The 121,429-nt window shown below is 35.3% G+C and overlaps 3 protein-coding genes and 1 non-coding gene across 4 annotated transcripts in view; 2 read left to right on the top strand and 2 right to left on the bottom strand.

Annotated features, from left to right (window-relative positions):
• The first annotated feature begins 29,536 nt into the window (after positions 1-29,536).
• Positions 29,537-56,394, top strand: LOC145620993 (DNA repair protein RAD51 homolog 2-like). The gene is made up of 12 exons (XM_081675732.1): positions 29,537-29,655; positions 30,455-30,568; positions 30,663-30,815; positions 32,633-32,736; positions 32,997-33,060; positions 33,140-33,195; positions 38,504-38,584; positions 50,574-50,633; positions 50,731-50,837; positions 52,072-52,188; positions 55,794-55,937; positions 56,164-56,394. The coding sequence occupies exons 1-12, from the start codon at positions 29,572-29,574 to the stop codon at positions 56,199-56,201; spliced, it is 1,122 nt and encodes a 373-aa protein (XP_081531858.1). The 5' UTR covers positions 29,537-29,571; the 3' UTR covers positions 56,202-56,394.
• Positions 56,395-82,851: 26,457 nt separating this feature from the next.
• LOC145619172 (uncharacterized) lies at positions 82,852-98,468 on the bottom strand. Its single transcript, XM_081673803.1, has 14 exons — positions 98,288-98,468; positions 97,609-97,719; positions 96,512-96,639; positions 96,247-96,400; positions 96,052-96,161; positions 95,164-95,247; positions 95,026-95,074; positions 94,840-94,931; positions 94,006-94,138; positions 86,335-86,414; positions 84,799-86,267; positions 84,499-84,612; positions 83,467-84,412; positions 82,852-83,154 (listed from the first exon to the last, which is right to left on the bottom strand). Exons 2-13 carry the CDS (start codon positions 97,699-97,701, stop codon positions 83,838-83,840), a joined length of 3,081 nt encoding a protein of 1,026 aa, XP_081529929.1. The 5' UTR covers positions 97,702-97,719; positions 98,288-98,468; the 3' UTR covers positions 82,852-83,154; positions 83,467-83,837.
• A 15,423-nt stretch (positions 98,469-113,891) lies between these two features.
• LOC145621639 (small nucleolar RNA R71) lies at positions 113,892-113,996 on the bottom strand. Its single transcript, XR_014108462.1, has one exon. It is a non-coding gene; the product is annotated as a small nucleolar RNA R71 (small nucleolar RNA).
• A 3,272-nt stretch (positions 113,997-117,268) lies between these two features.
• The window catches only part of LOC145619611 (uncharacterized), a 255,837-nt gene continuing 251,676 nt past the window's right edge, over positions 117,269-121,429 (top strand). The window contains exons 1-2 of the mRNA XM_081674323.1: positions 117,269-117,741; positions 117,877-118,622. Coding sequence (XP_081530449.1) covers positions 117,269-117,741; positions 117,877-118,622 — 1,219 coding nt within the window. The remainder of the gene's footprint in view (positions 117,742-117,876; positions 118,623-121,429) is intronic.

Raw genomic sequence — 121,429 nt, 5'->3', positions numbered from 1 at the left:
AGCACCCCATGAGTCAATCCATAGGAATTTTACACGTAGGAAATTTGAGAAATATCTTTCATGACTAGAATCGAAAAGATGATGCGAAATCTGGAAAATTCGAAGAACACAGAAACTTGCCAAGGCATGTAGGAACTAGCGTCTAGAAAACAGGGCTTGTCGCCCGTAAAAAGTTTCTGGCGCCTGGCGACAGTTCTGTCGCTTGGCGACAGGGGCTTTTTTGCGGCGACAGTCCCTGTAGTCTGGCGCCAAGTTCTTCCAATACCGAGCCAGGGGTCTGCCTTCTTGCTTTGACCATTTCTAGCATTGTTGGCTTGATTTTGCTTATTGATTGAGTCCTTTTCTCACTTTTCTGAACCCATATGTGTTCTACATATGGAAATAACCCTCTGGGGGTTCCTGCTTCACCTGCCCAATGGAATATCCCACTATCATGTGCAAAGTTCAGATTTGGGTACGTGCAAAGTTTGTGAATCCACCAAACCATGGAGTCGAGTTCGATTTCATCACGAACTCGCGGAATCCTGTCCATTCGCTCCAACCCTCCCGGTAGGCTTGTGTGCAATGCATATGGATTCATAACCATGGACCTTTTTGACTTAACCCATATCCTTGAACTTTAGAGAACTAGAGCCATGGTTAGGTTGCAAACTCATTGCATCATATTGTGACTATGTGAACTACTTGTGCACCCTTACTTGTATATATTATATATGTGTTAACCGTTTGTTTGACTTGTGATTAAGACTAAATAAATTGATTAATGACTAAAAGGACTTTGTCTAATTAATTAATTAATTAAAGGCTAATAAATCAATCAATTCGACTTAGTACGACTTTAGGCATGTCCATTTAGAGTAAAATTACTGGAAACAGTCTAGATTAATGTTCCAGCAATGGCACAGGAATTTGGACTGTGGCGCTGCAGTTTAGTGTCTGTCGCCTGGCGACAATTTTGTCGTCTGGCGACAGGCTCTAAATAGTGGCGACAGTCCTGTTGTTTTAGCGACAGTCCAGTTCTCTTGCTCGAGTCATCAAGACGAGTCTAATTCACAGTCTACTAATCAGTTTATCAATTTATTAATGGTTCAAACCATGTTAAGTCTTTAATTGAGTTTAGGAACTTAAAGTCCAATGGTCATACACTAAGAGTCAAAGACCTTGTTTAATTAATTAATTAATTAATTTGAACTAATGAATAAGCCTAAAATCGAGTCATAGTTCCTTTAAGTCAACCCGGATTTTTATTCCCGTATACTGCACATGCGTCAACTTGTTTTGGTCATAGACGGAGTTCTATGAAGAACCACGAGTCGTATAACCTATGGATCTGTAGCCCCGAGTTTTATCTTTAATTAGGCGTTGGTTTCGTTCCAATTAGAGTCACAGATTAAAAGTTATGACTAAAATACCACAGCCTGTCCAGTTTAATGCACATACGTGAAGTCTTAACTTAGTCTTTGTTTAAGTCTAGTCACATAGTCTAGCCACATGGTCATGACACAAGTCTTAACATTTCACCTACACTCACTAGTCTTAGCACACACTTTGTACAGGTTACCATGACCATGTCTTAGGTTCATGCATAAGTCGATTTTTCCGTCATTTGAGTTGGGGGTCCATTCTATTCCTATTTCTTCAATATTTCTCCATCTCCATCATCTTCCTACTCTCTACATTCTTTCCCCATGCATATCATTCCCTTCATTCTTCCATGATCTTTCTCCACCTATGCATGTTGAATCGAGTTCGAGTCATGTGATTGACAATAATAATAATAAAAAAAGGAGTAATGATGAGACAAAACACAAGGCAAGATTCTCACTAAGATTCTCACTAAGATGATGAGATAAAAAAAAATCGAGGTCGAATTAAGCACAAGGTATACCAATGATTTGAGGCACCCCTTGTAGCCATGTCATATTATCTCTCACCCTTTAAATATATAATTCCTTTCTTGATAAACCACTTTGAGCCTCGTCTAATGATAGACCTTTCATTTTTCAACCCACATCTACTAACCTTGGGATGGGATGGTGTGTAACTTATGCAAGTTCCAATTTACAAAAGCTTGAGTGATAAAAATAAGCAAAAATGAGTAAAAGTGTACAAAAGGGCAAGTGTTCCAATGTCTTGGATATAAAAATATCTTTGATAAGAACATGTCTCAGATTGCGTTTCTTATCGAGTGCTCGGTACCGTGCCTGAGAAACATGAATGCCAAGTGAGTGATAGACCGCATGATCGAGATTGCCCACACTTATAAAAAAAAATGCGAATATGAAAAATGCAAAAGCGAAAAAGAAGAGCAAAAACAAAAAAAGAAAAAAAAAGCTCAAAAATGAGAAAACTCAAGCATAAAAAATAAAAAAGATTCAAAAGCAAGGTTGCACACCTTGGGGGCTTATCTAGGGTCTTGAGCCTTTATCCCCTTCTTCTCTAACCTTTAGCCTAACCACGTTACAACCCTTAAAAAGACCTTTTTGAGGTATACATACTTGTGCGAGGTTCGGCTAGAGCTACGTTTGGCCTGATTCCTAAAGGATACGTAGGCAACCTCATATTGAGGTGCGGCCATAATAAAAATGCATTCATTTTCACATTCACACACTTACACCATGATCATGTCAAGGGATTTCCAATGCTCATCCCTATTTACTTAGAGCTAGACTTGGGGGCTTGATCCTTACATCATTAGCCTACCTAGCCTAAGAGTCATCATTATTTGACTCCTATCAAATAATACTTTTCCATACACTTAGCCTTTGCAGCCTAACCTTAGTGTCACTTTCACACACTGCACGGATACATGACCAAATAGACTTCCAATTAGAAACCCTTTGTCATGAATTCTTAACATAACGTTGAAGCATGCTTTGTCATATCACACATCACTCATCACTTATAATCATCATTGTATCAAAGTATGAAGTACTTAGCCTCCGCGCCTAAGTTACCCAAATACTTTCATAATCGAGTCAACTAAGATAATTTAGGATGGGTTACTCCTTATACCTTGAGGAATAATATCAAATGCATATACTTGATTAAGCTCATTCAACATGCACCATCAAACACTTCGATTCTTTTTTGCATCTTTCTTTTTCGGGTGAAAGTCGGTACCCTCCACAAAATGACGGAAAATTTTTGCTTTTTTGCATTTTCGAGTCGCACATCACACACAAGTCATGTACATTGAGTCATGTCGTGTCATATCACATCGAGTGGAGTCTAGCACATGTGTCAAACGATTTGAGTTAAGTCATGTCAAATCAATGAGTCAAGCAGCACTAAGCCTTAGGTCAACCCTAAGATAATAAAAGATGAGCAAAGTCCTATAGTTTGAAATTAGATGCAGGTACATCCCAGCGAGCAAGAATATTCCCGGATTTTTTCGAAAAACCGCGAATATAGATGTATGAAACTTTTCCGAGATGAGAGAAGTTTGAGAAAAATTATATGGAGATGAAGAGCCTTAATTTCCAAAAGATTTGAGCAGATTTGGTCGTAAGGAAACGACCAAATTGAAAGTTCGGAACGAAACCGAGCAATGCACAGCAGCAGCAGCGGTAGAAATGAGAAAGAAGAAGAAGACGGGTTTTAAAACCCTGATTCTGTCGCCAAACGACAGAATTGTCGCGAGGCGACAGACTCTGTCGCGTGGCGACAGATGCAAATGCTCGCGACAGGTGTCTCCGGCCAACGCTGGAGTGGCGACAGAATGCTGGGCCCCTCTTTATGACTTTGTGGGTCTATTTTAGTAGTTTGGGTTCCTTGGTACGCCAGTTAGCCCCTTTAAGCAATTTGACATGATTTAGTAGTCGACTCGATTACAATCACAATGAGTGATCGACTTGACAAAAGATCGTCTCACTTAGCTTAAAGCGCCTAAGTATTGGCTCATCGCAAGCACCAAAGTAACGGTTCACAACGATTTCCTAGGATGGAAGAAGATTTGAAGATTCGAGATGACGAAGCCTTCAACAGGGGGCTTTAAGATTTAAAAGAGTCTATTACTTGGATTTAAGAAGGACGGTTTGAGATGAAGCGACCTTCAATAGCTTTCACTATGATTGGGGAGGTTATTATTTGAGAAGAACGATTCAAGATGAAGCGGTCTTTGATAGCTTTCGCTAAGATTGTGAAGGTTATCACTTGATTTGAGAAGATAGCACGAGATGAGCAATCTTCGAAAACGCCCGCTAAGATTGTGGAAGTTGTCACCAAGATTTGAGAAGATAGCACAAGATGGGCGATCTTCGACAATGTCCGCTAAGATTGTGGAAGTTGTCACCTAGATTTGAGAAGAGCGGTTCGTGATGAGGCGGTCTTCGATGACATTCACTAAGATTGTGGAAGTTGTCGCCTATATTTGAGAAGAGCGGTTCGTGATGAGGCGGTCTTCGACGACATTCGCTATGATTGGGAAGGTTGTCACCATGATTCAAGGAAAAGCTCGAGATGTAGCAACGATGATAGACAGCGTTCCCTAGGATGTGGAGAGTTGTCACAAATTCTGAAGATGGCGAAGCATGGTCACCTTCGACGGTCCCTCAAGATAAAGAAGAGATTGTCTATAGCGGCGACGCACTGCCGTGGCGACGTACGGCCACAACCCTGGAGATGACGACATACAGTTATTTTCGACGATGTTCCCGAAATACTGTGGAGGATTGTCACCAAGAATATTGAGGACGACGACATATGGTTATCTTCAATGATGGCGTTCACAAGATATTGTGGAGGTTGTCACAAACAACAAATGAAGCAACAGCAAAATGGTTACTTTCAGAGACGTGTGCTCGACGGTGCAAGATACGCGTTTCTTAACTCTCTTATCTGTTTAACTAATGATTGTTTTACAGGTATCTGCGTTATTAGAATGATTTGGAATCGCAGAACGTTCTGAATCATTCTCCGTCCCTATCGCTACTTTGACTTTCGTTTTCGAAACATAAGTTTCTCCAAACTCAGTCAAAGTGGGGGCTTCTGTAGACACCCATTTGTGTCTCCCCAAAACCAAACCCAGTGATGAATTCCTTTCACGTCGAACCATAATCGAATGAGGTGAAAGTGTGAAAAGTCAAGTGTTGCGGTTAGTTTTTATTAAAAATCTCTCTTTCTGTTTTCGAAAACCCACTCTATTTTATAAAAACGCCCATTCCAGTTTAGTTTGGTCCATGATAAGGGTCCAATAATGGTGTATTTGGATGGGGCTTTAAAAGACCTTTCGAAAAATATATTATAAGCCCAATTCCGATGAATACTGAGGAAAATATGGCCAAAATACTAAACTGGGCCCAAACCGGATTTTACCTACGACCCAATGATCATGTGGAGGGTCCAAAGGTTTAATCCTATTCCTAAACTAATTAGGATTGATTAGAATCTTCTGTAAGTTTCTAAAATATCTTAATTATCCTTTTTTGAAAAGATAAGATTATGGAATTTGATTTGAATATAAAACTTTCCTTTTTTAAAACTTTCCTAATTCTATTCGGATTTAAAGATGTTCAAAGACAGTAAGATATAATTTTCGTGTCTCATATTTTTTATCCAAATTTTATATGGTTGGATAGATCTTGAAATTATCTTTCCAATGATATATTATAATATTAATTCCGAGCTATAACGAAAAAGATATTAAAGATATACGAAACTCTATCCAAAACTGACACCCTTTCACTATTTCGGCCATATCTTTTTATATTAAAAAGATTTTAATCTTATTCCAATTGCACTTGAAAGTAGACTTCAAGAGCTTTCCAACGACATATTATATGACTTATTTGTACTTCTATATCAAAAGATATGATAAAAACAAAATCCGTAAAAAACTGTCTTGTCGCGAAACGACAGGCTTGTCGCCTCGCGACAGACTCTGTCGCCTGGCGACAGGATAAATTTCTGGCGACAAGGTCGGTTTGTTAGCGACAGAGTGGAGTTTTATTCCTTATCAAATTCTATGATTTTCCGGACTGTTTCCTTATAAATAGGGTCCTCGACCTCTGTTTTTATTCATGATGATCTCTCATCAACTCTCATCCTCAATTCTCTCTATTCTCTCTCTTGAGCAATATAGCTTTCTCTTTCTCGCTCTTTCTAAACTACCTTTTTACAAACAATATTCCGCATTCACAAGATCTTGAAACACCTAGCCAAGTTCGAAGTTGCCTTCGCCCTAGACGTGCAAGGTTGATAATTTCTGAGGGTTTGGTCCAAAACTAGTCAAAACTTTATTTAATTTGATTTTGATTTAATTATTTAATTAATTTTTATTGATTTTCATTGAAGTTTACTAACTTGTGTATTTTGTTATTAGAAAGAGGTACGAGGCTTCAAAGTATGTAATCTTATTACTCTCTTTCAATGTAGAAAGCATGATTATTAATGTTTAATTCCTAGTATCATGTTAGGATGTTATTTAATGCTTTCTAGTATCATGTTTAGGGTGCCTTTACTCTTTCTAATATCATGTTAGTACCATGTTAGGTTTAAATCTTTGATCTTTATTGCTTAGTGACATGCTAGGATTTGTTATTAATCTTGTTAGTATCATGCCTAGGATCTTGCTATTATTATTGAGCTTTATTATGCCTTATCATGCTATTATCGTTATCATGTTTATTGTTTATTATTATGTTGCTTGTTTTATTTTATTGTTATTGCTTGATCACACCTTTTATGATTGTTAAAAGGAATTTGTACTTGAAATCACGCTTAATAAGATAATTATTAATTTGGTTTAGGCTAATGTGATTTTAATTCAAGTGATCGCCAATAATAGTTTTGTTTGTGCATTAATATTCAACCAACATAGATTAAACAGGGTAGGTTTAATATGATGTTTGTATGTTATTCGAAAAGCGCACATGAATACGAGCAGAACAAAGTAGAGGCCTATTTTATAGGGCGGGTCCTTTTTTTTGTAGATTGGATTCGTACCCTCATCCCCGGACCCTGTTTGGTTCAAGACCTTATGGAGTTGATGGTCCTTTTGGATTGTCTTTTGGGTTTACAAGTTCCTAAAACTTGTTGGCGACTCTTTTTGCTCTTTTTCTTTCCCTTTGGAACGCCACCGTACTTTAGTGTATGATCACAGTGGGGTTCAAGTTTGGGGTTATCGTAATGCTTGAAATATTCCCTACACATACAAATAAAATATTCAATTCGCTCCAAATTATTATTATGTTAAATTGGTTGAATATTAATGCAACATATAATTCTAATTATTAGTGACCCCTTAATTAAATAACAAGATTAAAGGAACCTAAACCGGTTGTCCAAATTATCTAATTAGGCGTGATTTTCAATTACATATTCCCTTTAAACATGCAATATGGTGATCAATAAATATGGAATAAAATCAACATTAATATTGGAAGTAATTCAACAATAAATCCAACAATATAAAATCGTTAGAAAAATAATAGAAATAAAAGGAACATGATTCCTTACTTTGATTTTGCTTGCTTGCAACTATAAGAACAAGAGAAATTCTAGATGGTGGCCTCAAGGTTTCCATTTTTCTACGTGGAATACAAAGTTTTTTCCAACTCTCTAAAGTGGCCCCAAGGTTTTGAAGAATTATGCATAGTGTCCATTTTTTAATTTTTTGGCTAACTTTTTTAGCTTTTGGTTAGCCATAAGTAAAAAAAAATAAAAATATTTTAAAAAGAAAAAAAAAAGAAAACCACCAGCCACCCACGGTAGCCGGCGCGCCTAACCCCCTTCCCCACTGCCCACGCCTAACCCCCTTTCTCGACGGCACCGGCGCGAATCGAAAACCCCACTCCCTCGGCGTCAGCCAGCCACCCCGACCTCTCTCCCTTCCCCTTCTCTAACCAATCCCGTAACCCTAAACCCCAAAAACCCTTAAAAGAAGCCGGAAAAGTCCGGCTGGCCCTCCTCACACACACGAAACCCTAGCGTTGACCTTTTCGAGGTGTGGGGGAGGGGCGGCCGAACTTTTCCGGCCAATTTTTGGGGTTTTCGAAGGGTGGAGGTTGGGACTTTGGGTTACGGGTTTGGCCTGTTTAGGGTCGTCGGGCTACGGTGGTTGGGGAACGGAGGGTGGTCGAGGTGGCGCTGGCAATGGGGTTTGGCTAGTGGCTAGGTGGGTGCGGGTTGGGGTTGTGGATGGTGGACATGGTGGTGGGAGGGTGGTCGTGGGTTGGGAATTTTTTTTTTTTAATTTCCTTTTTTTTAATTATTTTAAAATATAATTTAATTATTTTGTAATAAAAAAACAAAGGCTAACCATTTTAATTGTAAAGGTTAGCCAAAAACCTAAAAAAAGGGCACTATGCATAATTCTTCAAAACCTTGGGGCCACTTAAAAGACTTGGAAAAAACTTCGTCTTCCACGTAGAAAAACTAAAACCTTGAGGCCACCATGTAGAATTTCCCTAAAAACAATAAATGCGTTAGTAACTTCAAGGAAAATTAATAAAATAATAATTAAAATGAAATTAAATAGAGTTGATTTGGGGCCAAACCCTCAAACAGTTCTACCTTTCACGCCTTGGTTTAAGGACAGTATATCGGGTGAAGTACGGACTCCTTGGAGTGTTTAAGGAAGGAACTTTGAGAGAATATGGTAGGCTAGTGTTTAGGCTAGAGCATAGAAGAGAGAATGAGAGAGTTAATTAATGCCCCGTACATAAGAAATGAGGGGGTATTTATAAGGAAAATGAGTAAGGGAAACACACGGAACCCTAAAAAGGATAAAAACCCAAAAAACACTGCCGCAGCACGGCACAAAATCCCGTGACACGGGAAAATATAGTGTGACGCGAGAAATATTTAAGCAACAGGAATTAAAACGCGTGAAAGGTTTACGCGGAAAAGACACGGAGTTGTCCTATGTCACGGCATTGGCACTGTGTCATGGGGAATTCTGTCGTGGCGTAGCAATGTGTCCCGTGGCGCGGCACAGTTTGCCGTGACGCGGCAAACTCTATACCCTTTTTCTGTCCAAATACATTTTTGCCTTAATTATGTTCAGCCTTTTTAAGTGCCGATTCATATTTTCGGGCTATTTCAAGTTTATTATTTTTTTTTAATTGGGCTAATATGAAATGAATAAAAAAAGGTTTGGGCCAAAATAAAAATTAAACTATGCTTTAACTAAACATTAGGATTCATCCGTTGACTATTTTATGAACTGAATAAGTACCCTCTACCCAGGATCGATGATTTGTTTGATCAATTCAAGGGAGCTAGGGTGTTTTCCAAGATTGATTTACGTTCGGAGTATCATCAATTAAAAGTGGCTGATAAGGATATACCTAAGACTGCTTTTAGGATTGGATATGGGCACTACGAGTTTACATTTATGTCTTTTGGGTTAACCAATGCACCTGCAATCTTTATAGACTTGATGAATCGAGTATTCCATGAGTAAGTTTGTAGTTGTTTTTATTGATGATATTTTGGTATACTCGAAAAGTGAGGAAAACATGAGCCATTGGGAGGCCGAGGATGATATGAGAAAGAGATAACCTAAGTTATTTAATGAGGTGAGTTACGAGGGCGTAACTCTTGTTCTTTAAGGGGGGTAGAATGCATATAACTTCGCGTTTTTGCCCTATTTTATGCCATTTTATGGTGTTTTCATGCTTTTCATAACTATTTTATTGTTTACGTATCTAGTGAAGTGCGTAAATTGGGATGGTGATAAAGTATTAGTGTCGATATTATGACACGATTGGAATTCCAGCAACATAATTTTGAAATTTTTGAAATGGCTTTATGCAAAAGTTTTGCAATTTAAGGGGGTTTGTGCTAAGTTTTGGGACAAAACTTCTTTTAAGAGGAGTAGATTGTAATCCCCCGTTTTTTTAAATAATTTATAAATGGGATTTTATTTCATTTATAATATATATTTGTATTTTCCGGAATTTAATTTCAAAGGTTTCAATTTTTAATTTGGGTTGAAAATTATTTTGGTACAAATTATTATATGTACCTTCATTCTATAATTCATGTCCAAACAATCAAAGTCTAAGCCACTTTACTTTCTTAATTGGCCCATTAATTTTATGAGGCTCAATCTTACTATTTACCCTACACCACTCTCTCTCCTATAAATACCCCATACATCCCAAAATTTTCCCCCACACAAAAAGGTTAGTAAACTCTCTTCTCTTTATTTTATTTCTTTATTTTTCCTTTATTTTTTCTTTTCTTCTCTTTTCCCTTTTTCTTTTCTTTCTTTTTCTTTCTTTTTTTTCCTTTCTCCTTCCTACGTGAAACACCATGGCCACCCAACATAGCTAGTTGTTGCCGGCCGCTGCCCTCACCACCGCCGGCCACCTGACACCGCCGACCCACCAGCGGCCCAGCCGTGGCCCACCGTGGCTGCCCCCTTTCCTCCTCCTTTTAGTTTTGCTCTACTATCTTGTTTATTATTAAATTGTTTTGGGGTTTGGATTTTGTAGTATAAGATTATATTTTTAGTATCAAAACTATGTTTTTGATAGCTTAAACTTATAATTTCATATTTTAATTATGTTATAAATTTTCAGATTTTATGAATTATAAACCTAGGGTTTTAATTTATTGAAATTGGGATTTTAGGGTTCTAATGACTGATTAATTTGGGGCTTTTGTTCCTAGTCAATTTCTATTGATTAATTAAGCATAAAAACATGTTTTTAATGAAGTTTTAAGGACTTTTAATCTAATTTATATTGCTGGAATTTTGGTTAAGTATTAATTTATTGTTGTTGGTTGTTTTCTAGGAAGTGATTATTCCCTAGGAGACTTTTAAGTAATTAAAAGTGGCACAAAGGATTTTTTACACGAGGTACGTACATGTCTACTTCGTTATAAGTAGTATCATGTTTAGTTACCAAAAGGAAATAACTTAGTTTCATGATTAGGGAACACTTGGATGCAAATTGTTTGGTTATACATTTAATTAATTCATGTACTTATGTTTATGAGACATGTTTTGGTGAATTGATTATGTTTGTATGGAAGTATGGATACAAGCATGTTGAATTATATTGGATTAATTGTTTGTATGGAATGTCGATACAAGCATGTTTTTATTGGATTGGTTTATTAACCATGTTTGGATAATTAAAGGATTGGAATTGAATGGTTTAAGTGGAATGAATTTATTAATTATTCCACAAGGTTATTATTTATATATTTATTACTCAATTATGTCTTGTTAGTATGTTGAGTAAAGGTGGATTAAGCCGAAACGGCTAGGTGGCTTGACTATGTTCAACAATTTTGGATAATTTGGAAGTTTAATGGAATTAAAGGTCAATTTGTGATGTGATCACTATTGTCCTAAATAAGATTAAAAATGAATTGATGTATGATTGTTATGTATGGTCTTCTTGATTGAGTCGGCTATTAATTAAAATTGTAATCACGTAAAGTGAAACATGGATGAGCAATAAAACTCTAGAAAGCGTGCACTTCTAGAGTATTGACAATTATAGGTTAGGGTACACGGTGGTAGCCCGTGGCTTTTCGAGGCTTGTTTGATCAACATGTCCTCTTTTCTTCTGGTATTTACATTTTATTTTATAATGAAAGTTAGATGGGATCCTAGACTAACTTTGTGATAATGGAGTCGCACCCATTCTTGCATCGCGCTAAACTTTTATTTCAAATGGTCATTTGGAACCAAAACGATTTGGTGGATTGGACAACCTCGTCTGTTTCTTACTCCAAATTAAATTAATTAATTAAATATAAAGAGTCAATTGTTTGGAATTGGTCAGAAAGTATGTTGAGTCAATTGAATTGTTTAAGTGTGATGTCTTGAATAATTAATTTTTGTTATATGTTTATTTATTTTAATTAGTTGAGCATGCTAGGTTTTGTGCGTTGTAGCTTGTATGTACTCATCTTTGCTGATTGCGTGCTTTTGTGTATGTTTTCTTTTGGTCATGGCCTTCGCCTTTCAATGACCCTGTGATGATCCAATTATAACACTTGTATCATTGGGGAGCAGTATTACACAGGTTAGCTTGATGATGTGGAGTTCGGGATTTGACATATGCATTGTCAAGGGATTGGGGTGATTGAGAGTATTCGAACTTGTGTTGAACTTAGTTACGCTTTGCTATTCATTTATGTTTTGGATTTTGATTATTGGTTTGGTTTTAAATAAGGGTCTTTATGGTTCCAATTTGTAAGCTTTGACTTATTCGTTTTTCTAAACTATGTTATTTTAAATACTAAAGTTTGTTTTTCCGCTGCGATACTTTGATAAAGCCTTAACGTTTTAACACGTGGCGGTAGCATGCCAATGGTTCTCCACTATTTTATTTAAAGTAAGTGGTTTGGAAAAGGGAGAATTATTGGGGTGTTACACTAGAATAGTGCTATAACATTTTTGAATAATAAAATTAGCACACAAAAATATTGCAAAATATAAAAATGAAAAAGTGTAAGGGACATGTTTCAAATTTGAGATCTAGATAATTAATCTCATTATTACTCACCTAAAACCAAATGAGTTATGATGCAACTAACATTAATTTACTACTCCTAAATCAAGGGGATACCATGGCCCATAACTCTTCCCCCCCCCCCCCCTCCCCCGGTTTTCACCACTTTTAGGAAGGGAATAAAGGTGAATGCGGGGAGGAAAGGAAGAATGAAAATTCATTCTCTAATTTTGATGAGGAAGAAATGGAAGAAAGAGGAGGTGAATTGTAAAAAAAGTGATTTACATCTCCACTAATCTGTAATACCCCGTATTTTCATACGTATTTTCCTTATTAATTAATTATGAATTATTTTATAAAAAGGGTATTTTAGTAAATTTATTATTTGGAGCCAAAATAATATTTGAATTTTGGCGTTAAAAGTATTTTGGAATTTAATCATTATTTTGGATTAGATTTATTATCCATTTATCCTATTTTAAAAACCGCATTATTTACATATTTCGGATATTTTAATTAAAGCAAAATAATATATTTATTAATTAATTATTATGGTCGAATTTACCTAATAAATAGCTAGGATTTTCGGATTTTTCATGTATGGAAAATCTGATTTTTCTTGGTTAAATTTGAGCTATGGAAAGCTCAATATTTTCGGCCCTATTGAATTATTTGGGGGAATTTATTTGGTAAAATTATATTTTTAATTATCTCCCAAAATCTATTATTTTCCTTAATTCTATTTCTCCATCTTTTTAATATCTAATCATCATATTTTCTTGCCATTCATTCTTCTTAATTATTCCCCAAGTAATTCCAATTTCCTTAATATTTTTCATGACATACATACCTTCCATATTCAATTATACACAATCACCTTAATATCAAGACTTTCCTTATTTCTTTTACTCACTTCTCCAAGTAATCCCTAAAACCCTACTTACCATAATTCTTCCTACATTTTTCTACCATAATTCATGATCATGCTAGCCTATAAATACCCCCTCATACCTCTCACATTCTTCACACCAATTCTCTTCTTTTCTTCTCCTCAATTTTACACAAATCATCCCGTTAACTTTGAAGCCAATTTTCAGGCACTTTTGGTCAGTTTTTGGGGTATTGACGTTTCACATAAGATTGTTCCTCTTGAAAAATACTTGAGGTTAGGTTCAAGAATCACCCAATTCGGAGTTATAGCCTCTGCAAGTTCTGCCTATTCTTTCCAACGCAAATCCAATTCTTCTCTTTTCTTTAGCTTGGTTTCTTATCTTTGCTTCTTCTCTTCTCTTATTCAATTGTTAATATTATTATGGGGGATTTATAAAAATTATTCTGAGTAGTTTTAATTGTATAAAATCAGATTTTTAATGATGGTTATGATAAATTAATTAAAACCATATATTGATTAAGGTTATATTTATTTGTAGGGTGTGTTCGATCAAGGTTCTTGAGGTTCCTTTGTGTGGTTTTTCTAGCAAGGATCAAGGTACGTTAGGTGGCTAGATACCTCTGAAACTGATTGGTTTGAATAACATGTTTTACATGATTTGATTGGTGATTGAATTAAATTGATTTGAATTATGATAAATTATGTTTGGAGGTATTGATAAAAGTATTTTGAATGATTGATTTTTAAATCATGTTTTGAATGGTTTGAATTACTTATCATGTTTAGAAGGTTTGTTGAATTAAATAAAAGGTTTTTCAAGGAAGAGTTATTGATTTTGAAAGTTATTCTCAAGTATTTATTTAAAAGGTTTTAATTTTGAAAGTATGTGGAATTATTAAGAAGGAGTTTTGGATATTAAATGGATTTATTGAACCATTAAATTATTATTATTAATGCTTTTGGTAATCCCACTATGCGGATTTGGTTTTTTGATAAGGCCTTGGACTTTGTATGATCGGGTCTTTCCTCAAGAATAGCCTTGTAATATAAGGAGACTAGCTTGGGGGGGGGTGCACACTTGGGTGAGGAATTAGATTTAAAGAAATTGGTTCAAAAAGGAATTGGATTTAAAAGGAATTGGTTTATCAATTATTGTGAATGTTGAATCATTGGAATTGGTTTTAAATCATGATTTTTGGAATTATTGGATTATTTATTGGAATTGGTTTTAAAAGCATGTTTGCGAATAAATTGAATTTACATTATCTTGCACTTATCGTACTTAGCATAATTTGCTAATCCGTATTTCTTATTTGTTTTGGTTCGCCCTGTTTACTGTAATGGTGAGCAGTGTTGACTATTTTCAGGTGGAGTCATGAATGAACATATTGGAGTCCAGGGATTTTCTTCACCTAGTTTAGGAATGTTGGTCTTGTCTTTATTTTAAGTACTTATAACAATGTTACAATTTTTATAAGTATTAATAAAAGAAAGTTGAGTTTCTGTTGCAAGGTTTGTTAGTGAGTTAAGTATTTTGAGTAGTCTTGCGTAATCACGCAGCGGTAATACGCCCTAGTCTATTTCTACGGTATAATTATACGTATTATACTGGTATTTCCGTAGAGGGAGATTTGGGGGTGTTACATAATCATAAACAAATCACCATCGACTACCACAAGATTTAGTGATCCTTTCTCCTTTCAATAATCCCATAATAATTTCCTAGATTTTTGATGTCGCAACTTCCACCAACGCCATTATTGTTAGCTTGTTGATGTTAACGTAAAATTCTTTATGCTAGAATCCAAAGTGATTAAAAAAATGCAAATCAATTTTCAAGCGAAAAAATAGCAAAAATCTAAATAAGTTGAAGAATTGATTTAATCGCAAATTTTGTGAAATAAGTACCACATTGAACCCTGGTTTTGATTTGGGGGCCAGAAATAAAGGCTTTGTTGTCGACTTTATACAGATGTAAAAGGGAGGATGTAACACCCTAATAATTCTCTTCATTAAGAAAACACTTATTCTAGAAAATTTTCAAGAGAACTACTAGCATATCGTTTTCATCAAAGATATCCTCACCCCTTAAAAGGTTTCACTCTGCTCACTTATGAACAGTAACCGCATGTGTGAATAGCATGTGTGAAAGAACTGATGTATCATTTTTCCTCCTTTCCTTTGTTTTATAAATCATTCTAACTTACTTTTTACATTGGAATTTTCTTCTTTCTTCTTTCTTGCTTGATGAGTTACTATACTTTAGAGCTCTAGCAATTCTACTTAGCTTGAATGCATCAATTTTCTCACTCCTCTGATCCTCTCTCAGCTTTCTCACTTTCTCTCTCTTGCATTTCTCTTACCTGGAAGGCTATGGAGATGAAGCATGCTTTGCCAACAAGGGCTTCAAAAGTTTTGCCAACTAGAGCTTTGAGAGTTTATTTTTTATGGGTAAATTTTTATTTAATTAAGTACTCCATACCAACTAATTTTGTGGATTTTCAATTAATTTATCTAATGTGAAAACCCTAATTTTAGGGAAAAATATTAGTAACGAAGAAATGGAGAGAAGATGAGACCTCATATACAATATGGCGTGGTTAAGAAGGCATATCATTTACTTCAAATTACTGAATTTCGATCTTGTTATATAATCCTATAGTATTTATGTTATCATATAATTTACATTTCACTATTTGTAAAACAGACTGAGAAGGCCTTGAAGCAGCAAAGTGTTTCGAGGTAATCATCCAATTCTGTAAAATGCTAAATTTGTTAGATAATTAAGTTAAATTATTCTATTTTAATAATATTATGGAAATTGCAGCTTGAAGAAAACTGGAAAGGGATAGCGACTCGGGAAAGGCGGAATCAGGTTCTGGAAGAGCATTAGTTTGGAATTCAAGACTCCCATAGAAGCTATTGAAGGTTAATTCTTTTTCTTTTTTAGGTTAAGTTTAAGTATGTTAAAATGAAGTGAATATATTAGTTTTTTATTGGTCATTGGAATGACGACTCTGGTATTGATGACCTTGCTTATCCTCGAGATCTTGTTATTTTTGTTCATGTTCTTCACTCTTCTACTGGTTTGTATTCATTTTAATTTTTTTTTTAAATTTTAATTCTGGGTTTGTTGAATTATTTGTAAGAGGCTTCTTCTTCCTCTATCTATTAGACCCTTTTCTAGGTGGACAATTGAGTCTGATGAGGAGAGAGAAAGAAGAGAATGATACTATAAAATGGCGCAACACAATAGTGGGATACCCATGATTGAAATCTACCGGTCTTTGGTTAATAAAGCTGATAAGCAATTCGCTAAGATCAGGGATTTCCCTCTTTATGAACGCAATAGGTACATTTCTTTTGATGTATTTTTTCCGATTATTAAACCGTTTGATTGTTGATTTTAAGGGGTAAAGATTGTTGATTATATTTTTATTTTAATCTACTTATTTTATATGGGTTTTGTACTTTTGTGTTTGAATTGGGTTTTTCTTATTATTATTTGGGAATTGAAATTATCCCCAAGTTATTATCACCGGATTGTTGTGAAAATCTTTGATGAAGAAGATGATAATGATAATTTATGCCAGTTTATCTTAATTTAATTCCATGGATGGCGCTATAAAGGTTAGTTTAATGTGAATTGTTATAATCATTGAATAATGGCTCTTGTTTTTGGGCTTTACGACGGACGTCTCTATCGTCATGACATTCTCTGTCTTCATCTGGGTGGTTGGGTTCTGTTCAACCGCTTTGTTGGGGGATGCAATGGTGTTGGGGGTTAGTGCTTAAGATTGTTGGGAGATTTGCGTTTGCTACGTCTTTGGCTACTAGGAGTTTGTCATTTAAGATGAATATGCTTTAGCTACCAGGAATTTGTTGTTTAAGATGAATTTGCTTTGGCTCACAGGATTTTGTCGTTTATGATGAATGTGCTTTATTTTGATGTTTCCCAAGTAATTTTTAGGTTTAGATTGCTTTAGAAAATGCCCCTAGGAGAAACAAATTTCTCTTCTCAATATGAGAAACAAGGAATTTCCTATTCTAAAGACTTTCTATTTATTTAGTGTTCTTGTTGACATATTCTAGATTGTAACTTAGAAGCACTAAGGATTCCAGACAAGAAAGGGTAATCCTTACTCTTAGTAATGCCGTTGGTAAGGATTCTAGGCTAGAAAGGGTAATTTTAAGGACGACTTCTCTAAATTGGACTATAACCTTAAAGAAAAAGATATATAATACTTGCTGATTTAGTGATTTTCTCTAACTGAAATCAGATGTGTATATTATTTGGTACCTTCTAGGGTTTGGCTAAGAAGGCTTATCCAAGGCATTCTATGCGTAGAGGGACAGTGAGAATATTGTTGATCTGAAGAAGTGGAGTTTATGTAACCCTGGGATTTTGTCAAGTAAAAATTTCTCCACTGTGCCTTTTGATGCTCGTAACAATTAACATGATTCATGGAAACTTACTTTTTTTTCCTTCAAAATACACAATGTGTATAGCATACATGATAATAAACAGCTGAGTAAATTTATATTTGATATTAACTTAATTGAGGAAAATCTAGGTTATTATGGATTTGGGTCAAAACACTGATTTTTTTTTTTTTCAAAATTTGAGAATTTTCAGACATGTATGAATTAGGTTAATGGGTATTTGAAAATTGAGAAAGTTTTCTACAAATGTATGGAAGAAATTTGGGAGATTGAAAATTTATGAAATATTTATGGTCATGATAAATATTTTATGAAATGCATAGCAATGTGCCTGAAATGCAAACCATGCAAAAGATTCGCTAAAGATTCAATTTGTCAAAGTAAGGTCACTAACCCTTGATCATAACTCTTTCAATGTCTAGAGGAATTATTTTTGAGTTATAACAAGTTTAATGGTAGTTTTCCTAAGGAATTGGTTGGTTTGAAGAATTTGTCATCTCTTAATCCCAAGAAAAACCATCTTACAAGAGATATACCTCTTTCAATTGATAGTCTTTCTAGAATTAGTCTCCTTGATTTGTTAGAGAACAACTTTATAGGAGAAATTCTTGCATTATCACTTGAAAATCTCTCGAACTTGACCTCTTCTAATGTCTCCTACAACTCTTTCTCCGGCCAAGTTGACTAAGGTGATGGTATAGGTTGATATTTAATAGTTCATTGTGAACTTTTCATGTTGAAACTTAATTTTGGTGATAAACGTTCCTAGATTACGACCTTATTCATATTATTTGGGATATTTGAGGATGAAGATCGCGATAGGAGTAATGCGTAGACTGAACTATATTCATAGGCAAGAGATCTTAGTTCATGGAAGTCTTACTTCAACTGATGTTAACCTAAATGAGCAAAAAAAACCCAGAATATCAGATTATGGGATTCACCGTCTGATGATAGACTCTGCAAGCACCAATACACCATTGTGGTTGCCACATTTAGTTTAGCAGGTTTCCGTGCACCCGAGTTTCCAAAGACTGAGAAGGCGACCACAAAAGCTAACATCTACAGTCTAGGGTGATCATATTGGAGCTCTTGACAGTAAAGGTTCCTAATGAGTTAGTGGATGGTTTAGATTTACCGTAGTGGGTTGCATCAACTGTCAAGGAACTAAGGAAGAGTGGACTAATGAGGTTTTTGATTTGGAGCTGATGAAGGATGTTTCAACTATAGGGGGATGAAATACTTAACACATTGAAATTAGCCTTGCACTTGGTTGATCCTTCGCCTGATGTGATGCCGAATGTTCAGTAGGTTCTTCAGCACTTAAAGGAGAATAATAATCCAAAGCTCATTGCTGAAATCTAGAGTAATATGCGGAGAAATGCCATCACTGATCTTAATTCTGAAAGTTGGATTTTTTTTTTTTTAACTTTATAAATACTTGTGTTATATTATATACATTTTCTGTTTTTGTTTATAGGCCTTGTGTTATAGGATTAATAGTCTTTTTTATGTTCTTTAGATTTGGCATTTTTTATTCTTTAAACATTGGTAATAAGGTCGAAACACACCGCAAGATAATGTTGTAAGAAATGTAGTTTGTATACACAAAATCAATGAATTTGAGGTATTTCAGTTAAATATTTTCTACTCCGTATGTTTTAGTAGTTCCTGTTTTCACCAATGTAACAGACTATATTTTTGGCCTACTTGTATTATTATGAATGTAAAAAGACTAAAAAGAGTGCAAATTCAAACGAAGAGGTACTGAAAATGAAATGTTCAATTCATATGAAGGCAGCAATGCAAATTTATCGGTGCTTATAAAAATAATTCATATAATCCGACCATTTTTTGTTATTAACGTGATTATTTTTATTTTGTTATTATTTTTTAATTTTTGACTAATCACGTGGTGACGCGTGTATAAACAATCCCAAGTGACAAGTGGTAACCTGTTTAACCGGTTTCAAGTTACTTGAGACCGTTGAGAGCGGATTAGGTATAAAGGTCGGATTATTTAAAAATAATCCAAAGGTCGGATTACTTTTAGCGGATGGCTCAAAGGTTGGATTATTCCGGGCAATTTTTCCTTAAAAATAAGGGTGTATTGGATATTTGTATTGTGAATACATATATTTTGTTTCTTTAAATGGAAATGGTGCAATATTAGTGAAATTTCCTTATAAGGCAAGTGACGGAATAATAAAAAACGGAGGTAGTATAATTAATATTAAAATTAAAGAACTTTTATATCAGTGTTTTGTACATGCACTTTATTTCATTTATTCTAAACAAAACACATAATATAGTCAACTACAATCTTAGTTACATTTAGATAATTATATAAAGTGCTTTTTTTATAAATAAAAAATAAAAAAAAAATAATAAAAAGATTAGTTAATTTTGTTCAAAACTACCTTTATTTGACAACTTTTTGTCCAAAACTGCCTTATAAATTTTTTTTTGTCCACAACTACCTTTAAAATGAGATTTCATCATTGACCACTACCTAATTTTTTTTTCAGGCGTTGACCTTAATAATCAGGTCATTTAAAGACATGTGCAGGGCACATGTTTTATTTTTTTTAATGATTTTGTTTAATTTTCCCCCATTTTCATCCAGTTTTTCTCTTCTTATTTTACCCATATCATCTCTTTCAATTTTTTTTATGTATTATCATACCCTAAAAATTTAGATATTGCAAGCACCATGAAATTATGTCTCCTCCACCATGGTTGCGGTACGTTGTGAGCGCCTCCACTACTCTTGAACACTTCGTCCATCGTCTTTAATTGGGATTTTATGGGGTATTGATGTTTTCATGTGATTGACAAAAAATAAATAAATTCAAACAAAATTAATTGAAGTGGTGTGGGTTTTTAGGGGAATGGAGTATTGAGATTTGAGAGGGATAAAGTTTCTGATTTGTGGAAGAGAGAGAAAAGGGAAAAAATGGGGGGAAAATTAACAAAAGCATAAATAGATGAAACATGTGCCCTGCACATCTTTAAGTATATGAAAATTAAGGACAACACCTAAAAAAAAATTAGGTAGTGGGCAACAATGAAAACTCGTTTTAAAGGTAATTGTGGACAAAAAAAAAATAAAATTATAAGGCAGTTTTGGACAAAAAGTTGTCAAATAAGGTAGTTTTGGACAAAAAATCCTAGTTTTAAATTGTAGCAAAGTTATAGATCAAGATTATATTAGCCCGACTCATTTTAAACAAAAATAGTAATCTGGGCCTTTAATCCAAGTTAAAATTAATTCAAGTGGCTAAATGTACCGCCAAGCTTTTATCCAATTTACCCATAAGGCCCACAACTTAATAAAAGAGTCCACCAACAAATAGCCCACACTTTCTACAAGTAGTAGTTTACTTAAGAAATTGACATACAATTAAACCAACTTAATTAATACCAAATTACACATACAACCCTTTATAAAAATATGTATATACACTTATTTTATTATTATGCAATTCTATTTATGGATACAATTCTATTTATCAACATTTGCATTCACTAACAATGTCCATTTAAAAAGCATACATACTAGAAAAAAAAAGTCACACTTCCGGCCACACTCACTAATCACACTATGTTGCTTCGCGTGTAACGTGCGCGCGTGTGGCATCCCTAGTATAACGAAAAGTTTAACTTTCACAAAGTAAATAAGAAACCAAAACCAATTAAAACTAATTTTTTTATTACTTATTGGAACTATCACGTCCTAAACCAAATTAAATGAATATGCAATGATCCAAAAATAAAATATACATCTTTCCTAAATCATTTGTAAATGAAATAAATATGATTAAAAGAGATAATTTTGGAAGAAATAATTTAACAAGCAACTCTCAACACTTAATCCTAATATGATTGATGTAGAAATGACATGTAAAAATCTCCTCCTACAAACCCTGCTAAATTGTTTATCATGTACACAAATGTGATAAATAGGTCATCGCGGAATCAATAAGCTACAGGCTATGACCAACAAACAACATAAACACACAATTAGAAAAGCTAATTTTAGTTGCCAACTTATTGCCATACTTTCCTTATAAAGTCGTTCCTATCTAGTTGACACACTACTATAGGTGTCAACCTACCTTAGCACGTGTGAATGTGCTTGGTAATTGTATGAATCTGTGAAATTATTGAGATTGCATTATTAATATGGACACACATAAAGCGGCTAACAAGTTTTTAAGAAACTTGTAAATTATTCATGAATCATTAACGAAAGGAATGACAAACGCAGCCATGATAAGGAACAAATTCAAAGGCAACAACAATTTGATCAAAGAAGGTTATCCATAATCATTAGATTGCTAACTTCATTTAGTGACGAAAACATAAGGGTTCAGGGATGACAATACAAGATTGCCATTTCTCTCTATCTCACTATAAATCTCTACCTCACTATGAATCTCTACTCCATCTGTGTTTTAATAAGTGTTACATTTTTTTTTGAGCAAAAAACTATATCAGATCTACTTATTATTATATTATTTATTATCTATACTATATACTAAAAGGCGTTTTTTTAAAATGAACGGTGCCACGTGGCACTCTTCAAAGTATGTGTGCCTATGTCAAAATGCCATGTCATCATCCAAAGTATATGTGCCACGAAAGCTAGCCACTTCATTTAACAAAATAAAATATGCTTTCAACAAGATTCAAACCCATAACCTCCAATATATATAGGTAATACTTTTACCATCTCAACCAACTAACTATTATTAATGCTTCAAGTTTCACATAATATTATAATACTCCTTTCATTTATTAAGTAAATTAGAGGTAGTATAATTCATTTATTTTTCACAAGATTAACATAAAAATACATATGATGTAAAAAGAAAAAAAAAAGGTGACATCCAATGCAACGCCCTCGCCCGGGGTACACACTAGTTCATATATTAAAAAGCATTCCTAAAACAAAATATGTTTTACGTGTCACCCTTTTTAAGTTTGACATGTTAGCAATATGTGCCACATGTCACTATAAACATGACATGTCACCTTCACAACATGTATAAGGTTTGCATGTTACATCTTAAAAATGCTTATTACAAGACTTGAACTCAAGACCAACAAGTCTTAAGTTACAAGTCTTACCATCTTAGCCATTTATTAATTGTATTTTTTTATCCAACAAAATTATAGTTAACTTAGATAAGTTAATTGGTGATTTATTATACTATTTGTTTCCATTATGTAATGATTGAGTTTGGCAACTAAAAAATGTTTATAACAAGTCTTAATCTCGAAACCAACAATTACAAACTAGCAACCCGGGGCATCGCCCAGGCCACACACTAGTTTTAATATTATATCTTTCTCTTCTTATGGTCCCTACCCGAATTCATTACTATACCTTTTTTTGTTATTTTTTCCTCTCACATTTATTACTTTTCGATAAACTTTATATTTCTTTTTAAGTAAAAGTACTCCACACTTATCAAAATACGGAGGGACTATCTTTCTCTCTCTATCTAACACTCCCTCTCGTGTAAGTGGTGTACCCCTTGAGTAAGTATAACCCACTACCAGGTATGGGCTATACAGCCTATACTAGTCTATACCACAATATAATATCATTTTTCAAATAACTTTTTAATGTAAATTTAAATTAAAATAGTTAAGGTAAAAGAGGAGTGAAAAAACTAACCCAAAAACAGAAGAGTAAGCAAGGCTATGGAGTACAACCTGCTGGAGTTTAATTCTCATCAATCTTATTGTAACACATCAATAATTCTCTCTTAAAATCTGTGAATAACCTGTGTTTAACATGAACAAATCCAAGAGAATTACTGGCGTGCTACCGCCACATGTTCAAACGTTAAGGCTATATCAGAAATTAGCAACGGAAAACTAAATCAGTTATAAATAAACAAGTTTCAAAACCAACGAATAAAACCAAATTAAGTATTACAAGTTGGAACCATCATGGCCCTTATTCAAAACCCAACAAAAATTGAGTTTAAATAAATTCAAACTAGAAGAAGTAGTGTAAAATAAAACCAAGTTAAAATAAATCCAAAATCAAGGAAAGAGATAAACTGTGAACAACAACCAACTCTCCACACAAAATCCCACAACCCTGATGCGGATGCTGCATGTGTAAGAACATGTGGTTAATCTGCTCCCCAATATTACAAGTGTAAAAATTGGATCGTCACAGGGTCATTGAAAGGCAAATGCCATGACCAAAGAAAGACACACACAAAAGCACGCAATCAGCAAAGCTGAGTACATACAAACTGCGAAACAAAATAAAAAATCCATGACATGCTACTATTAATCAATTATCATGCATCATTAATATATAAACTCAACACACGATTCAATTATCAACTTTAATAAGACTTCACTAGTTAATAGTAGCTAACTCATTTCAATTTACTCATTGGATTAAGCAATAGACAAGGTTGTCCAACCCATGTCCCATTTGGAACATCAATAAAGAAAAACCCCATGCCTCCTTTCGTAAATATCAATAAACATCCAATGACCACGGGCGCGACTCCGTGACCGTAGTTAGTATTTGAAATAAGAGACTCGTAGATCAGACGGCCTCGAGAAAAGTACACGGCTAATACCCCATGTACCCCAACCCCTGATTGTCATTACTCCAGATGTGCATCAATCCAGAGTTTTACTGCTCATCCATATTGCACTTTACGTAATTTACAGGTTTAAACTTGGTGATGACTCTTGTAACACCCCCAAATCTCCCTCTACGGAAATACCAGTATAATACGTATAATTATACCGTAGAGATAGACTTGGGCGTATTACCGTCGCGTGATTACGCAAGGCTACTCAAACTTACGAAAATAAACCAATACTTTGCAACGGAAACTCAACTTTCTTTTATTAATACTTATAAAAATAGTAACATTGTTATGAGTACTCAAAATAAACACAAGACCAACATTCCTAAACTAGGTGAAGTAAATCCCGGGACTCCCATATGCTCATTCATGACTCCACCTGAAAATAGTCAATACTTCTTACCATTACGGTAAACGGGGCGAACCAAAACAAATAGGAAATACAGATTAGCAAAATATGCTAAGTACGATAAGTGCAGGATAATGTAAACTCAATTTATTCGCAAACATGCTTTAAAACCAATTTCCAATAAATAATCCAATAATTCCAAAACTCATGATTCAAAACCAATTCCAATGATTCAACATTCAAAATAATTGATAAACCAATTCCTTTAAAAATCCAATTCCTTTTTGAACCAATTTCTTTAAATCCAATTCCTCACCCAAGTGTGCACACCCCCCAAACTAGTCTCCTTATATTACAAGGCTATTCTTGAGGAAAGACTAGGTCATACAAAGTCCATAGTCTTATCAATAAACCAAATCCGCATGTGGGATTACTATCATGCTTATAAAGCATTAATAATAATAATTCAATGGTTCAATAATAAATCCTTTTAATATCCAATAATTCCAATATAAAACTCCTTCCACATGATTTTAAAATCAAAACCTTTTAAATAAATACTTGAGAATAAAATCTCATATTAATAACTTTTCAAAATCAATAACTCTTCCTTGAAAACCTTTTAAAATCAAATCCTTTCTTTAAACACGATAAGTAATTCAAACCATTCAAAAACATGATTTGAAAATCAATCATTCAAAATACTTTTATCAATACCTCAAACATAATTTATTTCAAAATTATAATTCAAATCAATTTAATTCAATCACCAATCAAATCATATAAAACATGTTATTCAAACCAATCACTTTTAAAGGTATCTAGCCACCTAACGTACCTTGATCCTTGCTTAGCTATACACACCAAAAGAACCTCATAGCAAAACACACCAAAAGAACCTCAAGAATCTTGATCGAACACACCCAAGGAAAAGAGAAGAATTGGATTTGTGTAGGAAATAATAGGCAGAACTTGCAGAGGCTATAACTCCTTCGATATAACTCCGAATTGGGTGATTCTTGAGCCTAACCTCAAGGATTTTTCGAGAGGAACAATCTTCTGTGAAACATCAATACCCAAAAACTGACCAAAAGTACCCGAAAATTGGCTTCAAAGATAAACGGGATGATTTGTGTAAAATTGAGGAGAAGAAAAGAAGATTATTGGTGTGAAGAATGTGAGAGGTATGAAGGGGTATTTATAGGCTTGTATGAGCATGAATTATGGTAGGAAAATGTAGGAAGAATTATGGTAATTAGGGTTTAAGAGAATACTTGGAGAAGTGAATAAAGAATTAAGGAAAGTTTGGATATTAAGGTGATTGTGTATACTTGAATATGGAATGTATGTATGTCATGAAAAATAATAAGGAAATTAGAATTACTTGGGGAATAATCAAGAGGAACAAAAGGCAAGAGAATATGATGATTGGATACTAAAAAGATGGAGAATTAGAATTAAGAAAAATAGGAGATTCCCTTACTAGTATTTAGGAAGATTTTGCTCGGTTTAAGGAATAAAAATAATTGTGTAAATAATATTTATTGTATAAAATAATTAATTAATAAAGTACCAATTATTCACCAAATAATAATAACTAGTAAAATCAGATTTTTACTTTAGAAAAATCCAAAATTATTAGTCCATCAAAGGGAATTTTCGGACCTTATTAAAATAATAATAAAATATAGATTTTGCCTTAATTAAAATATCCGAAATATATAAATAATCCGGTTTTTAAAATAGGATAAATGGATAATAAATCTTATCCAAAATAATGATTAGTTTTCAAAATACTTTTGGCCCCAAAATTCAAATATTATTTTGGCTCCAAATAATAAATTTACTAAAATACCCTTTTTATAAAATACTTCTTAACTAATTAATTAGAAAATACGTATTAAAATACGGGGTATTACAACTCTTATGCAAACAATACAATCAATCCATCCATTATCAGCTCAATCACGTAAAACAACTTTCCAATTTCAATTCTTGATTTATTAGTGACAAGCAACATTTATTATTATTTATTCCTTTACTACCTCGGTGTATAAACACCTTGAGTGCATAAAACACCCCAAAACCTTAACCTCGTCTTACAAGACTTGAATTCTTCCTTTACTCATCCTATTTCATTAATCATATGAATGAATAATAAATAAATCATTTCACCAATCACATACCTTTGCCTCTAAGTGCACCTTCCATAATTAGAGCATAAACAATACTTGCAATATAGAATAGTGCACATCATATGAAATTCACAATGTATAACCAAACAATTTAATTCAGTCATCCCTATACATGATAGTAAATTTACAGCAACCAAACAATGAGAGATAAATCAATACTCAAGCAATTAAATTTACAGCAATACTAAAGTACTTTAAAACCTCTTAAACCATCAAAATAAAGCCTTTAAATTGTTCCCATTAGTCAAAATTAGTAGTACAACATCCCAACTACAAGTTTATGTGTTAAAATCATGAAAATATAGTGTATAATATAAAATTACAGCAAATTTATCTTACTAATACATGCTGAAAATTCGTTTTATCAATAGTTTTTGCAATTCAAATAATTTATACTTAGCATATTGCATAAATAGTTGTTTAAATCATATAGAAGCATTCTAAAACTTTATTTTTGGCTCAAAAATAATAAAAATCAGATTATATATAATCTGAAAAATAAATTAAATTATATATTCCAAACTTTTGAAGATCTACATTCATAATTCAATAATTAGAATAGTGTATTACACCTTAAACCTTAAAACCCTTCAAATAAACAACATAAAACTCAAATTTCACAATATATAAAATCTGAAAATTAATATATAACCAAAATAATCATACTTTGATGTGGTTTAAACATAGAATAATTAGATAACTTGATTAGTACGTTATCAAGCCCTAAAACATGAAAAATTAAGGTTTAAACCCTAAATTATACAACATATATAATCTGAAATTTTATATAATAAATTAAACATGCTAAAACCCATAAATTTATAATCTTTTATAACTTATATATAAAATCAAACCATAATAACAATAATTTAGAATTGAAATCAAATAAAAATTGAAGCTTTAAATCAAAAATAACAAAACAAGTAAAGTGAGAAAAAGGGAGGAAGAGGGGCAAACTGCAAGGCTGTACGGTGGTTCGTCGGGTGGCCGGAGGTGCGGTTGGCGGCAGCAAGGGGGTGTCGGGTTTCGCTGGCAGCAGCTTGAGGTTTTCACTTTTTTTTTTTTTTTTTTTTTTTTTGCGTTGTCGTGAGAATTGAGGGAGGAGAAGGAGTATAAGGGTTTTTTTTTTCTTCTTCTGTTTCACGTGAAAGAGAGAAGGAGAATGGGTGAGGGTTTTATTTTATTTGGGTTTTAGTTCTCTAATTTTATTAGGAGTAGGATTTGGTTAGTTTAGTCTTGAGTGAGAATTAATTTTGGGCCAACATACTTAAAAAGGGAGTTGTAAAGAGACTAAAACTTAATGGTTTAGTAAAATCTTATTATTTTTATATTAATTCGTACTTATAAAACTAAGATTAAAAAATTTGTATAATTATATTAGAAAAATATGGGGGATTACACTTGTAGTACTCTTCATCCACAAGAAGCGGTGCTCGATCTACTGGAGGTATGAACTTTGTGGCAAGAATTTATTTAGAGTTTATATGATGACAGATAGTAAAGTCGAAGGCCGTCAAAGGATTTTCATGGTTTTCCAACATAGACAAGTTCTTTGTTAGAAACGCAAACTTACGACTCCATCCATTAAAACAGTGGGTTCTATGCTGGAAGAAATTGTCGGTGTTCGGTCGAAGTTGACGACGTTAATTGTTTGCTGGTGCTCAGCTATTATTATCTTGTATACTGTTATTATTAGTTTGTATACTACTTTTGGTGAGTTTTAAAATTTTTTCAGTGCTCAATTATTATTGGCTTGGATATTGTTTTTATTGAATTGTGTATTATTTATTTTTGATTTCTATACTGTTATTATAGAATTGAATATTGTTATTAAGAGGTGAGAGATTAGTTTTTTACAACATAGTAAATATTGTTCGAAATTATATTTTTGCCCCTGGTATGGGCCCAGCAGTAGTAGTCTATCACTACTCATACCTCTTTAAAGATTATAGTACAACTAATAAGAAATAGAGGTAGTATTAATTATTACAATTCCATTTTTTCCGATTTCAATAATCTTATATATAATTTAAGAGTGTTTTTTTTTTTCATTCACAGCACTCTAAATTCCCATCCTTGCAATTCTAGCCCTTTTATTTTTATTTTATTTTTTTTTTTGAAAAAAATAACCAATAACCACCATTTTTACTCATAACTACCCATATCACTCAATTAAAATCTAACCCTCTATTTTAAAATAATAATAATAATAATAAAAATAATAACCACCCTTTAATAACTACCCTATCATTTTTACTATTTTTTTCTCTTAAATATATGCTTCCTCCATTTCTATTTAGTTGACGCGTTTGATTTAGGCACATATATATTAAGAAGATGAGAGAGAGTGATAGAGAATGAAAAAACAAGTGGGGTGGCTTGTAAATACAAGGTAAAAAATTTACCCAAAAAGAAAACGTGTCAACTAAAAAGAAACTTCGGAATACGTGTCAACTAAAAAGAAACGAAGGTAGTATATACTATATATATCTTGTGCATGAGCACGGGTACACTCTAACGGTACACTCTAGTATTGTTAACCGCAAGGCAAAAATTTTACTCACCCTGTTACTAATTCCTACAAGAATATAGGGTTTATATTTGGCGGGAAAAACCATTGAATTCGGAAGAAGTGAGGAAGATGGCGAATCGGCATATCAGTGAAATGGGTCTTCCCAACTCAATTGCCAACATCTTTGCAGCCCGTAATATCAAAACTGCCAAGGTCAGTTGATGAAAATTATATTTGCAGTTTCAATTTCTGAAATTGTACCAAAATTTCTTAAATCCCTCAAATTCCTGCAAATTTTTTGTAAATTTGTACGATTTAGCTTTTGGGTACTTTTGAATTGTTACTTTAATGGTGTAATTTGAATGGTTCTCAGGTTCTATGTATTAGTTGATTTTATTTACGTAGTATATACTAGTATATATTTTTTTTATTTTTATTTTTGGGTTTATAATTTGCCCCATCTGTTAATTTATTGTGCTTGGAAATACTCGATTGATTGATTTTTTGGTTGTTGATGTATTATGTCAAAATAAAAACGGATTCCAATTGTGAGTAAAAGACTGATTAATTGTATGTAGTCGTTTAAAGCTGATGATTTTGATATATGTACTTGGGTATTGCTAATTTAGCTGATCTTAGCTATTCTAATTACTGAAAGTTCTTTGGCTATGATTCTAATGTAAAAATTTTGATTGAAATATCGGCAATGGTGCTGAGTTCCCTTGATTTTAGCTTAATTTCATCCTTGAAAATTAGATTAAAGATGATCATACAGTAAAATTTTGTTTATATGCACTCTACCTGATATTATGTGAAAACTTTGCATGAGTTTGGCTGAAAATGAATTGTCGAAATTCGAAGTATTCACCCTCGTGTAGGATCTGACATTGGTACTTGAGGTGAAATGAAGAATCCAAATTACTTAACACCAAGGCTAAAACAATCTTCGCTTGTACTTGAAGAAATTTCTATTCATGGGTTTGATGGCCCTTTTTTTTCCCCCTTCTTCTAGGATGCACTTTCACTAACAGAATTTGAGTTGATGGAGTTACTTGATGTGGGGTTGACAGAGGTGACATCCGCAGTTGCGTACATCAGTGAAGTGGTCTGCCCTCCCTTTGAAACTGTAAGCCTATGGTCCTGGCTGTTTTTGCTGTTTATTTTATAGTTGATTGGCTTTGTATCATTTTTATATAGCCCTTTTGAAGTTTGGCTTTTAGGCATTATCGCTTTTGGAGCAACGAGTTCAAAATGAACACTTGGCTGGCCATCTTCCTACAAGACTAGAGGGTTTAGACAAGGCCTTGTGCGGTGGGATTCCATTTGGCGTTGTGACTGAGCTGGTTGGTCCAGCAGGGATTGGAAAAACACAAGTATGTCAAACATAAATGTGATTCTTTCTTTAAATAGGGATGATATATAACATATGCTTGTACACTTGAGTTCTTATATGAATTTTTCTGCTTAAAATGCCCAAGTTTTAAAATGCTTTTACTAATCTATTCTGATCAAATTATGATTATACATTTATTCTTGACCAACGTATAAAAAAACTCAAGGTGCGCTAAAGCGAGAGGGGTTCCGTTGTGCCTAGGTGCGCCTCTTTGTAGTGAGGCGCACTATATGAACAATTAAAACATTTTGGCTGAAATTTGCTTTAGATGCGCCTCAGGTGTGCCTCGTGCACTTATGCTGCGCCTCATGTGCCTAACCACAAACGCCTCACCCAATTCAACTTAAGAGCTTACCACCTATCACTTGCGCAGTTGCGCCTAAAGCACACTTTTTTAAAACACTGTATTTAACCTTAAGTTGCTTATATAACATCTCAATTTTATCCTTTTTGGCTGCTTTTAGGAATCTATTCTTTTAGTAATTTGTATGGATTCAAATTATAGAAGAAAAATAGTTGAAGTATGATTGAATTTGGTATTTCAAACATTGCAAGGTTTTACAAGGTTATATTATCAAATCAAAGATTGTTGCACTAATTTTAATGAAGTTGATTTTTAGAGAGAATAACGAGAGGTATAGAATGCAATGAAAATTAAAAATAGAAGATTATGAATGGAAATGAGTTAAAGAAAGAAAAAAACTTAAGAATGGGAGATGGAATACAAGAGGAATATTTAGACTTTTTTTTTTTTTTTTTTTTTTTTTTTTTTTTTTTTTTTTTTTAAATTTTTTTTAAAAATTTTTAAATTTATTATTATTTTTTTTTTTGATGTGGTGTCTAAGAACAATCTCTTGGATTGGTAAAAGGTTTGTATTTTTGTGTCTATACTCTATTTTTCTATGGGATAAATTGATCAAAGTCAAGAATGATCTTGAGAGGAATGTTTTAGAAGCTCTAGAAAAAAAGTCTGGCATTCTCCACAGGCAAGGCTATCTGAATACTTCATGCTTGTTTACCCACTTCGTAAAACATAAAGTAGGATGGGAGGAAAAAGTCTATTACTTGAAGCAAGAGATCCGCGAACAATCAAATAAAAAATGGTCTTTTACCAAATTAGATCTTTTTAGAACATCTAATGACTTTAACATTTTTTTAAAAAATTTGTAATCGGTTTTTCTCTTTTGCTTTAGGATGTTTTGTTGTTAATTATTTTTAGTTCAAAAAAAGGTTATGTACACATGTCTTTTTTATCCTATCATAATGAAAATATTAACCTCAAATTTTATAATTGGGGGATTTGGTTATACTAGACAATAGCAAATACTCAAAATTCTTGTAAGCTGATTTGTTGCTAAACTTGTAATCCTTCACGAAATGCCTCAGGGGATTGCTTTTGTCTTTTTCTAATCGGGTATCGTTTGACTTTTCTTATGTAATTTGTACTATTTTAACTTTCCATTCCACAACTCAACGGAAAACTAATAGAGATTGTATTAATTAGCCCCCTTACAGTCAATTTGTACTTTGAATAGATGCAGTGTATGTCATCCATTCCACCCCCATGAGCTACCTATAGAGTGACTAAATGCATTTTTCCGTACTCGTTCGGGAATCAATTGACAGCTAACGTGGGTCTCATTATAATTGCATTGCTTGAGTGATAAATTACCACTATTTTTTTTGAAAGGGATTATTTACCACTATCTAATACAAAGGCCTTACGATTTTCCATTATATCATAAAAGAGAAGTGATGCTTAGGGAAATATCTGACTGGTTTGTGTTCAAAATGCAGTTTTGCCTGAAGCTGGCATTACTAGCTTCACTTCCAGTGAGTTGTGGTGGCTTAGATGGTCATGTTATTTACATTGATGTGGAGTCCAAATTCAGCTCACGAAGGTAGTTGAATTATATTTTATATATTATCTTTCCATTGATTAGTAGTGGTCAGCTTTAATATTGACTAAAAAAATTCTTGACGGAAGCATAAACTCATCTTCCTGTTTCTCTAGACTCGGAAAGCTATCTTAAAAAAGATAAAGAGTTATTTTTAGGTGTATTGTGATATACTTTCATGTGAGTTGTATTTAAACAAGAATTTAATTTGCTATCCTAATCTATAACATTCAGAATTTTTTTGTTGATATTTAATACTTCAGGATGATAGAGATTGGATCAAAAAGTTTTCCTGAAGTATTTTATCGTGAAGGGATGGCGAAAGAGGTAAAGCGGTTTGCACTTACGTAATATGGATTTTGGTGTTAATGAAGAACTAGCATTGATCATCATATATTGTCTCCAGATGGCAGGTAGAATTCTGGTGTTGCAGCCTACAACGCTTCTTGAGTTTACTGATAGGTACTTTGCTGAAGTCATGTTGGAATTAAACCAATTGCTGTAAAATGTACCTTTCTTTTTTATTGGACTTGCTTTGCTACCCCCTCCATCACTTCTCTCAGGTTATGTTTGGTTTTTTACTCGGGTACTAAGTAAAAAACTTTGGGAGCATATAAAATGAGAAAATTTGTTTTGGGAAGATAAATATTTTGGTAAATGGAAATATTTGCTTGGGAGTTGGGAGGAGGTAAATAATATGGTAAAAGGGAATAGTTGCTTTGGGAATATGTAAATATTGTTATAAATGGGAATAGCAGATACTATGAGGGCAAGTGTATTAGGAGTATGAAAATATGTGGGGTAAATGTGTAAAATTAGTATTTTATTTCAGGAAAGTTTAGAAATGTAACCATAAAAAGGAGGAAGTAATGTGATATGAGCTTCGCCCTAGCATTGCATGTTGGCTGGTTTAGATGATCTGAATGAAGATAGGTGACAATAGAAGTATTGGTTTGTTGGACGTTATGACAATAGTCACGTAACTTGTTCTAAGATGACATAGATGTGAGCTTATCGATTCTTAAAGGTTATAAAAGTCTCGACTGTTTTGGGGTTTATTATCTTATATTTCGAAAATGATTTGACTCTTTGAGGTATTAGTAGGATTCCTTTATTTGGGTGGAACTTGGAAGTTCAATTTTTTTCCCCTTTTTGGAAAAGAATGTGGAAGAGGGGTGGGGATGGGGGGTTGTTACCGATGCATGAGTTTATTATTGTTTTCAGTCATGATTGGAATATTAGAAAATGATGCTAATCATGGGATGCCGACGGAGACATGGAGCTTTATACTACTCCCTCGGTTCCACAATGCTTGCCACTTTGCCTTATAAGACTTGTTTTTTTTTATGAATAGTGGAATAGAACCAAGAGGAATAAGAGCATGTAGTGGAAAACTGGAAATGTAGCTTCTAATAGTTTATGTGATATTGATACCTCCCAAACTCATAGATTAACGTAAGGTATCTCTAATTTTAGCATGAGAAAAGCGAGAAATACAAGGAACATAAGAAGAAAATAAATAGAAAACCGTATTTTTTTTATTTGTTACGTGAACATAAATTATAGAAATCAACATTAGTTGTTATTGAAAAAAAGGAATAATTAGAAATAATAATCCCAACTTTCACGTATTTTGTTTCAATAATCCCAACTTTGGAATGTTTGGATTATTCTGGAATTAACTAAACTTAGGGGATGTTGATTTTCATTAATCCCTAAAATTGGTGATTGGTTGAATGAGTTATTATTTATTTTTTTAAAAAGTGACATGTGTCATAAGTTAATTGGTTAATTTTTTTTTTGAAAAATAAACAAACAAATTTAGAAAAAACCTGCCTAACCCTTGACGCCGACCACCAACCATGGACGCCGGCCACCAGCCACGAAATCCGCCCACGCCCAGCCAGAGCCAACATCCACCACCACCACACTCGAAACTTTCTTTAAACCACCTCCCCAACTCCCGAAAACCCCAAACCACTCAAAAAGTCCCTTAAAACCACCCCAACTCCGAAAACCCCCAAAAACTCCTCCCCCACCATCGAAAACTCTACCCACTAGGGTTTTGGGGTGATGGGAGGAAAGATTTGGGGTTTTTGGCACGGGGAAGGGGTTTCATTGGTGGTTTTGTGGGGGGAATGAGAGGGTATTTCGGGGAGAGAGGAAAGCGGCGACGCGGGGGGGGGGGGGGGTTTGGGGGATGTGTGGCTGGCTGGTGAGGGCAGTGTGGTAGAGGTTAGGGTGGGCCGATAGGTGAAGGGGAGGCGGAGTGGTGGTTTTGTGATTTTTTTTTTGGACCAACATGTGTCTAGTGACCTGATATAATAGGTTATTGACTTTTGTTCACCGGTTAAGGATTAGGATTGAAGAAAATCAACAACCCCCAAAATAATCCAAAGTTGGGATTATTGAAACACAATACGTGAAAGTTTGGATTGTTATTTCTAATTGATCCTTGAAAAAATGTGAACTAATTTTTAATTAGGTTGTTAGTCATTATATAATTGTAGAAGTGTAATGTAGAAAATTTAAAAATCACATCTAAAAACTTAATGATATATTATTTAAGTTTTTTTTTTTCCTCCCTTAAGTTATATTTTCTTCATATTGTTGTTGTTTGTTATATCCAAAAACATTGGTTGGTAACTGATAGGCCGTCCAAAGATAAATCTTATCTTGGTCTCACTAACTAGTAGCAAGGGTAAGAAAGGGTCGAACCCAAGAGAGGCGTTGAATCAACTACCGAAATACTATCTTTTAAATAAGCTAAATCAAGTTAAATTGGTTTGGATTTAAGTGACTTATACTAGTTCAATTCAACTAAAAGCTAAGAGGAGATAAACAATATTTAGAGGAATCTAGGGCTCGGGTTACACCACTCAACTTCATCAAAAATCACAATTAGTATACATCAGTCAATGTAAATTAGGGGATAAATTAGAGGAATTCTTCTAAGGCACCTAGCTACTCTCTGTATACTTGAATCATGAATACAACCTATTCTTGTGGTTACAAAGGATAAAACAAGTATTAAAGCATAATCACGATGACATAAACATACCCTTGAATGGAAATTCCTATTCTCATGGCATTTCAAGTCAACTAAGCATAAAAGAGTTAACTCAAGTTCCTTCGTTGAGAAAACTTAGATAAATAGTTCTAGCAATGGCCATATACAAGGACTAAAGCAATTAAAGATTTCCGGCAATTCATGAGCAAGATCAAACTAAGAATTAAGCTAATTAACAATCTAAGCATACAAGAATTAAACAAGTAGCTATCAACTAAGTAGAGAGAGGATAGAAGAGTAAAGAAAAAGAATGTTATTAGAAGCTTCAAACTTGAATAACAATGGTAGAATTTTGTCTTTTGCTATGATTGAAATTGAGTCTTCCAAGATAATAATTAAAATCTAACTAGTGATTTGAGAGTTTTAATTTTATAAGATTGCGAATTAAGAGAAAAACTCTAAAAACTTGGATAATCGTATAAGGGAAGCCAAGGGGGTATATATATTACCCTCCAAATAAAAAGGATGGAGAAAATGAGAAAAGAGCTCGGAAACAGGCTTGCACAGATGTGCTAAGTTTGGCACGGACATGCAGAAGGGTGAAAAAGTGGGTAGTAGCTAATGCTAAGAATCGAATAGGTCTACACGTAGGTCTGTGCATTATGCCAAGACAGCTTAACTTCGGGAGGCTGTAACTTTGTTTCTTGCCGGAAATAGACTTGTGACCAGTCGTGAGGTGAACTTTGATCTACAATTTGAATCACTTCAAAAGGTTGAGTAAATCAAAAGTTATGGTCATTTGCGCAAACAACATTCAAGGCTTTCCAAAAGCTTTTCATTTCTCTTTAAGGCACTCATCCTTCTTCCTACATGGCTCTTTCAACCATGCTTGCCCTTCTCCTTGCTCACTCATGCTTGATCACATCTATAGTGCTAAAAATAGCTACATTACATCAAAAACACAAACAACTCGTGAAACATATATGATACGTAATTTGCATAGAAATATAATAAATAATGAACTTTGATGCCAGATAATAACAAAAACAAGGTTCCAAACACCCTAAAATCATACCAAATAACTAGTAAAGTTATCAGTAACGTATAATTTTTATAATATATATTGTGATGTATCAACTCCATATTATTTATTAGAACTTATAATTTCACTGTGAGCTATAACAATAGGTTTTAGTTGAGCGGTGCTTTAAATGCACTAGAGTAAAAATCAATTATTTAGATGCTCCCTCCGTCCCATAAAATACTTCTCATTTCTCTCTTATTGTTTGTGCCACAAGAATTACCCATTTCTCCTTTTACTTAGGTTTACATGATGTCATGGGTATAGCAAAAGAAAAAGGCTAAGTATAGAACCTTGATGAACTCCAATTGTAATAAGGAACTCTTCCGTCTTCCCAACAATGGTTTGCAAACTTGCGCTAGCTCCCTCATTCATGTCATTTAATGATGCCAATATATTTTCGCGAAATGTCTTTTCTTGTTAAAGCCCACTAAAGAATCTCCCTTGGTATCTTATTGTAAGCCTTCTCTAAATCAATAAAAACCATGTGTAAATCCTTCTTTTTATCCCCATAAATCTCCTTTAGTTGTCTCATAAGATGGATTGCCACCACTGCCAATCTTCCAAGCATAAATCCAAATGGGTTTTCGAGATCCTTACACTTCTCCTTACCCTTTTTTCTATCACTTGCTCCCAAAGTTTCATAGTACGACTTATTAGTTTGATCCCTCTATAGTTAACACAATTTTGGACATCGCCTTTGATCTTTATACAATGGTATTAAAGTACTTTTCCTTAACTCTAAAGACATATTATTACATCCCCAAATCTTGTAAAAAAAACGGTGTAAAAAAAAATAATAATAATAAAAAAAATTATAAAAAAAAAAAAAAATCTTGTTGAAAAAAGTTGTTGGCTAATCAATTCCTCTTTCTCACAAACATCTGCAAACCTCAATAGGAGTGCCATAAGGCCCAACCTCTTTCTTCAATCCCATCTTTATTAATGCCATTTTGACATCCCCTTTTGAATCCTTTGCATAAACTTCCGATGAACCCTATCATGAGGGGCACTTGTATAGTTATATTACCAATATCTTGGGTTCGATTGTCATAGAATAGGTTATCAAAGGAAGACCTCCATGTATCCTTTATTTCCTTGTCTCCAACTAGAACTTTTTGGTTAATATCCTTTACGAACCTGATCTTTCCAATATCCTGCGTTTTCCGATCTCTAGTACAAGCTAGTCTATAGACGCCTTTTTCCCAACATATAATAATAAATCTTATTCTTTTTTATTGTGGTTGATTTAATCACAACTTATCTTTTCAAAATATTATTGTAAAAGCATAGTTAATAATGGTGAAGGGGGTGTGTAGGCAAATGTGTTTTGTCAAAATGATGCAACTATTAAGAAACACAGGAAGTACTTAACAAAATCCTACCACTAAAACTCTCCTTAAACTACGTCCTCAAGAGAAACGAGAAGTTTTTTTGTAGAATGGGGGGAGGGGGGAGTTTTCTGTGTGGCTCTCAACGTAATGAGAACACTTGATTTTTTTAATTATTTTTTTCATTTTTTTTGCATAGCTATTGACTACCAATTTTATGCTATCTTCTGCTATACAAAAGAGCAACCCTTGTATGTGTCATTTTACCCATTTTAGGTTGTCTAGTTTATTTTACATTAATGAATATACTACAATGATAGACTAATGGGCTATGCATCTGTTTCCCAGCTTGCAGCAGATAAAGGTTTTATTGCTCCAGAATAAAGCAAAGTTGCTTATCATTGACAGTATGGCCGCTCTTCTTTCTGGGTAATTCCTCTTTTACTTTATTGTGTTTTTGTGCTCCTATGTTGAGTAAATCAATGTGAAAAGTTGACGATCTTTCTTTTAGGTTGAGTCATATAGTAAGTTGAAGTACATTGTTAAAGCCATATGTATGATGAAACTAATAAAGATAACTCACCTTAAAATCCTTTAACTTATGTTTAAGGGGCTGTTGAATATTGTTAGTGGTAAAACTTGCCAATTTGCATACTTTTTGGTCAATGACATCCGTGGTAGAGGAGAAGCTATAATTATGACTTTAAGGAAAGAAAGAGAGGGAACTAGCACCTTTTGTGCGTTGCATAAAAATTAACTTGGTTATCTACTACTTATCTATGCTTTTGTTGTCATTTATTGAATGTGAATTGAGGATAGAGGAGATTGCACGGTTGCACCTGTGTTATATTCATGTTCATGGTATAAAGTTCAAACTGGTTTTATAAGCTATGCGGGTTGTATAATGTATAATTTTCAATTTACTTATGTGTATGGCCTTTTCCCGACTCTGGTGTTGAAACTAGTTTGGGCAATGTTAATTTTAAGGTTTTAAACTATGGAAAGTCTCATGGAAGATGTAAATAGAAAAATAAAATAGTAACAAGAGAGAAGATATTATATCTATCTTGCCTATTGTTTTAAGAAATTTTTAAATGTCATTTATTAAAGATTGATGAAGTGGTTGGATATACAAAAAAGGGAGAAAAATTCATTGATTTTGTGATAAAGGAGAATTTTTTTTACAAGAAGAATATGAAGATTCATTTGAAACTATATAATAATTGAAGATATATTTTTGTCTTTTTTTTTTTTAAAAAAAAGAATAGTTGATAATGCACAAAGAGATGACATGTGTATTAAAAAGATTTGGTGATAAAATTACTCCCTTTCTACAGCTAATTGATTGTTACGCTTACCATTTACACACAGATCTCTATGGGCAAATGGGCAAAACTAAGTGAGGGTCGTCTTAATCATTTTGGGGGCCCTGTTCTAAACTTAGAAATTGGGCCCTAATAATTTTTTTTTAACGAAAATATCATATACTTCCTCCGTTCCTAAATGTTTTTTACGTTTCCATTTAGGTTGTTCCTTTTTATTCTTTACATTTAGCATCTTTCCTATTTTGGTCATAAATTTGGACAAAATTACCCTTGTTTTACAATTTTTTACTCAAAAGTCCTTACTTTTCCATGTGCTATTGTACTTTTTGTACTATTTTAATAGTTTTTCAACACTTATTATTACTTTCTCTCTCGTCTCTCCTCTAATTTCTTCACCCCACATGCTCAACATTGTATTTTTCAATAAAATTGTACTTTCAATTGAAATATTCCAATATACCTCAACTTTACACAATTTCTTAATTACTGCGCATAATTCCAACAAAAATAACATTAGGGAACGGAGGGAGTAACAATTTTTTTAAATGAAACTCAAAAACGCAAACTACTTTATTTAAATTGTAAATATTATCAAAATACAATCTCAAATTATTAAAACGTCAAACAAAGCTATTCTTCAAGTATTTTTGAAGCAAATTTATCAACCATGTCTTCATATTCCACCTTCTCCAAAAAATCATTTTCAATTGCTATCAACGCTGATCCATTAAGCCTTTCTTGTAACATCGTAGACTGGAAGTAAGATTTCAACTTCAATTTTGAAAAATTTCTTTCCACATAAGCAAGTCAATAAGGTCCTATATGCAATATTTGCATTAGGAGAACAATCTACATCAATAAAATTTTTTAATATATCAATCGCTCCCATTTTTTTGCACGCATTGCAGGAAAGATATCTCTTAATAACTTTAACTCCACATATGCTTTAATGCTTGCTCAAAATGACAATAACATGACTTCAAAGTCGCATCATCCAATGATTCTAACTTTTCAAAAGTAAAAATGAAACCAGATATACTTTCATACTCTTGATATTGCTCAAATCTTTTATTAAGATAAACAATAGCCTATCAACAAGAATAAGAAAATAATTAACACTAAAAGATTCTTCCCCTGATGACTAAACTGAAGGAGTATCTAAATACTCATCAAATTGTTTTTTTCTTCGAATAACACGCTTTTGATGAAATATTAAATCAATATTCAATTAAATAGCAATTTCTTTAGCTTTATTTAAAGCAAAATTAAATCCACTATCTTTTCAAAATATGAAATCAACTCCTTTATTTTTTTATAGCAACATTAATAACCATATCATTCGATTGCAAAAGCTTGCTAACCATATTAATTGCAGACAATGTTTTAAACCATATAATTATTGACATTAAAAACTCAAAATCACCTAGCTCATTTGTTGGCAAGGATTTAGCTTCACTACTTAGTTTAAAATCAAGATCCGTGTTTGACACTTTAAGTAAAACTTCTCTAAAATCTGACATTTGACATTTTATAGCTTTGATATCTATACGACTATTCCAACGAGTGGATGACAATGATTTTGGAGTTAACACTTTTACTTTATCGTTCAAAATTTGCCATCTCTTAGTAGAATTAGCAAAAATGGTAAATATGCGTTGTATGACTAAAAAAATCCTTAGCTTTATTTCAAGAAAAAGTCATATCACACAATGTTAAATGAAGACTATGACAACTACAAGGAGTATAAAAGGCTCTTAGATATGTCTCTAAAAATTTCTTTTGCACACCTTGATGTTGTCCTTTCATATTTGACCCATTGCATATCCTTGTCCCCGTACATCAAATATGTCAAGACCAAGATTTTTCAATTTTATTTGTAAAACATCAAAAAGTCCATGACTGGTTGTATCATTCACATTTAAGAATCCTAAAAAAGATTCTTTAAAACTAATAGAATTAATAGAAACATCAAACATGGCTAAGGCCATGTGCAAAAGGGCCCCGAAATGTTAAGGGCCCCTATTTTCGGAGCCCAACCTAGCCTTAAGAATTAAAAAAAAAAAATAATAATATATACATCAGAAATGAAAGGCCATATTCCTCCATTTACTCCCACGATTAATTAAATGTCTAGATTCATCTACCATATACTTCGTAAATTGCTCCAACCTCCAAATTTCAGAATTTTTTTTTCCTAATCTTCTTTCTTCCCTTCTCATCCTTCCTAGTTTCTTGTGGCAAGCCGACAAATAGACAATTAAATGTAACACCCCAATAATTCTCTCTTAAAATCTGTGAGTAACCTGTTTTTAACCTGAACAAATCCAAGAGAATTACCGGCGTGCTACCACCTAGTGTTCAAACGTTAAGGCTATATCAGAAATTAGCAGCGGAAAACTATATAGTTTAAATAAACAAGTTTCAAAACCAACGAATAAAACCAAATTAAGTATTACAAGTTGGAACCATCATGACCTTTATTCAAAACCCAACAAAAATAGAGTTTAAATAAATTCAAAGTAGAAGAAGTAGTGTAAAATAAAACCAATTTAAAATAAATCCAAACTCAAGGAAAGAGATAAACTGTGAACAACAACCAACTCTCCACTCAAAAATCCCACTGATGCGGATGCTGCATGTGTAAGAACATGTGGTTAATCTGCTCCCCAATATTACAAGTGTAAAAATTGGATCGTCACAGGGTCATTGAAAGGCAAATGCCATGACCAAAGAAAGACACACACAAAAGCACGCAATCAGCAAAGCTGAGTACATACAAACTGCGAAACGAAATAAAAAATCCATGACATGCTACTAATAATCAATTATCATGCATCATTAATATATAGACTCAACACACGATTCAATTATCAACTTTAATAAGACTTCACTAGTTAATAGTAGCTAACTCATTTCAATTTACTCATTGGATTAAGCAATAGACAAGGTTGTCCAACCCATGTCCCATTTGGAACATCAATAAAGAAAAACCCCATGTCTCCTTTCGGAAATATCAATAAACATCCAACGACCACGGGCGCGACTCCGTGACCGTAGTTAGTATGAGATCTCACCTAACTCCTAGTTTTAAGAAAAATATTTGAAATAAGAGACTCGTAGATCAGACGGCCTCGAGAAAAGTACACGGCTAATACCCTATGTACCCCAACTCCTTGTCATTACTCTAGATGTGCATCATCCAGAGTTTTACTGCTCATCCATATTGCACTTTACGTGATTTATAGGTTTAGACTTGGTGATGACTCATATGCATAACAATACAAACATTCCAAACACAATTCAATCAAGTAAGACAAGTTTCCGATTTCAATTCTTGATTTATTAGTGACAAACAACATTTATTATTTATTCCTTTACTACCTCGGTGTATAAACACCTTGAGTGCATAAGGCACCCCAAAACTTAACCTTGTCTTATAAGACTTGAATTCTTCCTTTACTCATCTTATTTCATTAATCATGAATGAGTAATAAATAAATCATTTCACCAATCACATACCTTTGCCTCTAAGCGCACCTTGCATAGTTAGAGCATAAACAATACTTGCAATAAAGAATAGTGCACATCAAATGAAATTCACAATGTATAACCAAACAATAACCCAGTCATCCCTATACATGATACTAAGTTCTCGATCCGTCCTTAAACATGCACCTAAAAGCAAGGTTTTGTAACTTGTACGTACCTTGAGTAAACAATTCGATTGACCATTTTAGAAACTAGAAGTCGCCTTCTACAAAGTCCTCTCCTAAACCAAACAATGAGAAATAAATCAATATTCAAGCCATTAAATTTACAGCAATACTAAAGTACTTAAAACCTCTCAAACCATCAAAATAAAGCCTCTAAATTGTTCCCATTAGTCAAAATTAATAGTACAACATCCCAACTACAAGTTTAAGTGTTAAATTCATGAAAACATAGCATATAATATAAAATTTCAGCAAGTTTAACTTACTAATACATGCTAAAAATTCGTTTTATCAATAGTTTTTGCAATTCAAATAATTTATACTTGGCATATTCCATAAATAGTTGTTTAAATCATAAAGAAGCATTCTAAAACTTTATTTTTGGCTCAAAACTGATAAAAATCAGATTATATATAATCTGAAAAATAAATTAAGTTATAAATTTCAAACTTTTGAAGATCTACATTCATAATTCAATGACTAGAATAGTGTATTACACCTTAAACCTTAAAACCCTTCAAATAAACAACATAAAACTCAAATTTTACAATATATAAAATCTGAAAATTAATATATAACCAAAATAATCATACTTTGATATAATTTAAACATAGAATAATTAAATAACTTGCTTAGTACGTTATCAAGCCCTAAAGCATGAAAAATCAATGCTTTAAACCCTAAATTTCATACATACTCAAATTTGAAAATTTATATAATAAATTAGACATACTAAAACCCATAAATTCATAAGCTTTTATAAATTAGGTATATAATCAAACCATAATAACAATAATTTAGAATTGACATCAAATAAAATTTGAAGCTTTAAATCAAAAATAACAAAACAAGAGAAGTGAGAAAAAGGGAGGAAGAAGGGCGAACTGTAGGGGGCCGGTCGCCGGAGGTGGTGCGTGTGGCTGGAGGCAGATGGCGGTGCTGCAACTTCGAATTTTTTTTTTTTTTGCTTTGTCGTGAGAATTGAGGGAGGAGAAGGAGTATAAGGGGGTTTTTTTTCTTCTTTTGTTTCACGTGAAAGAGAGAAGGAGAATGGGTGAGGGTTTTATTTTATTTGGGTTTTAGTTCTCTAATTTTATTAGGAGTAGGATTTGGTTAGTTTGGTCTTGAATGAGAACTAATTTTGGGCCAACATATTTAAAAAGGGAGTTGTAAAGAGACTAAAACTTAATGGTTTAGTAAAATCTTATTATTTTTACATTAAATTATTCGTACTTATAAAACTAAGATTAAAATATTTGTATAAATAATAAATAATTATATTAGAAAAATATGGGGGATTACATTAAAGTTGCGAAAAAATTATCAATTTACCCGGTATTTTCAATTCTTTGTGCACTTTCAATAATTAGAATAATTGTAGAATTCGTTGTTTTTTTTTTTTTTTTTTTGGTGGAATTGTTAGGCTGTTTGTTATACTCTTGCAATTTGATTTTATTTATAATATTTTATCATGCCTCCCAAAAGAAAGTTTGTTTCTGGTCATGATAAATGTATGAAAAAAAATAAAATACAAGAGTTAACTCAATCTCAAAGAGGAGTTCTTGACAAATTTATAATAAAAGAACCACAAATTTCCGTTGAATATCCAAATATTGATGATGTTATTGCTGAAATTATTGAAAATGTGGTTGTTAACAAGAATATTATTTTGGATAATCAAAGTCTTGACCCTGAAAATTGTGTTGATGTTGATTTTCCCACTGAAAATGATAATGTGGATGAACAAGATGATTCTAAAAATGGTGATGGTGAGAATTTGAATAATTTCTTTGATAATGAAGAAGATTGTGATAGAGGAAAATGACAATATTAATGCACAACAACCAAACCAAATTTTGAATATTCTTTTGATATATTTGATCCAAGAAATTGGGATGCTCTTGAATCGAAAATGATTGATTTAGTAGTGACAAAAAACCCTAAAAGAGATTATTCAATTGTTAAGAGTCCTAAAGATAAATTGTTTAGACACGTTATGGCTAATTATATACTAGTGTTTTATTTAATGGAGAAAAATGTGATAGAGATTGGCTTGTTTATTTGAAAGAACTTGATAGAGTATTTTGTTTTTATTGTAAAATTTTCAAAAAAGGAATTGTTAAGGACAATCAACTAATGATGGTTTTAGTGATTGGGCACATATTGGTGAGAGACTTAAAGAGCATGAGACGAATATTGAACATGTTAAGAATATGACCACTTGGTATGCTTGCGTCTTAGGCTTCAAAAGAATGAAACTATTGATAAAACGGCGTAAAGACTAATTGAGAAAGAAAAGGATCACTTGAAAAATGGTCTAAAAAGAATTATGGAACCGGGAGAGAAGCTCTAACCACTTGGTCAATCTCATAGTTTGGCCTTTCGTGGTTCTAATGAGAAATTGTATCAAAATAGCAATAGCAATAGCAATTTTTGGGCATGATTGAAATGTTAGCTGAGTCCGATCCAATTATCCAAGAGCATGTTAGACGTATCACAAATGATGATGTTCAATCTCATACATTTGCTTGCTTCCACAATTAAAAATGAAATCATAAATAAAAAATCAAACGAGCAAATTATTTATATGTGATGCTTGATTGTATTCCGGATATTAGTCACCAAGAGCAAAAATCTTTAATAATAAGACATGTGGATGTTTTTATCAATTCTATAGTGTTAAATGTGATTGATACAACCAAGAGCAAAAAAAAACATACCAAAAGTCCATGACTGGTTGTATCATTCACATTTAACACTATTAGAATTGATAGAATCATCCACTTATCTTATTATTAAAGACATTTGCTATTGTTGACTAGTATCAGGAGTACAATCAAGTATCACGAGAAATACTTTGCTCGTTTTATTTTTTTTAAGATTTCATTTTTTAATTGCAGAAGCAAGCAAAAGTATTAACTCGTTTTAGATGTTATGCCCAAAATAATGAAACTGAATATCATCAATTGTGATATGTCTAACATGCTCTTGGATAATTGGATCAAACTCAGCTAACATTTCAATCAAGCCCAACAAATTGCTATTGCTATTTTGATACAATTTCTCATTAGAACCATGAAAGGCCAAACTATGAGAGTGAGAGATAGCTCAAGTGGTAAGAGCTTCTCTCCCGGTTCCAAAATTCTTTTTAAACCATTTTTTCAGTGATCCTCTTCTTTCTCAATTAGCCTTTGATCCGTTTTATCAATAGTTTCATTCCTTTGGAGCCTAAGACGTAACCTATCAAGTGGTCATATTCTTAACATGTTCAATACTCGTCTCATGATCTTTAAGTCTCTCACCAATATGTGCCCAATCACTAAAACCATCATTAGTTAATTGTCCTCTACCAATTTCTTTTTTTGAAAATTTTACAACAAAAACAAAATTCAATATCAAGTTCTTTCGAATAAACAAGCCAATCTCTATCACATTTTTCTCCATTAGATAAAACTCTAGTTTATAATTTAAACGTAAAGCGTCTAGAAAATTTATCACTAGGACTCTTAACAATGGAATAATCTCTTTTAGGGCTTTTTGTCACTACTAAATCAATCCTTTTCGATTCAAGAGCATCCCAATTTCTTGGATCAAATATATCAAAAGAATATTCAAAATTGGTTGGGTTGTTGTGCATTAATATTGTTATTTTCCTCCGTATCATAATCTTCTTCATTATCAAAAAAATTGTTCAATTTATCACCATCACCATTATTAGAAACATCTTGTTCATCCACATTATCATTTTCATTGGGCACATCAAAAAAATTTTCAGGGTCAAGACTTTGATTATCGCAATTAATATTCTCGTTAGCAACCACATTTTCAACAATTCCAGTAATAACATCATCAACATTATTTAACAGTAATTTGTGGTTCTTTTATTTTAAATTTGTCAATGAGATTGAGTTAACTCTTCAATTTTTTTTCTTTTTCATACGTTTATCATTGCCGGAAACATACTTTTTTTTGGGAGGCATGATTAAAAATTATAAATAAACAAAATTGCAATAGTATAACAAACAACTAAACAATTCAACAAAAAAAAAAAAAAAAAACAAATCTACAATTAATCTAATAATTGAAAATGCAAAAAGGATTGAAAATACCGTGTAAATTGATAATTTTTTTTGCAACTTTAATTGCCAGCTTGCCGCAACCCACATTGCCACTTCACTAGATCAACTCAGCAATTCCATGGCATGCATCTTCTTGACTTCTTGTTAACCACTTAGCTTATACCCAATTTACTGTGAATCTTGATTTTTTTTAAAAAATTCTCTAATATAATTTGAGTATGATAATAAAGGTTAATGAAAAAGATAGGAGATTTAAAAGAAATTTACAGGGGGTAAAAAATTTAGCCATTTGATAAACGAAATTTAAGGGGTTTAATTGTGCAAAACACAAAATTAATCTTTCCATTAAAAGCAATTCAAGATTTGAGAAAATATTTTTCATTCCCGTTATAGTAATATAGTTGAAGGCAAAACGTTGAATATGGAAAATTGAATAATTTGGGGTAAAACAATAAAATCAAATGTAAAAATAGGAGGGATGAGAAGGGAAGAGAGAAGATTAGGAAGAAATTTCAAAAATTTGGAGGTTGGAGGCTTGGAGCAATTTGTGAAGTATATGGTAGATGAATCTAGACATTTGATTAATTGTGGGAGTAAATGGAGGAACATGCCTGACTTTCAGCCTTTCATTGCTTGAGTAGTTCTGATTTTTTTTCTTCTTAAGGTTAGGTTGGGCTCCGAAGATAGGGGCCCTTAAAATTCGGGGCCCTATGCTAAGGGCCTGTTTGCACATGGCCTTAGCCGGGCTTGCTTTTGTGTGAAAAACGTAAGATGTCATAATGTAAAATGGAAGAAAGCACAAGTGTAAAAACAAAAAGGAATAAACAAATGTTGAAATTAAAAATAATAATAATAATAATAATAATAATAATAATAATAATAATAAAAAGAAAAATTAAGTATTTGTGTTGATGGTTGATGAAAAAGCAAAAGGTTGGGTATGGTGAGGTTGTGAATTTTGATAGCCCTATAAATTATAGGAGACAACTCATGTATACTTATACACTAGCAGTGGGTGTTGTATGCTAGATAGCTTGCAGTAATGTAGTGTGTACCAATATTTAGAAACTATATGTATTGATAATGAGGCCTTTTAATGGTTATGTCTTCCCTACCCCTTACGGGGTCATATGAGCAAGTTGTTCCGAAAAGAACAATCATTACTTCATTAGTGAGGTAAGAAAAGTTGAGATGGAGAAATTTGGTGACTTTTACCATCCGAATAAAGGTGGCAAGTTAATCATGAGCTAAAGGGTTACTTTGTCATATTTGAGCAATTATGGTCTAATACATTATTGAATTTACTATAAAGTGAGTAGCTGATTCTTGGCACATAAGCGCCCTATGTGCATCTAATGAAATTACTGCCCACTTTATGGCTACTTTCCCAAGGAACTTTGTTGATTCTGAACTTTGTTTGCAAAGAAACCAGACTTATATTTTGTAAACAAGTTGCAGATCTTTACAAAAATGTTTTTAAAAAAAGACGAGTTGCTTGTGAGCCAAGTTATGGTCTTTAGTCCAACAATGAGTCTCAAGGGAGTGAGGATAACCACTCTGTCTCATAGCCCAAACTCAAGTAACTACTCCCATTCATGGTAAACAATCAAGAGTTTTTTGCACTCCCTTGAAATTTATAAAATTGGTCAGTACAAGAAATTAGAACTCCAATTTATTGATTAATATTTGTCAAATTTTGGTCAAATATCTGATTTGATTGTGTTATTGTAATGGGAATAGTTGTAAAAAATCCTTAATCCTTCAGTGGCTTACTGACTCACTATATTTTTTTACCAAAAGAGTAAGCTATTGATGCAAGTCACGTTTTTGCTAGGCGTGCTAGAAATTGGAAAAAGGGACTTGAGAACATCTAACAATCAGCTTAGTCTTTTATATAAGAGTTCTACAGGGGGGGGGGGGGGGTCCTTGAGGAACAACCCTTCAAATTGCAAAAGTTTCATTTCATCTTCAGGCATTTCCCATTTGCCCACATCCCACAGAAATAGAAAGGGCTGCCAAGTATGTGCTGCTTACAACTGTTAGGAGCCTTGTTCAATTAGTGCTCACTACTGGTGAGCCAATTTCTGTCTCGTTTTGGTAGAGAAATATTCTGTGAAATGTTCTAACTTGTGTCTGATGAAATAGTTGTTTATATCTACTTCATTTACACAGTGGATGAACATATAATTTGTGAATAAAGAAACATTTGGAAGATCCAGCATAAAGTAGAATACGGTCTGAGAAAAATGATGAACTTTCAAAGCAAAACTTCTAAGCTCTGGAATATTAGACATGCTATCAACAGTTAATTATGGTTAGATATTAAGAGATTAAAGACCAAACAATACGAAATTTCTTGTTTCACATATGGATTCTAATGACCCTGTAGTTACGTCTGGCAGAAATCCACTCTGTATGAAAGAAAAATCGATTCTTGAATGATTTCTTGATAATTGGAGATAAATCCACTCTGTATGAAAGAAAAATCGATTCTTGAATGATTTCTTGATAATTGGAGATGATTTAAAATTTGGTCTGTCTGAATTCCTTTATATATCCTTTGCAGTCTACTAGTCTAGAATGGGACTGCTGATTTTAAAAGCAGTGATTTATTTCCAACATGTATAACCTGGAAGGACTCTTCTTCCTGAAAAAGTTCTATGCTTCCACTATTTTAGTCATCTAGTATATCTTCGCTTATGGTTCTTACCCACGAAGGCGGTATGCTCTATACACTCTTTACAGCCATGCCTAACTAAGATGGTAAAGCACATACGCACAGACTATAGGCCCATGTACGGATGTATGTATGATTGTAATGTATGTATCGTGCATGATGCATATTTATTGGATTTGTGCTTACTGAATCATGGATACATGAATAATACTCATGGATAATAAATGTTGAGATTGAGGTAAACTCAAATTAAAGGAAGCATGTCTCCATGCAAAAAACCCTTCTCTCTCTTCACAAAAGATAGATACTCTAAGTTTGTCCATACTAGGAAGGAGTAAGAACCATTCATGTGATGTAGCGAAATTAATTATTCAGTTAATAATAAGGATTTAGGTGGTTTTATTCAAACCACTGAAACCAATTTTTAGGATGAGTAAATGACTTGTGTTACCCTCAAGTTATAATGTAATGCCACATCTTAGAAGTTGCCTTAACTGTCAGGTTGAAACATTCATGATCAATTTATTTAAAATCAGGGGTCGGGCATCTGTCCCAGTTAATTACTTGTTTGTTGGTGCGTGATTTTTATTAGTTTAAGTGCTCATATAATGTATTGTTGTGTAGGGAATACGAGCAGACAAATCCTAGACAGCATGCACTTGCATGGCATATTTCATTCATCAAGTAAAATTTCCTTGCTTATTACCTATTTCTGAACCCCTCTTCTATATTAATATTTACTCTGATTTGCTGAAATTAAGATTAATTATTTGATATACAGATCACTAGCAGAGCTCTCACGGATACCTATTGTTGTGACAAACCAAGTTAGATCACAATCACATGATGACTCTTTGTTTTCTTTCCAACAGACTGATGGTACCAATTGTAAGTTTTTGCTGTTTAACATTTTGAAGTCCCCATTATACCTTTTAAGGTTAATAATGTTGTAATGTCATGTTTTATAACTAAACATTGTCATTTTTAGGTAATTATTATGTGAGGTCATTGATAAAAATCTCATTTGAAATTCAACGATATTATGAAACTTAACAATAACTGCGATGTCCACAAATCTTAATCCAATTTTCTATTCTCATGACCGCAGCCCGAAATAGAGCAAATCTGGTTTCTGTGCTTCATAATTTTTATGCAAATCTTACATGAATGGATAGCCCTTGAAATAAGCTTTCCAATGATATATCATAATCCCAATTTCAATTTAAAACGAAGGAGATTTAATCAACATACTAAACTCGGTCAAAAATCGATACCCTTGCACTAATTTGGCCATATCTTAAGATCTATAACTGATATTTACCTAATTCCAATTGGGTTGGAAAATAAACTTTCAAAGCTTTCCAACAATATATTATTTGTCTAAATCCGAGTTCAAAATCAAAGGTGATGATAAAACTAGAACCACAAACAAATGGAAAAGAAACGCCTGAAAATAAACTTTCAAAGCTTTCCAACGATATATTATTTGCCCTTGGCCGGTTGTGGTTGTTGGTGGTTTGTTGGGACGTAAGCAAGTTAGTTTGAACTAGAGGGGTGAAAAGCATGGAATACACGTGAGGGTATGTTCGTCCATAAAATGTGGGCGTTACCTTGTAAAATGTGGGTGACGTTTAACAACTTCCGGTGTTCTAATATTAAGCGCCCATGAAGCCTTTAATGCAGGTTCAGCAACTGCAAGTTTCTGACTTAACATTGTATATAATGAATTTATTTTCCTTCGGTTTTCACAGTAAAGAAAAAAATATAGATGTATGTATTTTAAATTAAAACCATAATTAGTTTTATTGCCCCTTTACAGATCTGCAATCACTAAACTTAATAACTTGTAAACTGTACAGTAACTATTCTGACGAAAAAATAGGGTGCTTCCATATAAGACACCAAACATAATTATTATTATTATTTTTTTTTTTTTCAATTTACAGTTTTGTACAAACTTTTCTGTGCATAGCATAGGGAGTTCTTGCAATGTCTAATCTCTCGCACCTGTTGGTTTCATGAATTGCTCACTAGTCAACTGGAAAATCACCTGTCATCATAATCCATCCATCCCGTTGCCTGCTGCTCGGTTTGATATTCATAGCCATTTTTTTATGTGCAGTGCAGATGCAGACTAGACCAGACAATCTTACAAGATTTGACACTCATCTGATTGCTGCTTTAGGGATTCACTGGGCACATGCTGTAAGCATAAGGCTTATCCTTGACTCGAGATCTGGTACGCATGTCATTAAGTGGGTATAGAGTGTTAATTTCAGTGATGGAAACCCAGATTTTAGAATTTATGTAAGGTTTATATATAACAAGTATTTTATTTTGTTTAACATATCTGTTTGTAACAGATTTAATTTTTAGGACTTTAGAATAATTTCATTATCAGTTACTCTATCTAGTAAAAATAAAATAAAATAAAAAACTTTTGTCGTTATTTTAATTGTTAGAGCCCCTAAGAGAATCATTTTGAAGGTGTCGGTCTGGGTTGCTAGAAAAGTTAGATTGGCTTATGAAGGACTTCCTAAAAAACCTTATATTATCAGAGGTAGGGAGCTGTACACCTGTAGATGATTGTATATGGGAAGGACTTGAAAAAAATAAATGATTTATTAAGGCTTTCATGGGATGAATGAGAATTACTAATGGCAATTTATAATAAAATTTAATCCCAAAATGTTGTGTTTGCAACTTGGGAGTTGGGACAACCATGTGTTATTGAGTTTTTGACAATTTTAATGGTTGGGACTGGGCAATTGATGAAGAATTGATACAGCATAAACTATTGTGTTTCACTCAATGATCAAATTTAATATTTCAAATAAGTTATTTCTGATATCAGATACGTATATGTTAAAGAGATTTCTAGTAAGGTTAAGATTTGACATGCAGGGAATAACCCCTTTAGAAGTGTAAATCTCTTGTAATGAAAGTAGATCTTAGTAAAATTCACTACTGGAGCAAATAAAGAAGTGTGAATTTCTTTTAATGAAAGTAGATGTTAGTGAAATTCATTACTGGAGCAAATTAAGGATGTCGACACACTAGCATTAATAAAATCTTAAGCCGCATATGTATTTGTAAGAAAAGAATAGGGAGCTTAACATTAAGAATAAAGGCTTGGCCACTTGGCAATATTTCAGAGCTCACTCTCTTTTACAAGAAATCTGATGACTAGCAGCGATAGCTATTTATTGCTAAAAATTAGCTTTAACATACTAAGTAGTAAAACTGGGCCGAGGTGGTGGACTGGTGGTGTTAAAAGAAGAAAAGGCACGACTGAAGTTTGTTTGACATTGGACATGAGAAGACAATTATAATTGCTTTAATAGAGGAATGATTTGGCTGGGATGGCAGCAGTGGATATGCATTTGATCTCTAGCTCCTCTATATTCATGCATTTTGAAGTAAGGAATAGACATGAGCGTGTTGCTTTCTGTTTTACTGCTATATATGGTTAATCAAGCCCTTATGGAGCATTCTTCAGGATTTTGGTTCTGATATTATGTAAAATAAATCAGTGGAATCCTCTAGCTAGATGGAGCTCGGAGGTGATTTCAGCTTCATTTCATCGTTGATGACAGAGAATGGAGCTGTACATGAATGAAAGGTTCTTAATGGGTGTATTGATAGTATTGATTTAAGTCCTTTTATAAGGTTTGGATACTATAACTCTTGGTGTAAAGGGCAATAGTGATGGGAAATTAGCTAGTAGAATTTGCTCAGGTTAGATGCAGAATTACCGATGTTGAATTATAGTACCTCAATCTCTCTATTTCTGATCATTCCCCACTCCTCTCCGCCCCCGGGCCCCCCTTTTTTTTTTAGTTACTTCTATTGGTGGAGCAAGGCCTTTTAAATTCTTGAATTACTTAATCTTTCATAGTAGATTTGGTGAAATTATTTGTGCTCCTTTTAGTTATGTCACTGTCAAATGAAGCCATAAGCTGAAATTATAGCTCAAATCAGACAAAACCAAAGTCTATTTGAAGACATTGCATTCTAGGGGTTTTGCTAGCACTTTTCAGAGAATTGAAAAGGCATGATGTGATTTGGAGGAAGTTCAGGCTCAGCTAGAGTATGTTGATAGTAATTTTTCATGTATAAGAGCATTGTTGCTGTAATCAACTGAAAAAAATGGAGAGTTGTAGAAATTGAAGAAATTTCTCATAGGCAGAAGGCTCTAATTTCAACATTGGTGAATCTGATCATAGGTTCTATTCTGCTGTTAGGGCAAGGCACAGAGTGAATGTAATAAAATTCTCTGTAATGACATTGGTGAAATATTGATGGACTCAAGATGAAGTAACAGGTTTAAGAAAACTTCAAGGTAATAGCTTACCATTGGTTCTTACACCTACAATATGAAGTGGACCTAGGTTCAGCTTTGAAGCTAGAGGAAAACTCTGATAGATTGTCATAAAAAGTGAAATTTATTTGGCGACGGGTATTGGAATTTATAAATCCCCTGGATTATACGGTTTGAATGCTCTGTGTTTCAAAAAACATTTCTCTCTTATTAAGTCTGATGTGTATCATGATGTAGATGAAAATTTTAATTCTAAAACTATGCTCAAGTACATGGACTGTGCTCAGTATTTTGTCTAGAAGGCCACAACCGGTGTAGATTTAAGGATTTTAAACCAATTACTTGCTGTAATGTGGTATTGTGGTTACTAATATTGTTTTTTAAAATCTTGGCCTTTAGAACATAAAGGATTATTGGGGATTTTCTAATTGTTCATCAAGCTGGTTTCTTCAGGGAGGCACAGTAAGATAATCTTAAGAAAGCATACTACTCTCTTGAAGGAAATTTCTTGCATAAGGTTATGTTGGGGCTTGGTTTCCGAAAGTTGTTTGTTGACTAATTTTTTGGTTGTGTATCCTTATCAATGTAAGTCCTGTATAGTTGTATTCCTTTTGAAGCTATAAAAGGGTTGAGGCTATTAATTTTTGAAAGAATTCTGGGGATAAGCACAAACTTCGCTTGTGATGCTCTTTACAAAAGCTATCTCACATCTAGCTTCAAAGAAATAAGATGACTTTCAGTCTTTCAGAGGTAACTGTAGGAGTCATGGCTGTGCTTAACGATATATTGTTTTAAAGTTTCTTATAAAACTACTAGTCAGCAATGTTTATTGCTCAAAATTTTGGCTAAGACTCTTGTTATTGAGCTTTAGTAGGGTCTATGGCTTTAGGGCTGCAGATGAAGTGATTTTTCTTGTCCCTGCGTAGAAGGAATGAGCTTAAATTATACTTCGTATTAATACCATTGCAATATGCCTACTTTTGCAGTTTTTTTTTACGGTATTTCTGATTTGTGCTTGTACCCCTTTGATTTTATTATTAAGTAAAAGAAAAAGAAATAGCACGGTGAAGTATGTGCAGTGATGGTTTTATTCATGACATGAGAGGTTATGTCAACCATGCTTAATATGATTAGCAAATCAAACCAAGTACAAGGAAAGAGTGGAATAGCCATATTACTTACCTGAACTAACCTCATCCCTCCGATGGCCATCAACACCAACTCACCAAAACGCACCACCCTGTCCTCAACCATTACCCACCATAACTCATTATCCCAAGCCCCAACTTTGTATCTCTAATCCAAACAAGCGAGAGAAAGGAAGTAATGGTTTTGCCAAATCACGAGGAAGCTCTTGGCCTGTGACTTGTCAGGTTTCAACTAATAGCTGTTCAAATGTTTGTTTTTACTTGTGAGGAGAGTTATGTGCTCTTTCCTCTCTCCCTCACTAGCTCTCTTTGGCTGTGGAAACTTATTGCAGGTCTTATGTCTTACTCTGTATTATCTTTTATCTAAAAATGCAGGTCAAAGATACATGAAGATTGCAAAATCTCCAATATCTCCACCTCTGCAATTTTGTTTCGAGATAACTGCTTCCGGAATTTCCTTCTTAAGTGATGATGGTGTCGAAGTCTCAGGGCCACAAATTAATGCAATACACTCTCATGGTCAGTCACTTTCCTTTAGACAATGGCCTCACAACTACTGGTTTCAAGGCTTTACAGAACATATTACGCTCTCCATTAATAATTTTTTTGATATGTTACTAGCAATTTAGTGTCATGGAACAACTTATGATTGAATTCATGCATGTCTTGAGAATTCCTCATTATCTCTAATGTTTCTGTCCTAGACTGCTTGGGAATTATCTCTGAACCATGTCAATGTTTTCAGGTCACAGCGACATTATCTATTGCGGTGATACGTGTTAGTCGAATTCTTTTGCTCAGAACAACGCCCTTTAATCAGTAAATGGGTAAATTGAAGCACTAATCTAACTACAAATATGATCTCTCAAGCCTTTTTTAATTAACCCACTTTGTGTTCATGCATAAGATGTACAGAATGTTTATAACTATAATTTGCTGTTGTGATTTTGGATGTCTCAGACAATGTACGGTGTAGTTGATTAATTTGGGCTCTATTAGTTGGTTCAGTCCATGTTCGTATATATTATCCTACCCAAAAACTACTTTCATTTAATGGTTGAAAGACCAAAGAAAAAGAGACTTTTAGTACTACTTCCATTTCCGTTTCCGCTTCCTCTGTTTCTTTTAGGTTGACACGTTTCTTTAGTCCATTTTCCAATGCACAAATTCAACCATTAATATCTTTTTTTAAATGGAAGGAGAAAGCCCATCCTAGAAGGGGGGATGTAAGCGAAATCCCTCCTAAAGTGTGCTTCATGAGATTCGACTCCTGGCCTTATGTCTAAAAGTCGGAGAACTAACTAACTACTCTAGCCTCCTATCTCCAACATTAATATCTTTAATTACCAAGTAAAAATTTTAAAAGTTGATACATTGAAAATATATATCGCGATAACTCTATCAAGATTTTACATGACTATATTTTTCATTACGTATAAATCATGATCAAAGGCAAATGTGTGAATAATACTAAAGTCAAATAGTCAATACGTGTTAATAAAAAACGGAGAAAGTATTTGATGGTCCCATATTTACTATAAAAAAAAATCATATAGACCAAAAACTCACATAAACACACACACACACACACATGTATATATATATATATATATATATATATATATATATATATATATATATATATATATATATGATCCAATGAGAAGTTTCTTAAAATGAGAAGAATGAGAAGGAAGAAATGTGCAAAAGTTTTTCACTAAATGTAGGGGTGAGCATGGGACGAGTACCCGTATCGTTAATACTAACAGTTCGGGTACCCGATAACCAAAATCACTAAAAGTGATACCCATAATCGGAACCGATAAGTTTGGGTACCTGGACTTTGGGTACCCGGATTTTCGGATCTTTTGGCTATCCAATAAAATATCCAATAATGATAATTAAACTTAATTATGTAGTTATTATGATATAATTTACAACTAATTAACAACAACACCATATGATCTTGACCAAATTATTATTAACATTACTAATCATTGATATTATAAAGTAATTATGAAGTAAAGTAAAAGTTTAGATTTATATTAATAAATTTAAGTAGGAAAAAAAGCAAAAAAAAATGTTTATCGGATCGAATCGGGTAACCGTTAATTTTAAAATGATACCCATAACCATACCCGATAACAAATTATCGGAACGGGTACTCGAATCATTATGGTTATCGGATCGGGTACCCTAATTTTTGGAACGGTTATGGATCAGTTTTTCGGGTAGTTTTGCTCAGCCCTAACTAAATGTGCATATTTTTTTCACTAAATGTGCAAAATTGATTTTCGAACTAATAAAAATTTTGAATTTTCAGGAAAAACAGAAAATATGCACATTATGTTCAAAATTTATGCACATTGAATTTCTGTCAAATATTTTTTTGCGCATTTAATTCGAAAAATAGGCATATTCAGTACAAAAATTATGCACATAAAATCCTTCTCATCCTTCTGATTTTAAGGATCTTCTCATTTGACCCTAAATCATCCGAGATAATTTTAGATTTGTTTCGATGTGTAGCTTTATAGACTTAAATTATATATTACTTCGTATTTATTAATATATAATAAAGTTATTGATGGTCAAAGGCATCTTAAAGATCTTGTAAAGTCAAAATAGGACTATCAAATTGAAATGGAGGGAGTATCAACTATCGACATTCTACATTAAATGATCCCAACCTTAAAGGATACTTTGTCGCATAACCTGAACCGACCTTCGTCAGGGTTTCTCCCGAGATATGTGACAATTTAACAACTCTTTTAGCGGAGTTTTGCGGACTGTCGGGTCTGGTTATAAACTTACAAAAGTCATTTGTTAAGTTCAGTCTGAATACTCCGGATAACTATCGAGATTACCTTTCTCATAGTCTGAAGCTGCAGTGTAAGCCATCTCTTGGATCATACTTGGGTTTACCGGTGGAATTAAGTCACAGTAAAGTTTTTGACTTTTGGTTCCTTATTGATAAGGTAGTCAAGCGTCTTTCGGATTTTGCTTCCGTGGGCCTTTCTTCAACCACAAAGTTAGTTATTATAAATTTGGTTTTGGTTGCATCGTTCAATCATATTCTCTCTATGTTTAAGGTTCCATCCTTGATCTGTTCGAAGATTGATAATCTCCTGGCTCGATTTTGGTTGAAATCTGATTCTCAATCTCGAGGACTAGCTTTACGCTCGAAAGCCCTCTTGCATTTTCCTAAAGGTATGGGGGTTTAGGTATTCGTAGGATAACCAGTTTCAATTCTGCTCTTTTAGCTCGTCAGTGCTGGCGTATTCACCATCACCCTCAGCTTTTTGTCTCTATGTTACTTACGGCTAAGTATCCTTCCCTTTGCTCTTTTCAGACTTGCACAATTCCGCGTTCTTCTTGGGGTTGTCGCAATCTATTGATAGGTTTGTCGACTCTAGCAGATGGGATTACTTGGAAGTTCGGTTCAGGTTCTTTGGTTCGGATTCTTGAGGATAATTGGGTTCCAGGGAAACCTGTGATTTTTCGTCCAACCTCTAGTGAGACGGTTTTTCCGACTCATGTTTCTTCTATCATTAATCTGTGCTCTTATGCGTGGGATTCGACTTTGGTTCACCGGTTGTTTGATACCTCTACGACGCTTCGTATTCTGGCTTTGTAGCGTCCTAGTCTTCCGATGGATGATTTTGTATACTGGAAGTTTTCTAGGGACGACTCTTTTTCTACTAAGTCAGCTTATGCTATGTTGCTCAATCAATCAGTTTGCTCTACAATTGCTTCTACAATCCCGACCTCTTGGTGGAAGCACTTTAGGGGACTTCCCCTTATGTCGAAATTGTAGTGTTTTTGTTGGAAGCTTGTCAATAATGCTTTACCTCTTACTGGGATTTTACAGCTAAGGGGTATTCCGGTGGACTCGACTTGCGTATTTTGCCACAGGGATCAAGAAACGCCAAATCACCTATTTCGGGATTGTTCGTCATTTACTTCTTATCTCTGGACTTCTGCTCCGACTGCCTCTTTGGTTTAGCTCTTGTATGACAAGCCATTTATTGATTGGCTTGTTGACATGATCTCAGACTTTCATTGCGCTAAAAATTAGGATGGTTTGGTCTCATTTGTTTCCCTGTGCTGGGCTGTTTGGTTGGCACGTAACCATAAAATCTTTCGCCAAGTTGTGTTGTCTCAAGCTATGATCTTTCATATGATGTAGGACTTGATTTCTAGGATTTCTTCGGCTTGGAAATTTGGTTTGCTTATTTACTCTTCTGTGAGACCTCCTCATGGAGCCTTGGTAAACTCTGTATCTTGTTGTCTACAAGGTTCCCCCGCACCTACTTTCGACGCCTGCTTAATTTTCGATGGGGTCTGGAATGTTCAGGACAGCGGTGTAGGGGTAGGTTGGATCTTTCGAGATTTTGGTTCGGACTTTGTGATAGGTGGAGGTTCTTGAGCTTTAATTTGTTGTTTAGCTCTCCATTCCGAGTTACAAGCTTGTTTATGGGCTCTTCGAGTTGTAAATCATCGTGATTTCAGGCGCTTGCTAATCTACACTGATTGCTCGATTTTATTTACTCTTTTTCAGGATAGAAGTGATCGAGATATTTCTTGCCTATGGCTCCTTCAGGATATAAGGACTTTCCTTTCACGATTTCTGCTTGTGAGCTTCGCAAGGTTCCTTGTCAGTGGATTATTCCGGTCCACTGGTTGGCGGTTGAGGCTCGTCATCGACGTGTGCTTTTATGGTCCTTTTAGTTTTAATTTTTTGTTTGTTTGTTTTTTCTTTGTTAGAATTTCTTGTCAAATAAAATATATATAAATAAATAAAATAAAATAAAATAATAAAAAACTTAAAAGGTGACGACTTTGAGGAATGTCTATCTATATTAGGCTTGTGTTAGTTGAGTAATGTGTGTTACTTGCAAGTAGTTACATTAAGGCCACATATGGTTTGATATAAAATTAGTGAGTAATCCGGGCGTTGTCCCAAGTTGATACTATTGTAGTCTTGTAGACGTGCAATCGATAAATTTTTTAAAGGCTTTTCTAACTGCATTTGTCATTGTCCAATCAAAATTGAGTTATTTTTTATGTATCTTATTTTTATCTAATTAAGCCGTGTGGTTTCACTAATATAAATTTTTCTACATATTAATAACATTGTTGATAATTGGTTTAGATGGTTAAATAGTCATCTTTGTTATAAGAGGTTGAAGATTCGAGCCTCCTTATCCTTATGTTTTAGAAATGCCTTTTAATAGATTAGTATAGATGTTTGATGAGAAATAATTTTCCTTTTTTTCTTTCCATTTTGCTTTGTTTAGTTCGTGAAAAGGTGGAAACCAATTTTCCCAGTGGTGGAAAACACTTTCGCTTACAAAATAAGGGAAACCACATCTTCCTCCCTTTTCCATGCCCCCTTTTTTACTTTTCTTTCATAAATCCTAACATTTCCAATATCTAACTTTACTTGTAAACAAATGAAAACAAATTTACAATTGTAGTTTTCTTTGAAATGATGTTTTTCATGGAAACTAATTTTTCATTGAAAATGGTTTACATCAAACCAAACGGGGCCCGAATGATTTCTATTGAAATGCAAAGAATAAAAAAGACTAAAAAAATCATCAACTACACTTTTTAAGAAAGAATTTCAATCTTTTTCTTTTTAGGGAAAATAATGTCTACCATAGTCTCTAGTTCTCCACGATAACTAATAAACCAAGTCATTTTTTTTTGTCTATAACTAGAGTGAACATGAGTTCACGCACATGGTTTATTCAATTTGCAAAATAAATAAATAAATAAAAGAAAATTCTAACACGTTAAATCTTTCAAATTTTTTTAAAATTGAAGTGCATATAATTGCTCCAATCAAGATTTGGAGTGTTATTAAAAGTTAAAAAAAAAAAAATTGGCTCTTTAATTTATATATAGATTTGTTTTTTAACACTAAACATTACAAATCACTTTTGAAAATAACTTTGTAAAATAAAAAGTACTTTCCAACCTTAAATTTCAACATCATTTGTGGGTATACGTAATATTATTATCTTCCTCCAATTTGTTGTTTATTTTCGTTTTTACAATTGTTGATATTGGTGATTCAAAGTAATATTTAATTAGAAAAAATTTCATTGATTTGCAATTGTAACTTTAAATTTATTAACACGTACAAGAAATTATAGATTGTAAACTTGAAAATTTTGGGTTTATCAAATTTGGGGGAAATTGATTTTTATAAGTGAATAGAGTTATTGTATATAATTTGCAAAATTAGGGTTTTACTTTGGGTGTTTTGATCAATTTACACGTTTAGTTTTCTTTAATCAATGGAAAAAATGGGAATATCCCACCTTTTGAGCGTCCGCGATAAATAATCCCACCTTTGGGATTTTTTTTAATAATCCCACCTTCATACCTATTCCGCTGAAAATGGTTTATCAATGCAAGTAATTGAAGTTTACAAATTTGGGAAATTGAGAAAAATTATTCAACTTAGAATATTAAGGCAATAATTGATTTTTGGTTTATATTAATAGGTTGGAAATAAAGAGAAAATACAAGTTTATATCCTATATTAACAAAAGTTGTTAATATGAGGGTATCTTCGGTATTTTCAGGTGTAAACTAGGGGTATTATTGAAACTTCAGTACAACTTGTACGCGGTGGAATAATTTGGAGATACGACGAAGTTTACTCTTATGGCTATTATTCAACGGAGAACGAAGAGCTCATCTTCCATTGAGAAGAAGTAAAAGCTCATCTTTAATGGAGGACACAATCGAGGAGTGAAACACCTTACCTTTGGCACTAATTATACCCTTAATTTCTCCATTTTTCTTAGGATTTTAGTTTAATTCGACGGTGAAGCCGCCAGATATGGTAGTGTTTGAGCTGAGACTACCACCTTGTAGTTTGAGTATGGGGGCGGATCAAGTTTATGAGCGATTGGAGTGACGGTGGAAATTAATGAGGTAGAGGAAAGAGAATGCTTGTGAAGGAGAGAGTTGGGTCTTCTATTTCGGCTTTGTTCCTCCAATGTCAAATGATTTTGGGTCTACATCTCTTTTTGGCTTTGTTCCGGTCTACATCTCTTTTTGGCTTTGTTCCTCCATTGTCAAAGGGAGAGAGGTGGGTTTTTTGATATCTTTTCTCCATTATCAAAGGGAGAGAGGTGGGTCTTCTGGTTTATTTCTTCCATTTTCAAAGAAATTAAAGAAGGTGGGTTTCTCTTTAGTGCATTTACAATCGTTATTTGATAGAGTGAAAATAACAATGAAAATGCATGTCATATTTACTCACTTTAGGCTAGATTTGGGAAGATATAAACACAACTTTGTTTATATAGGATATAAATGAGGGTTGGCTCGAAAATAAAGGCTTCATAAACAAACAAAAAATTACACAAAATCATTAGTGCTTTGTGTTACCCTAACTTTTCGGTTTAAATTATACTCCCTCCGTTTTTAAATACTTGCTCCACTTTCCTTTTCCGGCCGTTTTTAAACACTTGCTCCATTTCTTTATTTGGAAAACTTTTACAATATTTAAGTTATTTCTCTCACCTAGTAGACCCAACAATATTAATTCCATATTCTCTCTTCTTCAATGCTCCCCACCACTTTTGGGTTTTTACAATTTTTTATTCTTTCACCAACCCCACTACCTCCATATTTTATTACTTTCTCTAATTCCTCCTAAAACTCCGCACATGAAGAAATGGAGCAAATATTTAAAAACGGAGAGAGTATTGTTTTCGTTCTTCTTTACTTGCAAGATTTGCAATTATTGAATTTTGTTGACACATGATATAATATTGTGTTAGCACCAACTACTACAAAAGGCCTCACATAACCCACACTCCATTAATAATCTTGTAAATCTTGCAAGATTAGTCCTAGTACATAGTTTCAAATTTAGAACTTGTTTATCTTGTTATTCCCTTTCCCCTCTTTCTCTAGTACAAGTTTATCACCTTGAATCTAATGGAAACTATGTACAAAATTATTTCTTACCTTCAGTTGTTTATGTTGTTTTTGCTTAATACTATACAATTTTAAAGATTCTACAATGTCATTCTTTAAAAAAAGGCACCATAATTTGCTAACGTCCATAGTGTATATAATTGTATTATTTTTTTGTACTTTTTTTAATACATGTATTTTTCTAAGAAACACATAATTATAAATTAATTTTCGGAAACATAATATTAATAAAAAAATTCCAAAAATCATTGTTCATCAATGTTCATTAATGTTCATCATTCATGTCATAACCCATTCCCAAAATCATTGATAATTGCTGATAAATTCTCAAACCTAGCCTTAATTTGGGATTAACATTCGTATATCAATTGTGTTTTTGCATTTCATTTTTTACGATTTTTGATTTTAAGTTTTTGTTCATTAAAAAACCCATTTACAATCTCATTTTTAAGCATTTGTTAAGGAAGAATCGCATAGGTGTTTTGCAATATCGCGATGGCCGAGGACATAGTGATTTAGGTTGAATGATGGCGTTCTTCTGACTGTATAATCGAAGAAGACATACTTAATTACCCTTTTGTCTGATGCATAAAAATGTAATGATTAATTCGCGAACTTGTTTGTGGCTTAGGAAATGACCTAATTTATTTTTGTTCATTACACAAGGAAAACAAAGAGATAATCTGTTTGTAATTAAAACTAAAATTTTTAGGTAATGACCTATGTATATACAGGTAATTACCTACCCATAAACAGATTACAAAAATTGCAAATCTCGATTCTGGATCAAACAGGCTTGCGAAAAAAAAGTTTGAACTCTAAATCACATAGCACACCCTCGTTATCCATTGATCGTTAAAGTCTTTTGAAAGATCATTGTTTTAGATCATTATATGCTTCTAAGGCTATTTTCATTCTCAAAACTATGAAACAACTTGTGGTTACATGAATCAAAATTATAAATCAAAACCTAAAACGAAATTGTATACGTATCGTGGAAACTGATTCAAAACCCAATAAATCCAATCTTTGGACGAAATTTTGGTTTCCAAAACCTTCAACTTGTTGTAGACTTATATTGAACGATCATAAATCAGTTAGTCGAGAAAGGTGTTTTGTCTCATTCTAAAAGTAAAGTTTTTTCGATCTCTTTCAAAAGATAAGTTTTTTTTACCTTTTTTGAAAGACTTTCTTCTTTTCGAGAAAGCCCTTTCTTATTTTAATTCGGGATAATAAATTTAATAAATTGTCGTGAATTTATTGCACTGGTGAAAATTGTACAAACGAAGTATTGTTGTTGGAATTATAATAGTAAGTGAAATATTAATTAAATATGACATCATATGCAATGCAAAATAGCTGATGATAACTAAGTAGTGAGATATATTGACTTTTCTTGACTTAGGGGGAATTAAGTTTAGAAATTAGTGCCTTGTTGAAAAGTCTTTGCAATGAACGATAATGTGTTTACACATTGCTTAAATTTATTATCTCTCTATGAACAAAATAAAAAATCATGAACTTCTAGAAAGATTTTAGGAAAATTTGTTAGGAAAAATCTTTTAAAGGCGCTGTTTTGCAAAAAAAAAAAAAAAAAAAAAAAAAAAAAAAAAAAGACTTAAAAGCTTTTTAGTTAAAAAAAAAAACAAAAAAAACTACCACGTTCATTTTTTAGTAAGAAGAAACATGTTTACTTAATTACTCTCTAATTTACTTAATTATTCTCTAATTTTCTCTAATTACTCTCTAACCCACCTAATTATTCAATAATTAACTTTAATTTATACAAAAATCCCACCACCTCCAAGGCTCCAACCACAAGCCAAACCCCTTCCCTTCCCCAATTACGTTACCATAGCAGCTGCCCCCTCTCCCATCAGACAATCTGCCAAAGTCCCCACACCCTTGGCGACCTACCTCCGATCCGACACCAACCGACCCTACCTTGATGAGCAAGCCAAGCCAGACACTATTGCTCAGGCCCGACCGAGCGAGCTTGCCCAGTTTGCCTCAACGCTTGGGATTTTCCATTTTCTTGAAGTTTTCTTTTAATCCTTTTCCGCCCTATAAGGCGGGCTTGCCCTAGCAACCAGGGCATAAGGGATCTTCACAAAAATACTTCTTCTTCGTGATGTTTAAGAATATAATCATTGTTTTCCTTCCTTTAACACAACAATGGGCACATCTATAAAATTATTCATCGTATTCTTGGTAGATCAAGTTTGGTATGTGGCATTTAGTCAACTAGCAAGATAGCTACTTTGAATTGAAGTGAATGGGATATTATTATTTCTTTTTGGGTAAATCTACTCGTATATTATTTACATCTCAAAAATGCCAGAATGATTAAAAATCATTGCCATTAATCCATTATACCTCCTCAAGCTGTCCCTCTTTATATCACTAAAGTTATGCCAGGATTTTTTCATTCAAGGGGAAAAAAATTGTCATGGTACATTTTGTATTTGAACAATAGTTATGGAGTAAATTACTACAATCTCACCCCTTGTATTCTAAGGTATAATGTTTGGATCTGAAATCGTACATGGTGGTAGACATTCTCATCATTTTTTGGATATTAACAAAAGTCTCATCAATTAAATCCATGCATTATTGTTTGTTGCACTAAAAAATAGTCCGTAGATAATATATATCGCTAATTTGTTTCACTTTCTACAAATATCTAGAGTTGGGGAACCTAGATGAATGAAATTTCACATACAATTTTTACTTTAATTTCCATATTTATCTAAACAAGATTATTTGCTTCCTAATTGGAAAAAAAATAAATAAATAAATAAAAAAATATTGTTTTAAAAAAAATTGAATGTTTTTTGTAATACCACTTTTTCAACTTTTAAAAAATAAATGAATATCATTTTATTAACTTAATTACCAACCTAGTACAGTATAAGATTATAAGTTTCGTATGATATCTATTGCATGCGTCTCATGATTTTAAACCTCATACTGCACAAATCAAGACATGAACTTGCCAACTTGGTAAGTCTTTCTTTTGCTAAAATATACCATTTGGTAAGCAGTAAGCCTAATGAATTAAGTTACTCCATCATTTTTTTAAGGAAATTTTATCTAAAACCACCCGCCAAATACTGTATTTTGTCAAAAACCACCCAAAAAAAATTATTTTCTAAGACCACCCAAATATAAAATTTTGTTGTGTTAGACCACCTGGCTCAACTTTCCGACTTTGACCTCAAAATCCGGCGTTGACTCTGGGCACATGCTAAGCACGTGACCACCCCCTCCCCCTTTCTTTTATTTTCTTCTCGAATTTTCAGCTGGCTATTAAGACCACCACCGCCCACACCACCAGCCCCCACCCCACACTACCAGCCCCACCTTATAACCACCAGCTCACCCAACCAACACAACGACCCCAACCGCGCCACCTCCCACCAGCCTTTTCCCCACCGTCATACACAACCCTACACCAACATGACCCCAACCACTAACCTTCCTACCACCACTCCCACTAGCCCTTTCCCACCGTCACACACAACCACACACCACCACCAACACGGCGACACCACCACACAGCACCACCATTTCAGAAATAACCTATTACAATGAAGATTAGCCCAGAAACTAATAATTAACCCCAAAAAAACCAAAAATCAATCCCAAAAACAAAAATTAACCTAAGAATCGAAAATACCACACTCAAAAAAAAAATATCAAAACCACCATTAGATCTACAAATTTAATTGCGACAGTGGTTGTTACCTTTGTTGTTGTTGGTGTTGCGTTGTTGTTGTTGTTGTTGCGGTTGATGTTGGTGGTGATTGGTTGACGTTGGTGGAGGTGTTGTTGCGGTCGATGTTGGTGGTGGTTAGTTGACATTGGTGGAGGTGTTGCTACAACGTTATTGTTGTTGACGATCGTTGATGTTGGTGGTGGAACGAGAGAGAAGAGGAGGGACAAAGAGGAGAGAGAATAAAGAGGTGGAGCAACAATGGTGTTTGATGATAACAGAGAGAACAGAGGGGAACGAGAGGAGAGAGAATAAAGAGAGGAGAGAAAAGGGGAGGGGGGTCTCGTTAAAAGTCACGTGTTTGGTCACGTGACTTGGGTCAATGCCGGAGATTCAAGTCAAGGCTGGAAAATGAGATTAGGTGGTCTTCAACAACATAAATTTGATTTTGGGTGGCCTTAGGCAACATTTTTTTTGGATGGTTTTTGACAAAACAAGATTTTGACGGGTGGTTTTAGACAAATTTCCTTTTTTTAATAGTAGGTAACTTTTGACCCTAACAACACATGCAACTCAATTTTTCATAATTCACTAACATAAAGGATAAGTGTAAGGCCCTTAATAATCGTGCATGGGCATGATGTCCGGGTGCGCTTGTAAATACTTGTAAATAGTATTATTAACTATGATCTATGGTGTAGTTAATTATTGTGTTGTTTGTAAGTTTGTACCATTATATATATGATATATTATTTGACTAAGTACCTACAGACTACCTTTGGTTCCAATGGATGGGACAAAGGTCCCGTTATTGTGTTACTGCCATTCTAGTGTTCACTAGTATTTTATGCCTAGAACAAAATAAAGCTATATAGGGGGGGTGAATGCCTCCTATGGCTAGGTGCGGCCATAGGTGTCTCCTTAGCTTGGGCCATGGGGCATGGTGCTAGCATGGTATGGGGCATGTTAGACCATGGCGCGGTTGTTGGCTTGATACTTAGTGGGCTTGGATGCGTAACTTTGGTGCGGGGCTACGAGGTGCGTAGGCTGTGGTGCCGTAGCACACATAGGTGCCTTGGTGCTTAAGCTCAAAGCTATGGCTTGTGTGTGAAACGACACTACATCTTAATGGTACTTGCTATGGTGCTTGTACCAAGTCATATGGTTGGATGTTATCCGTTGGACATTACGCTATGGTGCGCGCTTGTGCGAATTGTCGCTTGGGGCTAGGCTCTGGTGCAAATCTTGTGAAGCGACGCGACGCTTGGGAAGCGTTGCGATGCTTGGGCGAAGCAACGTACATCGAGCGAAAAGACACGATGCTTGCCAAGCGACGTGATGCTTGCGAAGCAGTACGACGATTGACAAAGTGGTATGTTGGCAAGCAATGCGATGCTTGCAAAACATCACGTTGGTTGCGAAGTAACGCGTTGCTTGAGAAGCGACGCCATGCTTAGCGAAGTGGTGCGTTTGTTGAGCATGTACAAGTAACGACTTTGTGGTGGTCAGACTACTTGGTGCCTATTCGTTGATGCATGTGATGGGCACACGCTAAGGTAGTTATCCTTGATGGATCAGTGTTGGTCACCAAGGGATGTGTCAGTTGGTGAGATGCCTATGGTGACGATTAACAAGTGCGAGTGATAGACTGCTGTTGGTGCGAACAGGTGCGAGGCTTCTGGGAGGCGATGCTTTGGATAAGGACAGTTATGCTTACATGAGTTATGTTTATCTGTTTATTAGTTAGCCAATTGTAGGCGTTGCATGGCTGTCACTTGACATTCATGCACGCTCATGTTTGTTCGCCCATGGGAGGGGGTTGTCCTCCCATTTGCCTATTACGCAAACACTTGTAATTTGTCCGATCATCAATAAAATATTTGGTTGCCTTTGGTTTAATATTATTGTTTGCTTAGTTTATATTGTTTAAGTATTACTTCCGCACAAAATGTGTAAGGGTATTTTTAACCTCGTAGATTTTAGAATAAGGCTGACTAGGTGCGTTTCCTAGTATTTAAAAAGTAGAAAAAGATAAGTTTAATGTATAGAGAAAAAAAAATAAAATAAAATAAATAAAGTCTTGAAAAACTCCTTAAATAAAATTGATAATCATAGATGAAGAGATGGAAAAAACTTATAGCATTCACTTTTTTGATCAACTGATTGTGGCACAACTCCATTTTTAACCCAATCAATGTGGTCATCGAAGGTAGAAAGAAATTATAGCAAAATAAAGTTTACCAAGGATGATAAAAAAAATTTGCAATTTACCACTAAGAAAATTAAAAAATTTAGTGTTACCATTGAGAATTTTCAAATAAAATAAATCATATTAAACTTATCCATGCATTAACAAATTACATAATTCATAAATTACATAATTCACAATTTACAAATTACATAATTACATAATTCGTAATTAACAAATTACATAATTCGTAATTAACAAATTACACAATTCACAAATTACATTACTTAAAATCTTGCTTTTGATGTAGTTTAGATACAGTAAGATCTTGATATATTACAACGATGCTCGTTCAAAACATTAAGGGAAAGATTATGTTAATAGCTATAATATCATATGTCATAAATAAAAATTATCTATATTATTATAATTATTAAGTAGCATCAGGGCCGTCTCCGACAATCTGGTGGCCCTGTTCTAACTTTTAAAATTGGGCCCTTCAATTTTAGAAGACTATTTTAAAAGGTTAAAAATATTATTATTATAAAATGGCTTTTTTATTCGAATACTGTACTACAAATTATTATAGAGCTTAAATATTCATAGTAATAAGTTTAATAGCAATTCAATAAAACAACCAACAAAAACTTTTTATTTAAAAAGTGTCATCCTTTTAATATTTTTTGAAGCAGAATCCACAAATATACCTTCATAATCAAAGATGAATTTTTAGGTTTTAGTTTGAAAATGATGGTCTTTTACGAGGAAGAAGGTGAATTTATAAGGTTAAAATTTTAATTTTTTAAATTATGGGCCCTGATTTTGGGGGGCCCTGTTACGTGTGTGAGAAAAGACATGTCTAAAGACGGCCCTGAGTAGCATCATAATACAAATATAAAGGAAGGTTTTTTAGTCGCCACTATAAAATTGTAACCTTTATAATTCTTTAAAATTTATAAATTAAAACCCTAACAAACTCAGCACTTTATTATCTTTGTCCATTTATTCTTTAAAATTAAAAAAATAAAACTGCTTTTACAATTTAAACTAAAAAATGCAAACTAATTCATATACTTCACCTTTAAACGATAGCAAGAGAGGTCCATATTTTTTTACCTCCATATATATTTCAAAGAACAACTCTAACTTTTTTTTTTTTTTAAAAAAATGTATTAGGGTTAAACTAAGAATAAAAAAATATATCTTGAGATTAAGTAAAGTATGTGAGGTGTCGTAAGGAAATTGATATGTAAAATTTTTAATTATAAGAATGTTTTTAACCACCATAGTTCTTGTACCATTATTTAATAAGATGAGAAAGAATGTTTTTTTTTTCTTTTTTAAAGGTATAATAAGTGACTTAACTAGGTAAGTAATTTGAAAAGTCTCTACTCACAGTTGAGTAAAATATTGCACCCAAACAAAAAATAAAAATAGCAGTTTAGGGAAACTGACAAAGAAAATTTAAACAAGTTTAGAGCAAACTTAGCACGGTTAATTAAATCAAGTTTAAAGCAAAGTAAATAACTGACATTGATTATTTTTTTTTTCGCCTAAAAATGCATATTAAAAAAATTCCGCGCCTCTAGATTATGGAAAATTTACCAAGTTTAAATATAATGTTTAAATTTAAAAATTAACATTTTAATTAAGAGTTAGAATAATTTAAGAGTAGATGACAAGCTTAGTAGATGACGAGCTTACCATGAAGCAAGCTTAAAAGTTAAGAGCTAGGCTGAGAGTGTTAAAAATGAAAGTTTTAAATTTCTTTTTGTTTCACATAATTGAAAAGCTTTTCTTTTTGCTTCTCCTTTTACAAGGATGTTGTTCTGTACATAGTTGTTCTATACATATACACCTAATACCAGAGAATATGTACTAACCCTAAAGCTGAAATGAACGACAATTTTGTAAAAAAATTAAACTCAAACGACATTTAGACTAAAAATTACTATTTTTTTTAGACAAGGACTTCAAAGTTCTATTTAATTTTTTGTATTTTTTAAATTTATTTTCTCATTTAAACTTTCCAATTAATATATCATTTGTTTTTTTTTTTTACTAAATTACTAAATCCCAATTTACGAATTATTTTTTTAATCATTTTTTTTAATCGTTAATAAGTGATGGGAAAATTAAATGAAAATTAACATTTATTTTTTTTTTCTTCAAATTTTCATATCTCTAAAAATAATTGGAAAAATATGTGGGAAAAATTATCGACTAAGTTTATTTTGGGGCCAATTATCGATTAATTCACTTGAGTTAACTTTTCTTACAAAATTATCAATAGAGCGAATTGTTTTTAAAATTGTTGCTAAGGGTGTTTTTTTTTTCCTTTTTTTTACAATCTAGTCAATTGATGGTCTAAAGAACAAACTTTTTTTTTTTTCTTTTGGTCTGCTTTTTTCTTTGAGAAAGAAAGTCAACAAACTATGTGTCCAAATATCAATATATGTTAAGATAGAATTAGGTTAGGTTCTTTGAATATCTTTTGGTTTCCTAAATATTCATATGTTAAGTTTATAATCTTAGTGTGTTAGGGTTAAAGAATTGATGTGATCAATAGCAAAAGAGGCCCTGGTATTAGAGCCTAGGTTTTTTTTTTTTTTTTTTTTTTTTTTTTTTTTTTTTTTTTTTTTTTTTTTTTTTTTTTTACAAAAAAGCGTGAGTTTTTGGGACTTGATGTGATCAATAGCAAAGGTGGCCGGCAGCTCACCACCACCACCAAATTAATGGTAGATCTTGATTACTACCTTGAGTTGAGTGACCATCCTAGGCTTGTAATCACACCAATAATAATAATAATAATAATAATAATAATAATAATAATAATAATAATAATAATAATAATAATAATAAAAATTATATTACTAAGAGGTATTACTATTGTTATTATTAATATTGATATTATGTTAGTAATTATTATGTTTATTATTAACTAAAACTAGTTAGAAAAAAATAAGCTTATATCAGTTCAATTCAATTCAACTCCCTTCAATTTAGTTCAATTTCATGTAGTTGGAAAGAACAAGGCCTTCAAAAAGGCCTAAATAGTGTATTATTACATTAATAAAGTTAATAACTAACTTCACCAAAATTATAGGAACTAATAGTAATATGGAATTTTGTTTAATTCCCTTCAAAAAAAATCTTTTTAATTCACTACTTTATTAATAAAAAAATAAATTAATTTTCATAATTTTTACTCTAATCAAATATACAATTGAAAATGAACAGAAAATGCTCTTTTCGCAGAATAAATAGGAATGAAACTTAAAAGAAGTAAATTTACAGGAACTTAATTATTGACTGGATTAAAACTTATTAGAAATAATTGGAACATATTGAAATAGATTAAATCTAATTGAATGAATTAAGCCAGATGGTTATGTCGTATATAGAGATTTTAGAACAAATTGAAATTCATTAGAATTGGATGAAACATATTAAAAGTTTTAGAATGGAACAAAACTTATTTAAAAATTATTGAATTTTACTACTCCGTACGTGTATTAAGAAGCAGTAAAAAAGTCTTCAAAAAAAAAGCTATAAATAAACGATAGAATAGACACTTCTTAGGTCGCAAGTCACAACTCAGAGCATTGACTATCGAGTTGTGAAGAGAGCGGACTTCATACTAGATGGCGGACATGAATTAAAAATCGTAACAGTCTCGGAAGGGGACATGCATAAGACTAGCAAACTTTTAGACTAAATTATAAATCTATAGGCATACTCATTACTCATTATTGTATACAGGGGTATCAGAACTCCCAAAAGCATACATAAGATTAGAAAACTGTTGGATAATAGCTGAAATACGATGTATAGGCCTATAGACTACATTCGAAATCCCTACGACCATTATAACTACAAAGACTACTTATTTATATGGAGCAAACTTATGTTATGCTCCGTAGTATCAATAAGAAAACTTTTTTTACCACCATCAACACTTAATTAAGACACATTGCCTGTAATTTATTACATCAGGATTTACTTGTTACACCCTCCGTTTCATATTAATCGCAACGATAGGAAGTGCGAATAGATTAAGAAAAATATAGAGTATGCTTGCCGCTTGTAGGCTTTGATAAATTAATAATGTAAGTGGACAATATTTTTTAAAATATAAAGTATAGTTACTATGAGAGAAAATATATTATAAAAAAAAAGGTAGTAAAATGGGGTTGGTAAAAGAGAGATATTATAAAATATTTGTAAAAGTGGGGTTCATAAGAGAGATAACTAATAATATAAAAGTGGGTCCTTAGCAAATAAGGAAGTGTTGTAATTATTATAAAACATACATAAAATGAAAGTATTGTGATTATTATGAAACAAAGTGAGTACATTTAAAAATGTACGTCAAATTATAAAGCGGCCAGTTTTGCACCAAAATATACCTAAGATGGCTAAAAGAAATAACAAACATGCAGAAATGTATATAAAATTCATAATTCATTATATTATTTAAATCATATGTCGAATAATTCAGTCAGCATACGACTACAAAATTGAATAATATTACTCCATATATTTTATATCAACTAATGACTACTTAAATATATATCAATTAATTTAGTATACTTTTTACAAAAATAAATGAAATCCTCTTTGCTACTCAATCTAGAGGGTGTACAATTATGGATTTTGGAGTTCAAAGTTTGTGCATACGTAATTAACTTGGAAAACAAAAAAACATGATGGGATTGAAATGGAGTAATGAATATTGTTTCAGGTGAAACAATGTGGTCAAGACTTTGACCTTCTGCTGTGAGCCAAAGACGAATTCGGACCGCTAGATGTTGGATTGAAGATCACCTACACAAAGGAGCACATTAACTAGTCTCGGGGGTGTGTTTGAGGAAACCCTTACGATGCCTAAGTTATTATGTTTGATTGAAAGTTTAAGGGGAGAATTGAATGCATGCAAGTGTAAGAATTATTTTGTAAATACCTTGCTAGGTGTAAGTTTGGGGTATTTATACTTTTAAGATACGCGGGTCCCGTCATGGGCTGAATTAGGCTTTGGACAAATAGGCTTCAAGATGGGCTTTACGATTGACTGAACTTTAGCATGGAGGAGGTAATTACTAATCCATACATCCTAGTGTAGGTAAATATACCTACACACCCCCCCCCCCCCCCCACCATCATCACCACCAATTTACCTCCCTTCCAAATAAAGTGTACCCCAAAAAAAATACAGATTATATATTTTACCATTGTTATCTTCAAAAAAGCTTCATTCTATGATTTCTCTTTCCAAAAACCATCATCCTTTATTTTCTCTCTCCAAAAAATTTCATCATATCATTTTCTCTCTCCAAAAACCTTCATCTTTAGTTTTCTCTCCTTAAAAAACCTTCATATTTTTAAGGAAAAATTGTCAAAAATAATACACACTTTGAACGGTCCTCCAAAAACAAGTGAAACTTTAATTTATTTCTAAATAATACAAATCCGCTATAAACAGGTTATTTTACCTGGAACCTAAATAACCGGTTAAGATTTGTTATATTTTTGATAATTGTTTTATTAAGTCCTAATTATAGATTTAATTGTAGTTTACCCAAAAAAAAAATTAATTATAATTAATTAACAATTTAATTATTATGTTTCAAAAAAAATATATTAAAATATTAATAAAAAAAAAACACCCTTCCCTCATCGGTCACCGCCGGCCACCTCATGTTCCCCACCAACAGCTCCCCTCCTTAAACTCCAGGCGACGCCAACCGAATCACCTCGCCGGTCTGCCGACCATTCTTACCTTCGCAGGTGTCGCCCTCCCTTCCCTCGTACCAATATCACCGAACCCCATTCCCCTCCCCTCAAACCACCAACGAAATCTTAAACATTGGAGTAATGATGATTGAAGCTACGTCGGAGTTAGGGTTTTCACTCGCCGGAGTATCGACGATTGGTTACTGTGATTTCATAGGGGGAAATCATCATCGTCGCCAAGAAATCATCATCATCATTGTGGTTTTTTTTATTTGAGTTCGGGCAGCGAGTCGTGCGGCGGTGACTCACGCGGCTGATTATTACGTGGCAGGTAGAAGTTGGGGAAGGGAGAGGGAGCGGTAGGGAGGTCAGGGTTGGTGTCGTTGGCGCAAGGGAAGGGCAGGGGTTGCCGTCAGGGGGTCGTCGGAGGTCCGGGAGTGGAGGAAAGGGGATGTTGGCAGGGAGGAGAAGGGGTGGCCGGTAAAGGAGGTTTTTTTTTCCATAAAAATACTAATAACATAGTAAAAAAAATATTAAAGACATTAAATAAAATTAAAAAAAATTAAAGTGTTAAACCAATAGAATAACGACACGTGTCCCATAAACCTACTAATCAAGTCACCAATTGGTTATAACTCGTTTATAGCGAATACCCCCTAAAGTATGTATGATTTAGAAATAAAAAAAAGTTTGACTTGTTTTTGGCGGAACGCTTAAAGTTTGTATTATTTTTTACAATTTTTCCTATTTTTAATCATAGAAGTTAGTTATCATCTATTTATGTCACTTCTTATGGGAGCTTCATGGTTGACGCAAATCATTGATGAGGTACTAATTTCTTTCTCCTTTTTTCATTTCAATGATTTGATATAATTGTTAAATGTTGATTTGATTACACTAATTTTTTCCCCAAATTGATAGTCAAATCATAGAAAAAAAAATTAATATGTTGGTTGAATTATATTAATATTTGATGTACTCTTGTGTTGAATTAGTTTATAGTGTGTTATTATATTATATAATTATTAGACCTAAATAATTAAAAACAGAGTGTTCCTAATTTTCTGGATAGTTTGATCATTCGCATATTAATATATGAGCATTAGTCTTCCGATATATATTCATATTATTGTCATCTTCATCAAATTTTTTTCTCTGGAATTAAAGATTTTGAGTAGTTAAATTATGTTATTGTTTGATATTCTCTAATTTATATTATTAATTGTTAGCCTATAATTTTAAAAACTGTGTACAATTTGTTCTAGTTCTTATGATTGTTATGAATAATAATGGAAAATTCTTTTTTTTTTATATCATCCATTCTCATATATGTGTGTGTGTGTGTTTTTTTTTTTTTTTTTTTTCAGATCATTCACATATTAATTGATGACCATTCGAATTTTGATAAATGTTCATTTGGATTGTTATATATATATATATATATATATATATATATATATATATATATATATATATATATATATATATATATATATATATATATATATATATATATATATATATATACATTCTCGTATTGAAAAATAGTCACTTAGATGTAAATGCACGTTCATTTCATTCTTATATATAAATGCTCATGAGTCTCATTTAGATATTGATACTACATACATGTAAATTATTTATTATACTACCTCTGTTTCATGTTTTTGCAACTTTGGGCATTATTTGTGAGATATAAAATATTGCAAAGTTGCAAAAAAATGAAACGGAGGTAGTAGATGTTTATTCAAATATTAATATATAAATTATTCATCCTTGTTTGGATATATGTATATTCACCTATTTATATAATATTCATATGTAAAAATCATAAGGAGTTAAGAAACTATTTGCCACTGAAAATTTAACATAGAGTACAATTGTACTAATTTTCTGAATTAGTTGAGCCTTTTGAAGAGTTATTGAGATTTTAATTAGTTTATAGTGAAAATGACTTTTGGATAAATGTTCAGTTTCAAAGTGATAGATGTTCATTATGATATAAGTATATGATCATTCACATACTTACCTTAGATCAGTTCAATTAGGGACCAGTGAGAGAAGACTACCCTAGTTTACATAGATGTTCATTTGGATATGTGTATATTCACACATATGTTCATTCACATATCAGAAAATGTTTAAAATTAAATCACATAGTGTTCATTATATTCATCGTAGAAAATGTATTATTTTATTACTTTACAGTGTGTTTATTTTCGAATTCGTTTATTCATTCGTAAATGTTTGTAATTATTTTTTTTTTTTTGAAAAACGTGATCTCTTACTGTACAGGATAATCAAGTAAAGAAGTTGAAGGCGACAAATATATTGTGCTGTGTAGCCCGGGCGTTGCATTGGTTGCTACTTTAATTAGACCTTGTGATTATCAATTATATACATTTATTTTCATGTTTATAACATAGTTTATGATTGGGTTAGATGGTTAACTAATTATCTTTCTTATATAAGGTTGGGTGTTCATATTCCCTTATCGTTGTTTTTTTTTTTTATATGAAGTAATATTCTAGTTGATTGAGTAGGTGACGTGGCGTGGTCTACGTGGCACAAAGACGTTTTTAGTAACGCCTTTTAATATATTAGTATAAATGTAACAATAAATAATGTTCATTAAACAGGACACATATGTACATTTAGGATTTAATGGTTCACTTTTATGTTTATGAAACAATTACATGAACTAGAATAGAAATGTGTTATTATTATAATTAGATTAAATTTATTTTATATTGGAAATTATTCTCTTACAATGTTTAATTTAAACAAAGGAAAAATTTTCAGGAATAATTACACCTTTGGGCCGTCCGCGAAAAATAATCTCACCTTTGGGAAATTTTTAAATAATCCCACCTTATACCTTATCCGCTCTTAATGGTCCCAAGTGACCGGTTACCTATTAAAATGGTAAAAAATATTTTGGTAAAGTACACGTGTCACCATACAATTTGTCTAAAATTTTAAATAAAAAAAATCGAATTAAAAAAAAAGGCAGTCGGCTAGCCCTCCTTCCATCAGCCCCCGCCACCGCAATACACATCGGAGCAACCCATCAGACCGGAGAAACCCATCAGATCGGAGCACGCAATTCGGCAATCAACCGTGGCTGGCTGGGGTTGCAACCATCAGATCGAGGAAAGTCCGGGGAGGGAGGCCGCAATACAGATCGGAGCAACCAACAGATCGGGGAAAAGGGAGGAAGGCCGGGATCGGGACTGGGGAAAGGTAGAGCCGCCGAAATCGGAACGGGGGAAGAGGAGGAGAGCCGGGATCGGGGCAGAGAAAGGGTTTTCGAGGGGGGATGGTTGGTTTCAATGGGTTGAGAAAGGTGGAAGGGAGGTTGGTGGTTCGGGGGAGGGGGGCATCGGCGTTGGGGGAGGGAGTCTGGGCGGTCGGCGATGTGGGGCAGGAGACTCCGACATCAATTCCGGCGCGAATGGGTGGCAGGGCTAGTGGGTGGTTTTTCAATTTTCAATTATTTTTTTCCTTAAAAAATTAAACTTTTTTTTTCCAATCACATGCCGACACGTGTCTGGTAACTTATTATAACACGTTGCATGACCGGTTGGGACCATTAGGAGCAGATATAGTATAAATGTGAGATTATTTTAAAATATCCCAAAGGTGGGATTATTTTTCACAGACGGCCCAAAGATGGAATTATTACCATCAATTTTTCCTTTGATAAATCGAATTCTTAGATGTATGTTGCACATATCTTATTATATTACTTACACGGTTACATATAGCTCTTGAAATGAACATTTGATACAAAAATGAATTATAAATAAACTTGTTCTTAGTTTTATTTATAGAAATTTCTTAAAATACAATTCAGAAAATATATGAAGTATTAATTAGAATAAAAAACTCCTTGCTAAAATTTGAACATTTGATAATATAAAAATGAACATTAACCAATACATAAATGAACCTGTTATAAAAATTTACAAGAAATTCATAAATGAAAAGGGGAGAAAGAGACACGCGCGGAGGGTGTGGGGGGTGCAGGCAGTGTTCCCTACCCCGGGGTGTAGGTAAAAATTTGTATAGTCACCCATGTCATTTTGTGGTGCCAAGGCAATTTAGTAAAGCCTGGCCCCGAGATATTTGCTCTCGATGAAGTGACACTGAGTCCCAAGGCGCGCACACACACACACAGATGTCTTTTGACCCTTTCTTGCTCCCCTATTTTCAGTCTGAAAGAAACCAGACGGAGAAAAGAGGAGAGTGGGATTTGAGGAACCGAAAGACTCATCCGAGGGACCAATACCAGATTTTAGCCACTTGCGGCATTGTTGATATTCTTTTGTTATCTCCCCGAGCCGAAGACAACATGTGGCGTAAAAGAGCTAGGTATGTCTCCGTGCCCGATAAGCTTAAACAGAGTCGGCGAACTCTCCCAAAGCAATATCGGGTCGAGGGTGATAAGGAGAAAGCCCCTTCTCAACAAGTCGGGCGTCGGCCGATTGGTTGGGGATAAAGGAGGGAGGTTACTTGTTCCCGAGGCAGAATGGGATCTGATGGCTTTCGGTGAACCCCGGTTGAGAGTTTGGATCTGAACAAAAAACAAGGGATGAAGAGAAGACCAAGGCCATCAATACCGTTCCACTCCTAGGAATCGGAAACCATAGCCACCTAGGAGTCTAGGAACAAACCCAAGGGAGTCATTTTTCTTAATGTCTCCGCCATGAGAAGTCGTACACCTAAATACAGTTTCTCTCCCTACAACTCTACTAACAACTCTACTAACAGAGAGTGCAAGAAAATGAAGGACCCCAAACATTAAAGATGGTGAGCCTCCTTCTAGATTTCGATTAACAGCGATGACTGACTATATCATCACAAAGACTCACAATAGGATGAAAGCAACAAAATGAATACTTATATCATCCCACAAGCAAGACACAACAAGATAACCAAAACACCTTCCCCCTCAACAACCCGTTTCTCATGCAAATGCAGGGTAACCCTTCCCTTTGCACAAACACCATTCCCCGGAAGACTAAACCAAGAAAGCTCCCAACACTACTAACTAAGGAAGCCACACACCCAAATTCTAAAAACTCTCAGGGAACCTAAGTCATACTCCAATAAGGCAATTAAAAGTACCACTAACCCAACACAAAAGATTGTAATAAATCTTGCATCCCCTAAAACCAAGGGCGGCAAAACTCGTCAGCAAGACTACAAAGACAACATTCCTTCAACCTCCATAACTAGAGCTACGAGCTACCATAATTAAAACCAACCAAGACAAAAAGGCAGAGCAGAGTAAGGCTGTTATTGAAAGCCGAAAAAAGGAACACCAAAAGAACCAAACTATCTAAGGAAAACATAAATTAACATAACCAAACTTGGAAAAACAACTAAAACTACTAGCCAAAGCAAAGAAAACAAAAAAACACTCACATATGTATTTTAATAATGTGCCTTTTATTTTTCTTTTCAAATTACTCCTTTGGTTCGAAATTAAAATATAATAGCATATTGCGTAACTAATTTAACTTAAATAAACTAATATACTTTTCTCTTCGCCTAGAATAATGTATTTTAATTTGATTATACTCGTATTAAGAATGTAATCTAGTGTTGCACCAAAAAGAATGTAATCTAGTGTAGTTTGAGTCCTAACTTTTTATTTTTATTTTTTTACACATATCCAAACTTAGAATAATACGAAGTATTAATCAACCAAAAGTTTAAGGTCAATAAAGATAACCCCATGTACCTCATTAAGAATGTAATACATCTACAATATGGTCCAATTAACGTACATATCTGACTTAATTTTGATTGTATTTTTACACTAATTTGTGTAATACATCAACAGTTCACTTATTTCACTTCCCCTTAAAAATCCTACAATGTCAATTTTTAAAAAAGGCACCACAATTTTACTAATGTGGTAAAATTTGATTAGCCATATTTAATATTTTTATTTTTATTTTGAATATTTTTAATGTCCATAATGTATTAAAATTGTATTGTTTTTATATATTCTTTTTAATACATGTATTGTTTTAGGATGTACATAATTAATTATAATTAATTACAAATTAAATTTCAAAAATATAAATATTATAAAAAAAATCCTCAAAATTTAAATTGCTCATCTTGTTTATAGCCATCCGTTCCCAAAATCATTGTTAATTGTTGATAAAATTTTATATTCGTCCATAAATCGGAATTAAAATTCGTATATGAATTGAGTTTTTGCATTTCATGTTTTGCAATTTTTTATTTTAGGTTTTTGTTCATTAAAAAATCTCATTTACAATCTCATTTTAATCATTTGTTAAGGAAGAATTGCATAGGCGTTTTGCAATAACGCAATTGCAAGCAAAATAGTAATTTTGGTTGAATGATGTACGTTCTTCCAAGTGTATAATGAGAGAAGACAACCTTTCGGTTTTTTTTTCCTCTTTGACCCCCTTCTGTTTGATCTATAAAAATATAATAATTTGTTCGCGAACTTGTTTGTGGCTTAGGTAATGAGCTAAAGGAAAACAATGTTTATATAATATATTTGTAATTAAAACTAAAAATGACCTAACTAAGTACAGGAAATTACCGAACCACAAACATATTACAAACATCACAAATCTTGATTCTGGATCAAATAGAGCACACTCTCGTTATCCATTGATCATTAAAAAAATTGAAAATAATCTATGTTTAGATCAGCATAATACACGCTATTAAGGCTATTTTCATCATCAAAACTATCAAACAACTTTATTTTTACATGAATCAAATTATCAGTTAAACCCTAAAACGAAATTTGTATACGAATCATGAAAACAAATTAAAACCCAATAAATCCTATCTTTGGACGGAATTTTGGTCTAAGTTCCGAATAGATTATATAAGATTTTGGGTAGTTAATTAAGATCATGAATGAAGAACAATAAAATTCAATGATGAATTTTTGACTTTCTAAATTTTACTTATAATTTAATTTTCAAAAATGATTTTAAAAAGATAAAATAGATTTTAAATACTAGAATTACATATTCTTTACAAAAATACATGTAATTGCAATTATACACACATGTACAGTACATTAAGGCTTTTAAATTAAAAAAAAAACAAAAAAAAACCAAAAAAAACAAAAATTGACCAATCATAACATGACACATCATCATGTTATGATGCTTTTTCAAAATCTGCCATGTTTTCATTAGATATGTAATAAACCACTAGTACTTCATTAAATTCCTTTCATGCACTAGCATAAATCATATCATACACAACTGAGATCATGGATACTTCATTTCCTTCGTTTTTTTTAGCTGCAACACTTTGCAAATTACAAACTCCTAGGCAATTTTTAGAGATGTGAGAGAGTAAATAAAAAAATATATAATCATGTGATAGGAGAGAGATAGAAAGAGTTTATTAACTAAAAAGCAAAATGATGCAACTAATTTAAAATTTCCGATTTAGGAAAGTGATGCAACTAAAAAGAAACCGAGGAAGTAATATAGTAGATTAAAAAAAAATCCAAACCTACAATTAAACCTCAGAGCTAAAAATATCCCATCACGCTCAATTGTAACTTGGATCTTATTGACGCATGATGAAATTGTGTAAGCACCATCTACTACGAAAGGCCTCACATAAACCACTTTGGTAGTGGTCAATATTATGCATAACTTCTCATCATGTTAGTTTCTTAAGAATGAAATGAGACAAATTGGGTGACAACCTCCAAACCCAAATCAGCAGGGCAGTCGGCTTGGCATTTCCACAACTTTGTAGAGGAAAATTCATCAATTACAAAAGACAGAAGCATGTAGATAAAGTCAAAATTGATGAGCAAAAAATCCTTTTAAATCACATTTGACAATTCAGTATCACAAAACACCACAAAAAAAGGGGGGAAAAAGCTCACGAACTATAAAGCTAATTAAAGTATATACCATATTATCAACAGCACTAACCCATTAGAATTAATGCATTACCAAGGGCAAAAATTTTGTATTTCCATCTCACTCACAGAATTTAGGAGCATTGTTCTGAGCAGGAGCAGACAGCCGAACGGATGGTTTCATAAAGGACCAGACAGTACAGTGTATATATAGCTTGTGTCCCACCCTCAAGCAACCTTAAACCTGAAATAAAAGACATCTGCATAAGTTTCATTATCAAAAATTGTGCTTTGTATTTAATCATTCCTAGTACAAACAACCAAGCAATAGCATGCCTAAAGTGTAACTATATATTCACATCAGCCTGTTAACATTGCAGTTACACATAAGCAGTCGAGTAATGATAGCAAAAACAGTCAGACATCGGCTGCCCCAGAGAAAAATCACAGCAGCACAAAAGTTGCTAAACTGATAACATACAACATTTTGGAAAGACAGCTAGAAACAGGATGCATGTCTAATTTCTCGAACTAATGAAAAGAACACATAAATCACCTGTTGCTTAGAAGGATCCTCTTCCACTTTTAGCACAAGTATGTGAAATTTAACGCCAAATCTAGGACATGGTTCCAACTATACTACTAAAATAGAAGATAACATCCAGTTGGAATCCATATCACACAATCACAAACCACTCTCAAGAATACAGCAAGTGGTCATCCATTCGTTGCACCTCCTATCCCATATCATCATCAGCTGTAGCTCCAGCTTCAAATAAATTTTTCCTCTGTGAAGCTGCCCAATGAGAGTAGTCATAAAAAATAGACTGCCAGCACCCAAGTGTAGAAGGCTATCCTCTGTTAAAGGGTATTCATGCGTCACCATCCACAGAAATTGGCACTCAGGCATAAGAATTAGGATGATAATCACATCCCAAAACTCCTGTTGTATAGATCTCCTGAATTGGTCATTCGAAACTTGGCATCTTCATAACCACCATAGAATTTGTTAATACCAAGTCTATCGTTCCTAAGGAGCTCTGCTACACCAATATCATTTGCAGCTTGAAGCTCACTCCAATTATCCCAAGGACCATTAGAGACTGCAGTATTTCTAGGCTGTTGCTGGAGTGAAAATTGTGAAAAAGGGACATGATTACTAGCTTGGGACTGATCCATATGTCGAGAGGAAAAGCCATATGCGTCATTTGGTGGAGAGAAGTTATCCCTAACATCAGGATATCTAAGGTTCTGATGGGGTGAAAGAGATCTTTGCATAAACAACTGCATTCTTGAATCATTTTCAAATGCAGGTGGCTGTACAGGGTAATTCTGCCTCATGTCTATAGAAAAATTATTGAGCCCACCAGGGAGCCTCCCTTTACCGACAGCTAAAATTGCAGGATCAATAAATTCAATATCATTTGCAGGGTTTATGTTTCCACTTGGTGGTGCCTGATAAGGGTTTCTCAAGAATGAAGGGGTCTCCACCATATGGTTTCCTGTAATAACATATACAAATTTAAAATGCTTAACTAGTGACATAATTCTATAAGTCGTGGGGGAAGACGGGAGTTTAGTAACAAACCAGAATTCATTAAGTCAAAAGTCTGATCACTTCTTTCATGTGAAGCAAAACCTGGAGGTGGTGGCCTACTTGGTGCAGAGAAACCGGGTGGAGCTGAAATCTGTGATCTAGAGACTGAAGTTCGAATAAAGAGACTATGTCAGCAAGATGTTAAGAAATAAACATAAAAGGAAAAGAAAAAAAAAAAGAGGGGGGGGGGGCGTTTGAGGGGGGAATACATTGTCAAACAGCTTTATATATGACAAGAGAACCTAAATTCCCCCACTTCACAAAAAAAGAAAGAGCACAATAGGTACTCACAAGAAAGCTTGTTGGTAGAAAAATTGGAATGGCCACTAGTCAAATTATCCGACAGCTCAATATTACGATGAGGAAATCCAAAACCATTGCCAATTCTATCAAGATAAGGATCTCTAATACCAGGAAATTCTTGTCCAAAGGGGGGATTCTTTGCTGCCTGGCCAATATTGCCAAGCGAAGGATCCACGTCAAATAAATGATTTTGTGAGTCTTCCTGCCTTGCAAAAGAAAATCTGGATTGATTGCTATTTTGACCTTTCCAGGAACCAGCTAGTTTCACTGTACCCTCTTGTTTATCAGTTTCACGCAACAACTTGGCCAAATTTTGTGGGGAAGTCAAAGAATCATCCCAAGAATCAAGGTCCAAGGACAATATATTAGATATTATGTTGTTTTCTCCCATATCCAGGACAGGTTGTGAGTCAACATAAGCAAGTTCACCGTCAAATCTTCCCATACGACCCTCTTGTCCACCTTTAAATAGCAGAGAACTATCCTGGTCTGGAGTATGGCTGACAAAACGGTCTAAAAATCCGTTAGGAGCAACAGATGCAATAGATACACTTGTCAAACACTCATCATTTAATCTATTTACAATAGAAGGGGCAGCGGTATAATTTCCTGCATAATCAACACCGCCTTGTGACTGTAAAGGAACCCTTAAATGACTCAAAAGATGGAGCGGAGATGATGCGGGTATTGCTGCCTGATTTACGACTATGGCATCCTGCAGTCTTTGATTATTAAAATCATCTTCTGTTTCTGAAGGTAAATTTTGTAAAACCGAAGCTTGCATATCTGATTGCAAATCAAATACTTCTTTTTGGGTGGTCAAAGAATTAATAGTACTAGGTTTACTAGAGGTGGCAGAAGAATGTTCTTGAAGCCTCTCATACTCATGCCACTGTATACCTTGATTTCTAGGGGATAAGAAATTATTTAAACTCAAACCATTAGGTCTAACGACCTCAGAATGTTCACTATTTAGCTGTTTGTCAGTGCTTATAGACGATATATCAGAGCAGAGTTTCTGAATTTTTCCATCCATAACAGAACTATTCCCTTTGTCTTCGCAAGAAGAGCAAGGTTGTCCGTCTGAAGAATTTGCATTTAAAAGCCATTCACCACCTTCTACATCACTACTGATAGCTGGGGAGCAGGATGACTGGCTTACTGACTTTCCCGCTGAAGCAACTGAAAGTGTAGAAGAGACCTCTGAAGCATTTCTTTGAGAAATATTACCAGTATTCTTCTTCACTGTTTCTGGAATATCCAATTTACTTTTAGCTTGATTTTCATTAATTTCTTCATTGGACATTTGCTTCTTTCCAATATCACTGGGAATGAAGTCAGAGACGATTGTTGCAAGCACTGCTGACTCATGAACTGTCTCAGCCTTCTGCTTGGATGATCCATTTGAACTAGCCAAGCTTACAGACGGAGGATTGCAATTGGAAACACGTGCACCCCTGATATAGAAACAGAAATCAAGAACAATGAACAGACAGAGTAATTATAGGCAAGAAAGAAACATACCATGACGCTGCTGGCGGCAGAGCAACAGATCTACCCGAACTGCTATTTGGAGGTGAACCTTTTGAATAGCTAGCTGAATTCTGCAACCAAACAGCCGCAATAAGAATATATCACCGCACAAATTAGCAAAAATAACTATAGACTGCATTTAACAATGTAACTGGGAAGAAGTGAATCCCATACACTTTGCAATTCATACTCAAAAGAGTTGAAACTCTCAAAACAAATGTCAAAACCTCACCCCAAATATCTAATATGGTAATACTTCTAACCTAAACCTTTGAGGACGCAGTAGATAATAAACCGCAGCCAAATAATGCCGGTTACCCCAATGGACCCTTCAATGATCATTAGCCAGTTAACGCACCTAAGTTATGTCAATAATTCCACCAGAAATTCTAACAAAAGCCTTAAAGCCAGTACAGCTTCAATATCAATTTAGTTTTTGGCCTTACCCCCAAAAAAATGTTGGTCAATTACAAAACCTAATAAATGCCAGTTGCCTCTCAGAAAATTTCAACAAAAACCTTAATTGTACAGTACATCAACACAAAAAGCCAAATAATGCCGGTTACCCCAATCTGGGATAAGCCTCAAATAATGCGAGCCATGTGCTCTCTTTAATTTACTCAGTCATCAAAATTACATGTCCCCCATTCATCACCTCCACTCAACCAAACATTAAAATGAGTGCAATATGTACTTGGTGGAAATACTAAGGGGCTGACGGAATATTATACAAGTTCTATAATGATTTTATATAAATTTTAAAAATCTAAAAGCAAAAAGCTGGAGTCTTCTACTGGTTTCCAAAATTAAGTTTAGTTCAAACCTTGCAAATATTGCAAACCCTTGGAAAGAAGGTGTAACACTCTAGCAGTTAAATACTTGTAATAAAATAGATTTATGCAATAAAGACTCAATCTTGGGGAAGATGGGCAGCTTTTGATTAATTTGAAAATGGAAATAGCAAACAAGAGTAGCTTGAGGCTACTAGTCTCTAATTAGCACCTTTAGGGCACCACTCTCTAGTTCTAGAAATTACTATGATCTTGCCTAGTTCCCAATCCCTACCCTCCCTTTCTTATATATACACAAGCTGACAAAAAGGATAAAACAGAGATGCAGCAGCTGTCATGATCTCAGGGGCTGCCTCACTGATTTGGTGGTGACTGCTGCCCTGCTGTCACATTCCTTGGCAGACCTTCCCTCATTGGCTCCTCATTACTTGGCTGACCCCTCCTCCTTCGCACATAAGTAATCAAGCCACGATCCTTAGGAATTAGTGCACTCGTTACATTCCCTCCCCCTAGAAGACTCACCTTGTCCTCAAGGTGAAAGGAAGGAAAGCGTTCATTAATTAAGGAAGCTTCCTCCCAAGTGGCCTCCCAAGTAGGCAGCCCTGCCCACTTAATTAGCACCTCCCTAACCTGCTGCGAGTCCTGAGGCACCTTGATATCTAAGACCTGCTCAGGCTCTACAACCAACTCCAACTCCTCTGTAAGCTGAGTAGGTATCGTGGGGTTAGCCACCTGATTTCCAAGTGCGCGCTTCAGCTGAGAGACGTGGAAAATTGGGTGTACCTTGCATGAACTTGGTAACTCCAGCTTATAAGCTACCAATCCTATGCGTTCCACCACCACAAAGGGGCCATAGAAGCGTGGAGACAGCTTCTCATTGGGTCGTTTAGCTAGAGATTTCTGGCGGTAAGGTTGGAGCTTCAAATACACATAATCCCCCACACAAAATTCCTCCTCTCTCCTTTTTAAATCGGCATAAGCCTTCATTCGCTGCTGTGCTCTGAGCAAATTCATGTGGAGATCATCAAGCACCCAATCCCGCTCTTGCAGCCACGCATCCAAACTATCCACGGGTGTTTGACCCTTGCCCACCTTGATTAACCTTGGAGGATCTCTTCCATAGACCACTCGAAAGGGAGTGAACCCAATTGACTCGTGGTGAGCCGTATTATAAGCATATTCCGCCCAATGTAACCACCTCCCCCACGATTTAGGTTGCCCATTAACAAAACATCGCAAGTATATCTCCAATGTCTTATTGACTATTTCGGTTTGGCCGTCGGTTTGGGGATGGTAGGCCGTGCTCCTCTTGAGGTCCGTCCCTTGCAATTTGAACAACTCACGCCAAAATATACTCATGAATACTCGATCTCGATCCGAAACAATGGAGGAAGGAAACCCGTGCAACTTAACAATCTCCCTAACAAACGTGGCAGCCACTGTTGCTGCACTATACGGGTGCTTCAAGCCCACAAAATGCGCATACTTGGAGAGGCGGTCTACTACCACCAAGATGGAGTCCATTCCCTTCGATGTTGGAAGTCCTTCTACAAAATCCATCGAAATGTCCTCCCAAATAGCCTTAGGTATCGGAAGAGGTAGTAGACCCGAGGGATGCAATTGAGAGTACTTAGCTTGTTGACAAATAGAGCATTGTCGGACATGATCCCCTATGTCCTTTCTCATCCCAATCCAATACCACTCCGCAGCCACTCTTAGATAAGTCTTGGTTTCACCTTGATGTCCTCCAACGGGGCTATCATTATACTCCTTCAACAATTTGGGAATTAAGGTGGAGGTCTTGGGAATTGCCACTCTCCCTTTGAACATGAGCCTCTCTCCCTCCAAGGCATAACCCGCATATGTGCCTTGTCCTTGCCTCACTGCTGCTGCAATTTTGCCCAGCAAAGGGTCGGTGCTCACCTCCTTCTCAATCTCTCCCCACTCGATCCCTTGCATCGTGACCATGGTGGCTAACTCCCCCATCTTGCCGCCCCTCCTAGAAAGGGCATCGGCCACCCTATTGCTTGCCCCGGGTTTAAATTGAATCTCAAAGTCAAATCCCAAAAGCTTGCGCAACCATTTTTGATAATCACCTCCAACCTCCCGTTGCTCCATTATATACTTCAAGCTTTGTTGGTTCGTCCTCACTACAAAGTGGCGGCCTAGCAAGTAGTGGCGCCACTTCTCTACGGCTAAGTAAATGGCCATCAACTCCTTCTCATAAGTTGCCTTAGCTTGTGATTTTGGTCCCAAAAGTTTGCTATAATAAGCTATTGGCCTTGAATCTTGCATGAGAACCGCCCCTAATCCATAGCCCGAGGCATCGGCTTCTACCACAAATAGCTTGCCAAAGTTTGGCATTGTGAGGACTGGAGCTTCGACCATGGCTGCCTTGAGTGTCTCAAAGGCCCTTGTAGCTTCAATGGACCACCCAAAATTATCCCTCTTCAATTGCTCGGCCAATGGCTTGGCCACTTGAGCATAGCCTTTGATAAACTTGCGGTAGTAACCGGTTAGTTCCAAGAAACCACGCAATTCCTTCAAGTTCTTGGGAATTGGCCACTCCAGCATGGCCTTGACCTTCTCTAAGTCTACGGCCACCCCTTCCTTGGACACCACATGCCCCAAATACGCCACTTGTGGCTCCCCAAATTCGCATTTTTTGAAGTTCACCACTAGGCTATTCTCCTCGAGGACAGTTAATACTATCCTCATGTGTTCAAGGTGTGAATCCATATTGGGGCTATAAACTAGTATGTCATAAAAAAAACACTAACACGAATCTCCTCAAATAGGGCCGAAACACATCATTCATTAATGCTTGAAAGGTAGCGGGTGCATTAGTGAGCCCAAAAGGCATCACTAAAAACTCGTAATGGCCCTCGTGGGTACGAAAAGCCGTCTTGTGAGTGTCCTCATTCCTCACTAATATTTGATGATACCCCGATTTGAGGTCCAACTTTGAAAAAATGGCCGCTCCATGTAGTTCATCCAAGAGTTCATCGATGATAGGAATGGGGTATTTATCCGGGATGGTCTCACGGTTCAAGGCACGGTAATCCACACAAAACCTCCACGAGCCGTCTTTTTTCCTAACCAACAAGACCGGGCTTGAAAAAGGACTCACCGATGGCTTAATAATTCCGGCCACCAACATCTCCGTAATCATTTTTTCGATCTCATCTTTTTGAAATTGAGGGTATCGGTAGGGTCTAACACTCACCGGATTACTCCCCTCTTTCATCACAATGGCGTGTTCGTGCCCTCTCCGGGGAGGCAGCCCCTTAGGAGCCGTGAACACACTCCCATACTGCCCCAAAATACCCTCCATCCACGGTGGGACAGCAGCCCCGTGAGCTCCCTCATCACCTCCTCGCGTGGCAGCAGCTTCTACTTGATTTATTTCCACCCATAAACCGCCTCCCTCATGTTGCAACGCCCTTATCATGGCCCTCAAGGACACCTTCGAGCGCTCCAACGCCGGGTTTCCCACCAAGGTTACCAACTCTTCACCCACCTTGAAACTCATCACGTGGGTTTTCCAATTGTGAGTAACGGAGCCAAGTTTCTCAAGCCACTCAATGCCCAATATTAAATCGGCACTCCCTAATTTAAGTGGCAAAAAATTGTCCACCACCACAAAGCCCCCCTTGAGCACCACCCGAACTCCGGCACACCTCCCTTTTCCCAAGATAATATCGCCATTCCCAAGTGAAACACCAAATTCACGATCTCCGCTCACCGGAACCCCCACCTCCGCCACCAGCAGCTCGGAGATGAAGTTGTGGGTGGCGCCGGGGTCCACCAAGATTATCACCGACTTAGGACCGACCCTCCCCTCCAGCTTCATCGTTCTCGGGCTTGAAATTCCCACCAAAGAGCAAAGAGATGCTCCAGCCGCCACCTCCTCGTCGCTGGAGTCCACCTCCGGTGGTTTAGATGGTCAGGCGGCCGCGTCATCTTCTTCTCCGAGCTGAGTTCCTTGTTCTTGCAGCGATGCCCGACGCTCCACCGTTCGTCGCACCGGAAGCAGAGGCCTCGAGCCTTGCGCTCCTGGTGCTCAAAGTCGGAGAGATGCCGCGGCTCTCCAGATTTGGCCGTCGATGTCGCGGCGGTTCTGGGCACGTTCACCGACGCCTGAGATTCTGTGGGTGCCCTTGGCCACCCCTTGAAAGTGGAAGCTTGTTGAATCGGGGTCCCATAAGTTTGAATTAGCCCGGATCCGGTCACAGATCTGGATCCCGAAGACCCGGATCCGCTCGCAGCGGGTTTACCTAACCCGAAAAAATTGGGCACGACCCGTTTCGACCGACCAACCATATTGCGCTCCTCGACCCGACCCGCGATCTCCATGGCTTGCTCCAGATTAAATGGGTTCATTAACCTAACATCAGCTTTAATCTCATCTTTTAGCCCATTAATGAAGTGGCCCATCATGATTGTCTCTGGTATATCCTCAAGTGGTGCTGAAAGTTCGATGAAGCGTTTGCGGTACTCAATCACGGTGGTCTCTTGGCTCGCCGCCAGCCACTGTTCGTGGAGGCTGCCGGTGTGAGTTGGTCGGAACTGGCGCAAGACTCTAGCCTTAAGGCTCTCCCAACTCGAAATTGGTCGTCGTCTGTTCTCCCACTGAAACCATCTCAAAGCATCACCTTCAATAGCCGACACCGCCGCCTGAAGTTTTTGCTCCTCCGTGAGATGGTAGTGGGTGAAGTACTTCTCCCCCTTTAATATCCACCTGTCTGGATCCGTTCCTTCGAATAAAGGCATGTCCAGCTTCCTCGGTCACCAATATTGGTCTCCTCCCCCGTTTTGATTGTGGTTTCCCGGAGTGTAGCCCTGCTCATGGTTTCTCAGATTAACCAAACCCCGCAACTCCTCGAAGAACTGGGCCTGGTTCGTGGCATTTGCCTCCGTCTGGGCTTCCTGCTGTTGCCGGAGCAACTCAAATTGGTTGTCGAGTTTCTGACTGGCCTCGTCCACTTGAGAGTTTCTTCCTGAGTTTTCATCGCCGCCTCTAAGGCTTCCAGCCGTGCTTGCACTCCGGCCACCTGCTCGTCCAGATTATCACACCGTTGGGTCGTCGAGGCCACCATGTTCTCTCTTTTTTTTTTTTTTTTTTTGAAACAGAGTACGGAGGGTGGCTTCCCGGTGCCGGCAGGAGCAGGACCGCCGCTCTGATACCACTTGTAACACTCTAGCAGTTAAATACTTGTAATAAAATAGATTTATGCAATAAAGACTCAATCTTGGGGAAGATGGGCAGCTTTTGATTAATTTGAAAATGGAAATAGCAAACAAGAGTAGCTTGAGGCTACTAGTCTCTAATTAGCACCTTTAGGGCACCACTCTCTAGTTCTAGAAATTACTATGATCTTGCCTAGTTCCCAATCCCTACCCTCCCTTTCTTATATATACACAAGCTGACAAAAAGGATAAAACAGAGATGCAGCAGCTGTCATGATCTCAGGGGCTGCCTCACTGATTTGGTGGTGACTGCTGCCCTGCTGTCACATTCCTTGGCAGACCTTCCCTCATTGGCTCCTCATTACTTGGCTGACCCCTCCTCCTTCGCACATAAGTAATCAAGCCACGATCCTTAGGAATTAGTGCACTCGTTACAGAAGGGTGGACAAAGAACCATTTGTAAGACTAAAATGAGATCACATAATTAAAATTGCCCTGACAAAGGAAACAATCATGTAAGACTAACATGGCATGAGAGCAAAAGGCTTAGTACATGTACCAATATTTGACTGTGTGTAGACTGTGTATATGTCAATATGTGGGGAGGAAAACTTTAAAATTTGAGTTGCATTCAGAATCCCTTAATCCAGCTATCAATCATGATGCATATCCATACTACCAATACCTAACAATCTAAATAATACCCAAGTTCATGTAACAGAGACAAACTCCCATTGATGGAGGACATCATCTTCCAAATGACAAGACAACAGTGAAGATCATTCCAAGACTTGTAATATTCATATATGTATACCAAAATGTCAAATATAGATAAAACAAGCTTGGCTAAAAGGTGAGATGACACTTAAAGCCCTATGTAAACAAGCAACAGAAAATTTCCATCAAAATCATTTCCAATGTCTGTAAACAGCCTACAGGGTTAATAAGGACCAATTTATTCATCACAACTCACAAGGACAATACAAATGATATTTTGAATTTACATCAATGTTCAAGCACCAACCTATATCAGCTTGTCAAAGAACCTTTTATGTTACAGATGTCATAAACTTCTTTTGCTTTATTATAATCACAACATGTCTCCTAACATGCATTTTCAGGAAGACATTAAAGAAGGTAAACGGACAATTTAATCAACATGACTTTAAGATGTTTACGGTGTGTTTGGATAAAGAAAAGGGAAAGAAAAGAGGGGAGGGAGGTGAAGGGGAGGGAAGAAAGATGAGTTTTCCTTCCAAATCTCTCCATTGTTGGAGAGAATAATTTCTTACAAATTTACAATTTAATCCTTCAACTTCTCTCCCATCCAATTCCTTTCCTTTCTCATTTGTTATCCAAATGAAAGATAATCAATCCCCCCATTTCCCTTTCCTTCTTTTCCCTCCATTTCCTTCAATCCAAACAAAGTGTAGGGAAGAGTTGAAAAACCGGTGCAAGATTTTCTAACGAATTTGTCCGTTGACAATCTTTAATGCATGCCAAGGGAAAATGTTGCGATTATAAAAAAGAGTACACCACACAAAATTTAATTAGAACCATAAATCATAGCCAATTTGAATCCTTGCCAACAGCATGAGCTCTTGAAAAGCACATAAGCAGCCATACTGTCTATCAAGAAAAGTATGGGAAAAATAGCCCTCACAAAAGGAAGGGGTCTTACAGTAGAAGTATTTTTGACAGTTGGCTTCTCAATTACAACAGAACTGTTATTGCAATAATCATCTGCTGGAGGAGGCAATGTAGTCCCTGCACGCCGTTGCATATTATTTGTAACCCCAGTAATCTGCTGAACTCTATTCAAGAAAAGCGAGGCATTAATACTGAGCGGTTAACCAGATTAAAAAGAAAAAACCAAACAAAATTAATAGGCAATGCACAATAGAAAGCCAAAGCAAAGCTATGAATGAGAATGACACTAGTAACAAATTTAATTGACAGAGCATATATATATATATAAAGAAACAAAATGAAATAGAAAAACTATCATTTACCACGTTTTTTTCATCCCCACCATACTAACAGTCTTTCTTTTGAATTCATTGAGCTTACTAAATTTTCCATAATCCAAGGAGGATAACATGGGAAGTTTAAACTTTAAAGTTCAATTTACAAGATTTTAAAAGCAGTATGTAATTTGAGGATGGCCTAAAAAAAATGTGGCATAGTGAAAAGGGGGTACAATTGACATCTTAAGAAGAAACTTGCTATAAATATTGCAACATAAATAAAGCTAGTGAGGTAAAACAAGTCCTCAATTACATAAAAATTACATCTATATCATTTTTCTAATTTCAATTAAGCACATTATTCTCCAAATCACAGTGATTACAAAGGCCAATAAAAATTTTAAATGCACTAGTAGATACACTAAACTAGAGCCATAAGCTACCAAGTACCCATTACTGAATTTGGATGTCCTTAAACCGACCGTTCCTTGTCAAGGAGCAATGAAAATTGAAAACCCTAGTTTTTTAGCAAGGAGGCATATCAATACCTTGTGTAAGCAGATATAATTTCATCTTTTGTGAAGCTATCCTCATGTGTACCAATCTCATGCAAATATAGACAATCAGGGTTGGTGCAGGGCTGGAACAAAAGAAATACACTTAATGTGAACAGTGGATGTTAAACATATAAATTTGTTCTATATTATAAATCAACTAACATTCAGATATCATACCACATTTCTTAGCCATGCATGACAGTATTTTGTAGTTCCAAAGCATGCCCTGTAATATAAAGTGAAGTTTTCAAAATAAGTAATATATGTTAATACAAAACAAGCACTAAGAAGGTTATGATTCCATTCTCAAATCACCTCAAAGGCCTGGCGTCCAAAATAAATCCATGCACTGACTGAATGCAACGAATTGCTTCCTCCTCTTTTGAGTAAGTAATATATCTGAAACCCAAAAATAAGTAGCAGAACATGCGGTCACGCCTTCTGATAGATGTATATATTTCAATGGTACACTAAAACATAAAGAAAATTTTAAACAAAAAAAAATTGTGCTTCCTAGAGCAATGTCAGCACATAAGATATAGGAATTCAGTGAGTCTTTAGACCTAAACTCTATATTAACAGCAAAGACAGTACGGACATTACTCAGACATGCAAGAATAGCTCAAAGAGCTTGATAATATATTAATTTTTAAAGAATAATTTCATTTGAACCTTCAAACTCATTTCAAAATTTTGTCCTTCTTTATAACAAGGCGATTGGCTCTAGAATAAAACCCATTCAAGAATTTAGAGACCATAACAATAACAACTTCTTCCCCCACCTTTTGCTGTCCGTTCACATTTCCTACAACAGTAAGAATAGGCTGCAATAGGATAAAACATACAGTGATGATCTTGCCTGAGTCTACCAGCCAAGAGAAGGATGAAAGGAGGCATAACAGACAAAAGCATAGATAAAGCAGCAGTGCAAGGGAGTAGCAACACTCATTTATCACCAAACGGAGACCAAGTATGATATAAAGGAAAATTGTACTGTATATCATTAAAGACTCAGAGCAAGCTTGCTATGGGCCTATGCCAACAAACACTGAGGATGAGGATCGACTATAATGCAAGCAAGAAGCAAACTACAATGAAGCCAGCAAAGAGAACACACACATAAGGAATAAAGAGAAGAAAGACATATATGAATAGAAAAATTAGGATCCATGAAACAATTACATAGACAACAACTCGACTTACACACTACAAGTATTGTTTGCAAACTGCTGAATGGTGCCAGCTGAAGTCCGGGATATGGACACCTTCAAAACCTTGCCATATTGGGAAAAATAGTCTTTACGTTGTAGAAGCTGCACAAAAAATTGAAACAATTAACCACCAAAATTAGCACCCAAATGAATATGATGATAAAAGGGGAATCAACAAAGTACTCACATCTTCATCTGCAAGATCAAGAGGTAAGCCCACTATGTAGACAAGATTTCTTTGAATAACACGCACGCTACTCAATTGCTTCCTGCTATCAGATGTTTTAACCTTCGATTTCTGTGACTTGTGCTTCTTTTCCATATTAACTTCTTGTACCAACCTGAAAAGAGCTGGGATGAGACATGCTTTTCTTCCATCTTTTTTGGGTTTAGGTTACATTCTGAAGTATAAACAGTTACATTTATGGCCTAACAAGAATCAGTTAAACAACCTTTCACAGTTTGCAGCCATCCCTACGATTCGATCTTTATCATATGCAGTGCGACATGCAGGGCAGCGTCCCTCTGACTCATCTTTCTCGGCCATATCCATTATGTGATGCCAACACCACACACAAATCTGCCCACAAGCACACAGAAATTAATACAGTTATAGCCATCTGTTTACAATTTTACATAATAATTCAAGTTTAGTTTCTAGGAAAATACAAATTAAACTTCAAAGCATGTCAACAGCAAGAAAAAGTTAACACAAATAGAGAGACTATTACTGTCATAAATCGTTAAGAAGAGTAATGTAGAGACTAACCAAAATGAAAAGAAAAAAATGGAAAATATCAAACTAAATTTGCAATGGATAAAATAACTCAGATGCTAACAGGATAACAGCCACTAGATACAGCGTAAAAATTGAAATAAATAAAAATAAAAAGCAAGGGAAAAAAGGGGCTGGATTTTCAGTAAATGCAACACACAACTGTTTTTCTTGTCAAAATTAGGCAGTGAAGATGAAGCTTCATCAAAATAGGATACTAACTATTTATAATCATTCTAACAGGGATAAATCTGAAGAAGACATGGACCATAATGCAAGACCAGATTTAAGGAACAAGAAAAATCTTATAATTAGTGGTTAGATTCTTAGTTTATACGAACTCCTAGCCTCGTACCACTTATCCACATAATCATCCAACTGATTATCTTCCATGCATCATTAACAAAACACCATTAATGAACTAATTTTCTCATTACACAATAGCCTGACGTTTGATTAACTAAACCATTGAGAAAGATTGTCTTACATTCAAGATATTGCAAATTTCCCAATTGCTTAAAACTAAGAACAAGAGACATTAAAAAATTCAGCAACTTCTAAAGCACATGAAGAAGCAAAGGCCAAGGGGTATCAACAGATTTTAAATATCACCCCTAAACTACAAAGCCATTACTGGCATTCATCTCTCTAAATTGATCTGGTAAAGCACATAAGCAAACAATGCTACATTGCGGAAAATAAAAGCCAAAGAACAAGTAATAAACTTTTTAATTGGCAAAACAAAGCCACAAAAATTAATGGAAAAAACTCAACCTCGTAGCCACATCTGCACGGCTTCAATTGCTGATCGGTCAAATCCATCTCCTCGGCACAAAGAGGACAGGTCTTCTCACCCTCGTCACTCATGATTGATCTGGAACAAAACTAGTAAAAAGAAAGGCATACATAAGCCTAAGAGATAAAGCACTAAAACAACTAACCATAACCTTGATAAGGCTACTTTAACCACAAAAATTACAATATAAGTCCAACAATTCAGATGCGAAAGGAAAAAATATAAACAACGAGAACAACCAGGCCCGTCCCTGAGCCCGGGCGGGCAACCGCCCGAAGCACAAGGAGAAAAGGTCTAATTTCATAGTTCAATCCTAGCATTAAAGGATTCCGCAACACTATAATAATACCAAGTTTGATTCAATTATCAAATTAGGCTCAAAAAAATCACATAATTTTATGGAGAAAAGGTCCAATTTCAATTTCATACTTCCATCCTAAGATTAAAGGCAAACTTTATTCAAACATCAAATTAAACTCGAAAAACACAATATTTTCTTCTCAAGCAACAAAAATCGATCTTTATAAACCTAACTTAATCATAACTAATAATTCAATAATCAACTACAGAAGAACCCTAAATTGAGTATACTGAGGATTCAATCAAAGAAAAACCCTAGATTGTGAAATTGATATTCGATGAATTTACAAATCTTACCTCGGAAGCTGGTTGAATGGAGGATTGAAAGATCAGAAGGTGCTTCAATGGAGATCGTGAAGTGCGGTTGAATGGAAAAGTGAGAGATAAAGAGAGAGAAAGAGATTGAGAGACGATGACAGATCTACGTTCAATCGTTTCTGATTACTCCGTATAATATTTTTGTATCTCTTCCGATTCCGCAAATTAGAATATACACAATACACCCGGTTTATGCAATCGGGTTTAGTTTTGTATTTTTCTTAGTAAAAAAACCGATATACTACTTATGATGAATCGATAACAAAGGTTTTGTGTTTTATTCACCTGATATCTTACCTTATCTTATTTAATACGGAGAATAATATTATCAAAATTTATTTCAATCATATTTTTCTAGATCTTATCAAAACTGAGCAATGCCGTGTTGAGGTAGAACCATAGAAGGCCCATGGGTCATGAAATTCTTTTTCCCGGAGAAGAAGCGATGACAATATCCGTGGAATAAGAATCGGCTAACTCTGTGCCAACAACCGCGGTAAGACAAAGGATGCAAGCGTTATCCAGAGTTATTGGGCGTAAAGCGTTTGTAGGTGGCATTTTAAGTCCGCCGTCAAATTCCATGGCTCAACCCTAGACAGGCGGTGGAAACTACCAAGCTGAAGTACGGTAGGGGCAGAGGGAATAAAGTGGAGGAGCGGTGAAATGAATGGAGATAAAAAAAAAATAAAAAAAAAAAAGAACACCAATGGCGAAAGCCCTCTACTAGGCCGAGATGAAAGCTAGGGGAGCAACTGAGATTAGATACCCTACTAGTTCTAGTTGTATACGATGGATACGAGGCGTTATTTATTATGTACTTATTTGAACGTATCCTCACTAAAACTAAAGTGAAAATAAGGTAAACATAAAAAACACTAACTTTTTAGTTACGTCATTTCATTTTAAAATGTCTTTTAAATAATGCATCAACATGTTATAACTTATCGTAAAACGGGTTAAAATTATGTTAAAAGTACTTAAAGTTACCGTTTATACTGCAAAAGTTATTATTTATCTATTAATAAATTTTATCTTACAAAATACCTTTAATGTATTAAATTAATCATATTAGTATTTATAGTATGTTATCACGTATCTATAAGAAATTACACATTAAAATAAAATTCAAACCAACAATAAATTAAAAGTTACCCTTTAAGTGGTTAAAGTTACCATAAAAATAGTTAAAATTACACTCAAACTAACTGTTTGACAATAAAAATTAATGTACACCCATTTTACACAAGACTTATTCTTTCTTTAGTATTATCATATCTCTCATCAATATCACTGAATCAATCGTGTGATTATATCAGATCATGTTATATCAGATACATACTTGTATCATATCATATCGTATCTTATCTTATCTTTGTACCATATCATATCATGCTATACCATATTAAAAATGATCACTAATATCTTATGATATTACTTTACTGATATGATACCATATATATCTAATATCATTTTATACCATATACTAATACTTCTTCCGAACCTGGTTCCCCTAATATTGCAACAAAGAGAAACAAAGAGAGAAAACACGGAATATAAGATGAGGAGAGAGATAGAGAGAAATAAAGATAGGAACTTACGTGATGAGGACAGATATAAAGAAAAAGCATGTGCATATACGGTAATGTTGCAATGTATTTGAAACTTCCCAAAATGATAATTGTTGCAATATTAGTTGAATAGAAATCATATTTAATATATAAAGTCGTTTTATTAGTCAGACTATGAGATAGTGATGACACTAGGCAGTCTACTTTTCGCCAGATATATTGATAAATAATCATTAACATGACATGTATGATTAGTGAGCGAAATTTAAATATATTTTTTTGGAATAAAAAGTTGTTTGTATAGTTTATTTTCAATAAAACTACTAATATTTCATATAATATTAAATTAACTAGATGAAGCATGTGCGATGCACGATTTGTTTTAATTTTCGAAATAAAATTTTATTCGTTGTACGTAGTATATCAATTAATATTTTTATTTTAAAATAAATCTTGAATTTCCTTCCCTTCGTTATATATTTAGATAAAATTCCTAATCTCAAAAGATAACCATTTATACTTAATGAATTTAAACTTTAAAATCTCATTCGCCAATTTTGCTTATATGGAATTTGAATTTTTAATTCTAAAAGAATTTACAAATCTCATTTTTTTTTATGCTTTAAAAATCTCTTATTTAATTGGCTATAATTAACATTTATAATCCTACATGGTGCATTAAGAAAATTTAATTTTACGCGGCTCTCTAATAAATCGAGAAAAAACTCCCCCTTTATATATATACAAGTTTTGGGCCCAGCCGCCCAGGTGATGCCCGGATTGTCCAAAAAATTTAGTTAGAATGCTAAATATGATCGTATAGTAAATATCTGATAACTCAATACTATTTTCATCATTAATTTCATTTTGAAAAAGTTATTTAAAATGAGATCCATTTATAATATATTTTAAATACCAGCACAAAAAAAAGTTTTAATTAGAAAAGTAATTTTGGGTTGATAATAATACTTTCAGTTCATTAGAAATAATTTAAGTGCAATTAAAAAATTCAAAGTTAATAATAACATAAATATCTATATAAAAAAAACTACAAAATAGTACAAAAAATTTAGTTAGAATGCTAAATATGATCGTATAGTATATATCTGATAACTCAATACTATTTTCATCATTAATTTCATTTTGAAAAAGTTATTTAAAATGTGATCCATTTATAATATATTTTAAATACCAACAAAAAAAGTTTTAATTAGAAAAATAATTTTAGGTTGGTAATAATACTTTCAGTTCATTAGAAATAATTTAAGCGCAACTAAAAAATTCAAGTTAATAATAACATAAATATCTACTTGTATTTAAAAAAAAAAACTACAAAATAGTACACTATTATAAGTGATATAATATCAAATGTCTAGATATTTTACATTATCAAAAGGCATTATAGGATCGTACAAACTCTTAAATGAACATGGTCCACATTAATTTACTGTGGACACACACTATAATTGTTTTTTTTTAATAAAAAGTCATCTTATTAATTAAAACAAAAGGTTATTATGTTGAAATAAAAGTAATTGTTGTATTATAAAGGCTATAAGAGGTTATTTTACTTTAATTGTATTTGTAAGAAATCTTTTATATACTAGTTAATATAAATTACAGTAAAAATTAGGAACATTAGAGCAAATTTAAAGTCATAGTGTAAAGCCAAAAACGCCAAACAAGACGCTAGAAGACACATTCAATTCTCTCGAAAACAAGAAAATCATCACTCCTTAAGTTTAGCCTGCTAGCACAAAGTAAAACAGGGCACCACCTCAGGGACGCCTGAGGGGGAGGCCTGGCACGTTGGCAAAGCTGAATGAAAAGCAAGAAACAAAGCTGAGCTGGCAACACCAAGGTTCTCTTGGTCCCATCCATCTCACTTTTCGTGGGAGCAATGGAGATAGATTGTTAATAAGCCCTTACAATAAATAAGTAAAGAGCATAGAAGAGAAGGATCATTAATAAGCCCTTACAATAAATAAGTAAGGAGCATAGAGGAAAAGAGAACAATACATAAGCTCTTACGCAAATTAAATAAGGAGCATAAGCAAAAACCACAGACAAGCTGAAAAACACGTACAAAGTCCCTACATTAGTTAAGTAGGTGACATAAAATGCTAGCCCTCATCGCGAAAGATGAGTAGCACAAACTTTAAGTCCTCACTCAGTTTGGTGAGTGACAAAAACCAATAAAGCCCCATGCAATCAAGTAAGGGAGCAAAAAATCAAGCGTGGCAGGAAACCTAGCCTACGTGGTTTAACCTAGAATAAGAGAGGGAATGCTAAGTTAAGGTTTAGGTACTGCTATACCATGACTCAACAATACGCCTTAACAAGAAGACCGACAACAAAGAAAACAAACAATAAACAAGGTAAAAGCAGAAATCATCAAGTACATATATTGTCATGCCGAACCTCCACCCACCAGGGCAGAGAAACAACCAGCCAAAAGCTAAAACATCCACAGGCTGAACCCTCACCCACCAGGATGAGGAAACATTCAGCAAGAAGTCAGAAAGACAGAAAATGCAAGTTAAGCTGGATAAGCCCAGTAGGACAGAAGTAGAAAATGTTAAGTATAAACATATAGACAATACAATCTTTAGCAGCTATACACCCTAAAGACAGAAACAAACACTACCTAATAACTACAGACCTAGGTAAAGGAAACTCTAAAGAACCACTAGAGGATGGGGGAGACAGCAGCCAAAGCCTTTATTGCTCATCAGCCCGGGTCTCCACTCCAATGGCAGCAGCAACATCAGGGCACAAAGGTGCTTCAAAATTCAACGCAGCATAGTTGGGGACTTTGTAGTTGACAACACGGAGGTGCTCAATAGGAAGATTGTGGCAATCAGCTTGCCCAACAAGGTCGGCCCAAAAGGCATTAAAACGAGCCTGTTGCTCTACACTTCTTCCATATAAACTGCTCACGCAACGAGCTGCCGCTTCCTAGCCCCCATCATGGCGAGCAATGAGCAACTTGGCAAAAATCTTGCGAAAGCACAAAGGATTTAAGCGCTTCCTTCTTAGCCATCTCAGCCTCCAGAAATTGCATCCTTATCTGAGAAAACCCCAACTCCCTCACAGTTTTCAAGTTTAGTCTTGAGGGCCTGGAGTTCTTCTAGCTAAAGTTGTATGGCATCCGCCCTCTCTTTTAGTGGAACCACTTCACCAGCTAGTTCATCTCTTTTAGTGCTAATCCGTTGAATCTCCTTATCTTTCATATTCTGATTTTGATACTCTTTCTCCACCGTGAGCAGAGCATTAGCTAAATCACCAATTGACTTGGTAAGTTGCGAAAAAGGTAAAGATAAAAAAGGAGAGTGAGCAAAGAAGGAAGTAAGAAAAGCTAAGGCAAAGGATAAAGCCCAGTGTAGACACCCAACTGTGTCTCCCCAAAACCAAACCCAGTGATGAATACCTTTCATGTCGAATGATAATCGAATGAAGTAAAAGTGTGAAAAGTCTAGTGTTGCGGTAGTTTTTATTTAAAATCTTTCTTTAGGTTTTCGAAAACCTGCTCTATTTATGAAAATAGGCATTCCAATTTAGTTTTGTCTATGATAAGGGTCCAATAATAGTAGTTGGATTGGGCTCTAAAAGAGTTTCCCAACGATACATTATAAGCCCAATTCCGACGAATAAGGAGGAAGTTATGACCAAAATACTAAATTGGGCCCGATTTGGTTCTTGCATGCGGCCCAATGATCCAGAGGAGAGCCTATTATTAATTATCATTCCTAAAGCTATTAGGATTGATTATAGTCTTCTAGAATTATCTAGAAGGTTCTCTTAAATCCTGACGGAATTAGGATTGATAATTATGTTTTCAAGAGTCTTACTTGGAATAAAATAAGGGGTTGTTTGGTTGTTGTGTGGTGGTAGTATGGTGGTTGGACTAGTGGCTTCATTCCCTTTGATTTTTAAAACAAACAACAATGACAATTTGGGGGATTTTCATTCCATTCTTCTTCTTTCCCTTTGTTCATTCTATTCCCTTTACTCCTTGTCAACCAAACGGCCCCTAAGTGTTTTTATGAAAATACGATTTTAACCTTAAACACGGATTTTATGACTTTAATCATATTAAGGAGTAGATTCCGCGTGGAGAACGCGTGATTTTTTAAAAAGCGCCTGGCGCTAAAAGCCTTCGCCTGGCGCTGGTTCTGTCGTCTGGTGACATGATGTGTTTTATTCCGTTTGGAACTCAATCTCTTTTCTATCCGTTTCCGGACTATTTTTCTATAAATAGGGTCCTTGGACCTCCGTTTTGAACAATCCACAACCATCACAATTCTCTCTCTTCTCTCTCTTGAGCATTAGCTTTCTTTCTCTCTCTCTTGCTTTCTAAACCAACCTTCTTTACAAACACAATTCCGCATTCAAGATCTAGGCACACCTAGCCAAGTTCGAAGTTGCCTTCGCTCTAGACGTGAAAGGTTGATACCTTCTGAGGGTTTGGTCCCAAATCCAGTCTAAACTTTTTAACTTTTTTTTTTCAATTATTTAATTTAATTCTTTGATTTTATTATTTCATTGAAGTTTACTAACGCGTGTATTTTGTTATTAGAAAGAGGTACGAGGTATCAAAGTGAGTAATTTTATTACTCTATTCTTTTATAAAGCATGTTTATCATTAATTAATTCTTAGTATCATGTTATGATGTTTTTAATGCTTTCTAGAATCATGTTTAAGTTGCTTCCTATTCTTTCTAATATCATGTTAGTATCATGTTAGGGATAAAGCTTTAATTTTTATTGTTTGACATGCTAGGGTTTGTTATTAATCTTGTTTGTATCATGCCTAGGATCTTGCTAATATTATTATGCTTTGATGAGATTATGATTATGATGATGATTGTTGTAACTATTATGTTGCCTGATTATTATTATTGTTGTTGCTTGATCACGCCCTTTCTCTATAGGGAATTTGTACTTGAAATCATGCTTAATAAGATAATTAATAATTTGGTTTAGGCTAATATGATTTTAACTCAAGTGATCGCCAATAATAGATCTATTTGTGCATTAATATTTAACCAACATAAATTAAACAGGTTTAGGGTTAATCTAATGATTGCATGTTAGTCAGAAAGCGCACATGAATACGAGAAGAATAAAGTAGAGGCTTATTATAGGGCGGGTTCAATCTTTTTTAGGTTGGATTCGTACCCTCATCCCCGAACATCCAGTCTTGGTTCCAGACCTGGCCTATTGGAGTTAACAATCTCAAGGATCGTTAAGGGGTGTAACCTTCACCCTGTGAACGGTTTACAAGTTCCTAAAACTTGTTGGCGACTCTTTTTCTCTTGTTTCCTTCCCTTTGGACGCCACCATGCTTAAGTGTATGATCGCATTGGGGTTCAAGTTTGGGATGCTTGAAATATTCCCTACACCTAGGCATAGAGTAAACTAACCTTCTGAAGATCATGGCAAGCGGTGGCAGCTAGAAGTCTGACTGAACCACGAGTAGAATCAGCAGGGAGACGAATACCCTGAGTAATAAGGCGGTATCCCAGAGTACCACCTTGTTGAGGATTGTCTATAAACTATAACTCATCAGCTTGAACGTTCATCAGTGGCCGAAATGGAGCATTCTCAGTCCTAGTAGGGAATATCACAAGGCAAAAGGCAATATCAATGGGCACCTCCCCAAACTTAATAAGTATAGTAGGGCGAAAAGTGCCACCAACCGAGATTAGAGGTGGTTATTGGGTAGGGTAGCAGAATGATAATAGAGTCAGGGCCAAGCTTAAAGGCTTTTTAATGGACAGGGCCTTTAATGGACAGGGCCCTTATTGGAAGGGTTAATATAGGGCCAAAATGTTTTTCCAATTTAGTTGATAAAAAAAATAGATAATGTAAAAATAATTACATAGATAAATTTATATTTATATATACTTAATAATGGCTTTGTCCAATATTTTTTAAAATTAATATTTTGTAGGCCCGCCCATTATCGACCCGCTATTAACCCGCAGCCCGCATTTGCCCGACCCAATATTGACCCTATAAAATGTGACCCTCTTTGACCCGACCCGCAACCGACCCGCCTAATAACCAGGTCTAGCCGTCTAGCCGAGAGAGAGGTCGCTGAAAAAGGATTCTCAAACGTGTCGCTTAAAAATTGGTGAACATAGCGGTTGAGCTTGCTGGAGTTATGAGTCATAGTATCCTTTGCAGCATTCTCACCAAGAAGCCTAGTGTTGGCAGAGTAAGAGGCAAGAGCATCCATCGCAGAGGAGTGTAAGCCTTTTTGGCAGCAGGCAACCCTTCACCAGCCGAGGAAGAGATCACAAGGTCATCCTTCAAATCGATAACTAGATGAGCTTGTTGATACAACCCCGTAGGACTGGAATGACCACCCATGCTAGCACTCCGCAGGCAGCCTAACAGCTTAGTGGAGGGAGGAGTAATCTTGAGGAGCTCCATGATGGTCTTATCGGGCAGATCTGACTCAGGAGTTTCAGTACGAGGAACAAAAATTTCCTTGGTAGCAATAGTAGTATCAATGCTAGTAGTAGAGAGCAGAACATGCTCAGCAAAAGTTGTGGGTTTCTCACCCACCGCAACATCAGTCTTAATCCCCAGTCAGGAGGAAAATCAAGAACGATGTCAATAAATTTACTTACGTCATCATCTTTCAAGATACCAAAAGATTGCTTCTCGAAAGTTGTGTACCTGAGAGGACTGAGGTGCCACTGGGACAAAAGCCGCAGCAAAGTCCTTCACAAAAGATGAAGTTCTCTACGCCACTAACGCCTCAGATCTCGAGGTAAGTTCCTATGGCCTGTTGCAAGGTTCTCGCCGACTCCTGACAGTAGAAGAGCTTAACCTTAGCTCCACCAAGCCTTGCCTGATCTGCAGCTGTTATGATACTAAAAACAGCCCTTAATTCAGTAGGGGCCAAGTGAATTTCTCCCTTCAGGGCACCAACATGAACCTCTAAGGTTTCAAACAACTCAGGTTGATTATTAGGGGTAGTAGTGATAGGATCCTTCTAATTGTCCTTCAGCCCGAGAATACGCCTATCCAGCTTGTCATAACCTGGAATAACAGGCAAGTAAAAAATTAAAAAAAAAAAAGAAAGACATGAGGACAAAAGCAGGTAGGCAATACGAGGAAAAGACACTCAGAAAGAACAAGAGAAAACATACCAAACTCATGGGTAGAATACAAGAGCATAGCAGAGAGCTGCGCGTTGCCCACAATGTTCAGAGAATTGGGCAGCTAGTTCTTAGGAAACTTCGAATCACTAGTTACCGCTCCCCGCAGTGCAAAAGCATGCGTCTCCCGGGCAGACACAGAGGGAGAGACGGTGACCCTAGCTATATTCGTACGAATAAGCCGAAAATTACGCGGCACTTCAAAGAAAGAAGGTAATGCAACCCAAAAAACTTACCAGTCCAATCCCTAAAGTGACCAATCTTGGGATAAGACATCACTCTTCCCTCCTTAGGGGCCACATAGTACCAGTCCAACTTAAAACTAGAGGATGATCTCTTCAAGCTCATCAAAGACTTGAACAAGTGCAACGACTTTTGGTAACAACGAAAACGCAAGAACCACATCAAAGATATCAAGGTGTGCAAGAAAGTAGGGTGTGGTAGAGCAACACAAAGATTAAAGGAGCAAAAAACTTTATCCAAAGTAGGGTCCAAAGGAAAGCGCAAGCCCAAGTTCAGCCCAAGTCTAGCTAAGAAGCGAAGACAACAATATGTCCAGCAAGAGGAGAAGACAGTTTAGAGCCCTCAATAGGTAGGACTAACCTGTAACCTGGCCCAAACCCATAAAACTTCTGATCTACTACGGCCAAGTCCAACCTCTCAGCGTCCTTACGCCAGTTGGGATCCAGCACGTAGTTCTTGGAACCATGACATCTCTCATCAAGGTAGAAACTAGATTCCCCTTCTTCCACATGCTTAACAACGTAAGTGGGCTGGAAGTCTTGAAAAGCCTGCTCACTAGAAGACTCAACCACCCCGCTCATGCTCGCAGCTTGAGGAGGAGATGGCGAAGAAGTTGCAAAACTACCACCCCGTGCTACATAGTGTTCAAATCGATTCACATCAGCCATATCATCAAGTCAGGTAAAATTGTTTAAAGGCTGTACATGGGGAATGGGACTAACAAGGGATACATCAGGAGGATTAGCCTTAACCTCATTAGCTAATCGCTTATGGCGCATTGCGCTCATTCTCAAACAAATAAGATGAGGCATATATGAACCCCATCATGAGTAAGTACTCTCTCGCAATAAGGATCAAAGAAATTAGAGCGAGCTTTGGATCAAAAAGGACGAAAAACACTGCCGGCAGCAGGACGACTACTACCCGACCTAGACACAACTGGTGGAGTCGCAATAGTACTCGCCTCGCTCCCTGCATGAAAGGGGTCGCTTGGCATAACTACTTGCTAGGGTATAGGGGAAAAGAAGGAGAAGAAAAAGGAGTGCCGCAAAGCGCTCACCTAAGTGAGACAGCTTAGGGGAAGAATCAACCTCGGTACGCATAGAAGGGGCACTCATATTTTGGCTGTCTGTAGCATCGGGCATCCTTAGATCTACAAAGAACAAAAGTCCCCAATGAAGACGAAGAAAAATTGGGTGCACAAAAACAAAATCAGTTAAGCACTAGGAACATATGCATATGAACAGAGCGAGAAGAGGAGAAAGATCACAAAGATAGAGGCAAGAAAAACACAGACAACAAGGGAAAAGGAAGAATTGGACAAGAGCAATCAAATTCAAGAAAAGATCCAATCTTGCGAAGGAAAAAATCAAAACAATGCAATTGGCTAAGCAAAAATAAGAAAAAAGCACAAAGAAAGTACCTTTATCGGAAAAACCGTAGAAATAAGGAGTACAACAAAAATGGCGACACCGAAAAGGCAAACGGAGAAATCAGGGCTTCGAACTACAACCAAAAAAGCGAAGAACCCCAATCTAAGACAAGAAGGGGAGAAAATAACAAGCAAAACAAGAACAAAAACAAAAGCAAAAGGGAGCAAAAGGAAGTAGAGAACTTACAACAACAACAGGTGAGCAACGGACATCTACAAGAAGTGACGATGGCAAAAAGTTTGAAAACTAGAAGAAGAATATGAAAAGCGAGAGGTGAAAAAGAAGGAAGTAAAAAGAGGGACAATGAATTAAATGAAGGAGTTATTAGATGGTTTAGCCAAGTAATAAAGCCAAACCGCCATGTCACTTTTGTAGAAATAAACTGACCCTTAGATGAATGACACAAGTCCCACTCATACAAGAAATGTTCCTGCCTAAAAAAAATCATTTCTCAGACTTTAGCGGAAATAATCAAAATTCTTCCTTACAAGTTCGTCATTTCTCAGACTTCAGCGGGAGTAATCGAAATTCTTCCCTACAAGTTCGTCATTTCTCAAACTTCAGTGGGAGTAAACGAAATTCCTCCTTGTAAGTTTGTCATTTCTTAGACTTCAGTGGGTAATTGAAATTCCTCCCTACAAGTTCATCATTTCTCAGACTTCAGCGGGAGTAATCAAAATTCCTCCTAGTAAGTTCGTCATTTCTCAAACTTCAGTGGAAGTAATCGAAATTCCTCCTTGCAAGCTTACTCTCCCTCCAATATTAGCGAGAATAATTAAACATCCCCTAATATATGGAAGACATGTCCTTCATGGACAAAAAAAAAGCCACCATCAACAAGTAATAGCATAACCACATCTTCATCACCTCGCAGCACGACCTCCCAAGTCTCGTAAACGTGTAGTCAATTTTGATACTTGAGGGGCTAGAGGCGTACAGGGTGACTCAGCCGGACAACCCGTTGAGAAATTACCGATAAGGTGACACGCTCAGAATAGTCGGCATAAGGATCCTCATACCATCTCTTGAGGGGCTAGTTGTAGGGGATAGCTCCTGCTAAGCTATATACCTCCCAGCTGAGTTCGTCAAGAGAGACCGCACCGCATATACAAGAGCCGACATGAGTAGCCTCATACCATCTCTTGAGGAGCTAGTTGTATGGGATAAATCCCACCGAGCTATCACCGGGCTCCTAGTCTAACTTATAGGGTGCACACTCACCACTGGAAGGACACTCAGAAAGGCTCACCTACACGGTAGAGTCAGCCCGTAGGCTGACCAAGTAAGACTCTCCGCAAAGAAGATAGTACACCTATAAATAAGAGATAAAGTACAACATAAAAGAGGTTAGACACATAAGTTATTACACTCTATATCTCTCTAAGTATACTTTCTCTCTCTAAACGCATTCTAACTCAAGCATCGGAGGGGGGTTCCTCGAGCCACCCCCGAGGGCAGTAACATGTGTTGTTGTGTGTAGGTTTCCACCTGGACACAACCTACCCCTGATCAGAACCCTTGGATCCGTACTCGGAACAATACCTTTTGAGCCATTAGATTTAGGACTTCTTGTATTATTTTCTCGTTCTTTCTCCATTATAGTGAATAAGCTCTCGAATCCCCCGCCCTTGGATGTAGCTAGGTCGATCTAATTAGACCGAACCACGTAAATCCTTGTGTTCTTTGTTTATCTTCTTTATTGCTTTTCTCGTTCTTTATTTTAATTGACTTGTTCCGCATTAATCAAACACAATTACACCCTTATTTCCGAACACATGTTAGTACCAAATTATATATGACATAATTGAACTAAACAATGTCAAAGGTATTAGCAATTAAAATGTATATCATTTAAATATTGCAACTAATATTAGTATATTAAAATACTCTTAATTTTTATTTAATCTTTTAATTGTACATGTTAGCTCTTTTCTTAAGATTCTTGCAAATGATCTCTGGAAAATTTTGATGAAATTAGAGAATTTCACTATAAGGAAATGTAATTTGAACGACTGATTTTACCGTTGGGGAAGAAACCCTAATATGCATTTTGGCGAGTGTTTGATTAGTAGTCGCTAATAAATGTCTTTGAAGTACAAAAAATATATTAAGATTTGAGGGGTGTTAATATAATGGAAGAGGTTTATCAAAGCATTTAAGTAGTGCAGCATGCAACCAAATGAAAAGTAGGGTAGCACATATGCTTAACTAAGTTTGTAGTATATTCATCATGTCTTTTTAAGAGAAAAATATACAAGTATGGGTACTAGATTACCCAACCGTCACTAGTAGAAAAAAGTAAATGCCAAGGTGTTCAAACCCCCTAATGGGAAGTTGTTTTGAACCACTTGGGCTTGGGGGGCTTCCCATTGCCCATTTAAATGACAAGCGGTTCAAACCGCTTCTCATTTGAAGGGAGTGAGAAACGGTATGACAAGCGGTTCAAACCGCTTCCCATTTGAATGGAGTGAGAAGCGGTTTAATGCCTGAACCGCTCCCCATTACACCTTAATAAAATTAAAAAAATAATGTTTTTTTTTTCTTTTTTCACTGAAATTGATACACAAATAAACATATGTATAAAAGTACTCCATATATATCTCCATTAATAAGTTGTTGTTATATTACATTCAATTTAACAAACAAAACAATTTTACAGTTAAACTACTAAAGCCACCAGCCCACCACCACACATCTGCTATTCTGCCACCAGCGAAATTGACGCCACCACCGAACCTGAAGCCACCACCGCAATATGAAGTAAACACCACAATCTGAAACATAAAAAAAAATTTAAGAAAAAAACTCGAAAAATTTACAAAATTAAATCAGAATTGAAACAAGTTCATTAACCAATTGATGAGTGGCATTTATGCCACTTTTACATCCTTTTTCTCTAATGATCGTCCCCTCATTTGCACTCGTTTGAGCCTTTATAAGCGGTTTTCCTTTAGTTTTGTCTTTCCCTTTCTTTTCTCGTGTTTCCTTTCCCTTTTTCTCTTTTTGTTGGTTCTTCTTGCGTTTCTTTGGTGTTTTGTAGGTTCTTGGCCTCCTTGGATGAGCTTTGGAATGCATGGCATGCTGTGAAGGAGGAGCATGAAGGTCAAGAGAAGTGGAAGGGTGGAAGAATAAGCTAGGTTCGGCCACACCTTCAGGAGGTTCGGTCGAACCTAGGTGTGGTCGAACCTTCTTTGTGGTGCGGCCGAACCACTTTGGCAGTTTCAAGATGAAAAACGGTCGTTTTGCAGGAGTGACCGAACATCAGCAGTTCGACCAGACCAAGATCAGGGGAGGTTCGACCGAACCTACCCAGGGTTCGGCCGAACCTACCCTGTGGTCCGGCCGAACCTTCCCACAGTTCGGTCGGACCATCACTTTTATGCTAGCTGCTTTGTACGGTTTACTTTAGGCGGTTATTTAGAACGTTTTTATGTAATGTTGGGGGGATTATCTCATTATCTTAGACAATTAAACCTAATCTTAGAGAGAGGTAGAGTAGTATTGCACAAGTTATCTCATTGTATGCAACTTTGGTTCAAGCTTTCCCTTCAATCAATCAATCAAGCAACTTTGCAAGTTTTCATCTTTCATTTATTGCCTCTTTAGTAATCTCTAATCCTTTCTCTTAGCTTTGTTTATTTGCACTCTAGTTGTTTATTTCTTTCTATTTTGTGGTTTAACATATTTTTGGTATTTCCATTGTTTTTGATCATGTTTGCTTTCATGTTTATTTTGTTTTCATTTAGTTTTGTTATCATGTCTAATCCCCCCTTTTCTAAGCTAGTTTCTTAGCTAGGGGAAAGAGGGTGTAAAATATATATTGAATGATGGATGAATGATGATTAGTGGATTGATTACATGCCTTAAATCAATGAAAGATATGATTTTTATTGACTTGAGATTATTGTAGCACTTTATTTGATTGCCTTCTAGTTTAAATGCATGAGAATGATTTGAACTAGATTTAGATCACCTCTATTTTAATGATTGCATGAGAATGAGTTATTGAAATGGAGTTCCATGTATTGTGCCTCTTTATTCTTGGGTTAGCTTGTGCCTAATGGGATGCATGAAAATGATCCTAATTAGCTTAGAGCACTTTCATTGGTTTGCCAAAACTATTGCATGAAAATGAATTGTTTAGGTAGGATTTTATATTCTTTGGGATGTTAATCATGATGCTTATTATTGTTTTCCTTCATTTTAATCATATTTGAAACCCCCCTAATCCCTAGCGTTGTTTTATCTTGATTTAATCACCCTTTTTACTTGTTTATTTATAGTTCTAGTGTCTACATTCCTATTTCCAACAAAATATACCCCTTTCTTACTCTTGCATGGTGATTTTGATATTAAATGAGAAAGCTTCCTCAGTGGATCGACCCTTGCTTGCCACTAACTAGTTTAGTGTGAAGTCTAGGTTTTATAAATTGTTAATTTGATTAGGGTTAATAGTTTAACGACCTAACCTAGCCCGATCAAATTTTGGCGCCGTTGCCGGGGACGCGGCTTGTTTGGTGTCTAATTTGCTTTTGTTAGAGTAATTTTAATTGCTTTCTTTTTGTTTTGTTTTGTTCTATCATACTTGTCATTGCTAATTGTTTGCTTAGCTTTGGTGAATGCTTAGAAGATCTCAAGGACCACCTACCCATCAAATTGACCAAGAAATCAACCGAACTTTAAGACAAATCCGTAGGCTTTTTTCAAGAAGAAGGAAGAGGACTTGGTGCTATAATTGATAGTGGGAGTGATTCTTACTCTTCTAGTTCGCAAAGTGAATCAATGGCGGGACAAGAAGATGATGTTTTATTTCGTGAGTTCGGAAATCCGGAGGATTATGAGCTCACGGGAGGGATTTTGTTACCCGTCACGGAAACTAACTTCACAATTCATCCCCAATATACAAGAATGGTTCAATCGGAGCAATTTTCGGGTTCTACAAGTGAAGACCCCATAGAGAACCTTGATAGATTCCTTGAGCTATGTGCCATGATTCAAACCAACCAAGTTTCTCAAGAGTACATCCGGATGCATTTATTTCGACAATCTCTTTCGGGTAGAGCAAAGAAGTGGTTGAAGCAAGTGAAGCCTAACTCACTCACATCTTGGAGGGAGGTAGTTAAGGCATTCTTGAAGAGGTTCATTTCCGAAGAGAAGACCGCCGAGATGAGAAGGAAGATTGCATCATTTGAACAAGAAGCGGATGAGAGCCTTAATGAAGCTTGGGAGAGGTTCAAAGAGTTGGTACAAGCGTGTCCTCACCATGAATACAATCAAAGTTTGCTCATGAGGTTTTTCTACGATGGTTTGGAGCCCATGTCTAGAGCCAACTTGGATGCGGGGGCGGGTGGACAATTAATCAAGATCCCTCAAAATCAAGTGGAAGCAACAATCGAGGAGGTAGCAAAGAACTACTCTTGGGGAGGTAGAAGAAGGAGTGCACCGAAGAAAGGTGGGATGTATGAATTGGAGAAGGTCGATCAATTGCAACATCAAATTGAGCAACTCACAAAAGGGCTCTCAAAGTTGAACACAAGTGTTAATGCAAGCTCAAGTGGAGGAGCAAGCTCTTCTCAAGTCAACTCTTTCTCATGTCAAAATTGTGGAGGAACGAACCATGATACATCTTATTGTGGAGGTTTGAGCCCCGAACATGTGGCGGCATACAACACAAGACAAAACGGTTTTAGAGGAGGTGGTGGTGGAGTAGCTTGGAGACAACCACCACCCGGGTTTGCATCTCAACCTCAACAATGGGGCCAACAAGCTCAACCCTCTTACGATTCCAACCCCCAATACCAAAATCCACCTCCATCTCAAAACCAAAACCCAAGAGGAAGCTACCCTAGGAACAACCAATACAACAACCAAAACCAATACAATAATCAAACCCAAGGGCCCCAAAGAAATCAAGAACAAGCACCTCAAGCGAAGCCAACACCCACACAACTCCTTCAAGCTATGCATTCACAAATGCAAACTTTTGGGCAACAAATGCAAGAAATAAGGGCTCACAACAAGATGGTTGATTCACAACTAGCTCAATTGGCCGAGAGAGCTCCTTTCAATTCACCATCAACTCTACCCGGACAACCACAACCTAACCCTTCTCATAACCAAAAACCCGATACATGCAAGGCAATCACTTTGAGGTCGGGAACTTCTTATGATGGTCCAAATGAGGGGGATAGTGAGGGAAAGAAGGGATGAGAAGAGAGTGTGAATGAAGATAGGAGAGGTGAGGAGGAAAAAGTTGATGAGGTCGAAGGAAGTTCGGAGAAGAAGAAGCTCAACAACGAGAAGACAACTTCAATTCCTAGTGAGACTAGGAACCTTGATGGACCGGTTCCTTTTCCAAGTAGGCTTGTGGAGAGGAAGTTGAATGACAAGTTTGCAAAGTTTCTAAGTGTGATGAAGAACTTGCACATCAATCTCCCTTTTCTTGAAGTAGTGACACAAATTCCATCTTACTCCAAATTTCTCAAGGACATCCTCACCAACAAAAGGAAGCTCAATGATGAGATTATCACCCTTCCACACCAAGTGAGTGCTCTTGTTCAACATAAAATGCCCAAGAAGGAGAAAGACCCGGGGAGTTTCACTTTGCTGGTGAAAATTGGAAACATGGAAGCTAGGGGTGCATTGGCCGATCTTGGAGCAAGTGTTAGTCTAATCCCCTTATCCATTGCTCAAAAACTCAATATTGAGATGATCCCAACAAGGAAGACCATTCAACTAGCCGACCGCTCGGTGAAGTTACCTTGTGGAGAACTTGAGGATGTTCCAATTCAAGTGGGACACATCTATGTGCCTTGTGACTTTGTAGTGATGGACATGGAGGAAGATGTGGACACACCCTTGATTTTGGGTCGAGAAGCTCTTAAGACTTTGGGGGCGGTCATCAATTGCAAAAACAACACCATCACATATGAAGTGGCCGATGAGAAGATAGTTTTTGAGTTCTCAAAGTTGCTAAAGACCCCTATGGTTGAAAAGTGCTATCGAGTTGATGTTGTGAATGAGGAGTTGGACCGTTTGGGAAGGGTTATGATGAAGCTTCAAGATCCAATTGTGGAAGCTCTCACATGCAAAGAGGAGTTCCACTCTCAAGAAGCCAAAGAATTTGTCATGGCAATGGAGGAATCCTCAAAGGAGGAAGTTGATCAACAAGGCAAGATCGAGCTTGAATCAATGGAGGAAAAATCGGAGGAGAGTTCCAAGCCTCCTCCCAAGGTAGAACTCAAGCCCCTCCCCCCTTCTTTGAAATATGCTTATCTTGATGAGGAGGAAAAATACCCTATTATTGTCAATGCTACCCTTGATGAACTTAATTTGAAAAAATTGCTTGATGTTTTGAGAAAATACAAAGATGTGATAGGGTATAGCATTGATGATATCAAGGGAATTAGTCCTTCTCTATGCATGCATCGTATTCATCTTGAGGATGATCATTCCACCTCCATTGAACCTCAAAGGAGGTTGAACCCCAACCTCCAAGAGGTTGTCAAGAAAGAAATTTTGAAACTATGTGAGGCGGGCATCATCTATGCTATCTCCGATAGCAAGTGGGTGAGCCCGGTTCATGTAGTTCCCAAAAAGGGTGGAATGACCATTTTCAAGGAGAAAAAGGGAGAGGAAATCTCCACCCGGACGGTGACCAGGTGGAGAATGTGTATTGATTATAGAAGATTGAACAAGAACACCAAGAAAGATCATTTTCCTCTCCCTTTCATGGACCAAATGCTTGAAAGGCTTTCTCACCACGCTTTCTTTTGTTTCTTGGATGGGTACTCCGGATTTTTCCAAATCCCTATCCATCCAAGCGATCAAGAGAAAACTACTTTCACATGTCCATATGGGACATTTGCATACCGAAGAATGCCATTCGGATTATGCAATGCTCCCTCTACTTTTCAAAGATGCATGACTTCCATTTTCTTCGAAATGCTTGAAAAAGAAATTGAGGTTTTCATGGATGATTTTAGTGTTGGTGACTCGTCTTTTGACACTTGTCTTTTTAACCTTGAAAGAGTTTTGCAAAGGTGTCAAGAGACGAGTTTGGTTTTGAATTGGGAAAAGTGCCATTTTATGGTCGAGGAGGGCATTGTCCTCGGTCATAAAGTTTCAAAAAATGGCATTGAAGTTGATCCGGCCAAAGTTTCAGTGATTGAGAGATTGCCCCCTCCTACTTTCGTCACGGGAGTACGTGCTTTTCTTGGGCATGCCGGTTTCTACCGGAGGTTTATAAAAGATTTCTCCTCAATCGCCAAACCTTTGACCGAATTACTCAAGAAAGATGTTGTTTTTAGCTTTGATGAGGCTTGCCTTGAGGCATTTCGTAAGCTCAAGGAAGCTCTCATCTCTTCTCCTGTTGTGCAAGCTCCGGATTGGAGCTTGCCTTTTGAGCTAATGTGCGATGCGAGTGATTTTGCAGTAGGTGCTGTCCTTGGTCAAAAGAAAGAAGGGAAATCATGTGTCATCTACTATGCAAGTAGGACTCTTGATGAAGCTCAAAAGAACTATACAACAACGGAGAAGAAGATGCTAGCGGTGGTCTTTGCATTTGATAAGTTCCAGTCCTATCTCATATGTTCCAAAGTCATTGTGTACACGGATCACATCGCGGTGCAATACCTCATGACCAAGAAAGAAGCGAAGCCTCGCTTGATTCGTTGGGTTCTCTCTCTTCAAGACTTTCACATGGAAATGAGGGACAAAAAGGGAGCGGAGAATTATGTGGCAGATCACTTGTCTAGGCTTCCCTTTGAGAACAAGGAGGATGTTCCGATCAATGATGAGATAGGGATCGAGGCTCTAATGGCTATGGTAGCGACTTCTACACCTTGGTATGCGGATATTGCCAACTATCTTGCTTGTGGGGTAGTGCCTCCGGAATTCTCCTCTCAACAAAAGAAAAAGTTCTTCAAAGAAGTGAGGAGATATTTTTGGAATGATCCCTACCTTTTTAAGCAATGTGGTGACGGTCTTTTTAGGAAATGTGTCCCCGATCATGAGATTGAGGGTTTCCTTGAGCATTGTCACTCACTACCATGTGGGGGACATGGTGGTGTTGACAAGACGGTAGCAAAAATTTCCCAATCTTTACTTTGGTGGCCTTCAATGCACAAGGATACTCACAAATTCATCATGCAATGTGACCGATGCCAAAGAAGTGGCGGCATTACCAAAAGGGACGAGATGCCCCAACAAAGTATTCTAAAGGTGGAGCCTTTCGATGTTTGGGGAGTGGATTTCATGGGTCCGTTCGTTTCTTCATGTGGGAACCTATACATCTTGGTGGCGGTTGACTATGTGATGAAATGGATCGAAGCTATACCCTCTCCTACCAATGACCACAAAGTGGTGCTCAAGCTTCTCAAGAAGATAATTTTTCCTAGGTTTGGGGTGCCAAGAGTTCTAATCAGTGACGGAGGGTCTCATTTTGCCAAAAAGCAATTGGAAGCTCTTCTCAAGAAATATGGTGTTCATCACAAGGTTGGTCTACCCTACCATCCTCAAACTCAAGGTCAAGTGGAAGTGTCAAATCGAGAAATCAAGAATATCCTCGAGAGGATGGTAAACAAATCAAGGAAAGATTGGTCTCTAAAGCTTGATGATACTCTTTGGGCTCTTCGAACGACATACAAGACTCCCATTGGTACAACCCCATATAGGTTGGTCTATGGGAAGGCTTGTCACTTGCCGGTCGAGCTAGAATACAAAGCTTGGTGGGCCATCAAAGAGCTAAACATGGATTTGTCGTTGGCGGGTGAAAAGAGGTTGTTGAAGCTCAACGAGCTCGAGGAGCTTAGAGATGATGCCTATGAAAACTCAAGAGTCTACAAGGAGAAGACAAAAAAGTGGCACAACCAACATATCCGAAACAAGAGCTTCAAGGTTGGGGACAAAGTCTTACTCTTCAACTCAAGGCTTCGCTTGTTCCCGGGCAAGCTCAAATCCAAGTGGTCGGGGCCTTTCGTTGTATCAAAGACCACTCCCTATGGTTCTTTTGAGTTGGATGCCGACGGAAACAAATTCATGGTGAACGGCTCTCGTTTGAAGCACTATTTCTGCAAGGAGGAAGTTGGTGTGATTGAGTGTCTAAGGCTTGACCCTTTGGGTCTTAAGCCTCTCATTTGAATGGATTTTCATCATGGTCAAGCTAATGACCTTATAAAGAAGCGCTTTCGGGAGGCAACCCGAGTTCCTAACCCTTTTTTTTGTTGTTGTTTTGTTGCTTTTATTCTTCTATCTACAACTTTGGATCATTGGGATTTATGAGTTTTGATTGTGTTTGGGTTTTTGATATGCTTTGCATTTGGCATGATTTAATGGTGTTTAGATTCTTTTTGGGAGTTTGGCCGAACCATTTTATGTTCGGCCACTACAGCATTTTCAAGGATTCATGGCAACATTCTGCCAAAACCTGAATTCTGCATTTTGGCAGGAGGTTCGACCGAACCTAAGGATGGTTCGACCGAACCTAAGGATGGTTCGACCGAACTTCCACTGTAGTTCGGCCTAACTGCCCTCCAGGTTCGGTCACTCCCCTATTTTTTACAAATTTCAACAACATTCTGCCAAAATTTGCACTTTTCAAGTTTCAGCTCAGGTTCGACCGAACCCTGGAGTGGTTCGACCGAACTTATACTGTAGTTCGACCGAACTCCCTCCAAGTTCGGTCACTCCCCTATTTTTGCAAATTTGCTGTAACTTCCTGCCTGTTTTTGAGAAAATTCGATTCCGGCTTGGGTTCGACCGAACCAAGGTATGTTCGATCGAACTTCCACTGTGGTTCGACCGAACATACCCTTGGTTCGGCCGAACCTCTCTGCGGATTTGAAAAAAAATTGCTGCTGCCAGGTTTTTATTGCTGCATTATTTTGTGCCTTATACCTCCCACTTTAGCATCTCACCAACCCCTTTCTCCTCCTCCTCACTCTAAACCTCCATTACAACCCCCCTTACAACCTCAAATCTCCATCAAAATCATTCCAATCTTCATTTTTTCTCACTTAATTGCCATCCTCTACTCAATTTCTACAATCTTCACCAAAAAATTCCTCACAAAAACCCCATCCTTTCATTTTCCCCAATTTCAAGGGTTTAAGAGTTTTGGTGTTTTTGGCTTTCTACTTACATCCAATCAATTGTGGTATGGTTTTCCTAGCTTTTGCAAGTTTATTTCTTCAATTTCTCATAGTTTTACCATGTTTTACATGTCTAAGTATGAATTGTGGTATTATTGAAATTGTTAGTAATGACTTGTTTGAATTGTGTGGTTATTTGGATTTACTAGTTGCAATTTATTGGTTGTTAATAGTGGAACATGTTCTTATGATGATTATGCATGTTTGACTTGGTTTTATTTCGATTTCAATGTTGAAGAATGTTGATTTCACACTAGGGTGTTCATGTTACTATTGCATGATTGAGAAATTTATGAGTGGGATGTTGTTGGAGATTGTTATTCATTGTATTGGGTTGTTTTTGATGGTTTGATGGAAGGTTGTCATGGAAATTAGGGGACATCATGCCGAATTTTACCTAGACATTGTTAGAACTCATATAGGAATGATTTTGGATTTGTTATTCAAGTCTTGGTTCAAATGTATTCATGCTTTGTTTTCTTATTACATGCATGCACTTTTACCTTGGCTAGTCTCTTTTGTCATTCCTTTTAATTTGTTCTAATATTATGCCCTTGGTTAATTTGTAGAACCAAAATGTGGGGCAAAGGCAAAGGCAAGGGACAATCAAAGAGGAAGAGAATTGGAGAATCATCAGGACCACAGTTCCCACCTCCTCCCGGCATCAATGATCACGGCATTGTTGCCTCGGATGAGCAGTTTTGGCCAATCTACGAGTCTCTCATCAAGCGGCCAATCCGCTCCACAAGATTCTTTTGCCCTCAAACTTTGAGGAAGCTTGGCATTTATGATGAGGTGGTCAGGTTGGCTACGAATTTTGGATGGGGTGAATTCATTCACCTCCACGCTTACACCTACGAGCGCGTCACCTTGGAATTCCTTGCCTCACTTCGCAAGGAAGTCATTGAGCCAGAAGACGATGATGAGGATCCTCAACTTATGATCCACTTCCGAATGTTCAACGAGGATCACTCTTTGACGGAAACCGAGCTTAATGAGATATTCTTTTGGCACGCCACCACACTTGACCACCCGTCCGAAATGACCTCCACCCATCGCATACCATACAACGAGCAAGAGTGGTGGAGGATCATCACAAACAAGGATAGGTTCCAAACCAACACCTCAAAGGTTAACAACATCATTCACCTAGCCTTGAGGTATTTCATACGGCTCCTCCAATATGCCGTGTTTTTCAAAGCTAACCTCGGGTCAATGGTGAAGGATGAGGTGGCTTGCCTATTCTTGGCCGATAATCCTCAACGGCTCAAGTTTCAATGCTCTTCAACATTCATCCAAAGACTCTTGGATGCTAGGGACAACCGCCTCGGTGATGAAATCTTCATGGGTGGCATGATTACTATCATTGCCCTTTCTTTAAATAATAGGAAGTACAAAGAGGAAATGGAATTGCTCCCACCCGTGCACCAATCCCGAGAGGAAATCAATGACGAGTCCCCTCCCTACTATCTTTCCATAAGCGCCCTCCGACACAACCGGTTCATCAACTACACCACAAGCAAGCGCCGATTCATCCTTTTGGTTGATAGGG

Source organism: Chenopodium album, chromosome 27 (genome assembly GCF_948465745.1).
Source record: "Chenopodium album chromosome 27, dcCheAlbu1.1, whole genome shotgun sequence".
In the NCBI taxonomy this organism is placed as follows: domain Eukaryota; kingdom Viridiplantae; phylum Streptophyta; class Magnoliopsida; order Caryophyllales; family Amaranthaceae; genus Chenopodium; species Chenopodium album.
The sequence above is the reverse complement of the archived record's forward strand: the minus strand, read 5'-3'. Positions and strand labels throughout refer to the sequence as shown.

Excerpts from the sequence above, each read along its gene's own strand:
- LOC145620993 (XM_081675732.1), top strand. The coding sequence starts at position 29,572 with ATGGCGAATCGGCATATCAGTGAAATGGGTCTTCCCAACTCAATTGCC. Across the intron at positions 33,061-33,139 it reads GTGAAGGGATGGCGAAAGAG|ATGGCAGGTAGAATTCTGGT; the intron begins GTAAAGCGGTTT and ends TATTGTCTCCAG. Across the intron at positions 52,189-55,793 it reads TATCCTTGACTCGAGATCTG|GTCAAAGATACATGAAGATT; the intron begins GTACGCATGTCA and ends CTAAAAATGCAG.
- LOC145619172 (XM_081673803.1), bottom strand. The coding sequence starts at position 97,701 with ATGAGTGACGAGGGTGAGAAGACCTGTCCTCTTTGTGCCGAGGAGATG. Across the intron at positions 96,640-97,608 it reads CGTGCAGATGTGGCTACGAG|ATTTGTGTGTGGTGTTGGCA; the intron begins GTTGAGTTTTTT and ends GCTTGTGGGCAG. Across the intron at positions 84,413-84,498 it reads TTTTGACTTAATGAATTCTG|GAAACCATATGGTGGAGACC; the intron begins GTTTGTTACTAA and ends ATGTTATTACAG.